We start from the raw sequence: 129,759 nt of genomic DNA on the forward strand, positions 1-129,759 counted from the left end.
TTTCATGGAGCCTGGGACCCGAGCTAATAGCAGTGGGAATCTCTGATAAGCAGTCCTACAGTGGTCTTTGAGCATTATCTCCAGACATGTAGCCAACACTCTGGCTTTCCTGAAGATTCTGTGAACTACATAATATCTTTGAACACATCTTTTTTCTTTTTTTTTTCATTAAACCAGTTTGATTGATTTCTGTGATCTGCAACCAGGAGCCCTCACATAGACCTCTGAACTGAGAGAGTCCAGGAATCCAATCTCACTCCTGCTGTTCCCAGTCTCTATCACAGGGAGTCACTATAGAGAAGCTGGCTCTTCACTCTTCAGATTCTGGGCTAACATGCTGTGAAGCCTTGAGGTTCCAGGTCACCAAGTGGACTGGCTTGGTCCTTCAAGGGGCCACAATGCTGCTTTCTCCCACCTTGCAGCCCTTAGTATTCATACCCAGGCATCTTCAAGAAATGCTACAGGCTCCAGGTTTGCTGGGCCAGGATATGGTGGTGGTTTCAAAACATGCCACAAATTTTTCGACACCCCTCCCAGCAAGAGATGGATTATATCTCCTCCTCTCAACGTGGTCAGGTCTTCTGATGGAAGCAAGGCTAAATGACTTGCAAGCCTAGGTTTATAAAGGCTGTTCTGGTTCATGGGCTCTCCCAGGACACTTGTCAGCTGTTATGAAAGAAGTCTAGTGCCTCTGAGTCCTCATGTTGAGAGCCCAGGTGGAAAGACCACATAGAGAGAGATGCCTGGGAAGCGCCAGCTGTTTGAGTTCTCCCCAGCCTAAGCACCAGACACGTGAGTGAAGAAGCCTTCAAGATAATCCCTGCCCCAGCCCTCCCCGTCTGACAGCATCTGTGCTAGAGGATGGATGAGATGGCCAGCTGAGCCCCATCAGTTCCCAGACATGTAGGCAAAATAATAAACAATCATTATTTAAATAAATATTTGGGGGTTCTTTCTTACACAGCTATAGATAACCAAATATTTTCCTGCATTCAATGATAAAAGGAATTAAAAATCTGGGCAGCATGGGAAGGTTTTGCTAAAGGTTTTGCTAGCTGAATGACATTGCATTCACATAAGCCTGCATTCAAACCCCAATTCTACCATCTATGAATTACCTGGCCCTGGGCAATTTATTATCTTTATTGTGTCTCATTTTCAACCTCAAATGGAAACTAGAATTTTGAGAAAATGAAACCACATACTAAATAAAACGTTTGCATAGTACCTGTCACAGGAAAATAACTGACCTCACACCTCTTATCTCATTTTTCTGCTTCATTTTTTTTTTGAGATTTTTATTTACTTATTCATGAGAGAGAGAGAGAGAGATTGAGAGAGAGAGAGGCAGAGACATAAGCAGAGGGAGAAGCGGGCTCCCTGTGGGGAACCTGATGCGGACTGGACTCGATCCAGGATAACAACCAGAGCCGTAGGCAGATGGGGAGGAGGAGATAGTGTGTAACAGGCACAGAGTTTCAGTTTGGGAAGACAAAAACTTTCTGAAGACAGTATGGTGGCATAACAATGGAAACGTACTTAATGGCCCTAGACTGTACACTTCAAAATGGTAAAGTGGTAAGAGAAAAAATTGTATGCATAGGTTACCAAAATTTTTAAAAAGGAAAAAAAAATCTGAGCAGTAAGCAACTTTGGAATGTACATAGAAATGGGCATTTCCATTATTAAAACAATTGGGCTTCATCCAGGAGTGAACCCCAGGTATTGAAGGTAATATTTATGTGAAAAATATATGTCCAGTCTTCAGGATGATAATAGTTGCATTTTAAGTAATAATAATGAAAGCAGCTAATGAACCTCCTATGAACCAAGTGCTAGGAATGCAGACAGAAGACAGACTATCTTTCTTTTGTGTCTTACAGTGTAGTCAGGCGAGGGCAGTACTGGATGGGTGAGCATTGTGGGGAAGAAGTAGACAAACCAGTGAAAACAGGACATGTTTGGGTAATGACAAGTGCTATGCTGATATTAAAGCAGGGTCACGTGATACAAAGAGACTAGCACCTACTGTAAAGTGGGTGCACAGGAGACCCCTGAGTAAATGCCATTTGCTAGGAAGGGAGGAACAGGTTTAAGAAGGGGCCATTTGGGGTTGGCATTGTTTCCTTTGAAATGCCATCAAATGTCCAGATGGGGATGGTAACTGCTCAGTGAAATTCTAGTCTGGAATTTAGGAAGATCAGGGCTGGAGATATGGATTTGTAGGTCATTGGGACAGTGGGTGGGATTTAGAGCTGACTCCAGGTAAGATCTCTAGGGAAAGCACAAAGTGAAAGAAGTGATCAGAAGGAAGATGCTAGGAAGGAGGCTGAGACCAGCCGCCAGGGAGGCAGTGGGCCAGGCAGAGAGGGTGATGTCCTGAGGGGCCAACTGTGACTACCACTGCTGGGACAAGGGGAGAAGAGAGTAGCTAAGTGACTGTGGGTTTGACACCAAGGAGGTCAATGGTTGTGTGGAGGTATCTGTGGAAAGGTTTAAAGAGAGAGTCAAGGAGGATTTGAGAAATGGAGAACTAAAGACAATATTTCAAGAGAACTTTTAACACTTTAAGAAGCAGAGAAATGCAGGGTGCCTGGGTGGCTCAGTGGTTAAGCATCTGCCTACGGCTCTGGTTGTTATCCTGGATCGAGTCCGCATCAGGTTCCCCACAGGGAGCCTGCTTCTCCCTCTGCCTATGTCTCTGCCTCTCATGAATAAGTAAATAAAAATCTCAAAAAAAAAAAAAAAAAAGCAGAGAAATGGGACAAGAGGTATGAGGTCAGTTATTTTCCTGTGACAGGTACTATGTAAACATTTTATTTAGTATGTGGTTTCATTTTCTCAAAATTCTAGTTTCCATTTAAGGTCGAAAATGAGGCACAATAAAGATAATAAATTGCCCAGGGCCAGGTAATTCATAGATGGTAGAATTGGGGTTTGAATGCAGGCTTATGTGAATGCAATGTCATTCAACTAGCAAAACCTTTAGTATAGTCGATATATCATTCCTATATAAGGAGATAATTTAATCCCAATTTCAATTCAATAAAATATGGATGCCCAAGTAAAATATTTCTTTGTTGATTATGTGGCAAAGTTCCAATATGGAATAAGCTTTGTAGAGACCTTTAAAAATGTCCAATAAAATGTGCTTTATTATTTTTTTCCTAGAGAAGTACTAATTATGCAGTATCATTTCAACTAAAATCCAACTCCCTAGAGAAAAAGAGTAGAAGAGAGAGACCACAATTTTATACATTGTACTGAGAAATAAGAGACCTTCCCACGTGATGGCTAATCCAGTCAAAATAATTGGCTACTTTGGTGTAAACACCTGGGTACTCTGGGTTTCCGCAGTTTTCACCCCAACTCACAACACCCCAAACATAAGTCACATTGTTGATATCCTTACAGACTAAGGGACCTCCAGAGTCCCCTTTACAGGCGTCGATGGAACCGTCATCTGTACCTGAAAAAGACAAAGGAAAAAAGAAAATCACACACGCACTTCCATTTGTCGAGGCTGCCATGCCGACTTCTTGTCTCCTCCACCAATGGGTGTACCTTCTGGCTTTCTTCCACTTTCCTAACGGGAAACAATGAGTATTCTCCCTTACCAGGCCCCTGCTGGGCCCATAGAGATGGAGCAATGCAGGGAGGGGGACACTTAGTCTTCTACTCATTTTCCAAATTTAGTTGAGTGCTTCCCTTACTTCCTCTATTTTATGCAAGTTTATACTCTAAGGAGACTGCAATCTGAAAGTAGCATCCAGTGCTGATTGGGAAAATAATAGATATACTTAGTGCTTATTGAGTGCTTAATATATATTAGTCATTCATTGTGTTAATCCTAAACCACAGCCCAATGAGCTAAGCATCATTATTATCCCTATTTTAAGATCAGATAAATAAGGCACAGAGAGGAACCTAATTTGTCCAAGGCCACTCAGCTACTGAGTGGCAGAGGGTGGACTTGAACTCAGGCAGGGAGACCTTAGAACTTTTCCTGTTAATTGTGATAATTGCCTCCTGGTAGGTTTTGTGCTATTCTCCCCTTTTGTCCTCTGGCATCCTGAACTCCATTTAAGAAGGGAGGGCACTGGGAATGACTGTTTACTTTCTTTTCACTTTTAAGACTTTCTAAGGTTTTTAAATCACGGATCCCAAAAGCTATAGGATGTCAATAACATTGCCTTTTTCTGTAATACACTATTTTTATAAGTGGTTTTAATAAAGTATCATATATGCATTACCCTGGCTGGTTCCCTGCCTTAGCATCACCGCCAATAGTAGGAACTGTGGTAGCTTGTGTCAAAGATGTGGGAAACAAAGACAAAAGAAATGTAGTTTCAATTAAAATCACCTTACAGCTTGCAAGACCCTCATAGGTCCCTGAAACATGCAGAGTGTGACCCTCCTCAAGGAACTCGTGGCTGCCTTAGTGCCTTCACGCTTAAAAGTAACCTTATCTTGGCATAGCTGGCCCCTTGAGGTCCTGAAATCCTTGCTTTCAGAGTTGTGCTATCCCTCACCCCCATGAATTAAAAGAGTATACAATCAATCACTCCTCACAATCCCAGTACTTTGTGCCCACAGGTCCGGTCCAGAGAGTATAGAAGGGGTTATAAGATGTAGGCAAGAGATACAGGGGGCCTTTAACTCCCCTGATGGGCTCTGCTGTTCCCTGCAGGTGGAGAGGCTGAGATCCAGTGGAGCAGAACAAGAGATAAGGGAACAGACCAAGTTGGTAGAAGAATATCAAGGCCATGGGCTTCCCATTGACAGTTCTCAATAAAAGACTGCCACTAAAAGCCCTAGGTGGCAACTCATTCAGGACCTCTCTGCTTCTAGAGAGCTTTTTTCTTTCCTTTCTGCTCTCACTTTCACTTAATAAACTTTCCCTTTACTCTTTTGTGTTGGGGAGATTCATCCTTCCACTCCATGAGACAAGCACCCTGCAACTCTGTATCACTAGCAGTCAGTGGCAGGTATTATAAAAAGTGCAATGGGATTTCTGAGGAGGGAGGATTTACTCCTGACTGGACACATCTGAAATGAGACTGTTCAGAATTTTATTTAGAACAAGTTTGAGTTTTGATCCTGGATATGCCACTTCTTGTCTGTAGGACTTTGGGCAAACTATGTAACTGCTGTGCATCTGTTTCCTCATTTATTAAGACCTTGGATTTTGCAGATGGGGAACCCTGCTCCAGGTCACATGTGTAGTAATTGGTAAAAACGGGGATGTAAACCCCGGGCAGTCTGTTCCAGAGTCCATGCTCTTGGTCACCTTGCTATATGCCATACGGTGTCATAAGATTTTTCCTTTTAGTGTTAGCTTAAGGGAATTTGAACTAGGGGCCAGGGAAGCACCAGCCAGAAGGTCCAATGAAAGGGCCCAGGGCCCAGAGCAAGTGGATGGATTTAGAGAGGAGGAGAGATGTTTGGTCGGGGGTAGGTGTAAATAGCTTAGAGAAGCTACTTGGGACTTACCTGCACACACCATTTCTTTTTCAAAGTAGCGACCTGGGTAAAACTTGGAGCAGTTGTCTATTAGCTTAACGTCACCCCACTTAAGTACATAAACTTTTTGGTTGTCTAAACAAAGTGAGAGAACAAATAGACATTTAGAAGTCACAAATGAGAAATCTAAATAAATACTTATTCTCATAATTTGGTAAACCATGAGGAATATAGAAGATTACATATATTCCTTAACACATATATAAACTTTTGAGGAGAATTCATTAACGTATTTAATCCTATGCTGCTCCTCTGCCCTGTTTCTATAATTGCCCTTCTAAAAATAGTTAAGGGGCATTATTGAACACATGCTGGAGTCATTCTTATTTCACAAAGCCCTGGGTGCTCTGAGATGAATAAGATAAACTCCTTCCCCTAAAATTGCTAAGTCCAGTCGGGGAGCTAGACTGATCCAGTGACTGTGGATCCAGTCAGTGATTAGCATTTTCTTACATGAATAGGTCCTATCATTTAACAGTCACAGATTTCCTTGACAGTGCTTGTTAGAGTGAAAACAATCTTTTGACATAAGAATGAATGTAAGTCAAATGACTTACCCCCTCACTTAATGAATAAACTATTGGGGGACAGAGGCTTCTGGTTATCTTTTTTTTTTTTTAAGATTTTATTCAGAGAGACAGAAAGAGAGGCAGAGGCAGAGGCAGAAGGAAAACCAGGCTTCTGCAGGAACCCTGATGCAGGACTCCATCCCAGGACCCCGGGGATCACCACTTGAGCCCCAAGACCCCGGGATCACGTCCTGAGCCAAAGGCAGATGCTCAACCACTGAGCCACCCAGGTACCCTGGCTTCTGGTTATCTTGAGAGGACACCTCCATGACCCTAACACTGTAGGGAGCATGTAGTATACTATAAAACTAATATTCTCTTCTGAAAAGCAGGGGGGAGACAAAAATCCACCAAAGTAAAGGACAAATTAGGATATTTTCTTTTTTTTCCTTCAAGTCTTACTTCAAGTTAGTTTTAAAATGCTATCTTCTTCAGGTTAAGAGTTTTTTTTTTTTTTAATTAGTGATTTATTATTTCTTCCAACTCAGGAAAAGCCTTTAAAAACTGGGAATTCCTATACTATGTGAACAATTTTTAATGGCTCAGGAGATTATTCCCTCCCCTGAACTCTTGTTTTGTATACTCCCTTTTTTCTTTTTTAGAGGGAGAGTGAGAGTGGGGAGGGGCGTAGGGAGAAAGAGAAAGAGAATCTCAAGCAAGCTCCATGCTCAGCAAGGAGTCTGATGCAGGGCTTGATCTCACAATCCTGAGATCATGACCTGAGCCAAAATCAAGAGTTGGATGCTTAACTGACTGAGCCACTCAGGCATTCTATTGCTTTATATACTCCTTGGGGCACCTGTCACATTCTGCTATCCGATGGTAGCATTCACATCTGATGGCTTCTCTGTACTGTAAGTCCCTTGAGTGCTGGTCTTGTCTCTCAATCTGTAGCCTCTGTACTCTTTGTTGACTTGGTCCATATTTTTCATCAGTGAAATCCTAATACATTAGCATTACTATCTTGCAGGTATGATAAGGGCTCAAAAATGTGTTAAATTGTTTGATTGATAAGTAAAACAATGCATAAGAACATACCTACCAGTTTATAGGAAATACATGGAATAGAAGAATGTGCAAAATGCCACATCAAAGATACAATCAGCCAGATTCAAGGTGTGAAAATTCCAAAATAAGAACGACTCAGTTTCTTTAATAAATAACATTTTAAATAAAAGGAAGAGGGTAACTGTTCTAGAGTAAAAGAGATTTAAGAAAAATAGCCACCAAATGCAATGTGCAGACTTTGGATCCCAAGGAAATAATTCTGATTGTTAAAATAGTTTGTAAATAATTGAGAAATATTAAACATGGAATGGTTATTAGATGATATTATGGGATCATTTTCATTTTGTTAGATATGGATGATGTTGTGTTTTTGTTTTTATTTTTGTTTCTTTAAGTCCTTACCTGGTAAATGTATCTACTGGAATATTCATGGGTAAAATTACATTATATCTGGGTTTGATTTAATATGCTTCAGGAAAAAATAACTGTGTGTGGTGGGTGGGTGGGAGGAGTATGTTCAATAGCTCCCAAGTGTCCTTCAGATCCATTCTCTCCCCTTTGATGCCCTACCCTTTGCCTAAAGAGCCTGATCTAAGGGACCACCTCAACAGGAATCTCTTAGCCTCTGGTTTTCTTTTCTTTTTTTTTTTTTTAAGATTTTATTTATTTATTCATGAGAGACACAGAGAGAGAGGCAGAGACACAGGCAGAGGGAGAAGCAGGCTCCATGCAGGGAGCACTATGTGGGACTCGATCCCAAGTCTCCAGGATCACGCCCTGGGCGGAAGGCAGATGCTCAACCGCTGAGCCACCCAGGTGTCCCTAGCCTCTGCTTTTCAACATAAAGGAAGGAAGGGAAGATAAGGAGAGAAGATAAAGAGATTGGGGTTGGCTATAACCTTCTATCCAAAATCACTGCTTCTCTTAATGCAGCCTGCTCAACCTGATACTCTTTCTCATGGTAACTTCTTCCTCTCACATCTTTAGATCTAAGAGAAGCTGTTCTGGTACTGTTCATTCCAGGTTGCTGCCTAGCCCTTGTAGTTCCCCAAACCCCTATCCACATCCTTGTAATTAATCCCTTTATAAGTAGCCCTTCCTATTTATCTATTAAGCTTGTGAATAATTCTGAGAGATAAAACAAGACTGGTAGAGGGTTGATAACTGGAAACTGAGTGACAAGTAAATAGGCTTATTGTATATACTTAATCTCTACTCTTGTACTCGTAAATGTACATAATAAAAGTTTTTTAAGGAACAAATGTTAGGACATAATGCCTTCTGAATAAATTAATTACTAATAACATTTAGTCTTGGGTATTATATGTTAATTTATACACATATTTGGAACTTTTCAATGTAGCAATTATAAACAATGTAGTGGAGTATGAGTCTATAAGACATGTAGTGAAGTTATTTACAAAGAGATGTAGGAGGTCAAAAGGAAGCTAAATTTCAAAGCTAACTCTTCAAGATAAAGGTAAAAACACTGGCTAATTCTAATTTAACTTCTAATTTAGCCAGTTTTTCTAAGTGTCTACATCACTTATTCACACAAATGTTCACCTCAAGTCTTCTTAGAAGCTCAAGAAATAATTCTTTCTTTCTTTCTTTCTTTCTTTCTTTCTTTCTTTCTTTCTTTCTTTCTTTCTTTTTTACTTTTTATGGGACGCAATGGTGGGGCAAGGAGAATGAGGAAGTGAAGGAGAAAGCAGAGGGTTGTGGGATTACTGATTCACCTATACTGAGACTATTCCTTTGAAAACCATTTTATCTTCCATCCATGTCTCTCTAACAAATCCAGAAAGTCCATGCTGTATATGTCCCCCTGTCACTCTACTTTTTTTTTTTTAAATGGTTACCCCTCAATGTATACTTCAAGATCACAGAGTGTAGATGTCCTTTGAAACTCTGGATCAGGATCAGCTACATAATTTTCAGGGCCCAGTAAAAAACAAACAAACAAACAAACAAAAAACAAACAAAAAACACGTGAGGTGGGGGCTGCTGCAAAAATTATTAAGAATTCAATGATGATGACAGCATAGCAGTACACTAAGCATGGGGCCTTTGGAGCCTGGGATGCTGGACAACTGCACAAGTCTCACTCCCATGAAGCCAGTCTTGACTCCTCATTTTTCTGGAGTTATGCTATGTTTTTCCCAGAGTACTAGGAAATTAGCTCTATCCATTTCTATTCCCCTGGAATAGAACCCCTGGATTCTGATTAACAAATTTTAAAACATATACCTTTTTCTCGACCCCAGCCAGAAACAGTGCATCTGTCATTAGGTTGGAATAGATATGAAGACCAGGGGACACAGGCAGGGATGGAATGAGGCAGCGAACATTCTTTTTGGTTTGAGCGTTTTCTCAATTCAATCAAAGCTATGTCATTTTCATAGGTGGCTCCGCTGTAATTTTCATGAACAATAATTTGTTTTGCGAGCTGAACAATTGTATCATTGTCAGGTCTTAACGAACTTAGAAATGATGTCCATATTTGGTACTGGTAAATTCTACTGACACTATAATAGAAAGGAAAGGGAGATAAGTTATATTGAGGGAAAAAAACAACTAAAACATGAACATTTGATGCTTCGTCTTTATATTCTCTGTTTTAAAGGACTTTCTTCCTTTTTCCAGATTCTTTTTTAATCCTTGCTGTTATGAGGCAGTGTGATTAAATTTATGGGGTAGAATGTTAGTGGCCAAATAAAGAGAGGAATAACCCATCTAACTGCTCAATATAAGGGCCATAAAGAACGCACTAACAGTTGCCCAGAAGTGGAATGAGTTGGCTACCTCTGGAGAGCACCATCACTGAAGGTGTTCAAGCAGAGATCAGAAAGCATGTAGCCAGGAATGTGGTTGAGGAAATGGGGAATCAGGGCACACATTCTCATTACTTTGCCAACCCCAGAGGTTCTCAAGGTGAAGACTATAGCAGTCATTATCCTGCATTTAAGACTTAAGACTGTGTTTAAGACTGTTCATCTTAACATTGTATTGTATTCTATTTATTTGTCAGAAGCCTTTCTTCCTGTTGAATTGTGCTAGTTGAAGTCAAAGGATGAGGTCTGATTCATCTGTACTTAGATCCCTTCATCTGGTATTGTACCTGGAATATATTCGCTCTTCTTTTTTTTTCGCTTTTCTAAATTTAGTTGAAATTAGCTAAATGCTGCTTGTTCTATGCTTCACTCAATTTTCATACCAATTTTTACCTCATGTTTTCAGCAAATTGGCATTACCATCATTTTCTCAGGTAATCACCTAACAGCTAAACGGTGATGTTCTAGGAACTAAGGAGGTGTGCAGGATGCTTTAATTTATGCTTAATATTCCAAGAATGCTATGCCTCATATTAATTTTGGTTGCTTTTTAGGATCATAGGTCCTGAATATTGTTTAAAGTTTAGTCCTGTTTATTCATTCAATTTACTCAACAAATACTTAGTATGCACATACTATTACCAGTCACTGTGCTAGCCACTGGGATACAGAAATGAGCAAAATCAGACACAGTTCCTGCCTTCATGGAGCTCAGGATCTAGGGAAAGATGTGGTATTAAATGGATAATGGGGATAATGAAGATATGTATTCTACTGTGTAAAGTGAGAGAAATGAACAACACATGGAATTCTGAGAATTTATCAAGAAGGCTTTGACTTAAGGGAATCATGGAAGATTCTCTGGGGAAGTGAAGATTGAGTTGAGATCTGAATAAAGAATAGCACTAACTAGAGAAACAGGGTAGGAAAAATCATTTCAGGCATTAGAAGTAACACCTGAAGATCTCTCTGCAACAGGGAGCAAGGTGCATATGAGTAGTTGAAAGAAGTTCAGAGCAGGTAGAGCAGACAGAGAGTTGAAGCTGTGGGGCAAGATGAAACTGGCAAAAGTAAGTAGAGGTCAGATCACATGGAGCCTACTGGGCCATGTTAAAAATGTTGTTTAGATACTCTAGCAGCAAATGAGCCTGGCAAAACCAATGTCTGACATTTTCAGCCTCTCTAGTGGAGAAGTGGGCCCTGCATCCCACCAAAATTCATGAGAATAAGAATTAAAAAAGTAGAAGCAACGTAGATTAAGACTACTGATAGTGGTGGTCCACGATGGGAGTGTTGGAACACCCTGAACTCGCCTTATTCCATGGACACACCAAATCTAAACTACATATAGAGCAATACCTCCTGAAGAACAGAAGGCTAATCAAACAGCTTGTGCACAATAAACAACAAAGGGACTGCATAGAGAAAGGTAGGAGAGACAGAGATATGGTAATGATGGCAACTCCACATCTGATTCAATGACCTGCAGTAGGAAGGAATATCCCTAAGGGGTTCATGTGTAGATTCGCCTGGCCTGGAGGAAAAATAAAATCACCAGTGTAAAGGGCAACTACACTATAAATGAAAGAAATTAAATTTTGAGCCCTAGAGAGTCTGCCAAATGGTGGAAGAACTGCTGGAACTTTCTTTTTTTTTTAAGATTTATTTATTCATTTATTTATGATAGACATAGAGAAAGAGAGAGAGAGAGAGAGGCAGAGACACAGGAGGAGAGAGAAGCAGGCTCCATGCCAGGAGCCCGACATGGGACTTGATTCCGGGACTCCAGGATCATGCCCTGGGCCAAAGACAGGCACTAAACCACTGAGCCACCCAGGGATCCCCTGCTGGAACTTTCTTGGGGAGTTGAAGGTGCTGGTGAGTGCCATTGTCTATGTTCTCCTTCCACCTTGATAACACAGATGGGAAAAGGGCCTAGACACTCTAGCTGGTCTACAGCCTCAGTGACCCCAGATTCCTAGACTAAATAGCTCCAGCCATCCCTTTTAGGTGGGCTCCTACCTTCATCCATCCCAGCACCAGCTGTCTTGGTGAGACTGCCCCAATGCAGCACACCCCCAGCCACCACCACTTGTGCTTGCTATATCTCCAGCCATCACACCAAAGTGGCCAGGTAGAAAGTAATCCAGGACTTTCTGGGCTGCATCTGCTTCAACTCCAGCCATCCTACCAGGAAAGCCCCTATGTGGAGTGCCCCAGCCTGTTTGCCCCAGCTCCAGTTATCCTGCCATGGTGGCCCTGGTGCAGAGCACCCTGGAACCTGCCAACCCATGCCTGCCCCAGCTCCCGCCATCCAGCCAGGTGGTTTGAGCATAGAGCCCCCTGGGACTCCCAGGTCCATGCTCACTCCAGCTCCAGCGTCCATGTAGAATGGCTCCAGTGTAGCATGCCCTAAGACCCCTTGGCCCATACCTGCTCTGGCTTTAGCCAGTCAACCAAACCCACCAGGTCATATAATCTACACATGGAAGCACCTACACAAGACCACTCCTTCAAGACTGGGAAAAGCAGCTGTTCTGCCTAGTACCCAGAAACAGATAAAGTCAAACAAAATCAGGAGACAGAGAAATATGGTTCAAATAAAAGAACAAACAAGATAAAACCAGGGATTAAAAAAAAACCCTAATGAAATGGAAGTAAGTAACTTACCTGATAAAGAGGTCAAAGTAATGGTCATAAAGATGCTCATTGAACTTGGGAGAAGAATGGAGGAAACACAGTAAAAACTTCAACAAAGAATTGAAAGAACCAAAGAGAAATCACAGAGCTGAAGAATACAATAACTGAACTAAAAGATACTCTAGAGGAAATCAATAGCAGATTAGATGATACATAAGAACAGATCAGTGATCTGGAAGACAGAAGAGTGGAAATCACCCAAGCAGAACAGTAAAAAGAAAAATAATTTCTTTTTTTTTATTTTTGAAAAATAATTTTAGTATGCTAACATCGAGTATGCTAACATTCACATTATAGGGGTCCACAAAGAGAAGAGAAATAGAGATGGGCAAAAAACTTATTTGAAGAAATAATGCTTAAAATTTTATTAACCTGGGGAAGGAAACAGACATCTAGGACCAGGAAACACAGAGAGTCCCAAAACAAGATGAACCCAAAGAGATCCATAACAAGGCACATTATAATTACCATGGAAAAAGTTAAAAAGAAAATCTTTTTTTAAATTTTTATTTATTTATTTATTTTTATTTATGATAGTCACACACAGAGAGAGAGAGGCAGAGACACAGGCAGAGGGAGAAGCAGGCTCCATGCACCGGGAGCCCGATGTGGGATTCGATCCCAGGTCTCCAGGATCGCGCCCTGGGCTAAAGGCAGGCGCCAAACCGCTGGCTACCCAGGGATTTTTTTTTTTATTTACTTAGAGAAAATCTTAAAAGCAGCAGAGAAAAACAAATAATTACAAACAAGGGAAACCTCATAAGGTGATGAGCTAATTTTTCAGCAGAAACTTTTCTGGTCAAAAGAGAGTGGCAGGGTATATTTAAAGTGCTGAAGAAGAAAAACTCATAACCAAGAATACACTATTTGGCAGGGTTGAAAAAGAGATAAAGAATTTCCCAGACAAGCAAAAGCTGAATTTCATCGCCACGAGACTGGCCTTACAAAAAAAAAAAAAAAAAAAAAGTCTAAAGGGAAAGCCATAATTAGAAATAAGAAAATATATGAAAGAAAAAAATCTTACTGATACAGGTAAACATATAATAAGGCAGTAAAGTAATTTGGCTACTTTCAAAGTTAATATGAAGATTAAAAGACAAATAGTAAAATCAACTATAACTAAAATAAGCAGTTGAAGGATACACATAATAAAAAGATGTAAAATAAGACATCAAAAACTTAAAATATGAGGAAAGGAATAAAAAATGTAGTGCTTTTAGAATGTGTTCAAATTTAAGTAACTGTCAGCCATATATATATATATATATATATACACACACACACACATATATATACACACGCACACAAATGGAGAGGGGGGAGAGAGGGAGAGAGAGAAAGAGAGAGATAGAAAGACTGCTATATAGATAGGTAGGTCAATATATATGAGCCTTATGGTGAGCACAAACAAAAAACCTGCAATAGATATACAAAAAATAAAGAAAAAGAACCCAAAATAAAACTAAAGGAAACCATCAGGCCACAATGGAAGAGATGAAGAGAGTAAGAACAGAACAGAAAAACCATAAGAATAACCAACAAACAATGAACAAAATGGCAATAAGTACATGTCTATCAATAATTACATGTAAGTGAATTAAATGCATCAGTTGAAAGATAGAGTGGCTAAATGGGTAGAAAATAAGACTCATCTATGTGCTGCCTATAAGAGATTCATTTCATAAATAATCTTTTTTTTTCTTTTTTAAATTTATTTATTCATGATAGTCACACGGAGAGAGAGAGAGAGAGAGGCAGAGACACAGGCAGAGGGAGAAGCAGGCTCCAAGCACCGGGAGCCCGACGTGGGATTCGATCCCGGGTCTCCAGGATCGCGCCCCGGGCCAAAGGCAGGCGCCAAACCGCTGCGCCACCCAGGGATCCCAAGAGATTCATTTCAGATCTAAAGACATGCACAGACAGAATGTAAGGGGATGGAAAAAGATGTTTCATGCAAATGGAAACAAAAGGATAGCTGGCATAGCAATACTTAAAACAGACAAAATAGACTTTAAACCAAAGACTAACAAAAGACAAAGAAGAGCATTACATAATGATAGAGTAAATCCAAGAAGAGGATATAACATTCCTAAAGATTTAGGCACCCAATTTAGGAGCACCTAGATATATAAAGCAAGTATTAACAGACATAAAGAAAGATATAGTAAGTAACACAATAACAGTAGGGGACTTTAATATATCATTTACATCAATGGATAGACATCCAGACAGAAAATTAATAAGGAAACATTGGCATTAAGTGGTGCATTAAACCAGATGGACTTAATAGATATATACAAATATTTCATCCCAAAACTATGGGATACACAATCTTTTCAAGCACACAGGAATGTTCTCCAGAGTACATCATGAGAGAGAGAGAGAGCACACAAGCAGGACAGAGGGATAGAGGGAGAAGGAGAAGCAGGCTCCCTGCTCAGCAGGGGGCCTGATGACCAACTCCATCCCAGGACCCTGGGATCATGACCTGAGCTGAGGGCAGATACTTAACTGCTCAAAGCTCCACACTAATTGTCTCATATGCTGCTCCAGCACTGGCTTGCTCATTTTCTGCATGTGTGCATCATTGACATCTCTTCTTATTCACATAAGGAGACCAATCATATAGGATTAGCTCCACATATGACCTTATTTAAACTTAATTCCCTCTTTAAAGACTATCTTGAGGACACCCGTGTGGCTCAGCTGGTTAAGTATCTGCCCTTGGCTCAGGTTATGATCCCAGGGTCCTGGGATGGAGTTGGGCATCGGGCTCCCTGCTGAGGGAGCCCTTCTCCTTCTCCCTCTATCCCTCTGCCCTGCTTGTACGTGATGTCTCTCTCTCTCAAATAAATAAATAAAATATTTATTTAAAAAGACTATCTCCAAATCTAGTCATGTTGGGGATTAGGTCTTCAACGTGTAATTTTAGGGGGACACAATTCAATCCATAACAGTGGCTGAAGGACAATATACAAAATGTGTTGAAAACAACCTAAGGTCAGCTAGAGGACAGGTTTGGATTTCCAGCCTCAGTTCTGATTTTAGAATGAATGAAACATCATTTACTGAGTGCCTCTTACAGACCAGATAGTGTATGTGGCACTTTCATATATGTTATTTTGTTTTAATATTCTTGACAGCCCTAAGAGGTAAATATTATTCTTCCCATTTTGTGGATTACCCAACTGAGACTGAGAAGTTACATAACCGGGCTAAAGTTACACTCCTAGTCAGCTGCAGAAACATAATTATCAGTACCATCTGACAACATACAAAGTTTTTACGATATTATTGCCAATGATAAGCATGCCTATCTATGCTGTATGTTACATCTCCTTGGCTTATTTACTTTATAACCAGAAGTTTGTATTTCTTGATCTTCTTCATCTATTTTGCTTACTTCCCAACTCTTCCCCTTTCTGGTAACCAAGTTTGCTTCTTGTACCTATGAATGTGTTTCTGTTTTGTTCATTCATTTGTTTTGTGTTTTAGATTCCACATATAAGTGAAATCATATAGCATTTGTCTTTCCCTGTCTGACTTATTTTACCTAGCATAGTACTCTCTAGATCCATCCATGTTGTTGCTAATGACAAGATCTCATTCTTTTTTTATGGTTAAGTAATATCCTATTGTATACATACATCTTTATCCATTTATGTATACATAGACACCTTTAAATTCGTTTTCATTTTCTTTGGGTAAATACTGGAAGCAGAAGAGCTAGATTGCATAGTGGTTCTATTTTTTAATTTTTTGAGGAACCTCCATACTGTACATCATGTGTTAGTCCACAAAAGATATTTAACCAACTGAGCCACACAGGTGTCCTGGAGATAGTCTTTAAAGAGGTAATTAAGTTTAAGTAAGGTCATAAGTGGAGCTCTCATCCCATATGATTGGTCTCTTTATGAGAATAAGAAGAGATGTCAGTGATGCACACATGCAGAAAATGAGCAAGCCAGTCTGGAACAGCATGTGAGACAATTAGTGCAGAACTTTGAACAGTTCCTTTACTGTCTGGAACACATATCAAATACATTTAAGGGTACATGGAAGGGGCAAAAAAGATGTATACATTTGAAGCCTTTAAACGCATGCAGCTCTTTAAACAACATCCTTGTTGAAGTGAGGTGAGAAATGCCAAGTTAGTATTACCTCTTTATAAACCTTTCAGTCATAAACTCTTCTCGACAATTTGGTGTAACTCTACAAAACATAGGTAGTATCTACTTCCCATCATGCAAATGAGCCAAAAAACATGCCTTGGTACCTATGGGTTTGATCTGACCTTGCCATCTGGGATCATAATTTGGTCTGGGGGGAAGAACACAGTAGGTTCTGGGACAATGGCCTCTGGGGTTCCGATCATGAATATTGGAGGGGATTTAGCTGTTAATAGAGTGGAATTTGTCACATGTTTTTATCTATCATCTGCCAAAATCTCTATTACCCACTTTGATTATTTCAGGGAATCCAAAATCTGTTTGGAGACATTTTTTACCTGACACAGTGTGCAGCAGTTAGAATCCAACACCCTCCGATATAAATTCCTCCACATTTGATTTTCTCATTTTCCTTAATTGCCACCTGCCACGGGAAGTCTCCCTGTAAGAGACATTAGTGTGGTTACTGCCATTCTACCAAACAGTGATAGACAGATGGCCCTAAGATAAGTCCTTTGCAAGAGTCCCAGTTTCTTAACATTACATATCTTCCCCACCTTTCTTTGTTTTTCAAACTTGGACTGCTCCTGGGAAGTAACAGTTTTACCATTACTGCTGCCTTTCCTCCCACGACTCGTTTCCTTCGACTGAGCACGTTGTTTGTAACTCCACAGAATAGTTTAGGGAGAAGTGACTTTATCCGTTTTCTTTCTTCAAGAAAGAGAGAGATTGTATCATTATGATTTTGAACGAATTACTTCCTTATTGTCTATGCCACAAAAACAGCAAAGTCATTGCTAAAACGAAACAGGCTGAATTGATTAATAAATTATTTTATATACTAACAAGTACTATTTACCTTGTTTAAAAATTCTGGCTTAATACGAAAATTGGCTTGATTCTCTGAAGTTCTGCCTAAAGGCACACTGGTGGCAGAAAGAGGTTAGCTGAAGGGTTAAACATTTATCAGTCTTTGGCAGATAGATAAGAGATATCACATGGCCAGGCATACTTAAGATGAGGGTCTCATTCAGAAATTTTCAGAATGAGCTGAAAACATGGGCACCTATATCTTCTCACTTCCATAGTTTTTACTTTGTAGAGGCTGTTCCTATGGAATTCTTTTCAATAATATTAACATTAATGATGTTAAGGTTTGAGCACTTTCTGCATCAGTCCCCATGCTAAATACTTTGCATGTAGTTTATCTCATCTAACCATCATATTAACCCTGAGAAGTAATGTGCCGGGGACCCATAGACAATCCAGGATCAATGGGCTAGAGGGTATTTTTTTTGTCACTTGACATGTGATAATATTTCCTTCCTTTGTGAGCATTTAGCTGTGGCACACTTGTCACAGAGACACATGGCAGAGCAAAGCTTAAGAAGTGAACTGGCAAAAGAATTCACACAAAAAAGAAGAAAGTAAAAATATATGATGTTTTCCTTATTCTTTCTATATATTTTACCATATCACAAATACTTTTATGAACTTGCTTATTAGCCCCAAATTAGAAAGGAAAATTAATATCAATGTCAATTACTTTGAAGGAGGTAGCTCCTTCAGGGAAAGAAGTTGTGAGTGAAGATGGATAGTTTTCTGTTTGTTTTTTTGTCCCACCCATTCTAAGAATGGGGGTGGGGAAAGAGTGTGATGGTAAGTTTTAAATTTGTGCTTAGACCTTTATTTTATTTTTAAAGATTTTATTTATTCATGAGACACAGAGAGGCAAAGACATAGGCAGAGGCAGAAGCAGGTTTCCTATGGGGAGCCCAATGTGGGACTCAATCCAGCGACTCCAGGATCACACCCTGAGCTGAAGACAGCTGCTCAACCATTGAGCCACCCAGGTGTGGCTTTTAGAACTTTAAAAGAAGAAAGACCTCGTCTACTGAGGGTTGTGGAAGCAGCTCGGGCACTATCTGAAAACCAGTGCTATGTTTAGTATAAAATAAAGCGCCTTTGTTGAAAAATCTCTTCAGACTGATATCTATATCTTCAAGATCTAAATCTTTCACTCATTGTCTGATGAAAAAACATTGTTAATTAATTTTGGGGCCTGGCATTTAGAAGAGAGTCTTCAGCTTAAATTCTTCTAAAACAGGGAGTTATTTTATTCCCAAATTGTATTTGAGGTTAAGTTATTCACCTAAGGTTATGCAGTTAATAAATAAATGAGTCAGGATGTAACACAAATTTGTCTGACTCAAAAGCTCTTATTAATTACTGTCTCCTTAGGGGCTTAATACTTTAATTTTAATACTTCTAATTAATACTTTAATTTAATTTGGCTTTCAGTGTACAACTGGCCAGGATATGGATCTTCAGAGACCTGTTTTATCATGTTTTATCACAGTTTAAAATATTGCAAAAGAACAACTAAGTTCAAGTAAAATCTATTATTTTTCTATTTCAAAATGTATGTCATGGGTCGTGCTCGAAAACTGGTTGTTTTTGACACAACTGATGTGACAAAGCTTACAGCAAATAAAACTTTATGTAGGTCAAAAATATTGTATTCACTTCAAAATTAGCTTTGTGAATTAATCCATTTTTAAAAGTAGTTCCCAAGAAACATTTATGTTTGTTTTTCTTGATAGTGATAAGCAGAAGAGTAATGGCATTTTTTCTATTTAGATTGATAGCAAAGGTAATTGTTGCTTGAATCAATTACAGGTACACACATTCATACATACATACACAACATTAAAATGCAGACTTAAACCAGGGAATCGGTAGTAAAAGAGAATAATGTTAACTTACCTGCATCCATATTAGCAGTCAAATATTCTGTTTCTTCTATAATAAAACAAAAAGTTCCAAAGTTTATGATTGTGTTTATAAAAAAATTAAATAATTAAAATTATTTAAATTTTGATCGTAATTTTCTGTCTTAAAACCTGTCCTCTATTTATTTGAGAGAGAGTGAGAAAGAATGCGGGCTTGGGTGTGCATGCGCATGTGTGGGCACACATGAGTAGGGGAAGGGCAGAGGGAGAGAGAATCTTAAGCAGGCTCCACAGACTTGGGGCTTGATTTCACCGCCCTGAGATCATGACTTGAGCTAAAATCAAGAGTTGGATACTTAACCCACTGAGCCACCCAGGCACCCAAAAACCTGTCCTCTGTTTAAAAAGGACAGTACAAATCCTAAAAGCACACTGTCTCATTTCCTTTCTATACTTAGGTAGGTAATTGTGAAGGCTCATGATGAACTAGGCAGAAATTTTGCAAGTACCAACTAAAGGTGTCTGTTGGTACAGAATGGTGAGACCTATAGTGCTGCGGTTTTCTGCATTTAGAGAAGGCACAATGCTTGGGTAAGAGAAGTAAAGTTTCTTTTTCAACTCTGATTCACCAAGTCCTTATATAAGGTAGTGAATAGTTACTAACACTGAGTGAAAGAGTACTGAGCTGACATCATAGAGGCTCCTCTCATTTTGTACATAATAAGACACCTCTTACAGGAGTCCTGCAAACAAAGATGTTGTATTAGGCATTGATAGTATTAGGCATTAAGGATATTAGAAGTCAAAAATGAAACAAACCAACAAAAGATTCTCTCCTCTTCCTTAGACATTTGCTTGAAGTTATATGGGATGATTCCATCATCACTTTGCCATCCTAGAACATTTCAGAGGATAGGATAATAATTTCTTTGACCTAGGGGTCCAAAGGTGAATTCCCACCACCATGTTTTTTGTCTTGGTTGAGGATGTGGCTGTGAATGGCACAGCTCAGAAGGGCAATGTTACTTGGCTACAGCAATCATGTGTCTTGTCTCTGGATTTTCCAAGTTCTTTTTGGGAGAGATATATACATATCCACATGCCTAGATTATTTTCTGGGGCAGAGAGAGGTTCTGCTCAGAAGCTTTCACAAAAGCACCCTCATGAATCAAAGAGACCACTTAAATGTTCATATTAAATGATCAACAAAAAAAAAAGATGCAGAATGTTCAGTGTAGCTGAGGTGTACTGGATATTTGAAGAACATCACAAAGCTCCAAAAGCACAAGCCACAAGAAAAACAGTCAATGACTTTGATTACATAAAGATTAAGATTTCTATTCAACAAAACTCACTATGGATAGAGTTAATCAATTGGTGATAGAATGGAAAAAGGTATTGGCAATGTCTAAAACTGAAAATGAATAAACATCTAGAATGCAAATCAACAAGACTTCAACTGCAACATGAAATTAAGAAAAGATATGAACTGGCAAAAGGATACAGGGGAGAAAAGAAGGTGAAAACTCAAAAGCTAGTATGAAGAGAAACTCAAAACCATTCATTATTATAAAAATGCAAATTAATAAACAATGCCATTTGACTGACAGTATGAGACTAGCAAAATTAGAAAGGTGGACGATACTCAATGTTAGTGGGGTTGAGGAGAACCCTCCTGCATTATTGGTGGTAGAGGTAAGAACTGGTATAGCTCTGCCAAAGAACATGTAGGCAATAGTTAGCCAAATTAGGTAGATGAATACCCTGAGAACCAACACTTTTTGCCCAGCTCGACGTCTTGAAGAAATTCTCCCATACATCCTGAAGAAGAGAACATTCACCATAGTGTGACTGAGGGCTGAGAGTCCATTACTGGGAAAGTAGGGAGTAAATTGTGAAAGAGGAACACCACGGAGTGTTTTATGCAGCAAGCTAGAGGCAACAGATTAGATGGACACATAGCAACATGGACAGATCTTTAAAACTTGAATGCTTTGTAAAAAGAAATAAAGGAAATATGAGATCTTATAATGCTATATATACTATGTGAAATAAAAATGTATGCTCACAAGATAATACACATTGGATAAGAATGTATACAAACAACATGACATACACATGTTATTTTATTTTACACATTTTAATACACATGAAAATGGTTGCCTAAGGGGAAGGGGAATCAGGAACTGAAATAAAGGAGAATAAATAAAACAAGTGAGGTGCCCTGCCTAGACCAACACTGATCATGTGCAACAAGTTGAGGGGTATCATTAACTCATCTCTTTGCACCGGAGGTCTGAAACTAGGAAGGAAGGAAGGGAAAGAAGGAGGGAGGGGAAAAAGGATAACGATGGAATAAAACCAGGAACAGTGATGAAATAATTGAGATTAGGCATTTAGAACAGGGGTGATCTTGAGGATATGGAAATCCTCCAGGAATCCTAAAAAATCCTGAGGAGGATCACAAACTTCTGATAGTCCTATTATATGAATAATAAAGACATATTAAATAAATATGTGAATTTCATATGGATACTAAAGAAATTTATATGAATATAAAGAAATAATAAAGACAGTTTATTCTTATGAATAATAAAGGGCGACCTTAAGAGGTGGAGGATTTGGTGACAACTGGCTTATAAAAGTAAATTAGAAAATACCTATCATGAAAAGATGTTACTTTGACTGTGCTGGCAATTTCCTCAGAAATTGCTTTGGGTTGAGGAAAAAGTAAAGGAAGAGGATAAGGGTTTTCAGCAAAGGTGAAACACAGAGATATGTCCACTTTGGGTGGTTTGGGTTAGCAGGTTATGGATGATGAGCATGAGAAGGAAAGTTTATCACTCTGTGAGAAAGGCCTCTGTTGCCTATACTAGTGTGAAAGCTGAGCTATTGCTAACACGTGGTCATATAGTGTGCAATTAATAACTACATTAAAAGAGAAGAAGAGGGGCAGCTGGGTGGCTCAGTTGGTTAACTATCTGACTTGATTTCATCTCAGGATCATGAGATCCAGCCCTACATCAGGCTCCACACTCAGCAGGGAGTCTGCTTGAAGATTCTCTCTCCCTCTCCCTCTGCCCCTTCCCCAGTTCTCTCTCTTATTCTCTCTCTCTCTAAAATAAATAGATCTTAAAAATTATATAAAGGAGACAGCAATAGCTTTGTTTTATTTTGATTCTGCAATATTCCAAGAATTTAATAAATTTTTTACCTTGAGCCACATGCAAAAAAAACCACATGTAGAAAAACCAAAAATTTACCATAGTGAAGAATAATTTTTGAGAAACATGCATACCATATCATATGTACATATATTATGAAATTACAATACCTTATCCTTTTCTCAATTTTTTAATAAATTTTCTGTTATAAAAATGGATTTACCTTTAATTTCAGAATGTTCAGTTCCTAAAAACAAACAAAACACTCACTGTAGCAAAGACATAATGTTCACCTGAATAAAATATATATGAATCATTAATATCTCAGAAATAATATAGCAAAATTTTTCCAAAGATAAAAGGGAATCACAGTATGTCATCTTTCTTTGATTTTTAATACCACATAACAAACGTTTCATATTGCATTTGAACACATACGAATTTCACTACAACAAGGAAATAATTTTTTCTTGGGTATTAAAAAGAAATGTATATTTTGAATATATTTGAACACATACGCACAGCAAATTTACTATACAGTTATACAAAATGTATAACTCTTTTAAACTTATATGTATAAAAGGTGGGATTTTTCAGGATACATGAAATCAATTTACACTCCAAACTTCCGTTGGTGTAGTGATTCTGATCTGTCCGCTGAAAGATCAATGAATATAATAATATTTTTATTTTACATCTCTGCTCTCATTTGCTCTTGCTTAGAGAGGGAAAAATTAGAAGCACTACTGAAATACAAATGGTGATGCTAACTCCACAGAAGGGTAAATGGAAGTAACAATGAGAGTTGACTAAATGTATTTTTGATATGGGTTCAAGATAATTGATTTTTTAAAAGTCAGCTTTATGTCATAGTTACTCGCTAGCAGTGGGATTTTTTTCCCCTGATAAGCTAACAATTTGTGTTCTTTGACCTTAAACTGAATCAGGAGAAGGAGGAGAGGGAGAGAAAAGGGACCGAAGAAGAGGAGAAGGTGAAGAAACCCCAAATATTCTTATGCTGAAAAGTGAAATCAAATTGTAAGCATAAGAGGAAGACAAATACTGCATGATGTCACTTATATGTAAAATCTAACAAAGCAAACTCAGAGAAAAAAAGATCAAATTTGTGGTTACTAGGGGCAGAGGGTGGGGGGTGGGGAATTGTCCTACAAACTTCCTGATAAATAAGCACTGGAGGTACAACGTACAGCACAGTGACTATAGTTACCATTGCTATATGGTACGCTTAAAAATTGCTAAGGGAGTAAATCCTAAACGTTCTCATCACAAAGAAAAATATTTTTTGGTAACTGTATGGCATAATAGATGTTAACTAAACTTACTGTGGTCATCATCTCTCGATGAATGTGTGCCAAGTCACTATATTATACACCTTAAACTTATATGCAGTATTGTATGTCAATTCTATCTCAATAAAACTGAGAGGGAAAAACTCTCAAGCATCCTGGCAAGAGTTGTGATTCACTGTCTTCCTCCCTTAAAAATGCTTTGAAATTTCTTTCTCTTCTCTCTTTATTAAGGTTTTAACTATTTTTAACGAACATAAAGTATTTTGCTGAACTGCTTATATAAATCAAAAGAAATAATATGACTTGAAATCCTAAAAAGTGTGTTTTTATATTTAAGAACTGATGTCAATGGGAAATTAAATAAGACTTCTGTAAAGTCATATAATACCAAGCACTGCCAAAATATAATTATTATCAATTAATTTGTCCATATATATCTCCAACATGTATTTAATGCTTATTTATAAGGCATTACATTTGGAATATAAAAATAATTAGATTCTCTTTTCAAGAATAGGGTCTGGCACATATATAGTAAGAACTTAATAAATATTCATTGAATAAATGAATGAATATAATAATTTCCAGAGATTTTTCCTCCAGAAAGCATTGATGTAAGGAAGAAGTCAGTCTGTGTGACACAGAGTAGGCACCTAGTAAATACTTTTTAGCATCAGAGGTTTTCTTTTTTTTTTTTCAAATCTCTATAAATCCAGAATAAGGAACATCCTATAGGCAAATGACCAAGTTTCTCTAAAAATCAATGGCATGAAAAAAATTGGGAGTGGATGGGTAGGTAACATTTTTTAAATTGAAGTATAGTTGACAAAAACTGTTATATTAGTTTCAGGTGTATGACCCCAAGATTCAACAATTCTACATATTATGCAATGCTGACCACAGTGTGGTTACTGTGTGTCATCATGCAACATTATTACAGTATCATTGACCATACTCTGACATTTTATAACTGGAAGTTTGTTCTTCTTAATCTCCTTCAACTAATTCTCCCATTCTCCCCACCTATCTCTGGCCACCACTAGTTTGTTCTCTGTATTTATGTATCTATGTCTGCTTTTGTTTGTTTCTTGGTTCATTTGTTTTGTTTTTAAATGCTTCATATAAGTGAAATAATATGGTGTTTGTATTTCTCTGATTTACTTCACCTAGCATAATATTCTCTAGGTTTAACATGTTGTTGCAAATGGCAAGATGTTATTCTTTTTTATGACCTGAGTAATATGCCTCTGTGTGTGTGTGTGTGTGTGTGTGACATTTTCTTTCTTTGTTTGTCAGTGGACACTTGGGTTGCTTCCATATCTTGGCTATTGTAAATCATGCTGCAATAAACATAGAGATACATCCTTTTTGCATTTGTGTTCTTGTTCTCTTTGGGCAAATACTCAGGAGTGGAATTGCTGAATCATATGGTAGATATATACAAATATGTATAATTTTTTTTGAGAAATCTCCATACTGTCTTCCATAGTGGCTGCTCCAATTTTGTGCACCATCAACAGCGCACCAGGGTTCTCTTTTCTCCACATCTTCACCAATACTTGTTATTTCTTGTCCTTTTGACACTAGCCATGCTGACTGGTGTGAGGTGATATCTTACTATAGTTTTGATTCACATTGCCCTGATGATTAGGGATGTTGAGCATCTTTTCATGTGTCTGTTGGCCATCTTTATGTCTTCTTTGGACAAATGTCTATTCAGATCCTCTGCCCATTTATTAATCATTTTGTGTGTGTGTGTGCATTGTACTGAGTTGTATAAATTTTTATGTATTTTGGATATTAATCTCTTATCAGATATATCATTTACAAACATCTTTTCCCATTCAATAGGTCATCTTTTTATTTTGTTGATGGTTTTCTTTGCTGTGCAAAAGCTTTTTATTTTGTGGTAGTCCCAATAGTTTATTTTTACTTTTGTTTCCCTCACCTAAGGAGAAATACCTAGAAAAATGTTGCTAAAGCTGGTGTCCAAGAGATTACTGCTTATATTTTCTTTTAGGAGTGTTATGATTTCAGTTCTCACATTTAGGTCTTTATTTTTTTATTTAAGTTAAATTAAACAACATACATTTAGGTCTTTAATCCATTTTGAGTTTATTTTTGTGTATGGTGTAAGAAAGTGATCCAGTTTCATTTCTTTGAATGTACATTTCCAGCTTTCCCAACACCATTTATTGAAAAGAATGTCTTGTCTAGATTATATATTCTTGCCTCCTTTGTTGTGGATTAATTGACCATGTAAGCATCCATTTATTTGTGGACTTTCTATCCTGTTCTATTCATCTATGTGTCTGTTTTTGTGCAAGTACTACACCGTTTTGATTACTATAGTTTTGTAGTATATCCTGAAATCTAGGATTGTGATACCTTCAGTTTTGTTCTTTCTCAAGATTATTTTGGCTATCCAGGGTCTTTTGTGGTTCTACACAAATTTTAAGATTATTTGCTCTAGTTCTATGAAAAATACTATTGATATTTTGATAGGGATTGTGCCAAATCTATAGATTACTTTGGGTAGTATGGACATTAAAAAATATTTGTTCTTCCAAGCCATGAACATGGTATATATTTCCATTTATTTGTTTCACTTTCAATTTCTTTCATCAATGTCTTATAGTTTTCAGAGTACAAATCTTTCATCTCCTTAATTAAATTTATTCCTAGGTATTTTATTCCTTTTGGTGCAATTATAAATGGGATTGTTATCTTAATTTCTTTCTCCAATAATTTGTTACTAGCATATAGAAACACAACTGATATCTGAATGTTTTTTTTTTGTATCCTGCAGTTTTAATGAATTCATTTATTAGTTCTAATAGTTTATTTTGTGGAGTCTTTAGAGTTTTCTTCTTTTAAAAAAAAAGATTTATTATTTTGGGGGAGGGAGAAAGAGAGAGAGAAGGAGAGAGAGAGAGAGAGGAAATGAGAGGAGGGGCAGAGGGACAGAATCTCCACTGAGTGTGGAGCCTAATGTAGTGCTCTATCTCATGAACCATGAGATCATGACCTGAGCCAAAATCAAGAGTTGGATACCCAACTGACTGAGCCACCCAGGTACCCCTAGAGTTTTCGATGTAAAGTATCATGTCATTTGCAAATGGTGACAGTTTTATTTTTTCCTTACAAATTTAAATGCCCTTTTACGAACTTTGGGCTTTTTTGATTCTTCCTTTTCTAGCTCTTTTAGGTATAATGTTAGATTATTTATTTGGGTCTTTTCTTCTTTCTTGAGATAGGCCTGTATTGGTATAAAATTCTTTCTTAGAACTGATTTTGATGTATCCCAAAGATATTGGACCATTGTGTTTCTAGGTGGGTAACTCTTAAAGAATAAAACAGACTTTAAAAACTTAATAATCAAATACAATGTTAGATTATTTTGGACCTTAATTCAAACACATTGTTCTAAAAGGACAATTTTGAGAGGGCCACCTGGGTGGCTCAGTTGGTTAAGCATCTGAAGACTCTTGGTTTTGGCTCAGGTCATGATCTTACAGTCATGGAATGGAGCCCCCACTGGGCTCTGGGCTCAGCTTCGAGTCTGCTTCAGATTCTCTAGCTCTCTCCCTCCAACTCTCTCTCTCTCTCTCTCTCAAATAAATAAATAAAATCTTTTTTAAAAAGATATTTTTGAGATGGTTGGAAAAATTTGAACATGGGCTGTTATTAAACAGTGTTTGGGAATTATTATTAGGTATACCAATGAAAATATATTGTGTATATATGAAGTGTTTGTATCATTAGAAATTTATATAGGTGAAGTGACACGGTATCTCAAATGTGCTTTAAAATACTCAAACAAGTTGAACGAGACTGGCAAAATATTGTTAACTGTTTGAGCTGGGAGATAGGCACATATTGGTTCATTCTACTAATGTCTAGTTTTGTTATGTGGGAGCTTTTCTAATTTTTTTTTATGATAGTCACACAGAGAGAGAGAGAGAGAGAGAGAGAGAGAGAAAGGCAGAGACATAGGCGGAGGGAGAAGCAGGCTCCATGCACCGGGAGCCCGACGTGGAATTCGATCCCGGGTCTCCAGGATTGCGCCTTAGGCCAAAGGCAGGCGCCAAACCTCTGTGCCACCCAGGGATCCCTGTGGGAGCTTTTCTAATACAAAGTTCTGAAATAACAAATATGTTTAATAAATGAAAATATGAGAGAAGAACATTCCATAGTTCTTCAAATGCCCATTCAGTAGTACTCTTACTGCTAACACTATCCTATACTCATTTAAAATTACAATTTACCTAAAAGGAAGTTTCAGAATACCCAGATCAAGTAATGAAAAAACATAACCACACAACTTTAAATTACCTTGACAACCATTTTCATCTTCTCCTGTAATGCAGTCCACTTCACCATTGCACTTATACTTGTTTGGAATACAAACACCAGATTTACAAAAGAAACTTTTGCCATGGCATCCTGCACAAACATAAACAGTAGAGATTTTATTTTTATTTTTTTCATACTTAATATTTAATGGGATAGAATCTGAAATTCAATGGGGGAAGTCTTTTACTACCTGTACAGCATAGTTCATCACTCTGGTCTCCACAATCATTGATCCCATTACAGGTCCTCTTTTGAGGAATCTGTTTCCCATTCACACAATGGAAGGAATCACTTGCTGCAGAAACTGTAAATTATGAATTATCTTTGTGAAATTTATTTATGGAGTTGTAGGTGACATCTTTATCACATTTGGAATAACAGAAACATTAAGATAAAGTCAGGCATCAAGTAAAAAATGATATAAGCTGTATTGGTAGGATCAACATAATATATATGGTTAAAAAGGAAAACAAATGTCAAAAGTTGGTTTATGGAGGCCCTTTCGTTATCTCTGAAAACCAGTATTTATTGTGGAGGTCTGTACTCATTGAGGTTGGGGGATGGGGATCAGGGATCACAGGTCCTTGCTCACATTGGCAAATACAGGTGTTCACCCATTCCTTTCCCGCTGCTGTACGAATCCTCACTTCCATCTCATAACTTATTTGAACAGTGCCATTTATATTTTGATGGTATTTTTTTAGCACCAAAAAAAGTCTTCAGCCTCTATTTTTTTTAATTTTTATTTATTTATGATAGTCACAGAGAGAGAGAGAGAGAGAGGCAGAGACACAGGCAGAGGGAGAAGCAGGCTCCATGCACCGGGAGCCTGACGTGGGATTCGATCCCGGGTCTCCAGGATCGCGCCCTGGGCCAAAGGCAGGCGCTAAACCGCTCCGCCACCCAGAGATCCCTCTATTTTTATTTTTTAAGATTTTTATTTATTTATTCATGAGAGACACACAGAGAGAGGCAGAGACATAGGCAGAGGGAGAAGCAGGCTCCCTGCGGGGAGCCTGACACTGGACTCCATCCTAGGACCCTGGGATCACGACCTGAGCCGAAGGCAGATACTCAACCACTGAGCCACCCAGTTGTCCCAGGCTTTAGCTTTTAAAACCGCATTTGTGACTAAAATATTCCAATCTAGTTAAGACTTAGGTAAAAAGTGGCAGTGACTGCTTTGAGACTGTGGCCACTTAAATATTTTAAAGGTATTTTGAAGTGTGTAGGCTGGACCTCTCAAAGAAAATATGGAGGTTTCTTCTGATGTTTGAGTTGCTTATGTTTGTTTTATTAACTTTAACCCAGCTGTTCCAGCAAGCAAAGAGAAGTCAAGCAGCTTTGCCCCCAGAGAGGAACCTGGATAGAAGTAATATTTGAACGCAAAAAGGTGCAATAGAGGAAAAGCACCAATTTAGGTTTTAAAGCCCCCCAGAATGATTTTGCCCCTATTATTGCAATTGAGTATCCATCCTTTGTTCATTTACTACAGACTGGTGTGCAATAAGCAATTTTGAAGGAAGTTTTGGAGTTTCAGGCAAGTACTCTACCAACCTGTGTTCTCTGTGTAACAAACCACACCAGCTACACTTTTAGCTCTTCTCTTAGTAAAAGTACATTCAGCCAAACTTGTCTCTAATCCTCGACAATGTACCTGCAGACATTCAGTGAGATTTTTATGTTGATCTTCAGGAACTTCAAACGTTTTTTGAATGTCAAAAGCACCTCTACAAATAGAATAAATGAAACATTAATGTAGAATAATTAGTAGGTTGCATTTATAATCTTAGTGTAGGAGATAAGGAACTAAAGTAATTTCCTCTAATTTTCTACATATGAATGATACATTGAACAAGATGCTTAAATTCTCTGAGCCTCAGTATCTTCACCTGCAAAAGGGAACATAATAATCTCAGCTAGTTTTGGAAAGATTAATTAAAGCAGTCAATTTAAATTGACTAGCCAAAGTTCAAGCGTGACAAATAATCAGCAAATAATAGTTTCCTCTTCTCTGTTTCTTGTTGAGGAGGAATTATTCTTCCACACTCCTGATGTTTCCTTTCAACCTGAGGGTGTCATTCTTGGCCTCTCTCCATCTCTTAATTCCTCTTTGTTCAAGGAAAGGGAACCGAATAATTGATCAGGGAATTTTGGAGTTATAAATCAAGGTTAGTTCACTTTTTCCATCTTTCCTTTTGGGGACTGCTTCACTTGCTTCTCTTGCTGTAAGGTTTACCTAGTTGGTTCCATTGTTGCTTAGATTTTGAGAGGTTAAGTTGATTTAATTCTAGGAGGTTTGTTTTATTTTTATGTTAAACTATGTCTTCAATTCAGCCTTGACAGTATTAAGGTGATATTTGGCATCTGTATGCCATTGCTTAGACTTCTCAATTTGTTCAGAATTTGTGCATGTAAGAGGCTACCTCTATGACTCAATATACTAGAGATGATGAGTTATAGTAAATTGTTCTTTCAGAACATTCAACTGTTTCTTGTTTCTTTTAGAAGGAAATGGGGGAAATGGTGTTAAAAATAAGAAGTTGAGAAAGATGCATCAGGTAAAAAATATAAACGATAACAAAGCAATAATCACAATATAAATATCGTATCAATTAGAATGAAAGGCAAAAAGAAAACAATTAAAGAGAATAAGGAAGGTATTTTTAATGATTTCGGATCCATAATGATGATGAAAGAGTCATAAAACTGTGCCAAACAGCATCAAAATATGGGAACAAATGAGAGCCATTGGGGCAATCTCAGAGGTAAATAATTTGAAAAAAATCAATCTAAAACTATCTAAAAATACTAGATAAAATGCATTCAATGAGCTCTTTTTTATAAATAAAAAATAAATAAAACTGTATTTATTTATTTATTTATTTATTTATTTATTTATTTATTTGAAAAAGAAAGAGAGCACAAGTGGGGAGGGGGAGCAGAGGGAGAAAGAGAAGCAGACTCCCTGCTGAGCAGGGAGCCTGACCAGGGTTCAACGAGATCTTAAAGAAGGAAGGGAAAATAATTGGCTAAAATAAGAGAAGTCTGTCCATGAGCTCATACAAAATATGATAAGAGTAAAATACTGGCAGATGAAAGACTGAGAGACTTTCCTATTAGGTTGAATCATAGGTTGTAGGTCACAAACTGTCAAAGACCACAAGTACCTTGTGGCTCAGTTTAATAAGATCCTTTCACTAATGAACCACTAGCAGATGTGGTATAGGAAGAAGGAACCTGAATTCAGAATAAAGTTGAGAGATGCAAGAAGCAGCAACAAACCAACACATTGGTAATGAACATATTTACAACTCTCTGGAACTTCAACAAACCTACAGGTACTCTGTGCTCAGCCATGTTCTAAGTGTAAATGAATAGGAATAAATAGTGAAACATGAACATATTTAATCTTCATAACAATGCTAGGAGGCAGGTGGTTAATATTCTCAGGTCACATATGAGGAAATTAAAGCAGAAAGACTGGGTAATCAAAGAAGCTAATAGTTGGAACAACAAGACCAACCCCAAGATAATCCACTGACACAAGCACTCACTGTTGAAATCCAAGGTCAACACAGGCCACATTAGCCTCCAATATGCTCCAGGATTTTTTACATATGAACATTTTCTTATCTTGGTGTATAAGTTTTACTTCAACAATTCCCTCTGAAGTGGTATTTCCATAATTTAAGGAAATGCTAAATTGTCCTAAAATTAAAAACAAAACAAAACAAAACAAAAGAATGAGCAATATTAGGCAATTATATTTTTTCCTCTTGATTAAAAGCCTTTAAAATAACAAAATACATAATTTCAAATTAACTGTGAACTCCATGAAGATTTTGACAGAAAATAGCAGGCAATTATTTTATGAGGCAACCGTGTGAAGAAAACACTGATATTTATCCCCATTTTTACACATGAGGAACCTAAATTCCTCCATTTTTACACATGAGGTTAAGTTGCTCGCTCCAGTGGGGAAGCCAGGAATCAGAAGCTATCATATTGATCTCACTCCCAAGTCTGTGCTCTTTTTAAAAGTAAGCCAAACAAATAATTAGAATGTAAAAAAGTTTTATACATCCTCATATATTTAAGGCATTTAATGCCTCAAGAGAACAAAAGTCTGCCACTGACAGAATAATCTCTATTATTTCTTCCCTTCTTCCAACAGGCAAAAGAGATGGGTTGAAATAGGGGGCTCTCTACTTCCTGCTCCAGAGTGCTTCAACATCTTCACTCAGCATCACACAGATATTTAGGCTACTGCACTGACCTATGGCATGGTGCCTTTAAAAACAATGTTTTGGGGTGTCTGGGTGGCACAGTCGGTTGAGCACTTGACTCTTGGTTTTGGCTCAGGGTCATGATCTCAGGGTCCTGAGATGGAGCCCCAGGTGGGGCTTGGTGCTGAATGCAGACTCTGTTTGAGTTTCTCTTTCCCTCTCTCTCTTCCCCTCCTCACTGCGTGCTCTCTCTCTCAAATAAATAAATAAATAAATAAATAAATAAATCTTTTTTTTTAAAGAAAGGATGTTATGAGTATTTTTCTATCAATTCACTCAGTGCCTGTGATAATTGATATCTGAATATAGCCTAAGGTTTGCTGTCATAGCTAAAATTTCTTGAGCTTTTTTTGTGTGCCAGTGTGTGAAGAGCTTTACATACATGATTTTATTTAGTTTTCATGAGGGTCTTACGAGTTAGGAACTAGTGTTATTCATATTTTACAGATGTGGAAAAATGGGATCTGACAGTCACATAGCTTGTCAATAACTGAGGTGGGGTAGAGGGGCTTGCAGCTAAATCTGGCAGTGAGATTCATAACCTTAACCACTCCACAGATCTACCTGTCAGTATCCCAGCCTCCTCACTGCATTAGGAACCTGGATGGAGTATAGACAAGCTCTTTCATTTGATGTACCAAGTTAGAGATTTTAGAGCATGGCCAGGTTAGAGCATGGCCTAGGTCAGCAGAGGCCTGAGTTCCCCTTAGATTAGGGCCAACAGGGTTGGGGTTCCCTTGGGGTAGGGGCTGGTAGGATGGATGCTGGAAGAAATTATTGGAGCTGGAGGTCCAGAGGTGCAGCTCCATCTCAGTATCAATGTCATGTAAAGATTTGTTCACTGGGTTCTGAACCAATTCAGTAGTTCTGGGAATAGTCCTGCTAGCCAAGTAGAAGTGAGGATAAGGATAATTTTGAAGGGCTGGGTAACAGAGAGTGGCACCAGGCACCGAGGGGAAAGACTGACCTTGGGAGCCTTGTGCTGTGGATTCAAAGGCTGGCTATATTCTGGTGATGTTATTTCTTTAGTTATCACAGCAATTACAATCAAGGGTTGAGAAAGGAATTTTGAATTGTCATCATAACATTTCATAGCAAAATTATTTTCTAGTAGAAGGGATGGCAAAAAACTTCCTTCTTACATCATAGATTCAACTAGACTTTTCCTACCTTCAGCTGTGCATGTTCCATTATTTAAAAACTTTGCCCCTGGACGAAGACATTCAAAACTCTTTTGCTGACAGTAAGTTGGGTAGCTTCTCCCATTAGTTGAACACACTGAGGTACCATCCTTTGGGCACTGATAAGGGAGTTTACAAGTACAGGTCCCATCGATGCATTTCTGCCATGGTTGGCAGAAGACTTTATTGCAGGAGAGATGTGTGTATCTTTCAGTTAAACATTTTTCATCTAACAGACTCACTTGTGGTGTGTTTGATAGCGAAGAAAGCTGTAAAACACAAAATAAACAGTAACAAACCAAAATCTTCTTTTTGAAGATGATTATACATGAAGGAAAGAAACAAAACAGACTCACCTATCACACAGTACAGATAGGGTGATATGTTTTCGTGGCTTGCAGAATCACAAACCTGACTTCTAGTCCAAGCTTGGGTATTTACAACTATATGCCCTTGGGTAAGTTACTTACCCTCATAAAATGTGTGTTTCCTCACCTGTAAAATGGGAGGTAACATCTTCTATTTTGCGAGGCTATTGCAAGGATTAGAAATTATAAACATATAATGGTTGACAGGTACTAGGCATGAAATCAATGGGAGCTATTATTATCCTAAAGCCAACATAAAACTCTGCCTTTGAAGAAATCATGTTAAGAAGTAACAAAACAAAACTGGTGTGAAATATAGTCTTGTGGAATGAATTGATGAATTAAATTGGTTAATTTAATTAGTAACAAAAAAGCCATTTGTTAAACTCCTACTATGTGTAAAGTTTCTCTAAGATACATGGGTTCTGTCTTCCAGGGGCTTGATATGTAAGCAATAAGACAGAAACACACATAGTAACTGGGGTACAAGGCAGACTGTGGTAATTGATATAACAGTGGTAGACACAACACAGTACTCTCGGAGAACCAGAGTGGAAGAGAGTTAGTATTTCTAAGGAATTTAAAAAGACCTCATGGAGGTGGTAGCATTTGAGCAAGTTAAGGAAGGACAGATGTTAGCAGAGGGCTGGTGCTACAGCCTGTGTTTACAAGAGGGGTGGTGCAGAATGTATTCAGGGAATCAAGAGCAGTCCCAACTGATGGGCGTATGGGGTTTCATATGCTTCAAATGGAATGGTCACTGGCCAGGAAACTGGTAAGAGGCAGCAGGAGTGGAGTATCAGAATGGTTTAAAAAGACACTCAGGCAACCAAAAGTAATAGGATTGGAAAATTTAATCCATTTAGGGTTTGAGGGTGGGTACTAGGTCTTGAGGTTGAGTGATAGTGAAGATCTGTAATGCTATTATGAATTTGGTTTGCAACCGTTTGAGTATGAAGTGTCTGAAGGATGTGCATTTGGCAATACTTTTTGGCAAAGGGGTATCTGGTGTGTGTCTAAACCCTGGAAGACAGATTATTAGCTCATTTATTCATTAACTCAATAAATGAGTTAGTAAGTACTGCTCTGTAACACAGAAAGACTAGGACCAGAGGAATAGAACTCCCTGTCACACCCAAAGAGAGACAGGCAAGCCTGAATGACAATTTCTCTGGTAGAGATGGCTGGAAATGCCATTAGGACAGTGTTCTGGGCCCTGGCCTGATGAAGAAACTTGGGAACATTTCCAGAAAGAACTGATCTGGGCTGAGTTCTGAGGGTACTGAGCAGAAGTTGCTGGCAGAGGGGGTGGTGGGTAGGTACTTTAGGCAAGACTGTAAGAAAGAGAACAGGAGGCTTGATTGAGACTAAAGAATAGAAAGGGAGGGTGGTGGAGGATAAGAGAGCAGGTCCCAGGGGAGTCACTTTCAGCCATGAAGCAAATATGCATTTGAGGAAGATATTGGAGATCAGGTCAGACAGGCAGGAGGCCAATTAGACCTGCAGGAATCCAGAGGAAATATGTGGAGGGCTGGGAACAGACCAGTTGGGTAAAAAACGAGTTGTGGAAATCCAGTGCTGCTTCTGTCCCCTAGTTGGCCTGTCTGGAGGATGAGTGTCTTGTCCTTTGGTCTCCCTAGTCCTCAGTGACAAGTCCCCCTCTCTTTCTCAGTGTCCTCCAGCTGCAATAACAGCCAGTGGGGACAGAAACAAATTGAACAATCTTTAAATGCTGTCATGAAAACAAATAAAAACCAATCAGTTAAAACCATGCAAGAATTTGCATAAGCTCTAAAAGTTATTCTATCTAATATGCTTTTCACAAAACTTTATTAAATAGCCACATAAAGAAGAAAATTTCACAAATTGGTCATTCACTAAATTGGCTTTTGACACATTGATCTCTGAAGAAATCCACCAGTCACATACTTTTCATGGTTCCTCTTTTGTGGCACTTATTAGAGTTGAAATTTTTGTAATTACTTAGCTCTTATATCTTCCACTGAGAAGATTGTAAGTGCCCTGATAGCAGGAACTGTCACCTTTCTATGTATCACCCTTATATTGAAAGAGAGATATCCCAATTGGGTGCAAGTAGAAAACAACATAATTCTTTCCAGCCTTTATTCCTTTAAATCCTTTCTAGGGTCTCCTTTTTCCTTGCTCATTGACAGAAACATGCACAAGTGTCATAACTTTTCAATCATTCTTAGATTAGAGAAAACATAAAAAATTAAGGCTTTTAGTCCCAGAAAAGATCATATAACAACAATTACAATGTCCAGTTCTCTATAATCATTGGAACTCTGACCTTCATTTCAGGTGAAATATTCTCAGACTTGCTTTAAGGGGTATGGTGGGCCTGGTATTCACTGAATGGCAAACAAAACAAAACAAAACAAACCCAACAAAAACACAACATTGAGGAGAATTTACATTAAAGGAGCTGAAGATGAGGAGCAAGTAAAAGAGAATTTGCTTCCCAGCCAGAGAGGGGTCCTTTGCTCCATGTGTCTACTGTGGCAGAGAGCTCCAGAGGATGAAGGCTGAAAAAAGGCCACTGAATTAGATGAACAAGGATTACTGGGACTCCTCAAAGAAGTAGTCTTAGCTGAGTGTTAGAGGTAGAAACCAGACTTTTGAGAGTTGAGGCCAGAAAATGGAAGCAGAAGTACAGGGTAGCCATTTGATTGACCTTGCGCTTAGATACGGGAAACTGAACACAGGCTTTAAAAAAAAAAAAAAAATCTCTGCTTCCAGGGTGCCTGGGTGGCTCAGTTGGTTAAGTGTCAAACTCTTGGGTTTGGCTCACTTTATGATCTCAGAATCATGAGATCAAGCCGCACATTGTGGGGCTCTGTGGTCAGCACAGAGTCTGCTTGAGATTCTCTCTCCCTCTCCCTCTGCCCCTTCCCTCCTGCTCATGTTCTCTGTCTCTCTAAAATAAACAAATAAATCTGTAAAAACAAAAACAAAAAACTCTGTTTCCCCTCCAAGTGCCACTAAAGTAAGAATAAAACAATTTTAAAAAATAAGGTATAATCAATACACCCAAATGGAATGGGGAGAGTGTTAGAGGCCTCTAGTTAGGTTCTAACAGGATGCCTGGCAGCCAGGAAAGAAGTCATAGCCAGCTATCAGGAAAGTCAGAGGCCTGTCCTGGCAGCATTCCAAAACAAAGCCACAAGAAGCCAGATTAAACCAGACAGGCCCAAGATGGCTGACCAGATGGATGGATTGGGTCAAAGTTTCAGGACCCAATGTCTCCGCAGTCCACCCTGCAACGAGATGACTACAGACTTGAGGTATTACCAAAATTTTAGAAGCTACAAAGCAGATGGGCCGGTGGTAATGGTTTTAGCAGACCAGAGAGAACTGAAAGGCCTCATGAGGAAAATCCATAAGAATAAAGCAAATATATCCCACAGAACCCCAGACAAGTTTAGGCATTAGTACTTTTGAAGAACATGGAGTGACTGAAAATCCAGGCAATTGTTGAAAAGAAATGCTTGTATGAACATGTTATAAAGGAATCGGATATAAATAGCAGAAGAAAAAAAAGAAACAAATAGCAGAAGAGACAGCAATGATTTGAATGATTTGAAAGTGGTTGTTTCTGGATGGAGAGAACCAGGGTGAGATTGGGTATTTTTAAAAAAGGGTATGATAGGGTATTTTTAAAAAAGATTTTATTTATTTATTCATGACAGACACAGAGAGAGAGAGAGAGAGAGAGAGAGAAAGAGGCAGAGACACAGGCAGAGGGAGAAGCAGGCTCCATGCAGGGAGCCTGACGTGGGACTTGATCCCCGGTCTCCAGGATCACACCTTGGGCTGATGGTGGCACTAAACCACTGGGCCACCAGGGCTGCCCGATAAGGGTACTTCATAAGCAAAGATAATTGGTTCATGATCTTATCTGACTGGTCAGTATCTATGCTCAATCAGTTGTTAAACATTTTTAGCATTACCATGGTTTTAAGCCTTATTTGCCTTTGTAAACTATACACATGAATTAATGTGATAAACATAATTAAATGAAGAAGAATATCAGTAGGCTTGCAGCAGAGAAGAATTAAGTATTAGATTTTGAAGGAAAATGGATGGGATAGTAACACAAAGGGACCCAGAATAAAGAGAGACTTTGCTGTTGTCAGGACATAGGAGATTTCATGATAACTATAGGCTAAGATCAGGAATCTAACAGAATAGGAAAGACTGAAGCTGTAAGAGAAAGGGACAATATTGTTGAAACACAGTTGAGGAAGATATAGGAGAAGGTATAATCAGAGAATGATGGAGAAGATTGCCTTAGAAATTAAGCAGTTTCCTATTCCAACAACCTTTCATGGTAAGCTGGAATCAATTTTATAGTAATTATTATATTTTAAATTTCAAGTTAGTCATAGTAATGACTAACACTGTTCAACATACTGGCTGCCGAAAATGGCAATAATCAAAAGAGAGCTAGAAAGTTATTGTGGGGCAGTAGCCAGGGACAGAAGAGTAAGTTTGTTTATCTGCTGTGTAAAACATGATGACAGCAGGCTTTAACGCTGAGGGAATGGGGTAAGTTACATGTATCTATGGATCCTCAATACCTAGAGCAGTGGTCTGTTGATCTCTAAGGATGTAATTAAAGGGGTTTGTAAATGCACTTCCAAACCAGTCTTTGTCTGAAAGAGATTATAAATTATGCTTCATACATTTATGTAAACTCGTCTTTCCAATGAATGTATATAGATGTTGTCAATAAGCAAATTATTTAAATCATCATGGAAATTATATTAACTCTGTCACTTCCTTCCTTCCCACAATAAGATACTAAAAAAAAAAAAAAAAAGACTATTACATATGTGGTTGATGGTAGAAGATGCGGTGATGGATCAAAAGCTTTCTTAATGTTTATCTTTGTGGTAAACACTGTTTACTAAAACCTTATTTTACTCTACTTCCAGGCAAACAGAAAGATTGCCCTTGACAAAAATGAATAGAGAATAAATGCACAGTATAACATAAGGTGACAAATGTTATACAAGGTAAGAGGGATAGAGATTGGGGAGAGTGAGGGAGAAAACTGCTATTTTTGTATGGAATTGTCAGGGAAGGTTTATCTTGGAGCAGAGATATGAAGGTGAGTGAGCAAGCCATGCACCTACCTAGATGTGAGGTGTCATGGTCAGAATTAGCCAAATCTGTAGGGGAGAAGCATAGGTGATGTACTCTTGGTGTAGAGACCTGGTGTGGTTGCAGAGGAGTAAGTGGCTGGAGGGAGAGGAAGAGGAGGTGAGATCAGAGAACTGGAGGGTTGGGTGAACAATCATATAGGACTTAAAATTCACTGTAGAGACCAGCTTATTCTCAGAATGAAATATAAAGCCATTGGAGGATGTGAGCCTCCCAATATTTTGAAGTTGAGGAGATGATGGAGAGTTAGAAAAGGAAATGAGAAGATGTGGTCAGTGAAGTAAAAAACAAATAAATAGAAAATAGTGCACAGTAGCAGGGAGAAGGAAGGAGTGGCCGGCAGCTGTGTTTAATGCTTCTTTAGTTAAATGGTGACCTTGGGAAATGCAATTTTGTTGGAATGATGGGAACTCAAGTCTGACTGGGTTCAAGAAATAATGGAAAAAGATAAACTGAGCACAGCAAATTTTTGAGAGTTTAAATGTAAAGAGGCACAGAGAAATGGGGCAATAATTGGAAGGGGATATTAAGTCAAGAGAGGGTTTTTGTTTTAAGACAGAGGATCATATACATTTGTACAGTGAAATGAATGCTGGATTGAAAATAATACCCAACTGCAACACCCACAGATAAGCGAATGGCAGAGTCAACACTTCTAACCCCAGTAGGAGCAGTTCATCAGCCACATGGCAGGGTTAAAAACAATGAAAAGTTAATTAAGTACTATATGAAGTCAGCCTTGTCCCCTCAATCAGTAATATTAAAATGAGCGTTTAAATATAGATTTATATCATTAATGATGAACCTCTCCCTATGTGTTTATTGTGCATTTTGCTCCTTGTGAACTATCTTTTGCAGCTAATATGCCATGAAATCAAATGAAAAATTTTAAAAATAATGAAGTGTGTTTAATGATATTATTCTATTAAAGATTGTTGAAAATTATTAAAATATTATTTATGTGCTTAAAATTGTATTTTTTAAAAGATTTTATTTATTCATGAGAAACACAGAGTAAGAGGCAGAGACACAGGCAGATGGAGAAGTAGGTTCCCCACCAGGAGCCCAATGCAGGACCTAATTCCCTGACCCCGGATCATGCCCTGAACCGAAGGTAGACCTCCAACTGCTGAGCCACACAGGTGTCCCAAATTGTATTTGTTTTTTAAGCTGCATTATGTATATAGCAGTATATTTATTATTGATAAGTAAATATATTTACATATACTAGAAGCACATGTCCAAAAATTTTTAGCAATTATGACTATAGTCTACTCATCTATAAAACATGACTCAACTCTTCTGTTACTATTGCTTTTTTGTGTATATGGATATGTTTTTGTTTTGTTTTGTTTTGGCCCTTGGTATTTGCAATGATGTAACGATTATTTTGACTTGAATTTTGTCTTTTTATTCTAGGCAGGATGACAATGAAACAATTTTAGATGGGTGGTTGGTAATTAGAAAACAGGAAGCAAACAATCCCTTATTTACCCTAGTACATAGCTGTATAACTTTACCTGGGTTTTCCTTATCCATTGTTTTTGGTTTTCATCTGTATCCTATAAACAAAGGAAAAAGAATGATCAACTATGACCAAAGTACAGAAAAGGTCGCCAATTCCTGCTTGTATTGCTAAGTAGCTGTGTGAACTTGGGTAAATGACTACTTTCTGATTCTGTTCTTCTGTAAAATGTAGAAAATAAAAATAATATTCTCACAGAGCTATTCCAAGGATCAAATGAAAAATACATGGGAAAACATGAATGAACATTTAAGACCCTATGGAAATGCAAATATGATGGTAACTGTGATAGATTGTAAGTGGCCCCAATTCTAGCCTCCCTGCATTCCAGTCATTTGCTGGGGGAAAGGTGTATTTTCTTAACTGTAGACTCTGGGTCTGGCCATGTGACTCGCTTTAATTAACAAGCAGTCAGTAGGTGTTACACAAGAGATTGGAAAGTATTTGTCCAATTAGTTTTGTCCTTTTGCTTCTCTGCCATAGCTATGAGAAGAATATAGCTAGGCAAGCAAAGAAGAATCACTCTACTTGAGCCCAATTTAGATCAGCTGATCACCAGCCAACCTGCAGCCTAGTATATTAAATAAATTTTCTGACACTGAGATTTTGTGGTGATTTTATTATTATGACATTAACTACCTGGTATAATCATCATTTCCCTGGAAAATATTGAGAGGAAAAAAAGGAAAAGATTCAAAAAGGGCAAACAATATAGCATTTTGTCTTTCTTCCAGAAGTGAATAAACTCATATCCTGAAAGTTAACCGTATGGGAAGTCTTTCCATTTGGAGAGTTTTAGGCCTCCTGTGGCCTCAGTGTCTTCTCATCCTGGTCTTCGCTAGCAATTTTTTTCTATAATCTTTTCCTCTCTTTGGATCTGTCCATCTTTTATCATACCTGTTTCTGATATAAAGTCATACTCTGATACCCCGACAACCAGATATTTAACCAGCAGCCACTCTATTCAGATAAAAAAGTGATGTTTCTCTACTAATACTAAATGATGAATACTTAACAAAGAACTTGAATTTTGTTATTTTTGTTGTTGTTTGTTTTATTTTTAAAATAACTACACCATTTGGCCCAGGACCAGTATGTTGTTGCTGGAAATGGTAGAAAAATGGTTGTACGATGTGTGCAGGTAAGGTGGGCATTCTACTTTTTTCTTTAAAAATTGGGAGTATTGCTTTGGGGTCAATTCCATTATTTTTGCCTCAGAGATTTTTTAAAAAATCATTGGCCTAGTTTTTTGGCCTTATTTTTATTATGACAGTTTTGTTTTTTAATATGAAAACAGTTTTGTTTTTTAAGATGGCTGAAATTTTGTTGTTGTTTTTATTTTTAATTAATTAAAAAAATAGGAAACACAAAGGAATATTACAAACAGGTTCAAAGGGGTGCCTATAAAAAGTATATTTCCTTTTTTCCCTTATCCATTTAACTTACCAAGGCCCACCTCGGAGTCAACCACTTAATAGTCTTTGTGAATCTTTCCAGAGATCATTATTGTACATGAGCCTATGTTTTATTTTCTAACTCTGCCCCCCAACGCCAGTGCAATTTGCAACCAGTGGCCCTTTCTAATGTTTTGTCATTATAATCAAAGTTATAGTGAATCTTTTTACATAATACACATCATTTCCCACTATACTAAATGTATCTGTCAGTACTTAACCTGGGAGTGAAATTTTAAAAAATCAGCACTTTTAACTTTGAAAGATATTGCCTAATTTCTCTTTATAGAGGTTGTTTTCATTTGCATTCCCAACCTTGATATCAGACAGTGCCTATTTTCCATAATCTTGACCACAGAACATATACCTCACTAACTTTTTTATCTTTGCCAATTTGGTATATAAAAATGTTATCAGAGTACATACAGTTTTATTTGCAATTTACCCAATGAGTGAGGCTGAACATCTTTCAATATGCTCAAACTTTGAGATTTTTATTTCTTTCTCCTTGCACTAATCATATCTTTTGCTGATGTATATTGGATTGTGTTTGTTTGTTTGTTTGTTTGGCCTTTTGTTTGTTTGTTTGTTTTATAAGAAGTCTATATATTAAAGAAACTAGCACCTTGGAATAAGAGTTGCAAAAAATTGTCTACTGACAAATGGCAAGCTTAGTGTTTTTGACACACTAAACAGATACTTTTTTAAAAAGGATTTTTTTTTTTTAGAGAGAGAGAGCAAAATAGAGTGAGAGTGAGTGGGGGGGAAGAGAGAGAGAAGAGAGAGAATCGCAGAGGGGCATGAGCTCGAGCGTGGAGCCCAATGCCAGGCTCAATCTCATTACCCTGAGATCATGACCTGAGTGGAAACCAAGAATTCAACACTCAACCAGCTGAGCCACCAGGCGCCCTGAGAACAGAAACTTCCAAAACACTATTCCCTATACAACAAAATTATTTCCAATAAAAACCATGAAAGAAATGAACAATAAATTATGCAGAAAAATGTGAACAGCAAATATTTTCTGTCATTGAAATTCATATATATATATATATAATATATATACACCCTGTTTGTAAAAAATAAAAGTAAAAAACACAATACAAATAAGGAAAAAATAGGGATCCCTGGGTGGCTCAGTGGTTTGGCACCTTCGGCCCAGGGCGTGATCCTGGAGTCCCAGGATTGAGTCCTGCATCAGGCTTCCTGCATGGAGCCTGCTTCTCCTCTATCTGTGTCTCTGCCTCTCACTCTCTATCTGTGTCTCTCATGAATAAATAAAATCTTAAAAAAAAAACAAATAAGGAAAAAAATAGAGAAATATTTTTAACTACATATTTGTCTTTGATGAAGAAGAAAAAAATTACACCTATGTATAGGTCTGTTATTGTAACGAATAATAATTTTTCAGTTTAACAACAATTAAATACATTGATAAAAAAGGAATAAATTTCATTTTAAAGATATTATTCAAATTTGGTAAAATATGTCCTGCATGTACTGTTGTTTGCTCTTGGCACACCTTTTGGTCTGCACTTTTTTACTATTTTATATTTTAAAAACAAAAATTCCAAATGGCCTAGAATGAAAAAACTGAAAACTCTCCTTCTGTTTCTTCATCCTTGTAATTCACTGTGACAATACTGTTTATTCACATTCAGAAAAATGTGATAACAGAGAGTTTGGAGACAGGAACTGTACTGAAATGACCTGAACAATTCCAATGCATAGTGTTTATGAGACTGCCTCTATCAGGGCTGAATTGAGAATTGACTGAATTAACTTGCATTTATAACACAATGTCTATTAAAGGATATGTTTTAAAAAATACACCCATTTGAGGTTTACATTTGTATTTTAAAATCTCAATCTCAGTAACCCCAGCAATTGTTAACTGTACTAATACAAGAGCCACTGGCCAGATATGGCTACCTACATTAAACTTAATTAAAATTAAATTAAATAGGAATTCTGCTTCCAGTCAAGATTAAATAATAGGAACCAGGTTTATGCTTCAGCCTAAAACAACTAAGAAATGGGCAAAACATAGCAATAATTTTCAAGATACTGAACATTAGGTGAAGAAAGGTAGTGATCCCTGAGAGTCTAAAAGTAAATGAAGAAGACCTGTAATTGCTCCATTTGATTGCCTTGAGAGTTCCATGACTGTGGTGCAGAGGGAGGGAACTTGAGCTGAGCCCAAGGGACTCCCTGAGCTGAGGAAAAAGATTTGAGAGTCTGAGGAGACCAAAGCAGTTAGAATTCAAAGAATTGAATGCTGGAAAGAAGTGAATGGAATAGAAAAAAGAACTTTGGAGCTCCTTAGCAGATCCCCTCTGAGTGTTCAACAAGTATTCATCAGCACCTGAGTGTGAAGAAACTACTTCAGACTGGGGAAAGGACCACCGAAAAGAATTCTAGGTGATAGGGACCACATTCAAACAGGGCCATGAATAGTTCTAATTCTTACCATTTGTAATTCATGGGGCATTTGGAGGTGTACACAGAGGATCTTGCCTCAGTAGTGTGGAATAATTAGTTCTAAACTGAGTGCTAGGGACCCTTGGGTGGCTCAGCAGTTGAGCGTCTGCCTTCAGCTCAGGGCATGGTCCTGGAGTCTCGGGATAGAGTCCCACATCGGGCTCCCCTCGAGGAGCCTGCTTCTCCCTCTGCTTATGTCTCTGCTTCTCTCTCTGTGTTTCTCATGAATAAATAAATAAAATATAAAAAAACAAACTGAGTGTTATTCTGGTCCTACGTAAAAATGTTTAAAGCAAGACTTGAAAGGGTCAAACTGTTTTCAAGTAACTTAAACATCTCAGAACAAAGTTCAAGAATGTTTACAGGCATACAAAAATACTCAGCAGTAGAGTACTCAGCATACAAAAATACTCTCATCCAGTAGAGTAAAATTCATAATATCTGGCACCCCCCAAAATTACTAGGCATGCAAAGATGCAGCAAAATATGACTCATAATGAGAAAAACCAATCAACTGAAATACACTCAGAATGCTAGTATAGATGTTAGAATTAGCAGGTAAAGATATTTAAATATTTATTATAACTGTAGTTCATATGTTTAAAGCGTTAAGTAGAAACATGAAAGATATATGAGATCCAAATTGAACTTCTAGAGTTGAAAACTACAATATTTGAGATTAAAAAAAATATACTGGATGGAACTAATGACAAGTAGGTCTTGGCAGAAGAAAATATTAGAAAACCTAAAGATTTATCAAACAAGGTATGAGTGAGCTGTGCAACAAATTCAAGTGGCATGTTTTATGTGTAATTGGAGTTCCAAAGGAGAAGGGAGTGAGATAGGAACAAAAAATATATTTGAAGTAATAAGGGCTGACATTTTTCTAAATTTGATGAAAAATAAAAATCCACAGTTCCAACAAGTTGAATGAATCTCAAGCAGAAGAAACATGAAGGAAACTCCATTAAGGCATCATATTCAAATTTTCAAATACCAGAGATAAAGAGAAAATCTTCAAAAGGGCCAAAGAAAAGAGTCACATCATGGGCAAAGGAACAAAGGTAAGTGTGACAGCTGAGGTCTCATCACTAATACAAATGAGAAGACAGTGGAGTAACAGTTAAAAAATACTGTGTGTGTGTAGGGAGCCCTATCAACATATAAATCTATTCCTAACAAAAATGTCATTAAAAGTTTAAGGCAAATAACAACCTCTTTAGATACAAAACTGAAAAATTAATCACCAGTATATTTGCCTTAACAGAAAAGTTTTTTAAAAATCCCTTTAAGCAGAAGGAAAATTATGCTGGATGGCAATCTGGATCCATACAAAGGAATGATGAATGCTGGAAATATCTGGGAATATTTGATATGAGGAGGAGGTCAATGACGACAGTAGCTTTTATCTCTGCTTTGTATCTTGTTGTATCTTTGACATTATTATCAGAGTGATTTTGGACTCATGAATTAGGAAGTATTTACTTCTTTTCTTTTTTGGGGGGAAGAGTTTGAGAAGAATTAGTGTTAATTCTTCTTTCAGTGTTTAGTAGTGAAGCCATCTGATACTGGATATTTCTTTGATGAAGTTTTTAGAAATTCCTGATTCATCTCTTGTTGCTTGTCTGTTCAGATTTACTATTTCTTCTTGATTCAGTTTTGGTAATGTGTGTGTTTGTAGGAATTTGGCTACTCATCTAAGTTATCTAATATATTGGCATATAATTGTTCATAGTACCCTTTTATCATTCTTTTGATTTCGGTAAGGTCAACAGTGATGTGTCCACTTTCTGATTTTATTTGTGTCTTTTTATGTCAGTCTAGTTAAGGTGTGTCCATTTGATCTTTTCAAAGAACCAAATTTTTGTTTAGTTGAATCTATTATGTTACTACTTATTTTTCCCACCTACAATTTCTCCTCCTCTTCCTTCCCCTCTTCCTCCTTTTTTGGAGGCTAAACAACATGCTACTAAACAACCAATGGATCAGTGAAGAAATCAAAGAGGAAATAAAGAAATACATGGAGACAGATGAAAATGAAGACATAATGGTCCCATATCTTTGGGATACAGCAGAAGCAGTTCCAAGAGGGACATTTTTAGTGATACAGATCTACTTCAAGAAAAAAGAAAAATCTCAAATGAACAATCTAACACCTAAAGGAACTAGAAAAGAACAAACATAGCCCAAAGTTGTTGGAAGGAAGGAAATAATAAAGATCAGAGAGGGAATAAATGAAATAGAGACTAAAAAGATAGAAAAAAAATCAATAAAACCAAGAGTTGGTTCTTTGAAAAGATAAACAAAATTGATAAACTTTAGCCAGACTCATCAAGAAAAATGGAGGACTCAAAGAAATAAAATCAGAGATGAAAGAGAAATTAACAACCAAATTAACAGAAATATAAAGCATTTGAGGGATCCCTGGGTGGCGCAGCGGTTTGGCGCCTGCCTTTGGCCCAGGGCGTGATCCTGGAGACCCGGGATCGAATCCCACATCGGGCTCCCGGTGAATGGAGCCTGCTTCTCCCTCTGCCTGTGTCTCTGCCTCTCTCTCTCTCTGTGACTATCATAAATAAATTAAAAAAAAAATAATAGTTCTTCCCTCATGTGGTGTTCTGAGGATCAAACAAGACACAATGTTTGGAAAAATCTTATGCACAGCTCCTGGCACAAAACCCTAAAAACAGTGTTAGTTATATAAAGCATTTGACAAGATTCTTTATTCATTCATGATAAAAACTCCCCATTCTAATCTTTATTATTTCCTTCCTTTTCCTAGCTTTGGATTTATTTTGCTCTTCTTTTTCTGGTTCTTTAAGGTGTAAGGTTAGATTTTTGATTAAGGATATTTGTTATTTTTTAATGTAGGCATTTACTGCTATAAATTTCCCTGTGAGAACTGCTTTTGCCACATCTCGAAAGTTTTGGTATGTTGTGTTTTTGCTTTCATTCATTTCTAAGTATTTTCTAATTTACTTTGTGATTTCTTTGACCACTGGTTAAGAGTACATTGCTTAATTTCCACATATTCGTGAATTTTCTTCTGTTTTCTTTCTGTTACTGATTTCTAGCTTTATTCCATTATCTTTCAAGGAACTATTTCTAAGGATTTCAATATTTTTAGACTTGAGACATGTCCTGTGGCTTAACATATGGGCTATGCTGGAGAATGTTCTATGTGCACTTGAGAAAAATGTGTATTCTTCTTTTGTTGAGTGTAGTGCTCTGTATGTCTAGTTGTTAGGTTAGGTTGATTTATAGTGTTATTAAAATCCTCTATTTTCTTATTTGTCTTCTGTTTAGATTTTCTATCCATTATGGAAGGTGGGATATAGAAGTCTCCAACTATTATTAGAATTCTTTTCTTCCCTTCAATTATGTCATTGTCTCATATATTTTGGGCTTTACTATTTGGTATGTGTATGTTTATAATTATACATTTTAAATGAATTCTTTTGTCAATATCTAGTGTTCTTTGTCTCTCATAACAAGACAAAATTAAGGTTAATTTTGTCTGACATTAGTGTGTCCACTTCTGGTTCTCTTTTGGTTGCTATCTGCATGGAATATTGTTTTCCACCCTTTCATTTCAATCTATTTATGTCTTTGGACCTAAGTGAGTCTCTTGTAGATAGCATATAGTTGGATCACATTTAGTTTTTTAAAAATAAATTCTGCCAGTCTCTACCTTTCATTGGAGAATTTAACCTACTTATATTTGTTTATAAGGAAGGCCTTATTTTAACCATTTTGCAATTTGTTCTTTGTATTACAACTTTGTATTCTTTATGTCTTCTGTTACGGCCTTTTCTGTTTAGTTGATTTGTTTATAGTGAACTATTTTATTTTCTTCTTACATCTTTTCTGTATATTTTAAAGATTTTCTTTGTGGTTGCTGTGGAGATTATACTTAACATCTTAAATGTATAACAATTTAGTTTGAATTGATACCAACCTCGCTTCAAGAGTAGATAAAAACCCTGGTCTTATATAGGTCCATCTCCTCTTCTATGTTGTTATGGCCATATATTCATCTTTATGCATTGTATGCCTATTAATATAGATTTATCATTATTTTTATACATTCTTCTTTTAAATCATGTGAAATACAAAGAGGTGCTCCAAACCAAAAATGAAATTACGCCAGCCTTTGTATTTACCTATATAGTTATCTTTATTGAAGTTATTTATTTCTTCTGTGGCTTCCAGTTATTGTCTAGTGTATTTTTGGTCAGCCTGCAGGACTTTTTTTTTTTTTAATTTTTATTTATTTATGATAGTCACAGAGAGAGAGAGAGAGAGAGAGAGAGAGAGAGGCAGAGACACAGGCAGAGGGAGAAGCAGGCTCCATGCACCGGGAGCCCGACGTGGGATTCAATCCCGGGTCTCCAGGATCGTGCCCTGGGCCAAAGGCAGGCGCTAAACCGCTGCGCCACCCAGGGATCCCGTATCTTTCTTATAATGAATTTCTTATTTACCAATGACTAACTCCATCAATTAATCTGAAAATGTCTTAATTTCTCCTTCATTTTTAAAGGATAGTTTTTTTTCAATATAGAATTTGTGATTGACAGTCTTTTCTTTCAGCACTTTAAAAATATTCCACTCTCTTCTCCATGCCTCAATGGTTTCTAATGAGAAATATACTTCTAATCTTATTGAAAATCTTTTGCCCATGATGAGTTACTTTTCTCTTGCTGCTTTCAAGATATTCTGTTTAGTTCCTTGGCTTTTAACAATTTCATTATAACGTGTCTTGGTGTGGACTTCTTTGCATTATCTTTTTAGAGGCTGGTAAGCTTTCTAAATCTGTAGACTCATATCTTTTAGCAAATTTGGGAAGTTTTTGGCTATTATTTCTTCAAATATTCTTTTTAACCTGTTCTCTTCTCTGGGTTTCTAGTGTGTATATTTTGGTGTTCTTAATGGTGACCCACAGGTCTTAAGCTATGTTAGCTTCTCTGTTTTTTTCTTTCTGATCTTCAAACTGGATAATTTGACTGATCAAGTTCACTTACTCTTCTGCCTGCTTCACTCTACTATTAAAACTCTAGTGAGTTTTTTTATTTCTGCTATACTTTTAGGCTCCAGAATTCCTGATTGTTTTTTATGATTTCTATCTCTTCATTGATATTATATGTTTGCTCATGCCTCATCTTCCTGGTTTCCTTTAGCTCTTTGAATATATTTAAGTTAGTTGATTTAAAGTCTTTCCCTAGTAAGTCCCAAGTCAGTTCTTCCTCATTTCTGTTAATTTCTCCTATAAATGGGACACATTTTGTTTCCTTGCATGCTTCATATGTTTTTGGTAAAACTAGACATTTTGAATATTACAATGTAATAACTCTTGAAATCATATTTTTCCTTCTACTCAAGGTTTGCTTTTCTTCCTTGCTGTACACTGTAGCTGTTTGTTTAGTGAGTTTTCTAAACTGTTTTTGTAGGAAGTTTGTTTTTTGTGATGTGTAGTGTCTGAAGTTTCTGTTCCTTTACCTTGCAGTAAGCTAGTGTTTGGACAAATATTTCTTTGAGTGAGTGAGAGAGAGAGAGAGAGACAGAGAGAGAGAGAGAGAGAAGGAAAAGGAAAAGGGAAATGAGAGGAGAAATAAAATAAAAAGAATAAGAAACTCCTTAAATCATTAACAACAAAAAAACCTTTTTTTTTTTTTTTTTTTGTAGAATAATGGCCCCTTCTACACTTAGCCAGGCCATTTACAATTTCTCTCCTAGCCTTCACTTCATGCTTGCACTGAGCCTAGAGATCATTTAGAAGTATAGGCTTAGGGTCTTCCTAGATCTTTTCTGAGCATGCATTCTACCCTGGGCATGTGTGTTGCTTTTTAAATTCCCAAGTATTCACAGGGACTTTTAAATGGTCCAATTTCCCATAGAAACCCTCTCCCTAATTTTTTCTCCAAGCTTTGGCACTCTCCTGTTTGTCTCAACCGTAATCTTTTGTCTAGGTAGCTGCACGTTGTTTAGTGCTTCACAATGTTTTTAAGGAATGATCACTGCCTTTCCACTCTGAGTTGAGTTCTAAATTAGGCAAAACAAAGACAAATATATTTGGTCAGTCTTTCCAGTATCCCCTCAGGCAGGTTAGAACAAACCCTATTCTTTTTAAATAAATTCTGCTCTGCTCCTTCTAGAGCTAGGGATGAGAGTTCCACACGTGGACTGCCATCTTCAAGACTGCCACTGAACTGGGGACAGGTTAGGGCAAAGTCAAGTAGAAATGCCACAGAGCTTTCTTACCATTTTTAAGCTGCCTTTTCCTTCATTCAGTGTTTACTTGGATGCTGTAGCCTTTGATTAATAACTAGAGTTCTGACAAAGTTGCCCCTGAGAGAATGCATGATTGTGTGTGTGTGTGTGTGTGAAGTGTTTGGATTTGCCTACTCTGCCATTTTTGCTGACCTCACTCACTCTCTGCATTGTGTGTTGCTTCCTGTGCATATTGTCTTTCCATCATCTCATCACTCTGCTGAACACACCCTAATTCTTTCTTTCCAAAATATTACTGATATAAACTTAGGCTTGTAATAAACTTTTAGGGTAAATAAAAATTTGGGGTTTTGGTTGGGGTTTATGTTACAGTACAATAGTCCCACAGTAGTGAACAACCATATTGAATGAAACATTTGGCTTCCCTATTCTTTAATATATGTTGGTCATTAATGCAGCAGCCAATCCCTCTGTTCTGGTTTTATCTCCCAGAGAAACCTGAGTCCCCTTATCTCTACATCTGGGCAGCAAAACCAGAATTCTCTCACTATTCAGAATATCCTGTTTATCTCACACCAGTTCACTCTTGTTATTGACATAATTCACCTTCAAATAAGTCCATCAAACAAACAAACAAACAAACAAAAAGCAAAACCAAAACCAAATAAGTCCATCAGAAAGTTTTGATATAAAAAAGGGTGTGGGACTTTTTATTCCTTAGAGGGAAATCTGGTCTCCACTTTCAAAATCACAAAAATTTCTTCCAGATGTACATATTTTCATTTAGAAAATGTAGACACATTTTAAAACTTCTTTGAACACATCTGAAGACATGTTGTCTGTATGGTAACTTCCATTTAAAAATAGTTTTCTCCTAGTATTACATTTTCTTTTATAAACTAATATTTTAAGAAGTTCAGAAATTTTCACAAATATGGTAATTCCTACAAAATTCTGTTTTTTAAAGAAAAGAAGACAACTTTATTATTGGATGATTATTCAGTAAAAGAGGCTCCCTTTCTGTAAGTGAAAAATACTATTTTGTTTTTTATTGGTTTTGTTCTGGGAATAGAAAATGTGGCTGAAATGTCTTTTTCTCAAAAACAAGTTTTTCCTTATTCTAAAATAACATGCATTTATTTGGATTTTAAAAAGATGAATAATGGGGACACTTGGGTGGCTCAGTGGTTGAGCATCTGCCTTTGGCTCAGGTCGTGATCTTGGATCCTAGGATCAAATTCTACATCAGGCTCCCCACTGGAATCCTGCTTCTCCCTCTGCCTATGTCTCTGCCTCTCTCTCTGTGTCTCTCCTGAATAAATAAATAAAATCTTAAAAAAATAAGATGAATAATGCATAAAACAGAATTTCTGAATTCTGAAAATTCATAAGTGTATAAAACAAAAAGTAAAAATCACCAGTAATCTCATTACTTAAGATACCAACTGGTATCTATTTGATATATACCCCCCAGGAACTTTTAAATTGCTGTTTATATGAGCAGCTATATTTATGTATTCGTGTGTGTGTGTGTGTGTACACACAGATACATAAATGTGTGTATATTTTCTTCTTTAACAAAAATAAGATTTTAGTAAGGGCTTTTGTCTCAATAAATATATAATGTGTCATTTTAATAGCTACATGATAGTTCATTTATAGATGTACAATAATTGAATCAATTTCTTATGAATGAGCACTTAGTTTATTTTCATTTGTTCTGTTACAAACATTGCATATATATTTTAGAAGTTACAAGAAACTTATTTAAAGTAAGTAATTCTGATTTCTTAGGTGGTTTTCTTTAAATATTTGCTTCTCTAAACTGGCATTAAGACAAAACAGCTTTTGTAACACTGTTTCAAAGTGCTTTGACCACAAAAGTAGGCAATAATCAATAATTGTCTAAAATATCTTAAACCTATATAACTTAATATGTGATCTTCCAGCCTGGCTATAATCTGTCATATCAGTTTTGACTGCTCAAGTTCCCCACTGTCTCCATTCTGATCAAATGTATTTATTCACCTGGAGGAAACTAATGTTTTACTATCCTTCTACCATATAACTGGTATGAAAAGGGTGAAAGTTACTCTGTTTCTCTACACTAATCCACAATTACGAATCCAGCTCAAATCCCACTTGGTCCATAGACTCTTCCTGGTCTCTTAACAGGAAGGGAATTTTTCCCCTCATTAAAGTCCTTTGGCACATGATATTTACAACATTTTTGGCAATTGAATATCTTGCAACAGTTCCTTCTCAAATGTTATTTAAATCTTATTACTTCCTCATTGTCATGTCATCTTTCTACCACTGTACCGAAGGGCTGTTGAAGGAAGAGATCAGACATGCTATTTTCCCAGTACTATACCTTGCATGTAGAAGGATTTGGTAAATACTTTTTGATTTAATACAATGACTGTAAATTATAGATCTCTATTAGTAAAATTCTCATTCAATTAATTTTTATGCACAGATAAGAGAACATGAAAAAAAGCAATTTCTTAAAGCACTTTCATCAAGATATTAACACAAAATCTTTGTTACTGACTATATATTGCCACTGTTGGTATCTGAACTATGTAATCTCTAAAGTCAAAATAATATATTTAAGATTTTTCTTTTTTACTTATTTTAAATTTTTTAAATTTAAATTCAATTAATTAACATATAGTGTATTATTAGTTTCAGAGGTAGAGGTCAGTGATTCATCAGTTGCATATAACACCCAGTGCTTTTTATGTCACATGCCCTCCTTAATGCCCATTACCCAGTTACCCCATCCTCCCATCCATCTCCCCTCCTGCAACCTTCAGTTTGTTTCCTATGATTAAGGGTCTCTTATGGCTTGTCTCCCTGTCTGATTTCATATTATTTTATTTTACCCTCCCTTCACCCATGTCTTAAGATTTTTCTTACATTCTTATAATATTAAAAACATCTACTTAAAATAGGCTAAATATTGAGTTACTTACCTTGCAAAAACTTAGGCAGAAGCACAAATGTAACAAAATAACATGAACAAGCTTCATATTGGAAACTTTCAGGGTCTGTCTCTCTTCTCCACCCTGGATATTCTTTTGAAATTTAATTTTTAACCTTTGAAAAAATATTTAGAAAGAGCAAGTCTCCTAAAGAGCTTTGCACTTTTGAACTCAGAGAATTTGGCTAAAATCCAGAGTTTTACCGTAACTGAAACCAAAAAAGGCCTTCCCAGTAAATAGCTGAGTGAGGTGACCAATAGGGAGCATGTTTCCTCCAGAGGAAAACAATTTCCACAGTTTGTTAATAGCCCTTCAATTTTGCTTTTTTAGAGAAGACAGAAACTACATGGAACGAAAATTGCTTGTGTTTTTGGCAAAATAAAATTAGAGTGTTTTCCCTTAAGTTTGAGGATGAGGAGGTAAGTAAAAGTATATCATGTTGAAGGCTATGAAGAATACAGTAAATATCCTGAACAAAACATTTCCTTTACCATGCTCCATTATGCTGTGATCAAATTATATTGTCTGAGCATAGAAAACTTTTTTAAAAAACGATTTATTTATTTGAGAGAGAGGGAGACAAAGTATGAGCAGCGGGGAGGAGATGAGAGAGAAGGAGAAGCAGATGAGCAGGGCGCCCAATGTGGGGCTTGATTCCAGTACCCTGAGACCATAGGTTCCCTAAGGTGAGGGCAGATGCTTAACTGACTGGGCTACCCAGGTACCCCAGCATAGAAAACTTTAAAAAATAAGTTTTATTGCCCCAGCACCGAGTGTAGTGCAGGATTCATTTTTATTTGTGAAATAAATGTTAGGGTTTTCCTGAAGCAGACATGAGACAGAGTTGGGGCTACAAGTTAGAAATTAACTCCAGTGAAAGGAAGTGAGGTTAAGCAGGAGTGAGCAGAGAGAAAAGTGAGACTGCAATGCAGGTTCAACAAAGCCCTGGTTAACTCATGGGGAGCTCTGGAGTGAGTGTGGCCTGTCACAGTGTCTCTGGGTCAGGCAGGAGTGGTTAGACTGTTAAATCCTGCCTTGCTCAGTCACCTGGTGTGTATTGTCCAGGAAAGGCATCCCCTTAGGTGAGGCCATTCTCTGCAGCTGAGGCAGACTCGGAAGGATCTGACATTTAGTTGTCATCAGAAGAAATGTCTCCTCATCACACTTTTCACAGGTAGGTAGCAAACCCTTCCATGAAGTGGAATTTGGGAAACTCATCTTCCCATTTTTAGAGTGCACCATTTGCACCTCTTAGGTCTACCTTTCATATATGCTCCAAGAGTGGCTCCTTCAAAACTACGGTAGGCTTTTCTTCCTGAGGGAAAATTTAGAAGAGGGAGGTGGTAAGAAAAAATGATGGCCCTGGCCCTTGTAGTTGCTCTTGAGGCTGCAGGTGATGCTCATCCATCCTCTGCCTTTTTTCTATCCATTCTAGATTCCTTTTACCCTGAGCTTCCACATCTGCCAGCCTCAGTTGCTTACCTAATGCCATGACTCACAAACTTCCTGGAGCCTTCCTTCTTTGTGAAGGCAGTTCAAGATAAATAATTTGTCTTCTAGTTTAGAGAAGATATCCTGGCAGTTTTCTAAGCACTGGCTTCCTAAAAATTTTATTGATGTGCCAAGCCTTGTCTCCTGGAGTATATGTATCTTTTTAAGGCATTTAGCAGGCTAGCCACCTCTTGCTTACCTGCTCTCATCAAGGTAAAACCATCAATGTAATGGAACAGTGTGATGCTTTACAGGAAATCCAGATGATCCAAATCTCTTCAGACTTTATTATGACAGAAGATGGGAGATAAGATCTATGGAAAAACTGTAATGTATATTGTTGCTTATCCCATGTGAACAAGAACTGTTTCTGATCTTCTTTCCTGTTTAAAATACTTACAATTGTTTAGGTTTCACTGACAAAATTCTTATTGATACACTTTATAATATTGCTAAAACTAGCATCAAGGTTCTTATCTCTAAAAGAAATTCAACTGAAACAATTTTAAAGCAAAGGGGTGATTAGAATGAATAGAAAACAACAGCAAAAATATCCAAACTATAAATTTTTTACAACAATAAAAGCATACAACTCAGGATAGCATTAAAAGAATAAAATGAATCAAGTGATAAAAAGGAAATAATAAAGACATAAGCAATAGTAAAGAAACCAGAAAGTAAAAAAGTAGCAAATTTGATATATAAACCAATGAATGATTTTGAGAAATTAAAAAAGAGAGAGGGTTAAATATTTTAGAGGAAAGCTGTTGAAGTGGCAATTTTTAGGGGGGCTGCCAACATCCATTTTCCTTCATAATAGGTTCCCAATTCTCTTTGTGGAATTATTGCTCTTCTATTATGGGTTGTTTGGGTGGGAGAATAATTCCCAGCACCTGCTTTTCAAAACAAGTTAAGAAATCCATATCCAGCCTCTTTCCATTCCCTTTTAGAGCAGAGACTAATCAGAGTCTTTTTTCTTCATGTCTGAATCTTGAATTAAGTGATAAGAGAACAGAAGTACCAATTGGGAATTATATATTGAAACAGCAGCAGCAGCAGTGCACCAGTCAGACAATTTAGCTGTTAGTTATAAGACAAGTTTCCTGTGATTCCTTTTCACCTTCCTGACCATCCTCAGTTCTTAAGCCTAACTTCTTAGCCTTCTGTCAATAGTCTGAACATCCTATTATCTGCCAAATGAATTTTCTTTTGCTAAAGTTATTCAGAGTTGGTTTGGTAGCTTGTCACTTAGAACCCTAAGTAATAAAAGTATGTGCAATTTATCAAATAATCTGAAGATCCAGATGAAAATTTCAAGGAAAATAAAATGATCAGAATAATTTATGCAAGGAGAGGTAGAAAATTCAAATAAATTAATAGCTAAGAAAAAATAGAAAGTTAAAGATTTTAACCCCTAACGACACTTTTACTAACTCTTTCTTTTTAAAAAGATTTTAAGTAATATCTACACCCAACGTGGGGTTTGAATTTACAACCCCAAGATCAAGAGTCACATACTCTACTGACTAAGCCAGACAAGAGCCCCTATTTTTTTTTAAAGATTTTATTTTACTAATCCTTTTAAGAAAGATCATTCTTCTGTTATTTAAACTTTTCTAGAACACAGAAAAAGATGAAAAGCACTCCAATTTATTTTTTTTAAGATTTGTTTATTTATTTATTCATGAGAGACACAGAGCGAGGGGTGGGGGGCGTGCAGAGACACAGGCATAGGGAGAAGCAGGCTCCCTACAGGGAGCCCAACATGGGACTCGATCCCGGGCCCCCAGGGTCACACCCTGGGCTGAAGGTCGCGCTAAACCGCTGAGCCACCTGGGCTGCCCCAAGCACTCCAATTTATTAGCAATACTCAAAAAATGGTAAGATGGGCCTTTGAAATAAATCTTTAATAATTATAATTAATCATTCATTTCTATGTAATGACCCTAAATAAAATATTAGCAAAGTATACATTACAAATCACAGCATATTAAAAACAATATAATGACCAAGTGGGGAGCATTTTAGAAATTTACAAGGATGTTCAACATTAGGATATCTATTTATATAATTCAGTATATTAAATTTTTTAATTAATTAAAATAGATTAAATAAGATAATATGTATAATTACATCATAAAATATGGAAAAGGTGTTTAATATGAGTTTAACATAAATTCTTAATTTTTAAAAAGTGAGCAATCTGGAAAAAGAACAAATATCATTAATATCATAAAGGATAGAAACCAACAGTAAATACCATGTACAATGGTGAAACACTAGAGGCAAACCCATAAAAAATCAAAGATGATATATTTAAATATTGTTGTTGCTATTGCAGGCAATAAATATGAAAAAATTATTGCAGTAGAAGAGACAAAATTGCCATTATTTGCAGATAAAATGACAGTCTACTTAGATAAAAGTGCTTGAAAAAGTATTAGACCTAATGTCAGTTATTAAAATGACTAGATACAAAATCAATAGAAGAAAATGACTTTCTTATAAACAATTAAAAAATGTAATAGATGGTTCATAATGACTGACATTCTCTATAGTTAGTATCTCTTCCCTCCCAACATGTCATTGAAAATAAATATAAAAATAAAAATAATTCCATTGCACCATCAAAAACTGAAGAGGGATTCCATCAATAGGATATAAACAGTGAAGAGTTACTGAAGATGTATAACAGAGGAAAAGATTAATTGCAAAACTCAAAGTTTAAGAAATGTTATATAGGTGACAGCGAGGTATCCAGAATAAGGGAAACCACAAAATAAATGGAGACAGTAGAATCTGAGAGAAGTGATGGACAGGTGGTCAATTAAAGAAAGATCAGAACAATTGAGCCAGCAGCCCATTCTTTTATTATTTTTAAAGTAATCTCTACCCCAACCTATGAGGGGCTTGAACTCAAAACCTCAAGACCAAAAGAGTTACCTGCTCTGTCAACTGAGACAGTCAGGTGCCCTGAGCCCGTATCCCATTCTTGGGGCAACTTACTTCAGCATTTGTTCCAAGATAAAGTCTACAGAAGGCTCTCTGCCCAACAGGTTCTAACTTAGCAGTTCCTGAGTGGATAGTGAGGCAGGAGAAGCAAAGAAGCATTCCAGGTATATACAACTTCATGGGGTTCAGGAAGTCTCTGCATTTGAAAAATAAGCCATAGGAAAGCTTCTGAGGCCTCACATCCCACTGTATCCCTCTCCTGCACAATCATCCACGCAGGGATCCTAACAAGGATCTATACAACCAGAATTTACAAGAAAAAGAAAAAGAAAGATTAACTTCATTTATGACTATAGGTGCAAAAAGTCCAAGTAAAATGTCAGCAAATTGATACAAACAAAATCTTAAAAAGGATTCAGCAGTCTGTAATTAATAACATCAACACTTGACATCTATTTTATACACACACACAAACGCACATATGTCTGTAGGTTCAAGTAAATACGTGGGCTGTCATAATTATTATTTTTTAAAATTTATTTATAAAAAAGAGAGAGAGAGAGACAGGCAGAGTCCCCCCCATGCAGGGATCCTGACGTGGGACTTGATTCCAGGTCTCCAGGATCATGAAGGTGGTGCTAAACCACTGAGCCACTTGGGCTGCCCTCAAAGCAACCTTAAAAGTCATTTTGAAATAGTCTGGGAAAATTCTACATGGACTGTTACTAGCTGATACTAAGGAATTATTACTTTAGTTAACTGTGATAATGGTATTGTGATTATGTTTAGAAAGTCCTCTGGGAAAAAAAAAGTCCTCTGGTGGAGATTTATGGATGAAATGCTATGTGAAGCTTACCACAAAATACTCTAGCCCCCCCCCCCATATATACATACATATATATATATATATATAGAAAAATATATAATAGTAATTTATAAATAATTATAAGATAATAAAATATTTTGGAATTACAAATTTAAGAATATTTATTTTTAAAATAAAATATTTTAAGGATGCCTGGGTAGCTCAGTGGTTATGTATCTGCCTTTGGCTCGGGGCATGATCCTGGGTCCGAGGATTGAATCCCATGTCAGGTTCCCTGTGGGGTGCTGTTTTTCCCTCTGTCAATGTCTCTGCCTCTGTTTCACTTATGAATGAATAAAATCTAAAAAAAAAATAAGTTTATATGCATAATTTATAATTATATATATTATAATAATGAAGGGATAGATGAAACAAGATTTGCAAAATGCTGGTAATTGTTGAAACTGAATTATGAGGTTTGTTATACCGCTCTCTGTGAACTTTTATGTTTGAAATTTTAATAATAAGTTTTAAAAAAGAAAGTCATGAGTTCATATTGTTTCCAATTTACAGTCAACTTTGGCTAAGTCCTTAGAACATCTTGTTCTAGTATAAGGTTTTTCAGCCCTTTCTCTTCTCTGTTGTTTAGAATATCTCCTTACCAAGTATTTTAATTAGATTTCCTAACTTTTCAGTAGCACAAATGGATGTATCCTACTTATATGCTTTCTCTTTTTCCCTCCATTTTTTTTTTAAAGATTTTATTTATTTATTCGAGAGAGAGAGAGAGAGAGAGAGAGAGAGAGGCAGACACACAGGCAGAGGGAGAAGCAGGCTTCCTGTAAGGAGCCTGATGTGGGACTCAATCCTGGATCCCGGGATCATGCCCTGAGCTGAAGGCAGATGCTCAACCGCTGAGCCACCCAGGCATCCCCCTCCATTTCTTTTATAATCTCTTTGTCCATTATTCTGTAGTCACTTTGTTGACAAACACAATAAATGGTCAGAAATTCAAATTATAAAGTTCAGTTTAGTTCAGGTAACAAATACTTATTGGGCATTATTTTTTTTTTTTTTATAGGCACTGTGCTAAATGCTTAGGATTCCAAAACAAACTGTAGTGTCCATTCTTCGGGAACTTAGAATCTAGTGTAGATTTCTCAGTTGGGTTCTGTAGATGCCGTTAGGAATTCTGTGAGAAGTCACTAGGAATTCAAAAAAAAAAAGAAAGGGGAAAATTTTTAATTTTTTTGACTTTCCTTCTCCATGCAATGCCAGTACTTGCAGTAATGAAAAGTGATCAAGCAGCTCTGTTAGTAATTTTGCTAGAGACTTTTCAGCTATATGGCAGTGTCTGCATGACTATGTCCATTTGGTAGAGTCCACTCTGTTTTTGATGTGAGATAGGGGATGCTATTGATAATTAGTGAGTGCTGAATTGTACTGAGAGGGTAGTGATAGGTTGATGGCATCAGCTTCTCCCTCTTGAACTGTATCATCTCCTTATCCTTCCCCAGCCTCTCCATACCCACAGCTACCAGAGAGCAAACAAACTTTCCCTGATATGATTAAAAAAAAAAAATCAAGGAGTAAATTCTAAGTAAAGCTATGACTCAGATGCCTCCCTGTTGTTTTGTAATTTTGTGATTGCAAAACATGGAGCTTGTCATTAAGAGTGAATTATAAAGATTTCATTTTTCCTTTCTGATTTCCTTGTGTAGTTTTCTTGTTTTACACTTTGTTAGAAACTGTTTTACAAACACGACTTAAAGTCCAATGTGATGATCTCAAGGTCGTGAGATTGAGCCGCACGTACTCAACCAATTCAACAAGGTCATGTAAGGAAAAAATGTCTCCTAAGTAGGCTAGTTTCTGCAGCCATTCTTGATCTTCAAAGAATTTGGCAAAATCTCGCCTATTTTCTTGGAAGTATTACCACAGTCCACTTCTCAGCGCAAACATCCTGTTTGCGCTGAGAACCAAAATCTGTATTAGTTTTTCTTATTGTGTAACAATTAGAACCAAAATCTGTATTAGTTTCTCTTATTGTGTAACAAATTAGATTGATAACAATGATAGAGCAGAGTACTCAGAGGTCTGAGTCCAAAGATTCAGAAACCAAGGGTATGGTGCTATCATGAAGACTAACAGGGAACGGGAATGACGCACAATTTGGGAAGAATAAGAGATGAGGGTTGGGACCGAAAAGGACTGAAAACTCTGAGACTCTAGGGTTCTACTTTGTTCCTCTAAGTGGCTGAAGTTACTTCACGTCTCTGAATGTTACTTTCTTGCTGTCAAGAAGTAAAATAAAGGGGTACCAGGTAATCCTGAAGGTCTTATAAAACTTCAATAATTTTTATCACAGTGAGTTAGAAATAAAAGCGGACCCCAAATAGAGCTAAACGCTGAACATAAAAGTTAAATGAAGCAAAGCAAAATAGGGCAGGGCCGTTATGAATAATATTCTTCATGATATACAGTATTTAAAATACATTTACCAAATATGAATAAAAATACATTTATCAAGTTCCTTTTATATCTAGGCTTCTTAGGGGCTTAGAATAGTGCAGAAAACATATTGTGATTCCTAGTGATGAGGGAACAGAAGGCTAGCTGAGGACAAAGCACAAGCTCACACCCTGCAACACCCCCCTTCCACTCCTAGGTGGGAATATATGTGACTTTCCCCCAGGAAGTTCCCAAGTATCTTAATGTTAATGCCCCGCTAGAGGAAAAACAACTTAACTTTGATGTAGGAAGGAGCGGCAAATGGGGCTAGGCAGGGAAAGTTAAGGGAAAGGCTGAGAATCAAGCTCCCAGAAATCTGTGGGTTCCCATAAACGAAAGGTCCAGAGTCAGGCTCCCACCCATCCCAAGAAAACAAAGACAGTAAAAACAGAGAAAAATAATAAACCTGGCTTCCTAGCTCCAAAATGTTGGGGAGTATCTCCCTTTGATGGTTACTAAGTAATCACGGAAACTCACAAGACCACAAAGAAGTCAGTCATTATGGTGTTATCAATACTCTCTGATCAATCCAAGACTGCACAAGAATCTCAAGGCCATTGGGCTCCCTGGCCCGGTTCTCAATCAAAGACTGCCACTAAAAGCCCTGTGGCAATCCTGTGGGGACCCCTCTGGCTTCTGAGAACTTTCTCTGTACCTCTGCTTACTAAACTTTTATCGCTTTGCTCACTCTCTATTGTCCATGAGATTCATTCTTCAACTCCATGAGGCAAGAACCAAGCTCTCTCATATCAACTTGACAACTGCAAGGCCTCCAGTATCTTACAGGTCCTCCCCAACATATGGAAATCTTTTTGAAACTTCCCTTTTCCTTACCTTCAACTCCCAGGTATATAATCAGCCAGCCCTCACTAGCCGGGGGGCAGCAGCACTCTTCCTGCCCGTGGGTCCTGCCCCCATGCTTTAAAAAAAACAAAACAAAACAAAACAAAACTAAACAAAACAAAACCACCATTTTGCACCAAAGACGTCTCAAGAATTCTTTCTTGGTGGTTGGCTCTGGACTTCACCCCAGCAAACCTCACCTATATTTCCAAAACTACATCACTAGTATTCCCATAGCGAAGTTCACAAAGTTCTTTCCCAATTACATCAGCCCTCTGAAGCAGGTACCAATCCCCACCCTTTCAAAGAAGAGGAGGTGGACTGTGTCAAATACCAAAGGAAGGAAGGTCTCGAAAGATTCCAGTATAAAAGAGACCAACCAAATTTAACAAATAGGAGATCACTAGCTTTCCTTGGTAGAGAAATCTCACCGGAAGCTTAAATTAGGTGTGAAGGTCTTAAAGGAAAAAAAGGATAGAGGGGCTTGTAGCATAGATGGTCCACGGCCTGTGTCAGTGCTCAAAACCTACTCTCCAGGGACCCCTGGCTGGCTCAGTCAGAAGAGCCTGCCACTCTTCCGCTCCCAGCTGTGAATTCCAGCCCTATGTTGGGTGTAGAGATCGCCTAACTAAAAGGTTAAAAAAAAAAAAAAAAAAAAGGCCCCGGTGGCTCAGCAGTTTAGCGCCGCCTGCAGCCCAGGGCGTGATCCTGGAGATCTTGGATCGAGTCCCATGTCGGGCTCCCTGCATGGAGCCTGTTTCTCCCTCTCATGAATGAATAAATGAAATCTTTAAAATAATTTTTTTAAAAATACGGCTTCGCTTTTTGTTACATAAAATATACTTTTAAAGAGAAAACATTTTTATTTATTTTATTTTTAGGAAAAAAAACTTTTTTAATTTTTTTTTTTATTTATTTATGATAGTCACAGAGAGAGAGAGAGAGAGAGAGAGAGGCAGAGACACAGGCAGAGGGAGAAGCAGGCTCCATGCACCGGGAGCCCGACGTGGGATTCGATCCCGGGTCTCCAGGATCGCGCCCTGGGCCAAAGGCAGGCGCCAAACCGCTGCGCCACCCAGGGATCCCCCCCCCCAAAAAAAACATTTTTAAAGAAAAGAACACACGTGCACGCACGTCCCCCCTTCCTTTAACGAAGCGTAACGACGGGACAAAAGGACCGCCCCGGTTCACCTCACAGTCGAGCTTACCTCAAAAGGTCCGGAAGAAACACACGCGCTCAGAAGAACGCAGGAAGCCCTGCGCGGGTTGCGACCCCACCAGATCCACCCCTGCGTACAGCGCAGCTGCAAACTCAGAGACGGGGCAGTACAGTTGCTGGGGCTGGCGACGAACTAACGAACGAGGAGAGCATTCTGCAGCCTGAGAAGCCAGGGCTCCCCACCAGCTCCCAGCCACCTGGAACCGCCAGGTCCCCGGGAGAGGGGGGCGGAACTCTCACGCCAACCATCTCCCGGGGCAACAGCGCGGCCGCACTTCCGGGAACTTCTCGACTCAACGGACGCCACTATTATACGTCATTTCCTCCGCTCCTCGTAGGCAAACGGACGCGACTGCCGTAAACTACTGTTTGACGGTGGGTAGTAGCGCCGCTCTTCCAGCGCTGAAGGCTGTTTTGGAAATGGGACAGCGCCCCCGGTTCTGCCGGTGACTGGCTTTTTTTGTAAATCAGTCGTTCGAATTTCTTGTCGCTCCCCGCCACCTTTGTGCGGGTACGGTGGCCGAGGAGGCTCGTTCACGGCGGAAGTACCGGGCTGGCGGGTGGGTGGGGGCAGCGGGGCCGGAGGTGCACGTGGCTCCGGTGCGTTGCGGTGGCGAGCAGAGGGGTCTGAGGATGTCTGGACGCGGGACCCAGCTACGGAGGGAGGGGGGAAGGAAGGGAATGTGGCGTGAAGACCTTTCTGCCTGCTGGGGGAGGAGATACTGACCGGGGGCGGAGAGGCTGGTGAGCGGTCGGTCCGCGCGCACAGGGCAACGGGAAGGTGACACGCCTCACCCTCGGGTTCATCTCTGGCGGCTTGGCCTTGGGCGAGGTGGCAAGGTTGCTGTACTTCTTACTGTCCCGCTGTATGATGTTCTGACCGTGGCACAGAGGGTGGTGCACCCAGAGGCCACAATGACCAAAAAGATACGTACTGTTTTTCTTACCAGGTAGAGTAAGCATGTCTTTTCGAGGCGGTGGTCGTGGAGGCTTTAATCGAGGTGGTGGCTTCAGTCGCGGCGGAAGCAACAACCACTTCCGAGGTGGAGGCGGTAATTTCCGAGGCGGCGGTGGTGGTAGAGGAGGATTTGGACGAGGAGGTGGCCGCGGAGGCTTTAACAAAGGCCAAGACCAAGGACCCCCGGAACACGTAGTTTGTATGTCGGTTTCAAAGCTTAACCTACTTGGGGGCGGAGGTTGTGGGTTTAAGTTTGGGAAATGAGCGTGCTGAAAGGCAGCTCTAGCAGCTCTCCTATGGAAGTTGCTGCTGGGTTGGGGAATCGGGTCTGGAGATGCTGTAAGCTGACTTACAATCGTGTTGTAGCGCTCAAATGTAAAGGGGCGATCAAGAAGGCAGAACAACACTTAGAATGCGTCGTGGAGGTGGAACTTGAGCTTGGGCTGAAAGGAAGTTATTAAGTAGGTAATACTGTGTGTTTATTCCTGTTGTCCCCGTTTTACAGGTAAGAAAACCGTGAGAGTTGAGTTTCTTTGCTAGGGTCGTAGTAATAAGTTTCTTTGCTGGCATCATATTAATAAGTGATCCGTTTGAGCTACAAAGCCACGTTTTCTGACTCCAAAGCCCATGCTGTCCATTGCTTTTCATAAGTAAGAGAAGTGAGGAAAATTGCTTGTTAGGGAATCTACAGAGGGGAGGGAAGCCAAGGAAAAAAACCTAATGAGAGTAGATTTGAAGTAATTATCAATGAGGTGGGATGGAAGTCCTGGGACGTGAGACAGATTTGATAGTAGAAGCCTACATCAAAAAGGAGAAGTGATGAAGAGAGTGCAACCTCACACTGGTTGGATCAGTGTGCAAAATGGTTTGAAGAGTGCAATGGCTAGAGTCATAGGTCTATGTGAAGTAGCCCACAAGCATGCAACAGTCCGTGCATGATGCACTGTGAGGGTAGTGAAAGTGAGGAGAAAAAAAAGGACGGGTTTGATGGGAGAGCAATTTCAATGGAAATAAATTCAGTAGAACTTGGCTAATTCTTGGGAATAAAAGGTTCCAGGTTTGGATTTTGGGTGATAGGGATGAAGAATTGGTTTTGGAGGGATGTGATGAGTTTTTTAGTTTGGGGTGACGGTCAGAAATAGAGGTAGTTATTTTGGATTCCACGCGTCCCTGAAAAAGAGTGAAGAGTCATTGGTAAAGACGTGGTAGTAGGAGGTTATTAAAGGGAGGAAAAAAGGAGAACAAAGACTGATTTACAGCTAGGGACCGGGGAAATGAAGAGACAGAATGTAAGCATGGTGCTTAATAATAATACTTATTGTTATAATAAAACACCTGTTATAGGTTGGATGGCCTCAATGTGCCAGGTACTTTTCTAAGCACCTGACATTTATTATTGTATTTATTCCTCATAGTAATATATATAGGGTGTTGGTATTGCTATTTGCCCTTATTAAGAATAGGACAGTGAATCAGAGAAAAGAATCTTACCCCAGGTCACAGAGCTAATGTGGAGTTTTTGGCTTTTTTTTTTTTTTTTTTTTTGCCTCAGAGGAGAACACATAAGTGAAATCCCAGGTACCCAAGAAGAAACTTCCAGATGATGTTGGTCAATATCATTTGAAACTGTTTTACATTTTAACATTTTCTTGTCCTATTTCAGTATTAGGAGAGTTCCTGCATCCCTGTGAAGATGACATAGTTTGTAAATGTACTACAGACGAAAATAAGGTGCCTTATTTTAATGCTCCAGTTTATTTAGAGAACAAAGAACAAATTGGTAAAGTGGATGAAATATTTGGACAACTTAGAGATTTTGTATCCTTTTTCATTAGAAGACCCAGTGATCTCATTAAAAGGTTACCATTTGCTTTTTTCTGGAGCTAAGTATTGTTTTAATTAAACTTCTTGTTTTATTCAATTGGGAGAGAGTATTGGTAAGATTGTAACATAAAGGAGAATCAAGAGAAGAGAATGTATCTCCCCGTATTGAAAAGGAAGACTATAATAGAGTAACTTCCTTTTTGGAAGGTTTTAGAAGTGATTACCATTTGGGTAAGTGCTACAGGATTAAGGTACTTTGCTTTGATTATGATGATGCTACTGGAATAGCGTGGAATTAGAAGTTTTATTTATGATGATGCTACTGGAATAGCGTGGAATTAGAAGTTTTAAAAATAAAAACTTCATTTCCTCTTGGAAACTTATTTCTTACTTTTTCTAGATATTTCCATATAGCTTTGTTTTTAAAATTACATAGGAATTCAGAAGGTTACCTCTTGTGATCTTAATTGCTTATTCCTTAATGTAACTAATAGTATTTTTCTGTTAAATTGTCAGAAAATATGAAGGCATCTTCCTTTAAAAAACTGCAGAAGGTGAGTGAAGCTTCTGATAAGTAGGATCTTTGGTTTTGTAAGTAAATGACCTTCCTTAGGACAGTGCTACTTAGAGCACTTGAACCCTCCAGTATATCACTAGTGAAGCTCTTAAATTGATATGTTCTGTACTTTAAATGTTGAACTTACTGATCCTTAAAAGTAATTTAATACAAGCTTTCAGAAATTACTCTTAGGCAAATTCTGTAACTGCTACAGTATGTTTTTTCGTTTATGCAAGATTCTTACTGAAAGCTTACATGACCAAACTTTTTAAATAAAGCGTTAAATTAGGAAACATTATTTGAGAGAAGTCAGATATTAAATGATTTCACAGATCTTTCAAAACATGATAAATGCTGTGAAGGAGAACTGCAGATTGCCATGAGGATGTTAGTAGTGGGACCATATTTAGTATATTGGCTTTCTGAATAAACTAGAAGCTGAGACCTGGAAGTTGATTAGAGGTGATTTCCAAACCTTGTTGCTCATCACAATATCTAGGGGAGCTTTTAAGGTCATGTATTTCTTGGTCCCACTCTTAGAAATTGGAGCTGGTAAGTCCTCAGATAGGGACCAGGCTTCATTTGTAAAAAGGCAGGCTCCTGGATAATTTTGATGTAATTAGATTAGCACTTGGGAACCACTGCTATTCAAACAGGTGGGAAGCACATTATAAGTAGAGAAAACTGTACAGGTCTCTGAGACAGCCAGTTTAAGGATCTGAAAAAGGCTGAAGTGTAGCTTGGACATAGATCATTTAGGAGGGACTAGAGAGGTAGGCAGGGGCAGGGTTACTAAGGCCTTAGGTCATGGGAAAGCATTTAGTTTTAGTTTTGTTTTTAAATATTAGGATAAATACAGTTAAATTATACTTAAAAAGAGCACTAGAAAAATTAAAGAGCACCCTGGAAAGGGGTTAGTACTGTATGTGAAGGGGCCAGGTCAGAGACTGTTGCATCAGTCCCAGAAGAAATGGTGTTTCGGACCAGGGTAATAATGACAGTGGAAATGGAGAAAAGTGGATGGATTTATGAACAATACAGGAAGTAGCATTGATAGATCTTGGTAGTTGATTAACAATTGAAGTTAAAAATATCACCATCTTTCAGATGTCTGATTTCAGATCTTTGTGGATGGTGTCACCATGTACCAAAATGGGAGACACCGGAGAAGAAGGAAATTGGGGGAAGACGATGAATTCACTTTTAGACATGAGGAGTTTGAAGCACTTGTGAGATATTCACATAGGAGCTCAAAGGAAGAGCCTGGATTAGTGATGGGATTGCAGGTTGTCATTGTGCAGATAGTATATGATACAGTCTAGGAAGAAAGAGTAAGAAAAAGAGCTTTGGGGTATCTCCTAAATTTTATATCTATCTGGAGACTAAGAATAACACCAGTAAAGGAGGAGGCAAACCAGGAGAGTTTCATAAAAGTAGTTATCTTCTGAGTCAGGAGAATAGAAGTGATCAGCTATGGCAAAGTACTGCCGCAGAGTTCTTTGGACTTAGCAACAGGCAGGGCAAAAGGTCATGGAGCCAATGGAGTGGTGGGCACAGAACCCAGATTGGTGTAAGAGATTCTAGATGGGGACAGTGCCTTCTTGCTGGCATATGGCTGCTGTAGAAACTGGCAAGTAGCCACTGGGAAATTCAGCTGCTTCAGGCAGGCCTGAGAGCCAGGCTTCTTATTTGGTGACCTGAAAAAAAGAATTGGCCTGTGATAGCCACTTAAATTTGATCTGGATGCCTGTCTTTTGTCACAGTATTGCTTACTTGAGGATTTATTATTTTTTAAAAAGATTTTATTTATTTGAGAGAGAGATGGAGCATAAGCAGGGGGAGGTGCAGAGGGAGAGGGTGGAGCAGACTCCCCACTGAGCAGGGAGCCCAATGTGGGGCTCAATCCCAGGACCCTGGGATCATGACCTGAGCGGAAGGCAGATACTTAACTGACTGAGTCACCCAGGGGCCCCTGAGACTTTATTATTAAGTGTTTTTGTTGTTGTTTGTTTTTTTCACGGATGCTAAATTGGGACATTCTACCTCTCTTCATTTCTAGATCCACTGCTCAGGTTCAGGTCCTCATTATCCAGCCTAGGCTATCCAATTGAATTTTCTGCTTAGTAAATACCTGCTTAGTAAAATAACCAGTAACCTTTTGTAGCTATTGAGTGCCTGAAATGTGGCTAATGTAACTGAGGAACTGAATTTTTATTTTATTTATTTATTATTTACTTTAAAGATTTTATTTATTCATGAGAGACACAAAGAGGCAGGTTCCCGGCGGAGAGCTTGATTCAGGACTCGATTCCAGGACTCTGGGATCACAACCTGAGCCAAAGGCAGATGCTCAACCACTGAGCTGCCCAGGTGTCCCAGGAACTGAATTTTTAATTGTGTGTATGTTTTTTTAAAGATTTTATTTATTTATTCATAGACACAGAGAGAGAGAGGCAGAGACACAGGCAGAGGGAGAAGCAGGCTCCATGCAGGGAGCCTGACGTGGGACTCGATCCCAGGTCTCCAGGATCACACCCCAGGCTGCAGGCGGCACCAAACCGCTGCGCCACCAGGGCTGCCCGAATTTTTAATTGTTAATTAATTAATTTAAATAGCCGCATGTGGCTAGTGGCTACTGTATTGGGCATTGCAGAGCTAGACACTACTTTTGAGAGAATGGACTCTGGGAAGAGTGATAAAAGGTGGTATCTAAAGAGGGATTCCGACATCTTATAAGTAATACTTTATCATTTGAAACTCCTTATGCATGTTTTATGTAAAATTGTGAAATATGCCTCATTATGTTTCATTATAATGAAAAATAATCTCTTTAATCCTGAATAATAGAATGGGTTTAATTTATGCATATCTTTTATTACTTTGTATGTTCAGCAAATACTTACTGATTTGATCAGTAGTTTGAAATAGTTTTCAATATTTCAAAGTTTCAAATATTTCAAAGTTTTGAAATAAATAGTGTGTGCTTCATTTTGAATTTTAATGTTAAATTCTTAACAGTTTTAAGGGCAATTCTATTGTGAAAAGGTAGTTAATTTTTAGAAGACATCAATTTATAAAGAGAAATGAGATTGAATTGACCTTCATTTTTATTTATATGCTTGTAATGCTTATCGTGTGGAAAGTTTAAGGGCTTTGTATACATTACTTTTTTGATCTTCATGAAGACTATGGGGTAGCTGCTTCATTCTCTTCATCTGATAGATTAGGACATGAAGGCACAGAGAAATTAAGTCTTTGCCCACGGTTACACAGTAGTTAATAGGGTTGAGATTTGAACCTAGGCAGTCTTGAGTCTAGTGTGTAGATCCTTAATGATCATACTGTATCACTTCCCAAGCCATCACACTAATTGTTTCTGTCATACTTCCAGTTTTATATAGACCCATATAAACTGCTACCACTACAGAGGTTTTTACCTCGACCTCCAGGTGAGAAGGGACCTCCAAGAGGTGGTGGCAGAGGAGGTCGAGGAGGAGGAAGAGGAGGAGGTGGCAGAGGTGGTAGAGGTGGTAAGTTGTTTTTTGGGGAAATTTTCTAGTGAGATTTCAAACTTGCAGCCAATTCACACAGTACAACTTAATTTTGTATATAGGCAAACCTCCTTTATGTTTTTTTTAGAAAAGCTATTTTCAAATCTTGACAGATTACCATAGTAATAATGCTTTGTTTCAATGACTTATTTTTTTAAAAAATCTAATAAAGTATAATTTTGAGGGATTTTATCTTTGGGGTTATCCATGTTTTGTTGTACATTTTATAAAGTGTAAGATTATCTTGACTGAGTTTTAGTTTTTTAATTAATATTATTGGGTGTTGATTATATGCTGAGAGCTAGTTGTATTCTTTTAATATCTATGTGTATTCTTTTAATATTCAGCAAAACCTTGTGAGATAGGCGATAGCCTTATTTTAGATGTGGAAATGGGTGGCTTACAAAAATTAATTTGCCCAGTTAATTGGCAATCCAGATTCTATCTTCTGATGTCATGTCAAAGGCTTACCAATAAAGTTATTGCTTTGATTTCAGCATTTTGATATATGTATTTCCTAAAGTTTTGGTACATTCACCATTGTGGACTGTTAGATGATGAGCAGGGTTGGGGATAAGGTGTGGTGCAGTATTGAGTATGCCTAGATCTGAGTAGTGGTGTGGTGGGGAACAGGATGATGGCAGAGCCTAAGTAGTTGGGAACAGGAGCCAAAAATTGGTTGGATATCTTCTGTTACTGAAACAGAATGGAGAAAGAAGTCTGTTTCCAACTTTGCCTTTCTCAATTTAATTATTTCATTCTAAATATGCTTTTTTTTTTTATCCAGGTAGCTAGGAGATAATCTCTTTAAGAAATCTGGATATATCTTTTTAAAATATTTTTGAGACACTAATGAGATCCCCCTCATTCCCATTCTATATTCAGTCTCTCATGTGACACTGAAAAAAATTCATTTGTTTTCTTAAAACTTTTATATTTATATACCACTGTTTTGGGAATATGTTTTTTCCTCTTAATGTAATTCATCATTCCTTACAAAGTTAATCAAAAGAAGTAAAAATGGAGACTGAAATAGGAGGTCAAATATGTATTGGATAAATGAAAATTTTTAATTTTCTTATTAAATATGTGAGCATCAGTGATGGTCCATATGTGGCTCAACTAACTTTAAATATTCTATTTATTATGATACCCCCAGAGTGAAACCACCCCTATCTGTTACCTTTTGTTCTTAGAATAAAAAGCCTTAGTTTAATCAAAAAAGTAATTCAGCAGAAGTTGAATTACTCATACATTTAATAGTAGGGCTAAATGGAACTTTAAAGTTACGAGTTTGGTAATTCATTAAAATAGGATTCTTGTTTAAAAAATTGTAACGTAGGTTATTAGGCTTATCAGATTAGGATTGGCTACCATAATTTTTATAAATATTTCCTTTATTTTTAGGTGGTTTTAGAGGTGGAAGAGGAGGTGGAGGTGGAGGCTTCAGAGGAAGGGGTGGTGGTGGTTTCAGAGGTGAGTGTGAAAAATAGTCTTTGAATCACTGAATTTCTAGGATTGGTATTACCTACCATTTAAAATTTTTATTCAGAAAAAAAAAAAAAAATAAAATAAAATAAAATTTTTATTCAGTCTTATTTCTGTTTCCCCAGTATATGGAACACCATGGTGTTCTTTGCTTTAGCCTAATTTAGATCTTTATTTTATGTCACTTTCTTGCTTTTCCCTTTGAATTTTTTCACCTACTTTTAATTGTTTTGCGGAATTAATTTGAAAAAGCAGTATGAATGACAGTTAAATTTGGTAAATTGGTTGGCTACATAGTATAAGAATTAATGTTGATTTTAAGCTTGAGATTTTATTTATAGTGCTATTAAAAATTCATTTACTATAGCCTTAATACTTTCATTTTCTCTTAATTAGGGAGAGGACATTAAGTGTAAGAGTTGGCAGAGAAACTTCCTGCATGATCTACGTCAATGGCTCAGAAACTTGTTTCTTGAGCAAGTCTGGAAGAACTGGTCATTTTATGACGGTGGAACTAAAATGTCATCACCATGCAAAAATGAGTACAACAGAATAAGCGATTTTGCTCTAAAAGTATGAACAAATGTTTAAATGTTTTGTATAACGCTTGGAACTCTGGGGGCTTAATAAATGGGCAGTTTTCATTTGAAGCATACTTGGAATTTTTAAAATAAAATGTTTTATTTCTTTAACTTATAATAGAACTGTGTTTATTAAAACAGCAATTTTTGAAGTTAAAAGGAACAATTAAGCTTAAACCCAGTGGATTTCAGATTGAAAAAATGATTTGTTTATGTATATAACTGATTTTTAAAAAGAAGGCTAGTGAAACAGTACTTTAACGTTATTAATAAATTAACACCCCCTTTCAAAATCTTTGCCTTTTGTATATGAAAATATCAGCACTTTTTATTGCATTTCATTTGTGAACCTTCATAAAGGTTACAAAAGCAGTTTCTTTAATTGTAATTAATAATTGGTTAGCAAATTTTAGTGTTGGGTATGAATCTATTAGACTTGGAACAGCTCTTTTCATGTAAGAACTAAAGTTCAAGAGATTTCTGGAGAAACATTTAATTCTCATTCAACATAGAATTCTGAAAGTTTTACTGACTCTTATTTTACTTTTTTAAGGGGACTCTAAAGGTTTAAGATGTTATTCATCATAAGAAAAAAATATTATTCATCATAAATAATTTGTTCAGATTCCTGGCAATATGTTCAGATTCCTAGGTAGAGACGTTTCAGATTTTTTTTTTGAGACATTACAAATTAAATTGACTTTTGATGCCCACTGCTAGTGTAGTATCAAGATATAACTATGAGAGTAAGTTAGAATACTGTGATAATGGGACCATTTCCCTGCCATTGATTTTTTTTTTCTCTTCTCACACGTATTCATTCTCAGAATGATGTTTCTCTAGCTGTTCCTTTCTACCATACTATACCTAATAATCAATACTTGATTAACTCTTGGAATGCTTGAGCATATAGTATTGTCTGCATTAGCAATTTAGGTTTTACTTATCTTTTTTTGATTAATGGAATTACAGCAGAATTAATAAGCATGTAGGCCATAAATATATATGATGAAAATAAGTTGAAAATTTTTCACAGGAAGAAATAGTGCTTTTCAACTTGGGAAAGGAGGCTATTTGATTTTTTAGAATTGTTGGGTTGAAATTGGGTTGAGAATTAAAGCCAGAGTTTCTACTCTTGGTTTGTAAAAGACATAGTGAGCATTAGAGGGGTGATGATGGCATTGTCCAAAGAACAAATAATAGTGCAACTGTCCTATGCTTTTTTTGACATTTAAAAGTCTCAGATGGTTATGATGGAAGCAATGTGTAGATCAGTAGACAAACTACTTGGAGGTTTCCCCTTTTACATCTTTTGGTCATTGGTTATCTTTATACTTTTATTTTCACATCTTAATTCCCCCTTTTTTTCCTTAACAGTTTTCTGGATTTCCTTTTTTTTTTTTTTTTTTTTCTTTTCTTAAAAGATGTTATTTATTTATTCCTGAGAGACAGAGATTGAGAGAGGCAGAGATATAGGCAGAAGGAGAAGCAGGCTCCCTTTGGGGAGCCCAATGTGGGACTTGATCACAGAACTCTGGGATCACACCTTGAGCCCAAGGCAGATGCCCAACCACTGGGCCACCCAGCATCCCTCTGGGTTTCCTTTGGGGCATTTAGTTTTGAATCAAGTTCACATGTTTAGGGAGCCTAACAGTGAATTCTGTACTGTGGTGTGGTAAATATCACTGAGTTCCATTGTAAAAGATATTTTGATGATTATTCATGTCTTTTGAGTTGTTAACTGAATAACATCTTGATTGCTTGCATCATGTTAAAATGTACTTGTTGTCATAGCAATGAAACAATTTAGTGGAATACAAGCAATATTTCCTGACACTGTTAGAAATTCGGGAAGAGTTATGAAAGGATTGACTTCAGGCCAGTTGAAGTTTATCAGATTAAAGAATTGTGAGCTATATGTAAACAGGATATGCTTATAGTTCTATTTCTTAGTATTCTAAGCCTCATCCCAATATATCTTTTCCTGTATCATGAAGGAAGCATGAACAAGTGGTTTGAATACTTACCACATTCATACCTGTAAAGATTTTATCTACAACAGATGCATTTGGAATTATTTTTCTTTCATTCTTATAAATAGAAATCATTATTTCTGGAAGATTTAAATGGTTGCTGATTTAAATGGATGCTACAATTAAGTACAATCCATTACAGAAAAGGAAGGGAATATGAACCTATGAACCAAAGAAAACTCAAATAGTTTTTGTTTTATTCTACATACTGAATGCAAACAACAAAACTTAAAACCCAACAACCCAGAGATTTTTTTTTTAAAGGGAAATTCCTCTTAGGTGTTATGGTAATTGCTTTAGGGAATATTTGAGAATATTTTGATATTGGAATCTGATGAGATTCACTTTCCTCACATAGATACTCTTTGGATTGTTACTTGACATTTATAAGAATTTGAATGTTGGTAGTTATACGATCTGGGGCAGATCAACCTGGTTCAACTTCATTTTATTTTTTAAAAATTTAAAGATTTTATTTATTTGACAGATTAGGAGAGAGCACGAGAAGTGGGGAGGGGCAGAGGGAGAGAGAAGTAGACTCTGCTGAGCAGGGAGTAGGGCTTCATCTCAGGATGATGAGACCACGACCTGAACAGAAGGCAGATGCTTAACCAGCTGAGCCACACAGGTGTCCCTTAGCTTTATTTTGTACATGGTGTGGAGGAATTGAGGCAAAGGATTATCTTGGGTCCTCTCCTGCTATGCCATTCCAGGAGTTCTAAATTAAATTAAGTGGCTATATATAGCCCTCTAGTGGTTTTGCTATATGCTTACACTGTTAACTTTGGTACATGTAGCATTTCTCTGAAGTTACTGAGTTTGAAAAAATAGCTATTGAGAAGAATCAGATTTTAGTAATATTACATGACCTAAATAATGGAGGGGAAAAGATGGTAGAGATATTTTATTATAACAATTTTCATGCTATATTATAACCCATTTCTGTAACCTACTTTTTGGGTTATTATAATATGGTCCAGAATATTAGAATTGCCCTGCACCTTACAAGATGAATGATTGCATCCAGATTCTTTGCTGATAAATGCTGTGATTGTTATCTGATAATTGTGCATATCAAAGCATAGGGTAAATTAAGTAAGGTACTTAGACTATGAAGTAGATCATACATATCCATGCTATGAAATACAAACTACTAATAAGTTAGACTTAAATTTATTGACCTGGAATTTATGATAGGACTTTGAGGAAGAAAAGTTACAGAATGATTTTATATGCATATCTCCCCATTTTTGCTTAAAAGAAAAAAAAAAAAAAACGAGAGAAACTTCAAATCCTAGTATGAATATGTGTTTGTATAAGCAAAGAAAAACAGAAGATCTAAGCCAAAAAATATAACTACCTTTAGGGCAGTGAGATTTGGAAAAATAGAAAGATTACTTTTTTATTTATGTCTGATTATTCAAATTGTTAAGGAAAAAGAAACAAATGAAAAAAATTGAAAGGCTCAACAGAAAGGAAACTTAATCTGAAAAGTTTTAGGTGACCAAGTTTGGTTTTTAATTTCAGAACTGATTTCCAGCAACAATGAGTTAAGTCAACTACTGCTGATTTTGAGTTTGTTTATTGTTTTAATGTTTAATAATCTCCTTAGATACAAGACTGATGCCCAAAGTGTTTAAAATGTGTGGTGCTTGGTATTTCTCTTTATTTTGCTAATAAGCTTTTTCCTTGTTCTGGGATTTAAAATCCTTTCTTCTCCAGCCCAATTAAATTTGTTAAGAGGGCGTCTATGAAAAGGCCCTTCTTTGAGGTCTTTGAGTGGAACTGATTGGTTCTGAAAATTCTTCCTTCATTGGTTCTTAAAACATTTCATAATTATTGAAGGCTCATTATGAAGGCTGTCTCAATTTCTTCCTCCAAAATGCTAAGGAATAATTTAGACAACAGTACAGACTCTAAAAATGAAGATGGCTCCGTCTTTTCACAGACTGAACACAATATTGTTGCAGCTTACTTGATCACAGCAGGTATGGATGTTTACTCCATTAACCATTATTTTGCTTTTGAATGGGTGAAGAAAAGGGGTTTTCAGCTTAAGGCATGAGGAAAAGCATGGATTCAGAGATGTTTCAGGTTCCATATTGTTGACCAACAAGTCAGTTATTTTGTCTCAGTTGGGGTGCTCATGTAAATAGGGATAATAATACTTGCCCTATTTCGTCGATGTGTAGCAAAGAGAAAGTAGGTGAAAGGATAAATGAAGGCATTGTTAATGATGGTTAATGCCACAAGTTATTTTGTATCTCGTGTAACAGTAGTGAAGTGGGACTGAGAAAAGTTTTCTAGAAAATAATTCTTTTATGATCATATATTTTGTTATTACGTTTTTATTGGTGAAGAATGTGTACCATGGCAAAAATATATATGCCATTTACTATTCTCATACATACTGTTCATAGTCTTGTCTTGGTGGTGGAATCTAGTTAGGATGGAAAGGTCTTAGAAAGAAAAAGTTGCAAAAAGAGGTAGCAGATTATTGTCACTGAGGACAGTTTGAAAATTCAGCTCATTCCCAGAATGCTGTATTGGGAAACTCTTGAGCTTTGAATTTCATCTTTTAGTATCTTTGCAACAATGAGCAACTTCCTTCAGCTTTTTCTTCCATTTTCTTATCTGAAAACAGGATAAGAATAAGGTAACTGTCATGATTGTTGTCAAGAGTAAAATTAAATGACCTAAATGACACATACAGTAGGTGTTGGATGCATACTTGTTTCTTTCTGCCCACCTGTACGCACTCATTGATGTATACTAACGTTTAAGATAAAGGCGTGTTTACTATATAAAAGGGGTGAAGGAAATGAAATAGAAGTTGTCCATCTTTTTAGCATATAGGTTGAATTGTATACATTTTATATTGAGCAGTCCCTTCATTTCCAACTTTATGCTCAGTAATAAGTTTTAGAAGTAACTCTTATATTGGGTTATTGCCATTTTGTGGATTGGCTTATGAAAATTCTCAAATATATTCAAAAGTGGAGTGAAAAGTAGGAGTTTATTCTTTATAGTTGCTTAGTTTCCCTATAGTTCACAATTACTTCTGTGCTAGAAATTGTGGATCTTCAGTTAATTTTTGTAAATTTCAGTGATATGCTAACTTGTTCATTTGAATACCTCTGTATGATAAATACCGGACAAGTTCTGTTTTCCTTTCGATGTTTGTTGTTGCAACAATATGAGAAAACAATATGCTAATTAAAGAGAAAATCTTTACAACTACATAGAAATACTTTATATACAAACTTTTGATTTAGCTAGTTTTTTGTAGATGAACAAGAAAAACTGTCTTTTTAAAATCTGTTTACAAAAGTAACATGTAAAGAAAATTTCTTGTTAAGAAATTGTTCCAGGTTCTTATGCCATAGCAGTAACAATAGTAGGAATTTTACTACCACTACTATGATGGTCAGTACCACTACCACTACCACCACCACTACTAGTGCTACTGTTATTTGAATACTTGCACTGTTCTAAATACTTACACATACAGGATAATTCATCCTTATCCTTATAAGTTAGTTTTATCTTCCCCATTTATATAGATGAAGAGTTTAAGTAACTTACCCAACACACATCTACTAATATCTACATCAGGATTTGAACCCAGGCATTTTGATTCTAGAACACTCATGTAACCTCAAGGGCCAGTTTTACTGAGGAATATACCTTTTTTTATTAATTAATTAATTAATTAATTATTTATTTATTTATTTATTAATTTATTATTTGAGGAATATACCTTGAGGGCGTGTTGTGTTTTTGGTTTTTGGAAGATAAACTGAAAGGAGCATATCTAACCTCTTCATGCTTCTGTTGAAAGATTTATTGTTCTTCAGGTCTCCTAGTTTTCCCCTTTTAACAAAACCCACTTATATTTCCAAATCAAAACCAAAGCTTTGCGGAGAAGAATTTAGTTAAAGCATTTTTTTCATTTGTTATCTTTACCAAGAGTTTATTAGTTTAGTTTAGTTTTGTTTTGTTTAAAGTTTAATTTTCAATTTAGTATGTTTCTTAGATTTTAGCTTACAAACTTTTACCACCTTGAGCACTCTCCCTTTCTCCAGGTAAGGCTGGGAGGCAGGAGGACATGGTATATTGAGGATCTAAAATAAATTCATTATGGATGAATTGTAAAGTGAAGTGTAAGAGATATTAGGCTGCAGAGGAGGCTGTGGACCAGGTAATGAAGAATCACCTAAATGATGAGAGGAATCACTGAATGACATGATTCCATTTGCATCTTAGAAATACACTATAGTAATAGCTAAGAGACCACATGCAAGCTGTTGTATGATTAAGAAGGATCCTGAAGAGGAAGAAGTGGCAATTGGGATAGAAGTAGACACATTCAAGAGTCAGAAGTTAGAATTGTTAGTTGTGTGTGGCAATTGAGGGAGAAGGAAAGGAAGTGTCAAAGATGACAAGTTTTCTGTTTGGGGGTTTCTACTTAGATGGGGAAGCTATTCATCAAGATAGGAGTACACTTGGGAAAGAACAAATTTGAGGAAAAAAAGTCTCTGGGTTCAGTGTGAGAAATGCCCAGTAAAAAGCTGCATATGTGGATTTGAATTTTATGAGATCAGTCTGGAAAGGAGCAGCATATAGGCTTGGAAATGTATGAAATCACAGACTATGTGTTCAATGTTAAAAGGGGGTCTAAGAAATTTGGACAATGCACATATCTAATAAGGTAGAGATGGAGAAAGGCCAGGGTATAGATTAAGTAGGATCTACCAAGAGATTATAAGAAAGCTACAGAAGCCAAGAGAAAATTACCTTAATTTAGACATAACTATTAAATGATCTATTGTCTACTCAGAAAATACCTGCAGTCAGGGAAATAGAGCAGAGAGCTTGAGATAGTGGCTGAATGGATAGAGAAAAGGGCCAAATTGTTTACCTCATACCCCCCATTATATCTAAGACCTCCTCCAAAATACAATTACTTTATTCTGGTTGTGTACTGGTAGGCAACAACTTCTGCATTATGTTTTATATGACTTTTAAAATCATCAAATTTGTACTTAGCTTAGAAAGATTCAATTCATTAAGCTTTTTGGATGCATGCTACAATACTTGACACTATAAACAGAGCCAAAAGGGCACCTGACTGGCTCAATCAGTAGAGCATGTTTCCATCCATCCATGTTGGATGTAGAGATTACTTAAAAATAAAACCTTAAGAAAAAATTAAAAAAAAAAAGAGACAGAGAATCACTGAATTTGCTATCATTGTGCCTTACTTATGCTTTGAAAGAATAATAGAACTTAAACAATATGAGTTTTAATTGTGCTCTGTTTATTAAGTAAATTTGTTAACTGCCACATACTCATAGAACACAGAAGTCATTAGGAACCTGAAATCTAGATAAGAAAACTAGGAATACCTAAGAGTTAAATATAGCATCACATGAGATGAATTATGTATAATATAAGCAAGCACTTTGGAAATTTAGAGAAGAGAGAATACTGTGGGTAGGGGAAGGCTCTAGGGCAGAGCTGGGCTTAAATAGAACTTTGAAGGATAGGTAGCATTTGAATAGATACAGGAAGAGAGTGTTTCAAGTGGGAAAAATAAGAGTCAAAATTTACAGCAAGCTTGTGTATGTGATAAATAACTAGAGTAGAGGGCTTGTTTGGCAAATGTGGTAATTTGCTTAGAGAAGGTGAAAACAGATTGAGGCAAAACCTGTAATATCAAGTTGGGACATGGGGGCTTTTATTCCACAGCCAATGGAGAGTATTGGAGTTCTGAGAAGAAAGATGGCTAATTCTATGTTAAAGCCAGCTTACTCTGCCAGCAGTATGAAGGGAAAAGAATAGGAACCTGGAAAACTAGTGTCACAGGATCCTAAAAGAAAGTTTTGACTGAGGCCCCAAGATGTAATAGAAGTTCTTCGTCAGTTGCTACTTTTGGGTGTTGGTGTTTGGAAATCCTCCCTCTCTACAATTGCTGGGGGCTGCTCACCAATAGTACACTTCAAATACAACTCTTCTCTTGTGGCTTACCCCTCCTTTAGCCCCCAGGAATCTGGTAATGGCTCTAGCCTGTAAGCCATTCTGTAATCTATTCATTCCTTATCCCCACTGTTAGGACCTACTGTGACCCACAACTAGCTTATGGGAAATTTATGCATCCTTCACAGCATGTAGAGGTTGTTAATTGGGCTAACATGAGTGTCTGGTCCATTCAACAGTACTACTCATTGTATATAAATATACTACCATTCTAATTATGAAATTCAGTCATCTGTCTACTTGAGTCCATCCCATCCCGGGGCATTGACAACAATGAGTTTCTGGCCCTGCAATGCTACGAGTCAGATCCCAGACTGTGGAAACTTGGAGGTACCATGTGTGAGGCTTCTCAGTGTACCTAAAGCCAGTCTGACTCCCTTTCTGAGTAGTCAAACCTTGCAGTGTGCATTCTATAAGTGGTCTGTGTGTGCGTGTGTGTGTGTGTGTGTGTGTGTTGCATGATGAACTCAGGTTTGAAGCTGTTGAATTTCCAAAAATACTGGAACAGTCATATGATCTTACACGTGGTAGATCCCTAGTAATGTTCAATGGCAATGAGTTTAATGAGAAGGGATATGGAACTGGAGCATGAGTCAGGGCTGGAAAGTGACAGAAGAGCTGTTAGGATAGAGTGATAGCTTAAGGCTTGAGAAAGCAAACAATAGAGAAAGAAAAGCCTCAGGCCTCAGGAAGGAGGAAGAGGAAGTTAGACTGCCAAAAGAGATGGTATGGTCATACATATATCTTAAAAATCAGCAGAGGTGGTATCATGAAAGATAGGGGAGGGATTTCAAGGGCAGAGTGATTGACAGGGTATTAAAACCAGCCTTCAGTGCTCTATATGCAATCGGTAGATTTTTTGTTTTAATTTTATTATTTCTGTTTCACAAGAAGAGCTGGGAAGATATTACAACCAGTTTTAAGAACAGTTGGAGCTCATCAAATAAATGAACTAAAATGGACTTGCTATCTTTTTGAAGGGACTTAAATATTTAATTTTGAATACTACTTTTAAACATTCAAATTAAAGTGATTTTAATTTTTTGTATATGTTCTCAGGTATAATAAGTATTTTCAGCAACCTAATAGTTCTGGGCATCTTCATTAAGTATAAGGAACTTCGGACACCCACAAACGCAATTATCATTAACCTGGCTGTTACTGATATAGGAGTCAGTAGCATTGGATATCCCATGTCGGCAGCTTCAGATCTGTATGGAAGTTGGAAATTTGGATATGCAGGATGCCAGGTATCGGAGACATTTGGAATGAAAGCAAAATAAAAGATTAAAGAGATACAAATTTAAACGTCTAAAAAAAAGTATCCTGGGACGCCTGGGTGGCTCAGTGGTGAGCCTTTGGCTCAGGGTGTGATTCCGGTCTGGGGATCGGAGCCTGCTTCTCCCTCTATGTCTGCTTCTCTCTGTGTCTCTCAGGAATAAATAAATAAAATCTTTTTTAAAAATACAAAAATACAAAAACATCCCAAGGGTTTCAATCAAACAAGACAATGTAGGATAATAGATAGACTGCTCTTACTGAAAATAGCTTCAGAAGTGACTGGGAAATATATTCTTTAATAAGAGAAATGACAGTGGTAGCATTCATTATATTTTCGAAATTTCCCTGACAAAACAAAAAATTTCCCCCAAAACAAAAAAATTAGCATTTAACCAGAGAAGAAATGTAAAAATTTGCATATTCAAAAAACTTGCATATTGCAAATTCAAAAAGAAATATCCTGTTTTCATTTGAAACAATGAACTATTTAATGACAGTATCATAATATCCAAGTAATGTAGTGAGTTTACCAGTTTTTCCCCCAATGGAAAGTCCTCCAATGGAATTGCTATTAATTATATCCATTAAATAAAGAAGATGTGGTTTATGTATACAGTGGAATATTACTCAGCTATTAGAAATGACAAATACCCACCATTTGCTTCAACGTGGATGGAACTGGAGGGTATTATGCTGAGTGAAGTAAGTCAATTGGAGAAGGACAAACATTATATGTTCTCATTCATTTGGGGAATATAAATAATAGTGAAAGGGAATATAAGGGAAAGGAGAAGAAATGTGTGGGAAATATCAGAAAGGGAGACAGAACGTAAAGACTGCTAACTCTGGGAAACGAACTAGGGGTGGTAGAAGGGGAGGAGGGCGGAGGGTGGGAGTGAATGGGTGACGGGCACTGGGGGTTATTCTGTATGTTGGTAAATTGAACACCAATAAAAAATAAATTAAAAAAAATAATTATATCCATTATTTTTACTGACAAGGAAATATATTAATTTGTATTAGGATAGTAGGCCATGGCTCTTGCTTGATTTTTAAAAACAGTTTACTATTTTAAGGTATAAAATTATAGAGAATAAAGTAAGAGTAATAGAGTAATGGATACTCACATATATACCACCTGGTTTTGTCAAATCTTAATGTTTTGCAATATGTGCTTCAGGTTGTTTTGCTTTTTAAAGATAAAATACTTGAGGGGCACCTGCATGGCTCAGTCAGATAAGGGACTTATTCTTGGTTTTGGCTCAGATCATGGTCTTAGGGTCGTGAGATGGAGCCCTATGTTGGCTCTGTATGCTCAGTGCAGAGTCTGCTTGAGATTCTTACCCACCCTGCTAGTGTGCACACACTCTCTTTCTCAGTTAAATAAGTAAAATCTTTAAAAAAAATAAAGATCTAAAACCTGAAAAATACTATTAAAGGCCATGCATTGCATACCATCCCCAATCTTACTTCCTTTTCTTCCATGAGTGTTTTTCTATCTTGGTACATATTTACCTGCAAATAAACTAAACATCCAGAAAACTGTTTGGATGTTTTAAGTTCTGTATAAATAATACATTGTTTATGTGATGCAATCTTATATGATAGTATGTTTTTGATGTTTATCCTTGTTGATGGATGTAGCTGTAAGTCACTTTTTTAAATTACTACACGATATTCCATTTTATGAACATACCCCAGTGTATTTATTTTCCTGTTATTAAGCATTTATTCTCAATTATTTTCTGTCACAAACAAGGCTTCAAGTAAGCATTCTTTTGTCTCTACAATACATAAGAGGTTCTTTAAACATCTTGTTTATGAGAAAGATGGTTGGGTTGTAGAGCATATTCATCTTCAACTTCATCAGATATGGCCAAATTTGCTCTCCAAAATGGGTATGCCAATTATGGGAACTTTGATTATTCCACATTCTCTCCACTGCTTGGAGTTGCCAGACTTTTAATTTTTTTATCACTTTGGTGGGTGTGAAATGGTACTTATAATTTGCACTTCTTTGAATATGTATTGTGGTTTACATCTTATATCATAAACATTCAGGTTTCCTCTTGTATGAATAGCTCATTTTTGTTTGTCTTTTCTTTTTGTTGAATTGTTTATCTTGTGAACACTAATATTTTGTTGGTTATATGCACTGCACTTAATTTATGGTTTGTTTTTGCATTATGTTTATAGAGTATGTTGTATAGAAGTTTTACTTTAAGTCTTAAAATTTTAAAAGTTTATTTTAATTAATGAAGACCTAAAACACTTTCCACAAATGTCTTTAGTAAGCCAGTTACAATATGACAATAGAAAATTTATTCTAAAATTATTAAAATAAAAAACATTCAATGTATTTAAAATGTATTCTGGCCATAGAATAAAAATGTAAATGTCTCTTGGGAGGGTGTATAGAATGGTGTATTCTTTCCAATTTTGAATTTTAGATTTATGCCGGATTGAATATCTTTTTTGGAATGGCAAGTATTGGATTACTCACTGTTGTGGCCATGGATCGATACCTGACCATCTGTAGTCCTGACACAGGTATAGCAATTCTCTCAACTTTCCCAACGAATTCTTTTCTTGCTTAAGTACCACTCACAGACATTCACTTTAAAATATAAATGTAATGAGTTGTAATCATGGTCAGTTATTTCTCTGACAGTCCTTGTTCAAAAATTTCAATGATTTCCTATGATACTTAGAATAAAATCCAAATTTCACAGCACAACCTCTGAGGCTTTGTGTGGTCTGGCCCTTGGCTATCTTTCCAGCTTTGGCAAGGACACCCTATGGGGTACTGGCCTAGGCTTTTCCCATTTCAGGGATAAATGCTATTTCCCTGTGCCTGGAGCGTGTTTCTCCCTGCTTATCCTCTGACTGATCCTTTTTATCATTGAGGTGCCAGCTTAAATGCCTTTTTCCCCCCTAAATATGAATTCAGGTAGATAGGCTCTGAGTGAACTGAAGTGCTTTGCAAAGAATCTACTTCATAGCAATGTTAAGTAATCAGTTAAAACAAGGTGAAGATATGAATTTCATCAGTGGCAAATGATGCTAATATTTCATCTGTTTGTTAATAGGAAGAAGAATGACCACCAACACTTACATCAGCATGATTCTGGGGGCCTGGCTCAATGGTCTCTTTTGGGCTTTGATGCCTATTATAGGGTGGGCTAGTTATGCCCCGGATCCTACTGGGGCTACTTGTACCATAAACTGGCGGAAAAATGATGCGTAAGAGACACATTTTCACTTCATAATCAACTGTTTCTAATGTAGACATTTTTTCGTCATTTCAAATTTAAGCTCAGAGCAAATGCTTCCTTACAGAATGTGGCAAAGTGCTTCCCTGGTAGTGATGATGCAATTCTAGCATTGAATTATGCTTGTTTGCAAGTAAAGGCCATCCAGCTCCATTACTGTTCTTACCCTCTTCTGTCCTCTGTCTCCTGGGGCAGCAGAGTGGGTAGAGAGCACCCATTGGGTATTGGCATCTCAGGAGTAGAATCTGAAAGGGAAAACGGAATGTTAATATCGCTCTAGACCGCATATGGCTTTGCCGAAAGCCCAGCTGACTCCCGACTATCTTTTCAAGATGATCTGGTGATAAAGCTGGAATGACCCAGTAAAAGCAAATCACCATAAGGATTTGCTTGCTCCTTAGTGATGCTCTTCTGTATTTACCAGGGAAAAGAGGGTAACTTTGTTAAAGAAAATGAAAGATCACTCAGAAAAACAGAAAATTTCTCTCAAACTAAATCTAAATCTTAAACTTTCTGTAGAGGGTCAATAAGTAAATATTTTAGGCTTTACAGACAAGACTGTCTCTGTTACAATGATTCATCCCTGCCTGTGAAAGCAGCCATAGACAGTATGTAAAAGAATGTAGTTCCAATAAAATTTAATTTACAAAGACAGATGATAGACTGGGTGTGGCCCATGGGCCATAGTTTGCCAACCCCTAGCCTAAATGAACTAGTTAAATATTCTTTCCAACCTACTTAATAATATAGTGACTGTTGAGCAGTGCCAGTATTATTTTTAGTAATTGTCCTGTTTCCTTTTCCTTATTCAGCACATGAAACAAATAGAGATTTAATGATTCCCTTTTCTTATTTTCAGATTTTTTGTTTCTTTCACGATGACAGTTATTGCAGTAAATTTTATTGTGCCCTTGACAGTGATGTTTTACTGCTATTACCATGTCACTCGATCCATTAAATGCCATACTACTAGTAACTGCACTGAGTATCTCAACAGAGATTGGTCAGACCAGGTAGATGTAACAAAGGTAAGACATTAAAATTCTTAAAATGTTTTTGTAATGGAGCTTTTACGCCTATGTGGTCCATATTACAATCACCTCTCCCCAGCACCTGATGCTTACTCTCTGGCTCTTTTTCTTGTGTTTGTCTCCATATTTTTAAAATTTATTTTATTTTTTAATTTTTAATTTTTTTTGTCTCATATTTCTAAATGATGTGTTTGTCTGCTGTTTTGGGTATTTTTTGTTTTCTATCACTCTTGATTTCCTACTATAGACAATGAGAGTATATTTCTCTTACACCATCTTTCCTACTCCTCCACCCTGTCCTTTCTTTTCCTCTTCTTGTCTGCATTACGTTACTATTTGGTTACATTGTTGACATTATCATAACTACCTAAATTCTGTTTACTACAGATCTCTGTAGGGTTCTGTGATTTGTATTTTTTAATCAGTTTTTTTTCTTTTGGGGCTAATAATTCATTCACGTCTTTCATTTTCTTCCTCCTTCTCTCAGTCCTCTCTTCTGCTACCCTCTGTCCTCCGCACTCCCCATAGTTTTGTTTGCTTACTATTCTGTGTACTTGTCATGAATTCATCTCTAAACTCCCCACCAGAGGCACCAATCTTCTCTCAGTGTTTCAAATGCATCAGAAACTAACTGACTTCATCCTTTATTTGGAACTATCCCTCTTGGAGCTCTCAAGCATCTTGCTCTGCCCTGGCCCTTCTCTAAGACCACTGCCAGCATCCTCAGATCTTATCAACAGCTGGGAATGCCTTTGGCCTCTCTTCTGAGGTGGATTGCCCATTTTCTGGCTTGTGTATCTTCCTTTTTCTTGGTTACTTGTTCTCATTTGGTGGAACACATTCTCAAGTAGATTTCTGAGAAGGTTATAGGGAGGTAAATTATTAAAGATTTTATTGCCATATCTTACTTCTATGACCATATTTGACTGTTAGCCTCACATGGAATTTTAAATAGAAAAATGATTTTCAAGGACACCTGGGTAGCTCAGAGGTTAAGCATCTTCCTTCGGCTCAGGGAGTGATCCTGGAAACCCGGGATCGGCTCAGGGAGTAATCCTGGAAACCCGGGATCAAGTCCCACGTCAGGCTACCTGCATGGAGCCGTCTTCTCCCTCTGCCTGTGTCTCTGCCTCTCTCTCTCTCTCTCTCTCTCTCTCTCTCTGTGTGTCTTTCATGAATAAGTAAATAAAATCTTAAAAAAAAGAAAAATGACTTTAAAAAAAAATTCATTTATCTATTCATGAGAGACACAGAGAGAGAGAGGCAGAGACACAGGCAGAGGGAGAAGCAGACTCCATGCAGGGAGCCTGAATCCCAGGTCTCTGGATCAGGCGCTGGACTGAAGGTGGCGCTAAACCGCTGAGCCACCCGGGCTGCCCAGAAAAATGATTTTCAGAGTTTTGAAGGCGTTGCTCTATAGTCTCCTAGCTTCCAGTGTTGCTATTGTGAAGGCTGACAGCATTCCAGTAACTGACCCTTTGTAGTGTTCTATGTTCTCTCTGGAAGCTTGAAGGATCATTTCTGTGTTTCATGCTGATGTGCCTTGAGGGAGTTCTTCATTCACCCATGTACTGGGTATGTGGTGAGTGCTTTCAATATGAGGACTCAAGTCTTCCCCTTCTGGGAGATTTCTTGTATTATTTCTCTGGTGATTTCCTTTCTATGTTTTGTTTTTTCTATTCTCTTTCTGGAAGTCTTTTTTTTCTTTTTTTTTTTTTGGTATTGAATCTTCTGGATATATCTTCTAATTTTCTTAATTTTCTCTCCTATGTTGACCCTGTCTTGGACTTTGTTTGTTTGTTTATTGTTTCTACTTTCTGCAAGATTTTCTCAACCATATCTGGTCTGAAATTGGGTTAGAAAAGTGAGGCTCAAGCCTTGGGTGTGAAATTTAAGCAGGCACCAAAAAACTCAGCAATCCAAAAAAAAAAAGTAGCTAATGTAGTATTTTTAAAAAATAAGAATTAATGTCACATCAGAAAGGGAGACAAACCATAAGAGACTCTTAACTATAGAAAATGAACTGAGGGTTGATGAAAGGGAGGTCAGTGCGGGGATGGGGCAACTGGGTGATGGGCATTAAGGACGGCATGTTATATAACACTGTGTGTTATATGCACTGATGAATCATTGAACTCTATCTCCGAAACTAATAATACCCTATATGCTAATTAATTGAATTTAAATTTAAAAATTAATTTAAAAACCCATATTGAACAAAATATAAAATTTTAAATAAACACAGCATCTGACCCTGCACTTGCATGACACATTTCATACCTAATCTTGGCTAACCACATCATCCAACCTTTCTAGTGCATTTTAAAAATTCTGCCCTTTCTTTTTCAGCTAGGGTAAAGGATAAAAATGGTTTTAATAGATAAAAAGAGTTATTTTACACCCTCTACTCCTTTCCAGTAGCCTCCTTTTCTTTTATGGATATATATCTTCTCTCATTTCTGTGATGGTATTATGTACATACTTACATTTTCCTCTGTTCATCACATATTTTTTGTTTCCCCTGAATTTCTCTACCAATTTTTTGGGTATCTTTTTTTAAAAAAATATTTTTGAAGTATAGTTGACATACAATGTTATATTATTTTCAAGTATACAAAATAGTGATTTGATGATTCTCTACATACAATGTTCACCACAATAATTATAGCTCCTGCCTGTCACCATACAATGTTACTACATTATTGACTATATTCACTATGCTGTACTTCTCATCCCTATGACTAACTTATTTTATAACTGGAAGTTTGTACCTAATCTCCTTTACCTATTTTGCCCATCCCCCTATATTTCTCTCCTCTGGCAATCACCAGTTCTCTGTATTTATGAGTCTATTTCTGTTTTTTGTTTGTTCATTTGTTTTGTTTCTTAGATTCCACATATAAATGAAATCATATAGTATTTATCTTTCTCTGTCTGACTTATTTCACTTAACATAATATACTCTAGGTCCATCCACATTGTTACAAATGGCAAGATTTCATTTTAATGGCTAAGTAATACTCCATTGTGTGTGTGTGTGTGTGTGTGTGAGTGCGTGTGCTCCTGAACCATTTTTGTCTCTGCCTGTCAGTTTGTTTCCTCAATGTGTGGTGGTCAATGACTGTCTCTTGCATGCATATTTAAGAGTGATGCACTAAAATGCTGATTGTAAGCTCTGAGCATTCACATTCACTGGGATGTTCCTTTGGGGGAATTTCTGATGCTCTGTGTCTGAATGTATTTTCTTCTGGGCTGGTCAATTTCCAAGAAGATTCTTTTTTGTTCCTAAGAGGGAAGCATAAGTCTGTCTCCTGTACTCTCATGGCTCAGAGCAGGGAGGGGGCAGCATGCAGCACCTCTCTTTCAGTACACTGCTCCAGCTCTCAGCTGAGCCTGGTGCCTCCTAGTTTCTTGCCTCTTACTCTGAATCTCTGGATTCTTCTGGGGAGAGGAAGGGGAATTGCCTGTTTGAGTGGTGAGTGGTGAGGGGATTCAGAAATCTAATTCCTTCTTTTTGTGGATTTCAATGAGTTCTGCTATATCTCTACATTCAGAGCCAGCTTGTTACCTTCAATTCCAGAGACTTTATGTACTGTTGTGGAATGGATTAGTCTGTATTTAGTTTTCCCCTGCCACTGGCTCTTTTTAAAATTTCTATTTATTTTAAAATTATTCTTGTGTCTGATAAGTAATTTGCTGCTTATCCAATGATTATTAAGTTTTAGTTTCTATAAAGCTATTTTCTAATCTGTGATTCTCAATCCTTGGGTTTTTATCTTTTTTTTTTTTAAGATTTTATTTATTTACTTTAGAGAGAGAATGAGTGAAGCATTCTTCACTCATGAGTGGAGTGGAATAGAGGGAGAGGAAAAAGCAGACTCCCAGCTGAGCAGGGAGCCCAATGTGGGGCTCCATCCCAAGATCCCCAGATCATGACCTGCACAGAAGGCAGATGCTTCACTGACTGAGCCACCCAGGCGCCCCTGGGTATTTATCTCTTTAAACCTCTTTTCCATCATTTTAGTGGATAATCAATAAAGAACAATATAAAAATTATAATTTTTTATTTAAACAAGCTGCAAGGGGGAACCTCTTTACAAAACTATCTGTACTGTGCATATATATTGAGCTCAAATCATCTGTTCAGAATTCAATGAACTCAATATAGAATTTTGTTTTTTTCCAGGTTGAATTTAGAAGGTTAGACAGTTATATTTTAGAATAGCAGATAATGACAGTGAGGGCAAAAAGCACAGTGCCAGCAGTCCATAGCACAATTATTAGAAATGGGTTAGGAGTGGGTTTTCATCTGCCTCTCATCAAAGCCAGCTTTAGTATTCCTCTCTAGCACACCAAAAGAAAGAGGACATTCTTTACATTTGTATAACATTCTATCCATTTAACAAGCCCTTGTTATCATAGAGACTTTGACTCACACAGGCAAAGTACAACAAGGTTTGGAAAAATTCAGTTTTTCCTCTATGTCATCATCAACATAAATTTATTCAAAGTCCACTCTAGATAATTTTTCATACTATTTTAAATATATTAGCTATTTTGGGCACCTGGGTGGTTCAGTGGTTGAGCATCTGCCTTTGGCTCAGGTCGTGATCCTGGGGTCCTGGGATTGAGTCCCACCCACACTGGGCTCCCCGCAGGGAGCCTACTTCTCCCTCTGCCTATATCTCTGCCTCTCTCTCCCTGTGTCTCTCAGAAATAAATAAATAAAATCTTATATATATATATATGTTATATATATATATTAGCTATTTCAATATTTTAGATATTGGGTTTGCCAAACATTGATTTATCTTACAGATGTCCGTGATAATGATATTTATGTTTCTGGTGGCCTGGTCCCCTTATTCCATTGTGTGCTTATGGGCTTCTTTCGGTGACCCAAAGAAGATTCCTCCCTCAATGGCCATCATAGCTCCACTATTTGCAAAATCTTCTACATTCTACAATCCCTGTATTTACGTGGTTGCTAATAAAAAGTAAGTAGTGTTTAAAATGCTTTTAAATTTTAGAAAATGGATATAGAAAGAATTTTAAAAAGATTTTTGAGGAGGCAAGTGACAGAAACTCACTTCAAACTAGTGTTAGAATTATTTGGCTCATGCAATATGTGTCCAGGCCCTTAAATACCTAGAGCTCCAGTGACAGTCTCTTCCCACATGGAGGCAAGATGATTACGGCAACCCAAGACCCATGTTCTACCATAAGCTAAGCATCCCCAAATTTGAGTTTCAATTCAGATGACTCTCCAGCAGAAAAGCTGCTGGACGGTGGTTGGTGGGCTCAGTTTAATTCTCATGATTACCCCCCACTCCCAATACATGGAATTGATTTTCCAAAGAAAAGAGTGGTTCTATTATCAGAAAAAGGACAAGGTGAGGAAGGCAATGTTATGCTCCTTAAGTGGGTGGCATAGTTGCATATTTATTAAAAAGAAGTTATTCAAATGCAAGGGCAAAACTCAGTTCCAAAATAAATGGGCTTCAGGAGTGGATAGTCATTGAGGATAATAAAGAATCCTTCCTTCTCCCTTTGTTGGAACTCAACAAAGATTTCTTTTCTGTCTCCTCAGTGAAGCCTAGATTACTTTATTTCCTGTTACTGCTGAAAGATGGAATAACCAATTTATTGGCCTTAAATATTTGATCAGAAAAATCTCAGTAGAGGCCAGGTAATTTGATACTGAAATGCAAACTTTCGTGTTTATGCACATGTTTGGGAGAGCCGCGTTAGCTACAGGTATACAAAGAAACATAAACACTGTCAAGACCAAACAGACCACATAAGAAGACTAAAGAACATATTTTAAATTCAGAGTCTATTTGTAGTTCTTTTGGAAAGATTATCTTCAAACTTCCCTTAATTTCAACTGGCATTTGCTCAGAAGAACAAATGTGTAAAATACACATTCTCAGTTCAAGTAAATTGTGACTGACATTCAAAGTATCATCCTCTGGATGCCTGGGTGTGGTTGAGCATCTGCTTTCGGCTCAGGGAGTAATCCTGGGACCCAGGATCGAGTCTCGCATTGGGCTCCCTGCAAGGAGCCTGCTTCTCCTTCTGCCTGTGTCTCTGCTTGTCTCTCTCTGTGTCTCTCATGAATAAATCAATAAATAAATCTTTAAAAAAACAACAAAAACAAAAACAAAGTGTCATCCTCAATACACATAATTATTGATTTTTATTAAATATCTTCAATGTTTATAATCAATGGTGCAAATTTGGTCTTTAACTATACCGTATACTTTATACATTTATGAATATACTTTTTAAAAAGATTTTATTTATTTGAGACAGAGAAAGTGAGCAAGTGGGTACACTTCTGTCTGGGGAAGGGACAGAGGGAGGGACAGAGGGAGAAGCAGGCTCTACACTGAGCAAGGAGCCTGATACAGGGCTCCATCCCAGGACCCTGGGATCAGGGCCTGAGCCAAAGTTAGATGCTCAACCAACTGAGCCATCCAGGCACCCCATTTATGAATATCATTAACAGAAGATGTTAAAGTCGGAAGCAAAAATTTATTTGGAGATGTCAATTAGCAATAGAGGCATCTTAGCCATGTTTGAAAATGCTTTAAAAGTTCCAAGTCATTATAGGATAATGCCAGATTTCCCCTTTCTTACTGTAGATTTCGGAAGGCAATATTTGCCATGTTCAAATGTCAGACTCATCAAGCAATGCCCGGGACGAGTATTTTACCAATGGATGTATCTCAAAACCCACTGGCTTCTGGAAGAAACTGAAATAAGAGAAAAGTACATAGTATTAAAATATTTTGTTGCTTCTCCCCCATGGTTTAGTTTTATTTTAAATATGATCTGTTTAGATCAGAGGTAGACATAGATTATTGTCTTATTACACCCTCAATTCCTCAAGTGTAGCTTCTAGTTCTTCTATTTGTGGGATGGCTACTGTAGTGAGTGTTTATTTCCTTTATATGAGCTTAACTATTCATTTCCTTTGATGCACAGGCACTTGAGACCCATTCTCTTTCTCCCAAACATGGCATTCAATGACCTGGTAACTGGTGTGAGCCCTCCACTAGACTAGAAGTAGCCACTATTTTAATGTTAAAATAAATTAATAATAATAATAGTCTTCAATAAGTAAATTACTGAAATGAGTTGTTGGATATTCCTAGCTAGATGGAAAACATTTTTAGCATTTCACACTTTTAAAATTGCAATTATTAACCTCTACTATTTAACAAAAATAATTGAACGACTATTAAACACATTGCTTCTAAATCACATTAGTTGATGCACATGTGTACATTACATAGCAATATAATCTCTGCATATTATGTATTCTGCATTTTTAATTAACATTTTTCTGTATATGTATTTCCATATGTTTGCCACTAGAATTAATCAGGGAGGTTTGTGTATTTGTTCTCTTTTTCCTATTTTGTTTGTCTGAAATTTATTTTTATTGTGGCAAGAACACAACATGTGATCTACTCTCTTAACCAGTTTTTGTGTACAATACAGTTTTGGTAACTATAAGTACAGTAGTATATAGCAGATCTGTAGAACTTATCTTGTTTAACTGAAACTTTATGTATATTGATAGCTGGATGCTTGTTCTTTGATGTATCTTTAGCAGGTAGATGCATTTTGCCTGGCACGTAATAGTCACTCAATAAAAAAAAAAATTGTTGAATGTTGAATGCATTTTATAAACTCATGCATTTGTTGTCTTAAATAACCATTGTTTAAATAGTTGACATTTAAAATCTGCAGTTTTTTATTTTAATTGAGCAAATTTTTCTAGCTTTATTGTTTCTATTTGCATCCTATCATTTTTAAATAACATTTCCTACAGTATTCTTATTTTTATAGAATTGGCTCTCTTTTGAAAAGGTTTTTGGTTAAAAGATGATTGATAGAATCACTCAGTACAATAACACGATTAAATTATATGTGTGTGTGTTATCAGGCAGGGGCAATCAGGAGGTACTTGACATGCCCAGATATATATAAATGTGTGTGTGTGTGTGTGAATAAAACCTAAATCCCTGATTGTCAAATGTCCATGAAGATTTACCATTTTATGTATGTGGAGGTAGTTTTTAATTATCGAGTTTAATTTTTATTTTCTGATAGAGCCCAAATTTGCTAAAAGACATGACAATTGATTTTCAGATATGATTTGTTGCCTGTATTGAGAAACTAATTCAGAATAAAATATATTCTTGATCAGAGATAATGGCCTTCCTTATAAACAAACATGCTAGGATAAGCCTTATACTCCTCTGAAGTGACCTGGGAGAACCAGAGTTTTAGTCTTGCCATTCAGTGGTGGGTTGAAGCAGTTTGCCTAAAAAATCTAGGTACTGAATTTTGTTTACTTTTTTTTTTTTTGGAGATCACAAATGCAAAAAATAAAACTTATATGTTATAAATAATCCGTAATATTTCTAGCATCTGCTGAAACACTGAATTATTTTTAACATTAAGTGTATCTTCAAGGCATAGTACCAGTTACAACCATAGTAAAAGGACTTAGTAGGCATTTCCTTGCAAATTTGGATATGGGCACCTATTGAAATTTTCTTGACATATGCTTGATTTTCATTTTCCTTAGAATGTGTTACTTTGCTGAAACCATATTCAAAGGCTAGGTCGATTGAGCCCCTGTAAAATACACTTGAAGGTTAAGTAACTACAGATCTCAGCTAATCCCATGTAATCTGCTGTTACTAAATGGCTGTTTGCATTCCTGGTGCACCAGTTTCTGAAGCTTAGGATTTGGTTTCTACTTTTTGTTCAAATAACCTTCAGAAGGAGCGATGCATCTCTCAGCATGTCTGTGCATTGTGCTTGTTAGCTTTTTGGAAAGAGGGAGCTGTTCATGTCCTTCACAGTGTACCTGCGATTATCATGGCAGAAATGACGGAACGGGATCAAGGTATGCTCCTCTCCTTGCTAGTGAGTGTGCTAATGATTCTAAGGAAAAGGACTTTAACTAGACAGCCTTATTTTGAAAGCAAATTCTGGACCAGGTATCAGAGGAGAGAAGGTTTAATTTACATAAGCTTTAACTTCCTTGTGTTAAAATCAGTTGCCCACTCCACTGTTTTCATTTTGAGCAGTTTAACTCTTAAAAGCCCCTCAAATTATTTGAGACCCTCAAACACATCGTATGTTACAAAAATATCCATTGCACTTGTGTTCATCACATGTCCCTTTCAGGAGGTCAAACCACTGAAATAAGTGTTTAGCTTGTTTATAGAAAATCTAAGAGGGAGGGCCAATCAGGAGGTACTGGACATGCCCAGATGATTTGCTTCCCTTCTTTCCCATTTCATTTTGAAGGTTATTCATGCCAACTGGATAGATTTTTTTAAAGTAGGAAGGAAGATCACAAGAGTGAAATTAGAGAGGCTCATAATTAGGATTTTTCATTTTAAAGTATTGGAGTTTACAAAGAGAAGTTTGAAAGACATGGATCAACCCTGTCTGTTGCAGATACTGGAGAGCCTCACAGAAGTTAGTCAGCCTCTGGGTTGTTTTAACATCTACCTGTAAAGTGAGAATAATTGCATACTTATAATTTATGTGAGTCCTTTGAGGTAGAAGTTAGATGCAAAACAACTTTTGTTAGCTAAACATGATAGAACTTGTTTTTTAAAAAGAGGATATTTAATAATAAAATCAGATTATTTTGTGACTTGGTTGAAGTGAACAGTGAGCCTCTTATAGAAAATAATTTGTTAAAAGAATCACCCAATTTGGGGGATCCCTGGGTGGCTCAGCGGTTTAGCGCCTGCCTTTGGCCCCAGGGCGCGATCCTGGAGTCCCGGGATCGAGTCCCGCGTCGGGCTCCCGGCATGGAGCCTGCTTCTCCCTCCTCCTGTGTCTCTGCCTCTCTCTCTCTCTCTCTCTCTCTCTATGTCTATCATAAATAAATAAATCTTTAAAAAAAAAGGAATCACCCAATTTATGTCTTACAACTTTAAACAAATAAATAATAACAATTAAAATATATCTTTGAGTAGTTTGTCTTGTTATTGTATGAACTTTACTTAACCAGCTCTTGGTATCTTTTTTGACTATCCACTAGGTTATTTAAGACAAAGAGAACAATGTAATAATAAAGACCTACTTGGCAAAAGTATGAAGCAGTTAATGACTCAGGGCAGGGTACTTTTAAGAAAATAGTCACAGAAAATTTTTTTTTTCATAGGGATGGCCCCATTATTGATGGATTTTATAAAAACCATAGCATATTATGCCTGGCAAGGACTCTAGAAAAAAAAATCTAATTTGACTGCTGTCATTTTATAGACAAAGAAACATAACCACAAAGAGACTAAATGACTTGTCCAAGCTCACAACACTGAGCTGATGTAGAGACTGGCTGATAAAGATGCTAGGTCTTTCAGCTTTCTATGTAGGCTTTCTTCTATTACACTGGAATGTTGAGTAGAAACCAGATCATTCTAGCATAAAGTAGCACTGGAATTTGTAATACAGAATCGAGATGAAGAATCAGAGGTGTTCCTAGAGAATTCTAATGATTCCATAAGGCCTTCTCCTAAAGTTACAAAAAGGAGATGACCCTGTCAGTATACTCCAGCTTTATGCTATCTACTTCTCTTCACATTATACGCTGGCTTTTAAAATGCACTGATTCAATGTCATGTGTTTTTACTGCATGGCTGTTTCATTGTTATTATGTATGACAAGTATAATGTATTATAGTTTAGACCATGCTTTGCAAAATTTTTATAGTCCATTTTCAGCAATCCAGTAGGGGTGAGTATATAAAGAGAGACAAATAAGTCTTTTTTCAGGTTAAAATGAATCTAAATTCTCTGGTTCTTCATACTTTACACCCACACATGGGACAGGCTTGTTTTTCAATGCCTGTTTTACACGTGCCACTAAAGCAAGATCACAATGTGACTTATTCAAGGTCACTTCAGTTAGTGAGCGTTAGGAGGTATAAATTCACAGTTTCTGGTTTGTTCCTTAGGCTGAAAGCAATGCACAGGTCACATTATTAAAAGAGAGTTCAACTTTAAGCATCTAGTGTGAACACTTGCTCTTTCTCCTCCCTCCCTCCTTCCCTTCCTTTCCTATTTCAAATTAAATTATCTTCTTAAAAAGGATCAATTCATAACTTCAACAAGAGATTTTTAAGAAATAGGCCATTTCCTAAAGAGGTTAAGAGTATGTACTTTGGAGTTGGACAGATGTGGGTTTGAAAGACGGCTGGGTAACCTACTAACTATGTGACCTTGGGCAGTTACCTCATGTTGGCGGGCCTCAATTATTTTCCCTGTAAAATGAGATTGATGATTAAATAGCTAACAGCCATTATTAAGTGCCTATAATGTGCCAGGATTGTATAAAATTTTACATCCATTTCAGTTAATCATCCTAACAGTGCCATATGGGAAAATGAAGTTGAAAGATTGGGGAAGTGGCTTTTCATGGCCACAGGGGAAGTGGCAGAGCTTAGATCTGAACCAAGATCAACCTGACTCCAGGGCTAGTGCTTTTACCTATTCCTCAATATCTACCTTATAGGCCTGTTGATGATTAAGTAAGGTAGGTGTGATGTGGTTGCACAGGCCTGGCACATAAAGAACTTCATCAGTATTAGGTTGAACCACGTGAAATTGCTGATATTTGCTCATTTTTAACCTACAAAAATGGCCATTTCATAGGATTCAACCTAGAAGAAGAAGATGATGATGATGAATTCCAATAGGTCAGTCAGGCTCAATGAATATTTTGTGAAAACCAGTAAGAAATGAAAAATGTTTCATTTTCCTGCATGTTTCAAGTATTATTTTTTCACCTGGGTCTTGGAAAGCGGGTTTCCTTCTATTGCTCTTGTGACACTAGGTCGGTGCTATGTAATGACCTGGATATGAATGAGGTCCCTATGAACTTCCCCGTGGACACTGTGAAGCTACGTATAGAGAAGACAGTCATCCGCAGAATCCCCGCAGAGGCCTTCTACTACCTGGTGGAGCTCCAATACCTCTGGGTGACTTACAATTCCGTGGCCAGCCTTGATGCCAGCAGCTTTTACAACCTAAAGCAGCTGCATGAGTTGCGCTTGGATGGAAATTCTCTGGTTGCTTTCCCTTGGGCATCTCTGTTGGACATGCCCCATCTGAGGACCCTGGATTTGCACAACAACAGAATAACCAGTGTGCCAAATGAGGTGGTCAGGTACCTGAAGAACCTTGCCTACTTGGATTTATCAAGCAACAGGCTAACCACACTACCACCAGATTTCCTGGAGAGCTGGTCCCACTTACTTACAACATCATTACGAAGCCTGGACCTTACACCACGAAGAATTATTCTTGGTAAGCTCAGAAGCCTTTGGGCTTCTCAGGTCCAGATATTTTGCTTTGTATGACTTCAGTTGTCCAGTCTTTTCATATTTATTTAATTTGGCTTCTTATTCTATACTTGCACTTTTGATGGGATAGAACTTTATCGGCTGACCTAAGTCGGTTGATCTGTTTACCCCATGTAAGATGAAATGGCTCTGTGTGTGCACTGGAGTAAGGGCAGCAGTGTGTGTGTGTGTGTGTGTGTGTGTGTGTGTGTGTGTGTGTTGGAGGAGGGAGGGAGATAGACTCATAAACTGAGAGACTAATGCTGATGTTAGAGAGCCTGGGGCTGAGTGATAAAATCTACCAACCTGCCCTGATTCTGTGAGCACATCAGTCAGTGCTTCATGCTCTGCCATAGCCAACCTGCTCTGTTCTCTTTTCAGCCATTCATTAGGCTTTTCAGGGGTGGAAGAGGGGCACTGGCATATTTATGGCCGTTTCATAGGGTTATGAAGTGGCAGTGGTTTTATTAGGGAGAATAGCTTCCAGATTTTTCTTAATCTAAAAAGAAATGATAAAGACAATCTTCTAATGCATTAGTTTAGATGTGATTTGTTTTGTAGACTTTGATCTTGACTTTCTGTGGGTATTTGTCTTGGCTTCTTAAAATGTAGACTCCTTCCAGTAAGTCTCTCTCTTCCTTTTTTTGTCTCTTCCCACAGTGTTTGCATGGTGCTCTGAACATGGCAAATGCCCAGTAAATGTGGTTGCCAGATGGAAATCAGTAGACCTTTCTCAGGGGTACCTGTGGGCAATGAGGCCTTTCATACTTTTGTGGCTCTGATCAATCAATCAATTTGATCTACTAAATTCTTGTTCACCCAATAAGGCTGTGTTGTGAGTTCACATGTTACAACCATTGTGGCCACCGAAGAGATTATATTTCTTAGGATGAAAGAACTGAGTGTTTGGCCAGTGAAATGATTTCTAAGCCTTTTGGTGTGAGAAGCAACTTGATGATAAATTTGTGCCATGAGTCCTTACTGACTAATGTCACATGCTCAAACATTTGCTGAAGTAAAGTATAAATGAAATAGAACTTTGAAAAAAATTTTTTTGCTAAAAAAGAAAATGCCATGGCAGCAGTTAAATGATTTTAGCATTGCTTTTGTTGAAATATAAATGTATTTTGGTGCTTATGAGACTAAAAGTACAAGTGATAAGAACCACATAGAAAGAGGAAAAATAATGTAATTTTTTATCATATACCTATTTTATGTTTGCCTACTGCTTATCTAGTGCTTCAGACATTTTTATTAGGGAAAAAAAGAAGTATTGTAGGGTGAGTTAGGGGAAAAACATTAATTTTTTTTAAAGATTTTATTTATTCATGGGACAGACACACACACACACACACACACACACACACACACACAGAGGCAGAGACACAGGCAGAGGGAGAAGCAGGCTTCATGTAGGGAGCCTGGCTGGGACTCGACCCCGGGTCTCCAGGCCCAGGCCCTGGACTGAAGGCGGCGATAAACTGCTGAGCCACCTGGGGTGCCCTCTATTAGTTTAATTTAATGATAGTTGTGGAGTCCTTCTTAATATGTACACCATGATAGACACCATGTAAACCTATAGTGTAATACTTATTTACTTTATTTTAGCCACTAATTTAGTCCTTATGATAATAGATAGAAAAGGTCTTAATTTATATATTGAGATTCTATTTCTCTACACATTTTTCTAAGTTGCTTTAGATCTATCAAAAGGTGATATATAGTAGGAAATAAAATCAAATTACTGAATTGTTATTAATAGCTTTCTAATGATTAGTCGCTATTATTGCTAATATCACTATAAAGAATTGATTTACACGACATTAATATTTTTCCATTGTGAGTTAAATTTGGATGAAACTTCAGGGATCAGTTGGAGAGGGTTATTGAAATTTCACTGTCCACAGAGATAAACAGCTTTATCTATGTTTTAGGGTTCAGTTTCTTCAAAAGCAGATTCTTTAAAGGGGTAATATGAAAATGCTTTTGGTATAACATTAAATTTAAAGAGCAGGGTGTTCAATGGTATATAATCATAATTATTTTAAAGTGTGCAAAGAAAAAGGCTGAAAAAAATATACTAGCTGGTTAACTGTCCTCTTTGGGTGTTGGGATGTCTTTTCAGTATTCTATATTTTGAAAATGTTCTGCATTGATCATGCATTGCTATTATAATAATAATGATAAAATCATGATAATAAATAACAGAGGATATTTTGAAACATGCCGAGATATATGCAGCAGCTGATCTTACCAAAGCCATGCCTGCTATGTAATGAAAGGGAAAAGAAATGCTCTCCTCTAAAGAAGACTGGCTCACATGTGTGAATCACACATAGAAAACTCAGTTTTTTCATCTGCAAAATGGAGGTGGGAGATCTCACTCTCTCTCATTCACAGGATTGTAATGAGAATATTATGAGATATTTTATGTAGCAGTTCTTTAGAATATGAGGTGAACAGTCTCTGAGGTTATGATTTTAGATCAACAATAATCCATAGCAGCTGTGACTGAGATGGGAGTGTCTTATAAAGAAAAACTCCTCTATTTTGGCTTTTTCTGTTACTTTAATTGAGTCTTCCAATTTTGTCATTAAAATATGGTCATGAAAACCAGTTCTAGGCTTTTCTAGAACTCAGTGTTTAACTGTAGCAATTGTATCTTTCTAGGTGCCCTGTAAAATTTACTTTTCTATTATTATAGTGGAATATATTGTGCTTTTAATTGTTAGTGTCCTGTGTTTATTATTGTTAGCAGATGAAACTTCTGTTTGTAACAATAATAGTAATAGCTAATATTAATAGAGTGCTTACTCAGGGCCAAAACTATTTCTTATACTTTATATATATAACTTCTTTCAGTCTTATGTTAACCCTGTACTGTTTCACCCCATTTTTTTAAAAGATTTTATTTATTTATTCATGAGAGACACACAGACAGAGGCAGAGACATAGGCAGAGGGAGAAGCAGGTTCCCTGTGGGGAGCCTGATACAGGACTTGATCCCAGGACCCTGAGCCAAAGGCAGATGCTCAACCACTGAGCCACCAGGTAACCCCCACCCTCATTTTATAGAAGAAGAATTGAATCACATATTCAGCCACATGCCCAAATTTACTCATCAGACAGTGATGGAGCTAGGCATGAATACAGTTGTTTGGCTCCAGAGCCCAGGGTATTCCCCACTCCTTTGTAATGTAAGGTATTGTATGTAATAATACCAGAGTTCTTTTTCTTATATATGTATTATTGATCTTTTTAAATCATGTATTTATTTTTAAAAAAATTAGGAAGAGACCTTTCCATTACTCCTCTTTTCTACATGAGTAAAAATATCAACTTCATAAAATTGTCCTCTAATGTATCATAAAAACATTGTATACTCCCACTAGTGTCCTGCAAATAAACATTTAAATGAACTGTGAAACTACATTGGATTTTCTATTTGTAATACAGGTAAATTTCCATGCCCTCTTTCTCGGGAATAAAGATACATTTACACAGGCAGACTCTGTAAGGACCAACACTCTTTGTCTTGGAAAAAGCTTGCAGTAGGAGAGGGCATAGAATGCTTTTTTGGGTGCTTTTTATTGGTACTCAAATCTTCTCAATTGCAAACATGTCTTTTTTTTCCCATTCAAAATAAAGTTTACCTGGAAGGCAGTGGCCACACGAGTATTCCCACAAAATTTTCTAAAATGGCATTAATTTAATTCAACAAACACTCCTCAATCCCTGTTGATATGCTTGTTCTTTTCTAGCCACAGAGGAGATAAAACCACAAACTAGGGTTAACTCCTTACCAGGTGCTCTTCTGAGGACTCCCTAGCAGTATCTCAGCCAGGACAATGCCAGTAAGTGGGTTGTAATTATTACCTGCTTTTTACAGCTGGTGCAGAGGCAGAGTCAAGCTTCAAGTTCAGTCCATCTCCAGAGATATCATTCTTTTGTTTTTTAAGCCTTTTCTTAATTGAGAAGTTGAGGTATAATTTGCACATCATGTATCTTAAGTGTACAGCTTAGTAAGTGATGGCAAATGAATACCCCCATGAAATCCACATCCTCATTCAGATATAGAATAATTTCTTGTAAAAATTTTTTATTTAAATTCAATTAATTAACATAAAATGTATTATTGATTTCAGAGGTAGAAGTCAGTGACTCATCATCAGTCTTATATAACACCCAGTGCTCATTATATCGCATGCCCACCTTAAAGTCCATCACTCAAATACCTCATCCCCCCTCTTAACTCCCCTCAAGCAACCCTCAGTTTGTTTCCTATAGTTAGGAGTCTCTTGTGGTTTGTCTCCTTCTCTGATTTTTGTCTTGTTTTATTTTTTCCTCTCTTCCCCTATGATCCTCTGTTTTGTTTCTTAAATACCACTTATGGGTGAGATCATACGATAATTGTCTTTCTCTGATTGACTTCGCTGAGTTTAATACTCTCTAGTTCCATCCATATCATCGCACATGGCAAGATTTCATTTTTTTATGGCTGAGTAATATTCTATTGTATATATACATATATACACCACATTTTCTTTATCCATTCTTCTGTTGATGGACATCTGGGCTCTTTGGCTGTTTGGCTGTTTTGGACATTGCTACTATAAACATTGGGGTCCAAGGATATGGAATAATTTCATCACACTGGAAAGTTAACCTATACCTCTTCTCCTCCACTTCAAGCAACCACTGTTTTTATTTAATCACAATAGGTTAATTTTGTCTGCCCTAGAATTTTATTTAAATAAAATCATGTAAGATGTACCTTTGTGTCTAGCTTCTTTCATTTAGCATTATTATTTTTTTTAAGATTTTATTTATTTATTCATGAGAGACACACAGAAAGGCAGAAGAATAGGCAGAGGGAGAAGCAGGCTCCCTATGGTGAGCCCAATGTGGGACTTGATCCCAGGACCTTGGGATCGTGCCCTAAACCAAAGGCAGACGCTCAACCACTGAGCCACGCAAGCGTCCCTGGCATTATTGTTTTTGAGATAACTGCATGTCATTGCATGTATGGGTAGTTCCTTCTGCTGAGTCATATTCAGTTTTATGAATATATAAATTGTTCATCCTTCCTCCTATTTTTTGGAAACATAGGGTGTAACCAGTCTTCAGCTATTATGAAGTAAGCTGCTATTAACATTCTTGTGCAGAATGTTAAGCCTTTTGTCAATTATATGTGCTATTAATATTTTCTCTAAATCTGTGATTTATTTATTCATTTTCTTCATGTTGTCTTTGGTAAGAAAGTTTTAAATTTTAAAGACATTTAATTTATCAGTTTTTTTTCATTTATAGTTAGTGCTTTGTGTGTCTCATCTAAGAAATATTTGCCTACCTACAGGTCACAGAGATATTCTATTTTCCTTATAGTTTTAACTTTTATATTTTATTTCTGGCTTTATAATTCTTAGCTTTTATGCTTATGACTGTGGCCTATCTCAAAATAGTTTTTGAGTATAGTGTGAAGTAGCGGTTGAGCTTTTTTCCAAACAGATGTCCAGTTGTTCCAGGACCATTTGTTGAAAAGAGTTTACTTTCCTCCTTGGATTGTTAAATGCCACTGCCACCACAAAACTGATTAAGGTATGGTTTTTGCTTTCAAGAACTTATGGTCTGCAGAATTACTTTTGTACAGGAATTTATTGCTGACTCTGCATGAAAAAATAGCACATTTAATTCAACTGCTGTGATGCATGGAAAACATTGTCCTTTTAGAGAAGGAATAAGGCAAAGTTGATTTGTTCCTATCCAAGAATAGTTATATAAACTAAATTAATTAGTGCAAATTACTGTGATTGTGATTGGTGTGCTACCCTGAAGGAATGCAGTACAAAAATAAGTTTAACTTTAGGGAGTTCTTGTACCTTTGTCCTCAAATTGGGAGAAAAAAACACTTGATGAATGGGTCAGCACTCAGGTCACTATTATTATTCAGGTTTTAAAAGTTGTGCTTTTGACCTTGATGTTTCAAGGCTAGAATAAACATTATATTTTTGAAGGGTTTAAAAATATTCTCCTGTTCTATATAACTTTTAGACATAACCAGTTGGATTAATTTTTAAAAGAATTTTGTTTCAGGGGTGCTGGGTGGCTCAATCAATTAAGTGTCCAACTCTTGATTTCGGCTCAGGTCATGATCTCAGGGTTGTGAGATGGAGCCCCTGCATTGGCTTCCACACTCAGTGGGAAATCTACTTGAGATTCTCTCTTTCCCTCTGTCCCTTTCCCCACTTACACTCACATGTGCATATACTCTCTCTCCTTCAAATAAATAAATCTTCAAAAAAATTTATTGTTTCACCACTAACAAATTTTTATGCCAGTTTCAAAGCATGTATAAAGCTGTTAATGTTATAGAAATGTCCTAGGTAGACATTTGTGCTCCAGACATCATTGCTCTAACATGTGTTCATAGATGACAGCACTTATAGCTGCCACCTATGGCTCTAGATGTTTTTAGGTGATGAAATGAGTTATGGTGGAAGGAATATTAGATTAAGAGTCTGAGATATCTGGGACTTACTCAGGACTCTAAGCTACTTACAGAATCAAGGCAGTAATCTCTTTGTGCTTTAGTGTCCTCTAATGTGATACTCAAAAAATCATACTAGCTTCCTGAGGTCAGTATAAGACATAGAGAGCTTGAGAATGAAAGCTTTAAAATCAGGATATTTAAAATCAGGTTCAAATCCTGACTATATACAGTTGTGTGACCACAGGCAAATCCCTCAACATCTGTGAGTGTTGGCATTCTCTTTACGATGAGGATGATACTAATATTATCCACCTCATGCTATTGTCAGAATTGAGGTAGACAAATCCTTTAGCATGCTTAGCACTGTTGGAAGATAATTTTTCATAGTCTCTCCCATTTCTGCATGTCTTGTGAGCAGAGGCAGCCACTGATTGCCTTTTGTTCTGAACTGTCTTTTTAAGGATGTTTGTGTAGAGAACTGCTTTGGAAGGTAAAGATATGTCTCCCTCCAGAGAAAGTGTAGGCAGGTTTACTGACCAGTATAACAAAGATTATGTCTTCCTCCAGAGCCATAAGCTATCCTCCACTTCTAACCAGGAGTCTGTGTCTTCTGCCAACTGGGAAGTATTGGTCACCCTAAAGTAGGCTAAAACTCAGACCATTTACAATTCTTGACAAGTACAGTATTTGCCACCTAAGAAGCAATCGATAACTGCCAACTTGTTCTATTATTATTTTATAAAGCAAAAATCTAGTATAACAAGTGTTTTGAGAGCATAAAGTTTTTTCCACATTATTAATTATTACATGACAGAATGAATTTGATGTTTGCTGGCAAGTTGGATATTAGAGACTGGCCATAGATTCATAGGACTAAATGTAGGAGGAAGAAATTCAAGGTAATTCACCCATGGAAGAAATGAAATTTCTAAGATGGAAAGTACTGGCAGAAAAATATGAACCAATCATGAAATACTATTAAAATAAAAATAGACATAAATAGAAATTTATATTAAAAATAGATGTAAATAGACATAAATAGAATTTACGAATGAACAGTTAAATCTTCCAACATGGTTGGAATTTTTTAAAATTGCAGTTCTGTCTTTTCTCTTTCTGAATCAATGTATAATCTACTCCATTAGTAAAAAGCCACAGCCACGAAACTTTTTAAGATAAATCCCTTGCAACCCTAGGCTTTATGTGAGGTTGCTGTGGGACATGACCCCTAACATCCTTAGAGAGACTTTTGTCTGCCAGAGGCTTTGAAGCACTATCTTAGATCTTTCTGGGATCTTGGCAAATGATGTTATAGTTTCACCCTCCCTGGATTTGATCTTTGTGCTGAAGCCCTTCCTAGTTTGAGAACTTTGGAGAGGCTGGGGGTGAGAAGCAGTTTTATTACTGAACCCAGCAAGCCTTGGTCCTTTTCTATTTAACAGTTCTTCACTTAGCTGCTGTAAGTCCTTTCCATTTTATCATGTGCAGCAAGAAAACGCCAGGTAGCACTTTAAGCTCTCGATCTGGAAATATCCTTAGCGAGAACATTCGTTTCATTGAGGGCACTTTATACTTTTCACGTGACAGTGTTTCTAAACTCTCTGCCACTCCCTAAAGGGGTCTGTTTTTAGGGAGAGGGTACAGATACTTGCCTGTCCAAGAGGCTGTGATGTCAACTGAAGTCCACAGAATAACCTTTATCAACCTTTTCCTTCCTTCTGGTTTAGGTCTGCAAGACAACCCTTGGTTCTGTGACTGTCACATTTCCAAAATGATCGAGTTGTCAAAAGTTGCTGACCCTTCTATAGTGCTTCTTGATCCACTGATGATTTGTAGCGAACCTGAGCGCCTGACAGGGATTTTGTTTCAGCGGGCTGAGTTGGAGCAGTGTCTGAAGCCATCAGTCATGACCTCGGCCACCCAGATCACATCTGCTCTGGGTAGTAACGTTCTGCTGCGGTGTGATGCTACTGGCTACCCTACCCCACAGCTCACGTGGACCAGATCTGACAGCTCACCAGTTAATTATACAGGTATTTTCTTAATTCAGGCCTAAAAAAACAAGTAGTTCCCAAAGATCTGAATTTAATTTCATGTTTTTGTGTGATTTGAAATTGGCTAGTTAATTCTTTTTATTTTTTAGATTTATTTTTTTACTTTAGAAAGAGAAAGAGCAGAAAGAGGAACAGAGGGAAAGGAAGAGAGAGTATCCCAACCAGACTTCCTACTGAGTGCAGAGCCTGATCCTGAGATCACAACCTGAGCCAGAACCAAGAGTAGGGAGCTCAACTAACTGAACCACCCAGGTGCTCCTGAAATTGGCTAGTTAATTCTAATAAAATATGCCAAGATTGTTTGGTGAAAGGAATTTGAAAGATTCATTTGCTTGGTTAATATTTTCCTTAGCTTATCTAACTACATAGACAATCTGATTTCTTTTATTGATAGAAAACAACATGATCCAGTGGACGGATGATTGTAAATAAGGCTCTTGGTCTTGCTGCATAATCTTGGATATGGCTCACTTTAAAATGGATAACTATTACAGTATTCTTAGAAAAGATTTTCATACAAGTTTCTCATTTTTGAATAATTATTTAAATAATAAATTACATGCAAACCTTATTATGAAGCAAAAGGATAATTTTTAGAAATACAGGTTTCATCGACTTTTTAGATCCTACTATGACCAACTCAATGCTTTGGCCTTAGTTTCAATAGTGATATTCCTTTTTTTTTTTTTTTAAGATTTTATTTGTTTATTCATGAGACACACAGAGACAGAGAGAGGCAGAGACAAAGTCAGAGGGAGAAGCAGGTTCCATGCAGGGAGCCCGAAGGGGGACTTGATCCCAGGACCCCGGGATCACTCCCTGAGCCAAAGACAGATGCTCAATTGCTGAGATACCCAGGCATCACTCAATAGTGATTTTCTGATGAATTAAAGTGATATATTTAAAAAAAAACCTCATTAAAATTAAATGTAAATCAAAGTAAAAGTAATGAAACCTGATGGAATAAGAAATACTCAAGGCCTAATATTCTTACAAATAGTAGATGGCCCACAGTTTGAGGCAGTAAGTTAAATTCTGGGATACTAGGATACTGCTTAGGACATTATTATTCTTCAGAAAGCTTAAAAAATCAAGACAGAGGGCAGCCCAGGTGGCTCAGCGGTTTAGTGCCGCCTTCAGCCCAGGGCCTGATCCTGGAGACCCGGGATCGAGTCCCACATCAGGCTTCCTGCATGGAGCCTGCTTCTCCCTCTGCCTGTGTCTCTGCCTCTCTCTCTCTGTCTCTCATGAATAAATACATAAAAAAAAAAAAAAATCAAGACAGAATGGTAAAATGTTAGATTTAGTGTTTAGGAAAGTAAAATTCCAATTCTGCAAAAACTATATATTATTCTACAAATAAAGGAACCCATGGTTTACTAATTTATTTAGATTAAATATAAAATGAAAGACTAAGAATACTAATTATGACTTTTCTATGCCAGAAAATGATCTGCTATGCCATCTGGCTATGTAAATAGATAGCATTTTATTACAATGATAAAATTTTTTGGGAAATCTTTAAGATTTTATAATAACCATTTCATAGGACCATAGTGAATTAAAATTAGAGAGCATTGGTCAGGCAACTTTGTCTTATCCCCTTATTTAAAAAATATGGAAACAGAGGCCTAAAGATGCTAATTGTCTTGTCTGAAATCACATACTAATAAGTGGACAAACGTTTACTAAAACCAAGTCTACCAATTCATAGCAGTGTGTCTTTTTAAAATACCATTCCCCATACAGACCTCACGGTACTTGGCATGTCCTAGACCTTCATGTAGACAGTGTACAGAACTATGACCTGCCATCAGAGACTTGCAGTGGGCCATTTCCCTCCCTTGATTTATGCAAAAGGGATGCATGTAGATCCAGGTCAGTTAGCATGTTGCTTGAGTTTCTCCTTTTTTTCCCCTCACAGAGTATTTTTCTTAAATAAATATTTTTTAAAAATTTATTTATTTATTTATTTATTTATTTATTTATTTATTTATTTTTCTTACAGTAATTCAGGAATCTCCAGGGGAAGGAGTCAGATGGTCCATAATAAGCTTGACTGGTATTTCTTACAAGGATGCTGGGGATTACAAATGTAAGGCCAAAAATTTGGCTGGAATGTCAGAAGCTATGGTTACTGTGACAGTGGTTGGTGTTGTCACAACCACCATATCATCAGAGACCTCTGAAAGAACTGGAGATCACCCTGAGGAAGAAGTCCAGCCAAGATCCAGATCTACATCCCCGCCTGGTTCATTGTCATCTTCTTGGCCTTCCTCCTCCCCTGCTTCTTCCATTTTTCTTTCTAATTCTACTTCATCTCCTCCCCCCTCTGCTTTCTTCTCCTTATCTCCTTTCCTCTCCTCTATTGTTTCTTCAACCACAGCTAGAAACACTGGAATTTCAACAAGCCCCACCATGGCCAGCCAGCAGTCACTCCAGCTCCACCCAGATGGGAAAAGAAATTTAAAGGTGGAGTTGGGTGGAAGTCAGCTTCCTTCAGGTAGTGCAAGTAGAAAAGAAGAGTTGGCATTGTTGGATGAAGCAACGCCAGTGGAAACAAATACCACAATAGAGAATCTCAGGGTAGTTGGTGAGACTGAAGAGAGTGTCACATTGATGTGGAACACTGTCAACACCACACAAAAGTCTGAGATGACAGTGTTGTACTCCAAGTATGGTGAAAAGGACCTGCTGCTGCTGAATGCTGACTCCAGCAAGAACCAAGTAACCATAGATGGCTTGGAGCCTGGTAGGCAATATATAGCATGTGTCTGTCCAAAAGGAATACCTCCCCAGAAAGACCAATGTATTACCTTTTCTACTGACAGAGTTGAAAAGGAAGGTGATTCTCAAGTGTCTTTCCTTGTTGTGGTGAGCGGTACCGCCTGTGTTGTTGTCTTGCCATTGATATTTTTCCTGTTGTACAAAGTTTGCAAACTGCAATGTAGGTCAGAATCTTTCTGGGAAGATGACTTGGCAAAAGAAACTTATATCCAATTTGAAACCCTGTCCCCCAGGTCTCAAAGTGTAGGGGAGCTTTGGACGCGAAGGCACAGAGATGATTCAGAAAAATTGCTGCTTTGTTCTAGGTCAAGTGTAGAGTCTCAGATGACTTTTAAAAATGAAGGTTTGAGATCAGAGTATTATTGCTAAGATTTTACACATGAACCCCACAAAATTTCTTCCATGCAACTAAGGATTGAGGATATAGTCGGCCTTCTGTTTGGATGACCTTTTGTTCAGGTGTGGTTTTCTTTTTTTCTTTTCTTTTTTTTTTAGATACCATGTGAGGGGCACCTGGTTTCCTCAGTCAGTAGAGCCTACAACTTTTGATCTTGGAGTTGTAAGTTTAAGTTCAAGCCCCAATTGGATGTAGAGATTACATAAAAACTACCATGTCATTTCTGAATCAAACAAACAAATAGTCTTGATTTTTGTTGTGTGGAAGATATCCATAGAAATAGTTTTTAGGATAGTGCTTGATAAATTAATAGTATGTTTTAGGGTAGTGTTTTAGTTTTTCAAAATAAATTCATGTGAGAATAGTTATAAAAAAGTGAAGTCTGAATTTTAAAAAGAGTTTCTAAGAAGTGAAGAAAGATTAGTATAACCAGCTAAGCCTTGATGTTCATTCATGTTTGAAGTGCTTTATGACATTTGCTATGGGTATTTACTGTCATTGCCTAGTGGGCAAGAGTGAGAAAGTACAGAATTTTTCATTCACTAAGGTTAAATCCAACCCAGTGGAGAGGGAGGGCTCCAACTCTTGGTACCATTATGCATTACAAGACTGTATGGTTGATTAATATTGCAAGAAAAAAAATTTTTTATCCTTAGAAATATAGATACTAGCAAAAAAGTTTAAAAAGAGGATCCTGAAAATAGTAAGGCCATTTCTAAAAATAGTAACCATTGCATCCTAATACATTTGCCAACAGACTATATGGATCTTTTTTTAAAAAAATGTTAAAAATTTTTTTAATTTAAAAAATTTAAATTTTGAAAAAAATTTTGAAACAATCTCTTTAATATTGTGATATTTACTTTTCTCTTCTGCTCTGTTTCTCCTTCTCTCTCTCCCCTTTCCTTCCTTCATTTCTTTTTTTTCTCTTCTGCTTTGTCAGGAGATATTCAGGTAGCCATAGGACCACAGCTAAACTGTTTGTCTTTTGCCACGTTATATTTTGATTTCCTGGCTAAAGGGAAGAACTTTGAGTCTTTTTTAGATCTGAAAAAGATGTTTTAGGATTTTTTTGGTCAAATTTTCTATAAAAAACAGAGAAATTGAACTGGAGTGGACATAGATAGGAAAGGGGATTCATACATAAAATTTAGGTTTTTAAAAGAAAAGTTTATCACCACCTTTACTAAAGATTATATTCTCTTTACATTGGAGATTCTGGACTACAGAACAGATTTATAAAGGTGTGTCAGGAGTCCTGAAATACTCTGAATAGCAAGTTCTAAGAAATCCTAAATTTTACATAAGCAATAGATTGACTTCAATGTTACACATTGTGGAAATTATAATACAAGCAACTGGACAATGAAAAATCATTCATTCCAAATGGCTGTTAATTAAATTCTAGTTTAGACATATTCTGAGTATTAGAAGGAGACCAGCATGGATGGATGGCCTGTCTAGAACTCCCAAATGTCCCTTTCTTGTATAATTTCCTCTCCTCTTTCCTTTCCACCCTGTTTGTCCTTGGTGCTTTCATCACTGAGTGCATTTCTAATCATCTAATAGTTTTAAGTTCAGTATTCATTGTTAAGATGTGTTAGAAAAATATTTTTTACAAACAATTTTGTGCCTAGCTTCAAATTCTGTTGGGTCAACTTAAAAGATCACAAAAACTCACATTTCTTTACTCTAAAGACATCGTGGAATTCACTGCTACATTTAAAAGGTTCATATAGGGGTATCTGGGTGACTCAGTGGTTGAGTGTGCCCTCGGCTTAGGTCAAGTCTTGCATCAGGCTCTCTGCAGGGAAACTACTTCTCCCTCTGCTTATGTCTCTGCCTCCCTCTCTATGTCTCTCATGAATACATAAATAAAATCTTTTTAAAAAAATTAAAGGTTCATATAAACAGGCTGCCAAAATACTACCACATTAGAAATAATGACTATAGGAAAAGGTCACAGACCTTACCTGAGGTAAGTGGCACCCAAGTTGTACAAAGGCAGGTTATTTGTTAAGAAAGGAGACTTGGCCCACCCTGATGAGGTAAATTACAGACTGCCCTCATAAGGAAATCAAGTGAGGCCTGCACTTAATTTTGACCAATGAGGAAAATCTAGCTGTGGGTATGGGCGGGAGAAAGCACTTCTGTCGTCTTGAACTTGGTCTTGGCCCATGAAGTGAGTCCTAAGTAATGTGTTGCTAATTGTGAAAGAACTGAAATAGTAAATTAGCTACTCTCTAAAAATACACATATTTGTATGTTGACAAGGTTATTCTGATGATATCATTGCTCTTACATTCTTACAAGTATACTTTCCTGAGTGGAAGAAAAAGGTTGAGCATTGTGGAATTCTAGATCATCAATAGCCTATTTATCAATGTCACCATAAGCATTGTAGAGAGCAATAATAATTGATATATAGCCAATATATGTGACAATTAAATATGATTACAGTGTTTTACTCTCAGACAAGATATATTTGAATTTGTAAAACTTGGGTAAATGCTGAGGGTGTGTCACATATGAGACTATCATAAATGATGTGTTCTGACATAAAAAATGTTGAGAACTGCACTTATGATTGCTACAAAAGAGAACCCTGGACTTTAGAGTCAGACAAGTGCTCTGGACTTTGGGGAAACTTTTACAAAATGTTCAAAGACAAAAAATTTTGACCCACAGACTTGAGTCTCAAAAACGGATTATGGTTAACAAAGGGAGATTTTAAAAACCCAAAAACTTTTAAGTGAATAATTGTGGATTTATTTATTTATTTATTTATTTATTTATTTATTTATTTATTTATGATTTTATTTATTTATTCATGAGTGACACACAGAGAGAGGCAGAGACACAGGCAGAGGGAGCAGGCTCCCCGTGGGGAGCCCAGTGCAGGACTTGATCCCAGGACCCCAGGGATCACGACCTGAGCCAAAGGCAGATGCTCAACCACTGAGCCACCCAGGTGCCAATTGTGAAATAATTTAAATAAAAAAGGAGACAACTCAGGAAAGTTGAATGGCTGTCTACTAATCTGAATATTTAAATAATACATGAAGAAGATATAAAGAAGGAAGAATAACCAAAGATGAAGGTAGAGGTGTAGCAAATCTATTATGAAAGTGTTATAAACTAAAGCCCCCAATAAACTGAGCATTGAAATTATGGTAAAGTTGACCAGAAGGAACTGTAAGGGTTTTGTTGTTGTTAAAAAGAAAAAGGAAATAATAAGTCTACTGTTTAGAGACGATAAGAAAAAGTTTATCAAAGAAGTAGCAGAATCATTCAACTCCTATTTTTTCTCCTCTTTTCTAAACGGGTTTTTAAACTGAATATGGAGAAGCAGCTATGAAAAGTGAAAAATTTCAAGATAGATAAGGGATTAGTAAATTAACTCCAAGATATTTTAAAGAGACCAGATAAATTACCAGGGTGGTAATAGAATTTTCAGCCATAATCTCAGAGCTACTGTTTAGTAGTCTTTGAAAAGTCATGACAAATAGGAGAGATACCATAGACCACAAATGACTAACTTTCATTTTTATTTTTGAAAGGGAGAATAGGGTAGGTTCTGGAAATTATAGGCAGCTTGATATATGCATGAGGAATTGACAACAGATTGATAAAAGGCTTGTTTTTGAGCATGCAGAAATGAATGTTATGGTCATTAGCAGCCAACAAATGCCAACTAAGGAGAAGCTTTAATAAACCAGTATGGCTTATTTTTTATGAGCTTACTGGGCAGATAGATCAAAGGACTGCTTGAAAATCAAACAGTAGCTAGCTATTGTTATTTGTCTTGCCTTAATGGAGTAATAAGTGTTGTTTCCTCTCAAGAATGTCTAGTAATGGCTTTAAATAACACAAGAAAGTGTTTGTTAGGGTACCTTTTCTCTATTTAGCATTTTTGTAAATGACTAGATGAACATAGACTTCTCAACTCTGCAGAGGACATGAAAATAGACAGCGTATCTTATGTTGGTGCTTCTCAAATTTTCCACAGACTATTCCTAATGGAAGGGGAAAGTAAACATGTACATCTGAGAAACCAGGGCAATTATCCTAGCGGGCTGCCAAAAGAGAGACATTTCTCTGAATTATTTTGTCTTAATTAAAAACCATGTGACTTTCCACTCTATTTCAAGATTTTTAAAAATATAAATCTGTCTAATCAATTTCTTTTCTCTTTCTCCTCCTCTTCTTCCTCCTCCTCCTCCTCCTCTTCTTCTTCTTCTTCTTCTTCTTCTTCTTCTTCTTCTTCTTCTTCTTCTTCTTCTTCTTTTTTTTCTTCTTCTTCTTTGTAAAAATTGACATCCCTGTGCCTTTGAATACTTTGGCACATATTCCCCAGAGGTGCTCTGCTTATCTTCATCCAAGTCAATCATAAAAACCTCAAATAGAATAGGGTAAAAAACCAGAGAACTATCACTCTATTAGAGGCTATTTCATTCTGAATAAAGCCATCAATGAATGCATTTATATGATAAATAAGACACTAAATCTTGAAAAGGATCTTAATAAGATGGCATATTAACAGAATTAAATCTAACAGAAATAAATATAAAATTTTGCATTTAAATTAGTACAGATATCGGTCAGTTTTCAAGTGATAAAAAAATCCATGACTTATGATTTTTAATTTAGATTTAGAATGATTCCAATCATCCTAAGAACCAACAGAGTTATGTAATTGCTAAGTATAGTAGCATTAAATTACTTTAATATAAGCAGTAGTTAGATCAAGAAAAGTAACAGTCTCTCCATGCTCTGCATTAATAAACCATTTTTTACAGGAGCAAATTTAATTTTGGGTGCCAAACTTAACAGGGACCTCGATAAACTATGGAGTATCCATAGGAAGAAAACAGACTACCAAGCATCTAGAAATTTTATCATGCAAGAAAGGGTTAAAACCTAGAGCACAGACTGTGAAGAGACCAGACTAGCTTAGTGCAGCACATGGCACTAAATGTTGTCCTGCAACATGGTGCTGAGTAGCATCTGCTTAGGTTGTTAAAATGGAGGCTACTGGGTTCTGCAGGTAGAAATTTGGATTTAGCAGCCTGGGGCTTTGGAAGCTGCATTTTGACACTCAACCCAGGGGAATGATGCAGGTGAGGCAAAGCCTCTGAGAAACACTGTTCTATGCAATGGATATGGAAGCAGTATTGGAATTACAAAAAAGCAGGGTGGCTCCACATTAAAACAAAACAAAACAAAACAAAAAAAACCCAATAATCTTTCTTGGTAACAACCGGAGTTAGAAAACAGCATAGAAAAGCATACTGCAATAATATTACCCAGGACATTCATGGATATTCCAGGAGTCAGAGATGATACAGAAGGGACACTGAAGGACACAGTAGATTAAAAGTTCTCTAGTCAATCATTTGGACTATAGCAGAGAGAAAGAAAAATTAATAAAAGTATATTCATTGGATTTAGTGGAAAGAAAATGCTAATATTTGTATTTATGAGTAGCCACCTTTTTGTTCAATTTGTAATAAAATTGATTTTTATACAAACATCTGCCTCTTGATTGTTTAAACAGTGCATATGTTGATGCTGTTTTCCTTTTATGCAATTAATTTCAACTAAGTGGTTGGATGAAAGAGTTATAATTTTTTTTCTCTTTGGCATAGAATGTAACACTGATGATTTATTTCTTAATTATTCATGGGAAACCCACACACACAATGTTTAATGTATTATTTTGGTACAATTTATAAGCACAATTCAGTCCTTAAGCAGCAATTTTTGAGAATACCATGAGCTACAAATTGCCTGCAAAAGAAATAAACATCAAATTCCAATGAATGTCCTGCCATTGCTGCAAACGGGTGAGTCCAGAGAGCAGCAGAAGGAAATGTTAAAGGCCTGCAAGAAAGAAGACAGTCGAGAGTATATATGAAGCAAAGACAAAATCACCAGATAACAAAAAGCAAGTATATGGGCCTCGTGTCTGAGACTTGATCATTCTAGCATGAGCTACAGGAAAGAAGCGTGAAAGTGAGTGGGACCAGAGTTGGAAGGCTTGGAAAAGCATTGCTTGTAGGTGAGAAGGAGCTGGAGCACAGTGGTACTCATCAAAGACATGGGATTAAAAGAAAAGAAAGAAGCAAGAGAGGGAAAATTAAAGCAAATGCACTGACATTGATCATTTAATACATTTAATTGTAGAGCAAAGACTAAGTGGGTACATGAGTAGAAGAATTGTCTGTAAGCAGTGTACAAACTGACAGGGTAGGAAGAATGCAAATAAGAAATGGGAAAAGGAAGAGAGAAATTGGAGAATAGAAGATTAATTGCCTGCTATGTAAGTAATATGTGGAAGTCAAAGGATACCATTTAAAAATTATAGACCAGATAGTAAACTGTTAAGTAGGAAAGAAGAAAAGAGCACTATAAAATACCCTTTAAAACAAGAAGAAAATGCATGCCTTTCTAAAAGCCAAGTGAAATTAAAGGGGAAAAAAAAAAAAAAGGCAAGACACGAAATAGAAAAAGATTAAAACTATTTGTTTTTAAAGACAAAGAAAAATATCCTCAGGGTTTCCAAGCAAAAAGGTCAAATTACTTATTTGGTTAAGAAAATTAGGTAGCCATTAGACTTCTAAAAAACAACATACTAAACAATGTACAGTAGAGCTGCCTTTTGAGGAAACTCAGGGGAAAGAAAATGCAAGCCAGGAATTTTTCTATACGGTTAAGCTACCCTTTAAGGCTATAGGAGATAAGAAGCGACTTTCCCCTTTACCTAAGAGTTTTAGTGATTTAAAGCATACTTACACATGATTTTGTCAGGGAGGAATTTGTAAAAAGCTTAGCCGGGTTGTTCATTTCTGAAGCTATCATGTTAGTTGGGATGGCTTAGACTGAAGAATACACTTCCCAGATAGCTTCTCTACTCACATGTCTGTGAACTGAGGGGGACAGTGGAAGGTTGGATATAGTTGGGTCCCTGGCCTTGTCTGCGTAGTTTCAGGGCCTCTGCACATGGTCTCTTAGCTGGGTTTTTAGATTCCTATGTGGTGGTTCAGGAATTCAAGAAACCAAAGCAGAAACTGACACTCCTCTTAAAAGATACCAAGAACAAAACAAAACAAACAAACAAACAAAAACAAAAAAAGATACCAAGAGCAACATACTCTGTTGATCTAAGCAGTCCCTATCCATAATCAAGGGGGAAGGTAAATAGACTCCGCTTGTCAATAGAAGTGTGTAAAAAATGTATGGTCGTCATCTTAAATACAAGTAGAACCTCCCACCTAGACATTAAAAAACAAAACAATAAACAACTCTTGATAAAAGCTAAAATATGAGAAGTTCAGGATTTCTGGAAAGTAGGGATAATTTAAAATTCTACACATAAAAATCAAGATAGTTTAAAAAAGCAATCAGCAGAATATTCATACTGGCAAATATATATGTCAATAAAAATGGATAAAAATAAGTAAATTTCAAAAAAATAGAAAAGGAAAAAAGTAAGCTAAAAGAAGCATAAGGAAGCAAATAATGAAGGCAGAAACAGACATTACTAGGGCAAAAAATAGAAAAATAGGAAATCAAATTCTGTTCTTTTGAAAAAAAGTCACCAAAAGAGATGGGCCACTAAGAAATATAATTTTAAAAAGGGATAAAGAACATAAAATGACAAGAGAGAAATAACTGTTGATACACAGAAAAATTTAAAAATCAGATTACTTTGCACACCAATATGCAAATAAATTAGAAAACCTAGAGGTAATGCATCATTTTGTAGGAAAATACAATTTACCAAAATGGAGCCAAGTATTTATAGAAAGCATAAGAAAAGCAGTTATAATAGAGTTAGAAGAAGCTATCCAGGAACTGGCCAACAGAAGTCACTGGACCCAGATGATATAGTAAGGGAATTCTCCAAAAGAGACCAAAAGAGAGAGTCTAAGATAGCACTAATGCTACTTAACCTGCTTCAGAGAAAATGAAGGAAAATTTTCAAATTCTTTTTACAAAGCAATTATACTACTAATATCTAAATATGATAAATATAATTTAAAAGGAATATTTCAGATCATATTATTTATGAATATTGATGCAAAAAATCCAAAATAAAATTTTAATGAAGAGACTTCAACACCACAGTAAAAAAAACATCATTACCAAGAAGGGTTTAAAAGAAATGCAAAGATAGTGCAATATTAGAAAGTCTACTGATATATACTACTATTTTAATACATTAAGAGTTCTGAAAGGCCTTTGAAAAAGGTCAACACTTATTGCTAAGAAAAACTCCCCAGAAAATAAAAATGAGTGAATACTTCCTTTATGTACGATATTCATATATCATAGAGCATTGATTAGGAAACGTCATGTATCATTGATATGATTAGGGTTGACATATACACATACATATAGTAATGTACACACACATAAAGTATAAGTGTTTATACACTTACAAACACACATACATACACACAGGTATATAAAAAGGCAACATTTTACCTAGTATGAAACAAAGGCATACCCATCAAAAACAGGAACAAGGCAAGAATGCGTACTACCTCCACTATTATTTAACATAGTACTAGAGGTATTAACCAACTCAATTGGACAAGAGAAAACAATTAGGGGTATAACAGTTGGAACAATAACAAGAAAGAAGTAAAATTATCTCTATTGCAGATTTGATAGTGATGCTGGAAAACCTAAAGAATTAGTGATAAAAACAACTTAAAAAACCCCAAAGAAATGAACAGGGTAGCAGTATATAAAATCAACACACCAAGTTTAATAACTTTTGTATATACAAATAATAGCCAATAGAAGATATTATGGAAAAAAAACTCCTGTTTATAATAGCAAAATAACTAAGTAAATAAAATAGGAAAAAATGAAATGTGAAATATTTAAAATTCTCTTAAGGAAAAAAATCATACCTGAAAGATATGAAAGTAAATTTGAACAAAGAGAAAGACAGTCTTTATTCCTAATTAGGATGTTTCATCATCATCAAGATATATTATCTCCAAGTTAATTTATAAATTTAATATCCCAATAAAAGTGCCAACAAACCCTTTATTTTTCTGAAGCTTGGCACCTACTATTTAGAAAAAAAGGGAAATAATAAAACACACACACATATCCACTTATTCTTTCACAAAAAACCACAGGTAACAAGAAAGCAATGAAATAGGTTGCCTACTAATTAAGGATGTGTATGGAAAGGCAGAGAGTGGGGAAGGGGTGATTTAGAGTGGGAAGAATAAAGGAGAGAGGTATATTCTCTGAGTATACCTTTTTGAAAATTTTTTCCTTTTGAAAGTATATTAATGTTCTACATATTCAAAAATTAACACTGAAACCTCAAGGCTGGGAAAATAAAAACATGAACTAAATACAAACAAAAACAAATGAACCCCAACTGTATTTCCAATTCATCACCTGTCCATGTTGAAAGGGGGAAGGAAAAAATAATTTAAATAATTTTTTCATTTTCATTTTAAATTAAAATTTTAATTTTGAGATAATCATAGATTCACATGCAGCTATAGTGGGGAAAGGCTAGGGTGCCTCATTCCTGCCTGGCAGGTATGGAAGTCTAGTCTCCTCACTTGGCCTTTGCTGGCGGTGATAAAGGGGTGAAGATGGGGCCCCAGTTTTTCTGTGATATTTGACTGGAGTATGGTGGTTATTGTCCAAAAGTTTCCTGTCTTGCTCGGCTGCCCTTTCCTAATCCTTTGGCTAGAGAAAGCAGCCTTTGGCTGTTTTTGTCTATGCTTGTTGGCATTTCTGGATTGCCAGCTTCTTTAGCTCCAAAGGTGGCATACAGAAGTCAAAAAGAAAAGCCAGAGAACTCATCATCATGTTGTCCCCTGGGTCTTGAGATGCCTGGCTAGTCTGCCTTTTCTCCACCTTTCAGAGTCTTCTGTTTAAGTATAAAGTCCATGTTTGTTCGTTTTTTTAAGATTTTATTTATTTATTCATGACAGACACAGAGACAGAGAGGCAGAGACACAGGCAGAGGGAGAAGCAGGCTCCATGCAGGAGCCTGATGTGGGACTCGATCCCAGGTCTCCAGGATCACACCCGGGCTGAAGGCGGTGTTAAACCCCTGGGCCACCCGGGGCTGCCCCTAAAGTCCATGTTTTTTAATTGCACTGGATAGAAGGAATAAAATAAAGTATGTCTATTCTATCTTACTAGAAGTGGAAGTTTTTCCCAGGTAACTTTTGTGTAATATATATCTATAAAATAATCTTGGCCTAAGGGGGGGCGGGGGAAAGACCCACTAACAAATCTTGAACTCTGTTTTTTGAATATTATAACAATTCTAAAATTATTTCCTTTGCATTGTAGGAATAAGTGATAAGTGAATGGGTTGATATTCTTGGAAACCAGGATTTTACTGCACAGGGAGATACAAATATGAGGAAAAGAAAGGCAAGAAGAGAACTTGGTGGGGTGAATTGAAATTTGGAATTGAATGTATGAACTGATTATTTTATCCATCTATCTATCTATCTGCATATCTTTGCCTCTTTTAGCTCTTTTACCTTTTGAACCAGCTATAAGCAATTACACTCCAAAAGTAATCGGCCCACCAGATCTTGCCTTCTAAATACCATTCCCCTTGAAAGGAACATTCATTGAAATTGCTAATTTCAAGACTGGTAGGAAAGGTAAGAGTTGAACTGCAAGCCTCTTATGTGTTAGAATATACATAAGTTCTCAAAAAAAGTGATGGATAATGTCAAGAGCCCCCTTGAAACCACTTTGAAGGTTCTTCTCCTGGCTAAATCTGGGACAATTTGAGCATAAAAATGAGTAAAGACTTTAATGAATTATAACCTACTAAATAAAATGGAAATCCATGAGTCAATCCATGGGTAGTATATAGCAGATAAATAGGTAGTTAAGTAGGTAGGTAGGTAGGTAGATAGGTAGGTAGGTAGATAGATAGGTAGATAGATTGATAGATGGATGAGAAGTCAGAGCTCTTCCTTATAGTAGAAAGTTGATTGATAAATCAGGACTTGGAAAATCACCACTTTGTGATCATCATACCAAAGTCTGGTTTGAGCAAGAATTACCAATGAATGACAAATCTAGGAGGCAAAGTTTGAGGAGGATTAGGGTATTTGCATCGTTTTCTAAATGTCTCCTCTCAGACTGCTCATTATTGCAATGGAAACAAATGATAACTATACAAAACAAACCATTGGGAAAAGAAAATTAGTATCACTGGTAAGGGGGCAACAGACATAACCTGCCTTGATATATGATTTTCTGAGACAGGCACAGTATCAGTTACATAGTATTCTGGCTGGGGATGCAATGAACAGAATCTTATGAGAAAACAGCATACTAGCCTGAATTAAGGGACACACTTGAAAATAACTGACCTGTATTCTTTAAAAGTATTTACGTCATTAAAGATAAAGAAAGACTGACAAAATGCTCCAGATTAATGAAGATTAAAGACTAAATAGCAACTAAATGCAGTATGTTATCCTGGACTGGATCCTGGACTTTCTGAAGAAAGAAAAAGTATAAAGGACCTAACTGGTGATATTGGGATATGGGTGATTGATTAGATAAAAGTGTTATATCAATGTTAAGTATTTTGAATTTAATAACTGTAGTGAAGTTATGTAAGAGAATAAAGTCAATACTCATGTTCTTAAGAGATACACATGGAATACTGAAGAGTAAAGGGGCATGATGTGTCATGATTTATGCAACCTATACTTCAATATACACTTGGAAAGAGCAAGAGGTTAATATCCAAATGTGGCAAAATGTTAACAACTGGTGAATCTGGATAAAGGCTATATTGAAGCTCACTTGTAACTTATAATTTTATGAGTTTGAAATTGTTTCAAAGTAAGAAAAAATTTTAAAAATGGAGGATAGTGGATCAAAGATTAGAATGAAAGTAGGAAATGAAAACCCTGCTAAAGTCCCATCTCTGAATTATGGGTAGAAATTTGGAATGAAACGATTTTTGTTCAGGTTGGCAGAGTTTAAGATTATAATCGTCTTTCACATATGCAACATGTGCTGGAAGAAACAACAGAACTTCAATGAATGTATGTGGTTAAATCAGGTTTCTTAGTTTATTAGGAAAGACTAACAAGAAGTAGTAAAAACTGAAAAATTGAAAATTGACTTTGATAATAATGCAATTAAGGTGCATCCTTAGAATTCAATAGTGCAATGTATTATTTGAATACAGCCGCTTTAGGAAGGCATTTTTGGTATTTGTTTAAACATGATCTGTGCCATATGTCCCAACACACTATATGTATAGCCAATGCCCAAACACAGCAGCTGATTCCCGTTCTTCTGGACAGATGGAGTAGTTTCCTTAGCCCATGAAAATACTTACAAACTCAACATTCATTGAATGCTCTTTCCTCAGGACTCCTTCCCCCACCTCCTCACACACTCCTGCCAATCCTGATATCCTTTTACTCTTAGCAGAATCTTATTTCACTTTAGCAATTTGCACATTTGTAAAATTGGACACCTGGGGTTTTAGTTTTCAAAGCATAGCTCAACGGGTGTGTCCTGGCTTCTTGGCTTCTTTGAATATGCGTGTGCATCTAGTGTGTCCGTGCTTATGCGCATGCATGGCAGTCTGCTCCTTGATAAACTGGCCCTCTAGTGCTCTCTTGGAATTCAAATAGAGTTCTTGATGTATGGCTACAAATTTATTGACTGTAATCATGTTTCAGAGGCCAAACTCTCAGAAGGAAGTGACCATGTCTGTCAATTTGTTAGGTGTCACATGATTGTTTAATAGGTATTATCATGATGACCAAGGATTCTTTTGGATAGTTTTATGGCTCTGATATCCACTTGTACTTAGCAAGTATGAGCTAAATTATTAACTTTTTACTTGATGACAGAAAACAAATTCTAACAAAGAATAATAATAGATTAGAGATGCACACGTAAAATTGAGGAGTAGAGGGGAATGAAATATTATGATGTATGCAACCTATTCTTCAATATGTATTTGTAAAGAGCACAAGAGATTGATGATGCAAATGTAGCAAAATGTTAACGACTGGTGAATCTGGATAAAGGATATTTTGGAATTATTTCCTCACCAAGAGAATCAAGATCACCTTATAGTCTGATAAGTGGCCAAACATTTATTATTTCAACTTGAATTTTTTCTTGCTGAGATTGAACACCTATCTGCTCGTATACTTTGGTTGTTTATTCACTTGTGAATACCTTATTGTTTGACTTTTCACATTTTTCTATTGGGTTGATCTTTACCTTTTTAATTTGTAAGAATATTTAAATATTAAGGATATTAATCTGTGATACATATTGCCAATATTTTCCCCTTGCTTTTAATATACTGTTGAGCTTTATTTATAGTGTTTTTCATAGAGAAGTTTTACATTGCTGTGTAGTTAAATCAGTTCATATTCACACTTAAAATTTCTGGCCTTATTACTGTACTTAAAAAGTCCTCCCTGTCCTCAAATTGCATATATATTCTCCAAATGTCCTCCTGAACTTTTTATAGCTGTATTTTACTGTGAAGTTTTTAATTTATATGCAATTTTAACTTATGCATGATGTTAAGTACACAGCATATATAATCCAAATTTTTGGTGAATTAATTTTTTGGCGAATTAAAATTAACTTAGTTTTGTAAATTTAAAAATATGTCTTGTAATTTTACAATGGAAGGATCAGACTGTGTTTGAAATATATTTATAATGAAAATTCTTAAAAAATAATATAATTGGAAAACAAAAAATACACCTGGTGTCTGATTAGTTACCTACTTTGTGGAACAAATGCATGGCCATCTACCTGAAAGACATTCTATGCATTCTAAGCATTACTGGGGGCAGAAGTGCAATGTTTTCTCCCTAACTCAAAATTCTCAACTTTGAATGTACATTAGAATCACCTGTTTTTTAAAATGCTGTTGCCAGTCCCCAGAGATTCTGATTTCATTGGTCTGGACCTACCTATGTGGGATTTTAAAATCTTCCCAGGTGATATAATGCACAGCTGAGGTTGAGACTCCTGCATTAGAGCTTCTTAATGATGTCTAACTGATACTATTTGCTTAAAGCTTAGCTGTGATTCAAGTAAAATTATGTATCTAAATTTTAGTTCTAAAACCCTTCCATCTCTGGCCTCTAATCTTAACTGAGTATAGCCCAGAGAAACCACTAGGACTTTGGCACTAATTTGGATATAATCTTTACTTTCTTCTGGGTGCATTGTGTAGACAATGGATTTAAGAGATTTGAAATAGTGATGTATCTAAAAAGTTTTCAGAATTAATTTCTCATGAGAAAGCAAATTTACCTTAGCATTTATCTTAGAAATATATGAATTTATCTTAAAATAATAACTATAGACACTTTAGAAATACAACTTTCTACTATGATTTCTTTGCAGATTCAAAATCAGAGACTTCTATAAAGAGCTTTAAAAAGTGAAACTTTGGCACAGATGTGTTCAGGTTTCATTTTCTTTTCTATATAAAGTCACATAACCTAAAATTGTGAATTTTAGAGGGATTTTTATTTTCTGTATTTGTCAAGAGCTTTTTTTACAATGAATGCATATTACTTTTATCATCAAAAGTCATGTTAATTTTTAAAATTTACATTTATATGATGTGATTACAACTCTTAAAAAATATGCAGAAGGAAATGCATTTGTTATTAGTTTTTACCTCCAGACAGTTGGGACTATGAGCAATTAATTTTTTCCCTTTTGCTATGTTTTTATATTTTCCAAGTTTTCTGCCATAATCCTATATTACTTCTATAAAGGAAAAATACACACTTAAACTAATTAAAAATTCATAGTAGGCTCATATAAATCACCCAAGTACTCTCAATAACTTTTATTTTATAAAACCAATTCAAGCATTTAAGTAGTATTCTGTTTTTAAAAAAGGATTTTATTTTATATTTTTTATTTGATTTAAATTCTTCACAATTTAAATAATCATTTCAGAAAGAAATTTTTCTTTCTTTTTTAAAAAGATTTTATTTATTTATTTATTTATTTATTTACTTACTTATTTTATTTATTTATTTATTTATTTGAGAGAGCACTAACAGTGGAGAGGGGCAGAAGTAGAGGGAGAAACAGGAGAAAAGGGGAGTAGAGGGAGAGGGAGAAGCAGGGGGGTGGGGGAGCCGGACATGAGGATCTGGATCACAGGACCCCGAGATCATGACCCAGGCCCAAGGCAAAAGCTTAACCCACTGACCCACCTACGTTCCATGAAACTTTGTTTTTTTGTCTTGATATTTTTATGTAAGGAGATATAACCATGAGCCCTCTGGTATTTTTTTTCTCCTTTCTGGTTTTTTTTTTTTTTTTCCTCCTCTCCTTCAAGCCTCTTTTTCAAAGAGGGGCTGCTATTGCAGAAGTCAGGTATCAACTGGGTCCTAGCTGTAGGCAACAGCCTCACACACCTGAGCCTGCCCCCCCACCTCCTGCACTGCCTGCCTCATGGGGTGGTCAGGACCAGATGTTTTCCATGGTGTCTGGTCTTTTTTTTTTTTTTTTTTTAAGATTTATTTGTTTTGTTCATGAGAGACACATACACAGAGAGAGAGGTAGAACATAGGTAGAGGAAGAAGCAGGCTCCCCACAGGGAGCCCCATGCGGCACTGGATCCCAGGACCCCGGGATCACTCCCTGAGCTGAAGGCAGGCGCTCAACCGCTGAGCCACCCAGGCATCCGGTGTGTTGTTTTGTGATGTGCACTCTCAGCCTAGGGAGGAGACAGGTCCACTTGTATGCTCTGTGCTCACTGGGGTGGCTGTCAAGGTAGCTTGTGGTCCTCCATTCTCTTAGTCTCTTTGTCCATTTATCATTTCATCCCATTCTGAGGAAGAAGGGAGGAAGCATGAAGCCTCATTTGGGTCTATGTCCAAACCATATTTGCTAGTCCATCCTGACCAAGGTGTCCTGTAGGTTGAGATTTACTGTGGCTCTAGTAATAGGGCTGTCACTGTTATCTCCATGTATGTAGCGATGGTTTGTGTTAATGGGTTACTGGAGCAAAATCTAGAAGGGGAGTAGAACCAGAATAGAGGAAGAGTAAATTGTTGGTACCCCTATTTCTCATACCTTCTCCTAGAAGCAACTCATGGGTGACATCCAGCAAATATTTATGGGGAGTCTACCATATGTAAAACACTTTGGAGTGGACAAAGTCCTCAAAGAGTTCACAATCTAAGTGTGCATAAATGCCTGTGGGGATGAGCATGCTTGTCTCTATGTATATGTTCAAACCTGCACTCAACTAATTACAATCCAATGTTGTAAGTGGTAGGAGAAATATTAGCAAAGAGCAATGAGAAGAGAGAGAAGGGGACATTTGACTCCTCCACTTCTTAGTTTATACCAGACTTCCATTTTTAGTAGATTTGACAAGTGTGCTTGACAGCCTGTTGTAGACGTACCTGCTAACACATCAAAAGATTTTTGTCTCAGTCTGTTCTGCAACTAACTGGGATACCTTTTGTCTATGGGCCTCATTTTTCCTATTTTGGTGACAAAGGATATTGAGTTAGCTTTCCATGATTCTCTGTAAAATGCTGTGATTTATTCCTTTCAGGAGATGAACAACTAATTGTAATTAGCAATTCACTACCAATCACAGCACACACTATCTTTGAGTCAAAAGACACCTTAGAAGTTGTCTGGTACACAAAGGAAACCAGCACCCAGAAGGATGGGAATTTTATCCAAGGTCAGAGCCATCCTTGGTCCTCAGGTTTCCTCATGTTGGTGCAGCTCTTGTAGACTAGGAGAACAGAATTCTGTTAAGAGTTGCTAGACTAGTGGGCACCTGGGTGGGGCAGTTGGTTGAGCATCCAACTCTTGGTTTCAGCTCAGGTTGTGACCTCAGTGTCCTGAGATGGAGCCCTGCATTGCGCTCCACACTTGGCACAGTGTTTGTTGAGACTCTCTCTGCCCCTCTCCACTGTGTGCTTTCCCACTGTCTCTAAAATAAATAAATACATCTTTAAAAAAAGTGCTGGACTGAATACCCAATAAGAATTTGACTCAACACAATGAGCATAAAACAAATAATGCAATTCAAGGGATTTCAGGTGAGATACATTCCCTTGAGCAATCAACTGGACATTCTTGGCAGCAGGTAGTAAATGTGATTGGGGAAATATCTGTGAATACCATTCTTTCTGTGCCCTAGAAATGTCACCCTTCTTAGGAATGTGATTAACTGGATGTTTAGAAACATTAAAAAAAAGCATGTGAAATAGACTGTTAAGATACTGAAAAATTTCCTCTATTCACTTTAGAACAAATAGCATGTTTACAGCAGATTAAGTAAAAGGTATACTGTTGGGTTTTGGTGAGCTTGGTGTTCTCTCTTGATTTTATCAGTAACTTTCAGATGAATTTAAGTACAAAGTCAATAAGTGTGAATTGCTCTAAGCAGTGTGTCATGCTGGAAAAAATAAAGGAACAGAGCCAGCAAATTAAGTTCTGGTTTAAATGGATTAATTCTAGCAAAGATCAATTTGTTTAAATATTAAGTGAGTCCAAGCACAAATTCACTCATGTGCCCTCTGACTTTGCTCTCAGTTGGCCTCCTCCTTGTCCCCATCCAAGAACAGCATGGACAGCTGTGATAGAAAACAGGGTGTGTCTCTGGCTATGGGGCTCAAATGCCACATGCTAGATTCTCTCTCATCATGGCATTTGAGGTTGAGATCCACATATTGGCTTTATTCCCTAGGCAGCTGGGAGGTTGTGTGGGGTCACAGTGCTTCTCAGATGGGTGCTCAGCTTCACCTTCCCAGTGGCCTCATTTCCTCCTATGGTAGAAGTGATGTATCTCCATTCCCTTTTAGGATTCCTCAGAATTTTCTAAATGATGAGGAGGGGTTTTACCTAGGGTTGATGCTGTATTTGGAGGATGGCTTCTATGGGGAAAGGCACTTAACATAACCATCACCTTCACCTTCGTAGAAGATTTTTCTGTTATTGGGTTTTAGGAAACTTACTTGCCTGTGGGGAGATTTTTGTGTATTCATACATGCACAAATGAGTGCACACACACTGTGTGTGTTTTCCTCTGCTTCTTTTTACTTTTCACATGTAGTCATTCATTTCTTACTTGACAAAGTTACACTGAGTGCCTGCCCTGTGCCAGGCATTATCTCTTTATTGACAAGATGTATGTTTGGTCATGTGACTTAGCAATCTGGTAGGAGTACTTTGGAGTAGTTCCTCTGAGATAATTAACTTTAAATAAAAATAAGGCAGTCAATCATATGAAAAGATTCTTAATATCACTCACTGTCAGAGAAGTACAAAACTACAATGAGATAGCATCTGAAACCTGTTAGAAAGGCTAAAATCAACAACACAAGAAATGACAGGTGTTGGTGAGGATGTGGAGAAAAAGGAATCCTTGTGCACTGTTGGTGGGAATGCAAACTGGTACAGTCATTCTTGAAAATAGTGTACAGGTTCTTCAGAAAGTTAAAGATAGAACTACTATATGATCCAGCAATTGCACTACTAGGTATTTACCTGAAGACTACAAAAATATTAATTCAAAGAGATACATGCACTCCAGTGTTTATAGCAGCATTATCTGCAATAGCCAAATTGTCCAACAACTGATCAATGGATAAAGAAGAAGTGATATATATACATGATTACTTAGCCATAAAAAAATGAAATCTTGCCATGTGGATGGAGCTAGAAAGTATAATGCTAAGTGAAATAAGTCAGAGAAAGACAAAGACAAATTTCACTCATATGGAATTTATTTTTTAGATGTTATATATTTTGAGAGAGTGAGAGTGAGCAGGAGGTCAGGGGGAGGGGCGGAGGGAGAGGGAGAGTTACCAAGCAGACTCCACACTGAGAATAGAGCCCAAAGGACCCTGAGATCATGACCTGAGTCAAAACCAAGAGTTGGACACTTAACTGACTGAGCCATGCAGATGCCCCTTATTCATGTGGAATTTAAGAAACTAAACAAATGAGCATAGGGAAAAAGAGGGATGCAAACCAAGAAACAGACCCTTAACTACAGAGAACAAACTGATGGTTACCAGAGGGGAGGTGGGTGGGGGATGGGTTAAATAGGTGATGGGAATTAAGGAG

At 36.9% G+C, this 129,759-nt stretch overlaps 4 protein-coding genes and 1 long non-coding RNA gene across 16 annotated transcripts; 3 read left to right on the forward strand and 2 right to left on the reverse strand.

Moving 5' to 3' along the window:
• Nucleotides 1-3,137: 3,137 nt before the first annotated feature.
• CFI (complement factor I) lies at nucleotides 3,138-55,840 on the reverse strand. Of its 4 annotated transcripts, none has more exons than XM_049104949.1 (14): nucleotides 55,756-55,840; nucleotides 40,911-40,952; nucleotides 33,825-34,104; nucleotides 31,923-32,076; nucleotides 29,923-30,095; nucleotides 28,556-28,669; nucleotides 28,345-28,455; nucleotides 22,923-22,946; nucleotides 19,570-19,605; nucleotides 17,411-17,514; nucleotides 17,142-17,245; nucleotides 9,351-9,628; nucleotides 5,494-5,598; nucleotides 3,138-3,469 (listed from the first exon to the last, which is right to left on the reverse strand). In XM_049104949.1, exons 4-14 carry the CDS (start codon nucleotides 31,991-31,993, stop codon nucleotides 3,252-3,254), a joined length of 1,338 nt encoding a protein of 445 aa, XP_048960906.1. In that variant the 5' UTR covers nucleotides 31,994-32,076; nucleotides 33,825-34,104; nucleotides 40,911-40,952; nucleotides 55,756-55,840; the 3' UTR covers nucleotides 3,138-3,251. The 4 variants fall into 4 exon arrangements, with proteins under 4 accessions (XP_048960906.1, XP_025321689.1, XP_025321690.1 ...); XM_025465904.3 differs by lacking the exon at nucleotides 55,756-55,840 and adding an exon at nucleotides 54,057-54,253; XM_025465905.3 differs by lacking the exons at nucleotides 40,911-40,952; nucleotides 55,756-55,840 and adding an exon at nucleotides 54,057-54,254.
• On the forward strand, nucleotides 55,087-72,958 carry GAR1 (GAR1 ribonucleoprotein). 7 transcript variants are annotated; one of them, XM_035709773.2, is made up of 7 exons: nucleotides 55,087-55,239; nucleotides 64,837-65,043; nucleotides 66,508-66,662; nucleotides 67,163-67,222; nucleotides 70,619-70,757; nucleotides 72,186-72,254; nucleotides 72,663-72,958. In XM_035709773.2, exons 2-7 carry the CDS (start codon nucleotides 64,848-64,850, stop codon nucleotides 72,674-72,676), a joined length of 633 nt encoding a protein of 210 aa, XP_035565666.1. In that variant the 5' UTR covers nucleotides 55,087-55,239; nucleotides 64,837-64,847; the 3' UTR covers nucleotides 72,677-72,958. The 7 variants fall into 7 exon arrangements, with proteins under 7 accessions (XP_035565666.1, XP_025321691.1, XP_025321693.1 ...); XM_025465906.3 differs by lacking the exon at nucleotides 55,087-55,239 and adding an exon at nucleotides 64,015-64,261; XM_025465908.3 differs by lacking the exon at nucleotides 55,087-55,239 and adding an exon at nucleotides 64,203-64,332.
• Nucleotides 72,959-76,732: 3,774 nt separating this feature from the next.
• On the forward strand, nucleotides 76,733-94,195 carry RRH (retinal pigment epithelium-derived rhodopsin homolog). 3 transcript variants are annotated; one of them, XR_004811438.2, is made up of 8 exons: nucleotides 76,733-76,868; nucleotides 81,979-82,169; nucleotides 84,651-84,750; nucleotides 85,290-85,443; nucleotides 86,332-86,500; nucleotides 91,322-91,500; nucleotides 92,094-92,192; nucleotides 93,151-93,309. XR_004811438.2 is itself a non-coding variant. In XM_049104950.1 (8 exons), exons 1-7 carry the CDS (start codon nucleotides 76,733-76,735, stop codon nucleotides 93,263-93,265), a joined length of 1,044 nt encoding a protein of 347 aa, XP_048960907.1. In that variant the 3' UTR covers nucleotides 93,266-93,277; nucleotides 93,494-94,195. The 3 variants fall into 3 exon arrangements, 2 of the variants coding, with proteins under 2 accessions (XP_048960907.1, XP_025321699.1); XM_049104950.1 differs by lacking the exon at nucleotides 92,094-92,192 and adding an exon at nucleotides 93,494-94,195 and having other exon boundaries at nucleotides 93,151-93,277; XM_025465914.3 differs by lacking the exon at nucleotides 92,094-92,192 and having other exon boundaries at nucleotides 93,151-94,195.
• On the reverse strand, nucleotides 76,863-86,813 carry LOC118353135 (uncharacterized). Its single transcript, XR_007407773.1, has 3 exons — nucleotides 86,775-86,813; nucleotides 85,639-85,717; nucleotides 76,863-77,514 (listed from the first exon to the last, which is right to left on the reverse strand). It is a non-coding gene; the product is annotated as an uncharacterized LOC118353135 (long non-coding RNA).
• Nucleotides 94,196-95,311: 1,116 nt separating the features above from the next.
• Nucleotides 95,312-116,147, forward strand: LRIT3 (leucine rich repeat, Ig-like and transmembrane domains 3). The gene is made up of 4 exons (XM_025465913.3): nucleotides 95,312-95,432; nucleotides 98,381-98,853; nucleotides 107,106-107,411; nucleotides 109,441-116,147. Exons 1-4 carry the CDS (start codon nucleotides 95,314-95,316, stop codon nucleotides 110,586-110,588), a joined length of 2,046 nt encoding a protein of 681 aa, XP_025321698.1. The 5' UTR covers nucleotides 95,312-95,313; the 3' UTR covers nucleotides 110,589-116,147.
• Nucleotides 116,148-129,759: the final 13,612 nt, after the last annotated feature.

The sequence above is a fragment of the Canis lupus genome, chromosome 32 (assembly GCF_003254725.2).
Source record: "Canis lupus dingo isolate Sandy chromosome 32, ASM325472v2, whole genome shotgun sequence".
Classification (NCBI taxonomy): Eukaryota; Metazoa; Chordata; class Mammalia; order Carnivora; family Canidae; genus Canis; species Canis lupus.

What these genes read in the sequence shown, in the direction of transcription:
- CFI (XM_025465904.3), bottom strand. Translation starts at nt 54,113, where the DNA reads ATGAAGCTTGTTCATGTTATTTTGTTACATTTGTGCTTCTGCCTAAGT. An exon ending in AGATGAAAATGGTTGTCAAG is followed by an intron (nt 22,947 to 28,344) that starts GTAATTTAAAGT and finishes GTTTGTTTTTAG; the next exon opens with GAACTGAACATTCTGAAATT. An exon ending in ACTGCTGCACACTGTGTCAG is followed by an intron (nt 9,629 to 17,141) that starts GTAAAAAATGTC and finishes TTTCTATTATAG; the next exon opens with TGTCAGTAGAATTTACCAGT.
- GAR1 (XM_035709773.2), top strand. Translation starts at nt 64,848, where the DNA reads ATGTCTTTTCGAGGCGGTGGTCGTGGAGGCTTTAATCGAGGTGGTGGC. An exon ending in CCTTTAAAAAACTGCAGAAG is followed by an intron (nt 67,223 to 70,618) that starts GTGAGTGAAGCT and finishes TCATACTTCCAG; the next exon opens with TTTTATATAGACCCATATAA. An exon ending in TGGCAGAGGTGGTAGAGGTG is followed by an intron (nt 70,758 to 72,185) that starts GTAAGTTGTTTT and finishes CTTTATTTTTAG; the next exon opens with GTGGTTTTAGAGGTGGAAGA.
- RRH (XM_025465914.3), top strand. Translation starts at nt 76,733, where the DNA reads ATGAAGGCTGTCTCAATTTCTTCCTCCAAAATGCTAAGGAATAATTTA. An exon ending in CATCTGTAGTCCTGACACAG is followed by an intron (nt 84,751 to 85,289) that starts GTATAGCAATTC and finishes GTTTGTTAATAG; the next exon opens with GAAGAAGAATGACCACCAAC. An exon ending in TACGTGGTTGCTAATAAAAA is followed by an intron (nt 91,501 to 93,150) that starts GTAAGTAGTGTT and finishes TTCTTACTGTAG; the next exon opens with ATTTCGGAAGGCAATATTTG.
- LRIT3 (XM_025465913.3), top strand. Translation starts at nt 95,314, where the DNA reads ATGCATCTCTCAGCATGTCTGTGCATTGTGCTTGTTAGCTTTTTGGAA. An exon ending in AATGACGGAACGGGATCAAG is followed by an intron (nt 95,433 to 98,380) that starts GTATGCTCCTCT and finishes TTGTGACACTAG; the next exon opens with GTCGGTGCTATGTAATGACC. An exon ending in CTCACCAGTTAATTATACAG is followed by an intron (nt 107,412 to 109,440) that starts GTATTTTCTTAA and finishes TTTTTCTTACAG; the next exon opens with TAATTCAGGAATCTCCAGGG.